At 52.9% G+C, this 142,954-nt stretch overlaps 3 protein-coding genes across 3 annotated transcripts in view; 1 reads left to right on the forward strand and 2 right to left on the reverse strand.

The window, feature by feature from the left end:
• Window positions 1-2,641: 2,641 nt before the first annotated feature.
• Window positions 2,642-45,401, reverse strand: LOC146797187 (uncharacterized). The gene is made up of 3 exons (XM_085631508.1): window positions 45,025-45,401; window positions 41,027-41,484; window positions 2,642-2,779 (listed from the first exon to the last, which is right to left on the reverse strand). The coding sequence occupies exons 1-3, from the start codon at window positions 45,269-45,271 to the stop codon at window positions 2,642-2,644; spliced, it is 843 nt and encodes a 280-aa protein (XP_085487634.1). The 5' UTR covers window positions 45,272-45,401.
• A 48,037-nt stretch (window positions 45,402-93,438) lies between these two features.
• The window catches only part of LOC146797188 (semaphorin-3F-like), a 670,875-nt gene continuing 621,359 nt past the window's right edge, over window positions 93,439-142,954 (forward strand). The window contains exon 1 of the mRNA XM_085629898.1: window positions 93,439-94,796. The gene's annotated coding sequence lies outside the window, so the exon portion shown is untranslated. The remainder of the gene's footprint in view (window positions 94,797-142,954) is intronic.
• LOC146797189 (uncharacterized) lies at window positions 96,342-131,494 on the reverse strand. The gene is made up of 3 exons (XM_085631509.1): window positions 131,243-131,494; window positions 97,072-98,336; window positions 96,342-96,759 (listed from the first exon to the last, which is right to left on the reverse strand). The coding sequence occupies exons 1-3, from the start codon at window positions 131,492-131,494 to the stop codon at window positions 96,342-96,344; spliced, it is 1,935 nt and encodes a 644-aa protein (XP_085487635.1).

Genomic DNA, 142,954 nt, shown 5'->3' on the forward strand with positions numbered 1-142,954 from the left:
ATTGTGCGCCGCATAGCGCACATAGTGGGGAAGGCCAAACACTGGAAGATCCCAGCATGCTTACTATCACTCGATGCGGAAAAGGCCTTCGACCGAGTGGACTGGAATTTCCTCAGGGCGGTCCTGCAGAAGGTGGGGTTGGGCCCTAAGATGGTGGCACGTATCATGGCTCCCTATATCTCACCAATGGCCAGAGAGCGGGTCAACGGCCAACTCACGCAGCCCTTCCCCATTTGCAGAGGTACTCGACAGGGTTGCCCCTTGTCGCCCCTGCTGTTCGCCCTTGTGGTGGAACCCCTGGCCATTAAGATACGCCAGTCGCCCGATATAGGTGGCATATCTCTTCGGGGGGTTGAGCACAAAATCGCTCTATTTGCGGACGACCTCCTCCTTACTCTCTCTCTGACCCCCCGCGCTCGCTGCCAGCGGTCCACTCGTTACTCCGAACCTTTGAAAGTGCCTCTGGGCTGAAAATCAATCACACGAAGTCCTGGGCCCTTAACCTTACGATTCCGGACGGGGAACTTGCGGCGATCCAGGCCTCTGTTCCGTACCAATGGGCGAGCAAGTCGGTACGGTACCTGGGTCTTAACCTAACTCCGGACCTGGATACTTGGACGCAGGCCAACTGGCAGGAATACAAACTCTCAGTCTTGGCCGACCTCCGAACATGGAAGGCCCTGCCCCTCTCCTGGCTTGGCAGGCTGAACACGGTTAAAATGTCTATCTTGCCGAAGATACTATACCTCTTCCAAACCTTGCCGACTCCTATTCCGGAACACCACATCCAGGGGCTGCAGCGTGACCTCACCACATTCATGTGGGGGGGGAAGAAGCCCCGCTTTTCCAATAGGATCCTGAAACTCCCTCGGGATCGGGGAGGGCTGGCTTGCCCCAACCTTTTAGATTACTACTGGGCGTCCCACCTCCGCTATGTATTGGAATGGGGAGCGTGGGAGAGTGAAAAGGTGTGGTTCCACATGGATCGGGCAGTCACTTGTCGTCCACTCTGGGATCATGCCTGGTTACCCCGGGAGGCTCGTCACCGTAGTGCTTACATGGCGGTTCCTACCAAAACGGTCCTTGAAATCTGGGACAAGGTGGCAGTTCGTCGGGGCCTGACCACTTTCCCGTCTCCCCACACCCCGCTAGCACGTAATCCGCAGTTCCCGCCGGCGGATCGCCCTCCCTATTTCGCGAATTGGACGGAAACCGGCTGCAGGACGATCCGTGACCTGTTCATTGGGGACTGTCTCAAAACCTTCGCTCAATGCAAGCTGGAGTTTGGGCTTACGGAGAGGGACAAATTCCAGTATATACAACTACGCCATTGGATACAGGGCTTTTCCTTGGCGCAGGCGGCCACGACATCCCCCCTATGCTGGCGCTGCACTCAGGCGACGGGAGATTTCATCCACGTTTGGTGGACATGCCCTCTCCTGATCACCTTTTGGAAGGAAGTCCTCAGCCACATAAAAAAGGTTTTAGGGTATCCTCTCCCGGAGGACCCGCTGGTGGTACTCTTGGGTCTTCGGCCGACGACTCTACAGGCCATGACGGGCCGTGACCGACACCTTAGCTTCCACATGCTGGGTGCTGCGAAACAAACAGTGGCTCTCTATTGGAAGAAACCCGACACACCCTCAATCAATGTATGGTTTACCCGCCTGTGGCATGTGGTGGCGATGGAGTTCCTCGCGGCAGGTCTTCACCTCCGCGATACCAAGTATCGCCAGCGTTGGCAGCCCTTGATCGACCATTTAGGGAGACTAGAGCATACAAGACTGCAGCCTCCACGGCTCCGAGCCCTGAAGCTCTTCGATGATGTAGTGGACCCTACCGAGCCAGGGAATTTATGGAGACAGGCAAACAATTAGGGGTCTCCGACTCTTCCAGACACCCCCGGGTTAGGGGAGAACCCGCCCCTAGGTGGCCTTGACCTCCGGCCTATGCCCTGTGGTACTGATGGGACCCGCACTCCCCCCCCCCCATGCTGAACCTCCGCCCCTAGACTCCACACCCCCTCCTTCTTACCCCTTTGTTCTGTCTCCCTTCCCCATTAGTTGGTTGGTTGCCTCTTTTCTATCTATTTGATGCAGGTGCGGTGGTGGATAGCTTTAGCACGAACACAGCACGGGGAAGACGGAGTGGTTCCTAATCTGTTGTTACTGTGCCATGACTTGCATGCTGGTTGCTGCCCTATGCAATACCCGATACGACCCTGTTGGATACTACCGGGCCTATGCCACAAAGAGCTTGGCGGTTGCCAGCCCTCTCATGCTATACTCACTGCAGGCTATAAATGGGGAATCATGGAGGACATGATGGAGGGTATCCCTACACGCTGTCCGTTTGACGGGCGCGATACGTAAAGATGCACTGCTTGCCGTGATCAAACTGTATAATATACGAGACAAACTGCATGTGAATACAGATGCGCTCACAGGGAAATGCATGGCAATGGTGCCAAGTGAAGTCTCTAAAATGATAGGACCATTGGCCCCTAAGGGTGAGCTTGGTGCTGTTCGACTAGGTTGCCTTAGCTTGGCGAATATTGTAATGTTATACACTCTCTTGTCCGATGGAGGGCCCGCGCAGGGTATAGGGCCTCTACGGGGAATCCTGGCTAGGAACCGCCTGCTCATAGAACTGCCTCCGGGGCATCATTGGGTCCCCCAGGCTTCCCTGACTCTGAACTTGCTCTCTGCTGTGTGTAAACTGTTCGCTGCCGTCCTATAAGGTTGTAGGCGCATAAGCTGTGTATTGCCTCTTGCACGACCTGTTAAAAAATTAATAAACGTTTGATAACAAAAAAAGCAGCAATGTAGAACTCAGGAACGTCGCTGGCGTAGATCCTATGACAACGAGAGCAGAAGGAAATATACAGACATTCTACACTGTTATAAAAAAAATGATTAACGAGGCGAAAAAAAAGTTCTATGCTCAACAAATAGAGAATGCCAAGAACTCCAGCAAACAATTGTTTGGAGTAGTACAGCAGTTGGCAGGTAAAGCAGTAGTTCTAGTCCCCCCCTCTTCGCAGAGTTTTTGCGACTCTTTAGCTAAATTCTTTTTTACTAAAGTAAATGATATCTACGCGGAGTTCACGTCCAAGGATAAGGTAGATATTAATTTTTGTAATCATGATCGGTTGAACTGTTCCTTGGACCAATTCAAGGATATAGATACTGCACTCATGAGGATCATCATACAACAAATAAAATCAGGATCGGCATTGGATCCTTGTCCCCCAAAAATTCTTCTCCCAGGCCTGGAAACAATTATAGAGACTGTTACCTTAGTTTGTAACACTGTATTCAGAACAGGGATTTATCCAGACAGCTTAAAAAACACAATAATTAAACCTCTTCTTAAGAAACCTTCGCTAGATAAAGAGGAGTTGAAAAACTACAGACCAATTGCTGGGCTTCCATTTCTCGCAAAAATTTTGGAGAAAGCTATAAACTACCAGCTGGCAGAATACATTGAACAACATAAATTGCTCGATAATACACAATTTGGTTTCCGTAAGTTTCATGGCACGGAGACGGCCTTAATTAAAGCCGCTGATGACATCAGAGTCATTAAAGATCAAGGTGGGACAGCAGTATTAATACTGCTGGACCTCTCGGCGGCCTTCGACACGGTCAATCATTCTATTTTGATTGACCGTGTGGGAAATCTAGGCATTCAAGAAAAAGCCAAGAATCTGCTTGCATCCTTTCTATCAGGCAGAACACAGGTGGTGACGCTAGGCCCTTTTAAATCTGCTAGTCTGGCATTACCTTGTGGGGTTCCACAGGGCTCATCACTAAGTCCGACACTCTTTAATATCTATGTGTCGGACTTAGCGAGGGTTATTAAACAACACCAGATGAGCCTGACCTCTTATGCGGACGATACCCAGCTTGTTCTTGCCATTAAGAACGATGGGGAGGAGGTACCGGCAAGGTTCCAGGTCGGTATGTTGGCAGTTAGAGATTGGATGGCCGAGAATTGTCTAAAATTAAACTCTGAGAAGACTGAGGTGATCATCTTTGGGAAATTGTTCCCTGAGTGGTCATCCGTCTGGTGGCCTCCATCCATGGGAGCGTTGCCGACTCCGGCATCTAAAGTCAGGAACTTAGGCATTGTCTTTGATGACAAACTTAATTTCGCCTCTCATGCAAATCGGATGGCCTCAACTGCATTTCAGAAATTAAGGATTGTCAAAAAGGTCATCCCGTTCCTACCTGAAAATGCTGCTAAAACGGTGGTAAGTACTTTAGTTCTATCTTCTCTGGACTATTGTAATGGCCTCTTTGCAAATGCTCAAGCATGGGTGATAGCAAAAATGCAGTCAATCCAAAATGCGGCGAGATTGCTTTCCAACACTCCTAAATTTGCTTCTATTAGCCAAACCATCAGGGATTATCATTGGCTTACTGTTAAGAATAGGATCAAATTCAAGACTTTATGTCTCACTTTCAAAGCACTAAATAAACAAGGCCCACAAGTTTTTCAAGATCAACTAATTTTATATCAACCTACCAGATCTTTAAGATCCGCGACCAGTTTACAAATTACTGTCCCACGCACAAAAACGGTGTCTTGGGGAGACAGACGTTTTGTGGTATCAGCAGCTAAAATGTGGAATACGCTCCCACCACATATCAAATTAAGTCAATCTCTTTTTCAGTTTAGAAAATTATTAAAAACCTGGTTGTTTAACCAATATCATGCCTTCTGTATTTGTTATACTCTCACCTTTTTATTACTGAAAGTTATAGCGCCAAGACGCCCATGGGCAATCGCTGCGCTTAATAAATTGCAAAAATAAAAAGATAAATAAATACCTGCTGCCTGTTCTTTACTTACAGACCCTGTACCCGTCACCTGCTCTTTACTCACAGGCCCTGTATCTGCAGCCTGCTCTTTACTCACAGGTCCTGTATCCGCTGCCTGCTCTTTACTCACAGACCCTGTATTCGCTGCCTGTTCTTTACTTACAGACCCCGTACCCACCACCTGCTCATTACTCACAGACCCTGGACACGCCGGCCGCTCTTTACACACAGACCCTGTATTAGCTGCCTGCTCTTTACTCACAGGCACTGGACCCTCTGCCTGCTCTTTACTCACAGACCTTTGACCCGCCACCTGCTCTTTGCTCACAGACCCTGTACCTGCTGCCTGTTCTTTACTTACAGACCCTGGACCCTCTGCCTGCTCTTTACTCACAGACCCTGTACCTGCTACCTGTTCTTTACTCACAGACCCTGTACCCGCTGCCTGCTCTGTACTCACAGACCCTGAATCCGCTGTCTGCTCTTTACTTACAGACCCTGGACCCTCTGCCTGCTCTTTACTCACAGACCCTGTACCTGCTGCCTGTTCTTTACTCACAGACCCTGGACCCTCTGCCTGCTCTTTACTCACAGACCCTGGACCCGCCGCCTGCTCTTTACTCAAAGGCCCTGTAGATGCAGCCTGCTCTTTACTCACAGGTCCTGTACCCGCTGCTTGCTATTTACTCACAGACCCTGAATCCGCTGTCTGGTTTTTACTTACAGACCCTGGATCCTCTGCCTGCTCTTTACTCACAGGCCCTGTACCTGCTGCTTGTTCTTTACTTACAGACCCTGGACCCTCTGCCTGCTATTTACTCACAGACCCTGTACCTGCTGCCTGTTCTTTACTTACAGACCCTGTACCCCCACCTGCTCTTAGCTCACAGACCCTGGACCCGCTGCCTGCTCTTTACTCACAGACCCTGGACCCGCCACCTGCTCTTTACTCACTGACTTCAGACCCGCTGCCTGCTCTTCACTCACAGACTCTGTACCCGCCGCTTGCTCTTAGCTCACAGACCCTGGACCCGCTGCCTGCTCTTTCCTCACAGACTCTGTACCCGCCGCTTGCTCTTAGCTCACAGACCCTGGACCCGCTGCCTGCTCTTTCCTCACAGACCCTGGACCCGCCACCTGCTCTTTACTCACAGACCCCAGACCCGCTGCCTGCTCTTTACTCACAGACTCTGTACCCGCCGACTGCTCTTAGCTCACAGACCCTGGACTCGCTGCCTGCTCTTTACTCACAGACCCTGTACCCACCGCCTGCTCTTAGCTCACAGACCCTGTTCCTGCTGCCTGTTCTTTACTCACAGACCCTGCACCTGCTGCCTGTTCTTTACTTACAGACCCTGGACCCGAGGCCTGCTCTTTACTCACAGACCCTGTTCCTGCTGCCTGTTCTTTACTCACAGACCCTGAATCCGCTGTCTGCTCTTTACTCAGAGACCCTGAATCCGCTGTCTGCTCTTTACTTACAGACCCTGGATCCTATGCCTGCTCTTTACTCACAGACCCTGTACCTGCTGCCTGTTCTTTACTCACAGGCCCTGAAGCTGCAGCCTGCTCTTTACTCACAGGCACTGGACCCTCTGCCTGCTCTTTACTCACAGACCCTGGACCTGCCGCCTGCTCTTTACTCACAGGCCCTGAAGCTGCAGCCTGCTCTTTACTCACAGGTCCTGTATCCGCTGCCTGCTCTTTACTCACAGACCCTGTATTCGCTGCCTGCTCTTTACTCACAGACCCTGTATTCGCTGCCTGCTCTTTACTCACAGACCCTGTACACGCCACCTGCTCTTTACTCACAGACCCTGTACCCGCTGCCTGGTCTAAGCTCACAGACCATGGAACCGCGGCCTGCTCTTTACTCACAGACCCTTTATCTGCCACCTGCTCTTTACTCACAGACCCTGTACCCGCCGCCTGCTCTTAGCTCACAGAACCTGGACACGCTGCCTGCTCTTTACTCACAGACCCTGTGCCTGCTGCCTGTTCTTTACTTACAGACCCTGGACCCTCTGCCTGCTCTTTACTCACAGACCCTGGACCCGCCACCTGCTCTTTACTCTCAGACCCTGTACCCGCTGCCTGCTCTTTACTCACAGACCCTGAATCCGCTGTCTGCTCTTTACTCACAGACCCTGTTCCTGCTGCCTGTTCTTTACTCACAGACCCTGAATCCGCTGTCTGCTCTTTACTCAGAGACCCTGAATCCGCTGTCTGCTCTTTACTTACAGACCCTGGATCCTATGCCTGCTCTTTACTCACAGACCCTGTACCTGCTGCCTGTTCTTTACTCACAGGCCCTGAAGCTGCAGCCTGCTCTTTACTCACAGGCACTGGACCCTCTGCCTGCTCTTTACTCACAGACCCTGGACCTGCCGCCTGCTCTTTACTCACAGGCCCTGAAGCTGCAGCCTGCTCTTTACTCACAGGTCCTGTATCCGCTGCCTGCTCTTTACTCACAGACCCTGTATTCGCTGCCTGCTCTTTACTCACAGACCCTGTATTCGCTGCCTGCTCTTTACTCACAGACCCTGTACACGCCACCTGCTCTTTACTCACAGACCCTGTACCCGCTGCCTGGTCTAAGCTCACAGACCATGGAACCGCGGCCTGCTCTTTACTCACAGACCCTTTATCTGCCACCTGCTCTTTACTCACAGACCCTGTACCCGCCGCCTGCTCTTAGCTCACAGAACCTGGACACGCTGCCTGCTCTTTACTCACAGACCCTGTGCCTGCTGCCTGTTCTTTACTTACAGACCCTGGACCCTCTGCCTGCTCTTTACTCACAGACCCTGGACCCGCCACCTGCTCTTTACTCTCAGACCCTGTACCCGCTGCCTGCTCTTTACTCACAGACCCTGAATCCGCTGTCTGCTCTTTACTTACAGACCCTGGACCCTCTGCCTGCCCTTTACTCACAGACCCTGTACCTGCTGCCTGTTCTTTACTTACAGACCCTGGACCCTCTACCTGCTATTTCCTTACAGACCCTGCACCTGCTGCCTGTTCTTTACTTACAGACGCTGGACCCTCTGCCTGCTCTTTACTCACAGACCCTGTACCTGCTGCCTGTTCTTTACTCACAGACCCTGTACCTGCTGCCTTCTCTTTACTCACAGACCCTGAATCCCCTGCCTGCTCTTTACTTACAGACCCTGGACCCTCTGCCTGCTCTTTACTCACATACCCTGTACCTGCTGCCTGTTCTTTACTCACAGACCCTGGACCCTCTGCCTGCTCTTTACTCACAGACCCTGTACCTGCTGCCTGTTCTTTACTCACAGACCCTGTACCCGTCGCCTGCTCTTTACTCACAGGCCCTGTATCTGCAGCCTGCTCTTTACTCACAGGTCCTGTATCCGCTGCCTGCTCTTTACTCAAAGACCCTGTATTCGCTGCCTGTTCTTTACTTACAGACCCCGTACCCACCACCTGCTCATTACTCACAGACCCTGGACACGCCGGCCGCTCTTTACACACAGGCCCTGTATTAGCTGCCTGCTCTTTAATCACAGGCACTGGACCCTCTGCCTGCTCTTTACTCACAGACCTTTGACCCGCCACCTGCTCTTTGCTCACAGACCCTGTACCTGCTGCCTGTTCTTTACTTACAGACCCTGGACCCTCTGCCTGCTCTTTACTCACAGACCCTGTACCTGCTACCTGTTCTTTACTCACAGACCCTGTACCCGCTGCCTGCTCTTTACTCACAGACCCTGAATCCGCTGTCTGCTCTTTACTTACAGACCCTGGACCCTCTGCCTGCTCTTTACTCACAGACCCTGGACCTGCTGCCTGTTCTTTACTCACAGACCCTGGACCCTCTGCCTGCTCTTTACTCACAGACCCTGGACCCGCCGCCTGCTCTTTACTCAAAGGCCCTGTAGATGCAGCCTGCTCTTTACTCACAGGTCCTGTACCCGTTGCTTGCTATTTACTCACAGACCCTGAATCTGCTGTCTGCTCTTTACTTACAGACCCTGGATCCTCTGCCTGGTCTTTACTCACAGGCCCTGTACCTGCTGCTTGTTCTTTACTTACAGACCCTGGACCCTCTGCCTGCTATTTACTCACAGACCCTGTACCTGCTGCCTGTTCTTTACTTACAGACCCTGGAACCTCTGCCTGCTCTTTACTCACAGACCCTGTACCTGCTGCCTGTTCTTTACTCACAGACCCTGTACCCGCTGCCTGCTCTTTACTCACAGACCCTGTACCCCCACCTGCTCTTAGCTCACAGACCCTGGACCCGCTGCCTGCTCTTTACTCACAGACCCTGGACCCGCCACCTGCTCTTTACTCACTGACTGCAGACCCGCTGCCTGCTCTTCACTCACAGACTCTGTACCTGCCGCCTGCTCTTAGCTCACAGACCCTGGACCCGCTGCCTGCTCTTTCCTCACAGACCCTGGACCCGCCACCTGCTCTTTACTCACAGACCCCAGACCCGCTGCCTGCTCTTTACTCACAGACTCTGTACCCGCCGACTGCTCTTAGCTCACAGACCCTGGACTCGCTGCCTGCTCTTTACTCACAGACCCTGTACCCACCGCCTGCTCTTAGCTCACAGACCCTGTTCCTGCTGCCTGTTCTTTACTCACAGACCCTGTACCTGCTGTCTGTTCTTTACTTACAGACCCTGGACTCTCTGCCTTCTATTTACTTACAGACCCTGCACCTGCTGCCTGTTCTTTACTTACAGACAAGGACCCTCTGCCTGCTCTTTACTCACAGATCCTGAATCCCCTGCCTGCTCTTTACGTACAGACCCTGGACCCTCTGCCAGCTCTTTACTCACATACCCTGTACCTGCTGCCTGTTCTTTACTCACAGACCCTGGACCCTCTGCCTGCTCTTTACTCACAGACCCTGTACCTGCTGCCTGTTCTTTACTCACAGACCCTGTACCCGTCGCCTGCTCTTTACTCACAGGCCCTGTATCTGCAGCCTGCTCTTTACTCACAGACCCTGGACCCTCTGCCTGCTCTTTACTCACAGACCCTGGACCCGCCGCCTGCTCTTTACTCAAAGGCCCTGTAGATGCAGCCTGCTCTTTACTCACAGGTCCTGTACCCGCTGCTTGCTATTTACTCACAGACCCTGAATCCGCTGTCTGCTCTTTACTTACAGACCCTGGATCCTCTGCCTGCTCTTTACTCACAGGCCCTGTACCTGCTGCTTGTTCTTTACTTACAGACCCTGGACCCTGTTCCTGCTATTTACTCACAGACCCTGTACCTGCTGCCTGTTCTTTACTCACAGACCCTGTACCCGCTGCCTGCTCTTTACTCACAGACCCTGTACCCCCACCTGCTCTTAGCTCACAGACCCTGGACCCGCTGCCTGCTCTTTACTCACAGACCCTGGACCCGCCACCTGCTCTTTACTCACTGACTTCAGACCCGCTGCCTGCTCTTCACTCACAGACTCTGTACCCGCCGCCTGCTCTTAGCTCACAGACCCTGGACCCGCTGCCTGCTCTTTCCTCACAGACCCTGGACCCGCCACCTGCTCTTTACTCACAGACCCCAGACCCGCTGCCTGCTCTTTACTCACAGACTCTGTACCCGCCGACTGCTCTTAGCTCACAGACCCTGGACTCGCTGCCTGCTCTTTACTCACAGACCCTGTTCCCACCGCCTGCTCTTAGCTCACAGACCCTGTTCCTGCTGCCTGTTCTTTACTCACAGACCTTGTACCTGCTGCCTGTTCTTTACTTACAGACCCTGGACTCTCTGCCTGCTATTTACTTACAGACCCTGCACCTGCTGCCTGTTCTTTACTTACAGACCCTGGACCCGAGGCCTGCTCTTTACTCACAGACCCTGTTCCTGCTGCCTGTTCTTTACTCACAGACCCTGAATCCGCTGTCTGCTCTTTACTCACAGACCCTGAATCCGCTGTCTGCTCTTTACTTACAGACCCTGGATCCTATGCCTGCTCTTTACTCACAGACCCTGTACCTGCTGCCTGTTCTTTACTCACAGGCCCTGAAGCTGCAGCCTGCTCTTTACTCACAGGCACTGGACCCTCTGCCTGCTCTTTACTCACAGACCCTGGACCTGCCGCCTGCTCTTTACTCACAGGCCCTGAAGCTGCAGCCTGCTCTTTACTCACAGGTCCTGTATCCGCTGCCTGCTCTTTACTCACAGACCCTGTATTCGCTGCCTGCTCTTTACTCACAGACCCTGTATTCGCTGCTTGCTCTTTACTCACAGACCCTGTACACGCCACCTGCTCTTTACTCACAGACCCTGTACCCGCTGCCTGGTCTAAGCTCACAGACCATGGAACCGCGGCCTGCTCTTTACTCACAGACCCTTTATCTGCCACCTGCTCTTTACTCACAGACCCTGTACCCGCCGCCTGCTCTTAGCTCACAGAACCTGGACACGCTGCCTGCTCTTTACTCACAGACCCTGTGCCTGCTGCCTGTTCTTTACTTACAGACCCTGGACCCTCTGCCTGCTCTTTACTCACAGACCCTGGACCCGCCACCTGCTCTTTACTCTCAGACCCTGTACCCGCTGCCTGCTCTTTACTCACAGACCCTGAATCCGCTGTCTGCTCTTTACTTACAGACCCTGGACCCTCTGCCTGCCCTTTACTCACAGACCCTGTACCTGCTGCCTGTTCTTTACTTACAGACCCTGGACCCTCTACCTGCTATTTCCTTACAGACCCTGCACCTGCTGCCTGTTCTTTACTTACAGACGCTGGACCCTCTGCCTGCTCTTTACTCACAGACCCTGTACCTGCTGCCTGTTCTTTACTCACAGACCCTGTACCTGCTGCCTTCTCTTTACTCACAGACCCTGAATCCCCTGCCTGCTCTTTACTTACAGACCCTGGACCCTCTGCCTGCTCTTTACTCACATACCCTGTACCTGCTGCCTGTTCTTTACTCACAGACCCTGGACCCTCTGCCTGCTCTTTACTCACAGACCCTGTACCTGCTGCCTGTTCTTTACTCACAGACCCTGTACCCGTCGCCTGCTCTTTACTCACAGGCCCTGTATCTGCAGCCTGCTCTTTACTCACAGGTCCTGTATCGGCTGCCTGCTCTTTACTCAAAGACCCTGTATTCGCTGCCTGTTCTTTACTTACAGACCCCGTACCCACCACCTGCTCATTACTCACAGACCCTGGACACGCCGGCCGCTCTTTACACACAGACCCTGTATTAGCTGCCTGCTCTTTAATCACAGGCACTGGACCCTCTGCCTGCTCTTTACTCACAGACCTTTGACCCGCCACCTGCTCTTTGCTCACAGACCCTGTACCTGCTGCCTGTTCTTTACTTACAGACCCTGGACCCTCTGCCTGCTCTTTACTCACAGACCCTGTACCTGCTACCTGTTCTTTACTCACAGACCCTGTACCCGCTGCCTGCTCTTTACTCACAGACCCTGAATCCGCTGTCTGCTCTTTACTTACAGACCCTGGACCCTCTGCCTGCTCTTTACTCACAGACCCTGGACCTGCTGCCTGTTCTTTACTCACAGACCCTGGACCCTCTGCCAGCTCTTTACTCACATACCCTGTACCTGCTGCCTGTTCTTTACTCACAGACCCTGGACCCTCTGCCTGCTCTTTGCTCACAGACCCTGTACCTGCTGCCTGTTCTTTACTTACAGACCCTGGACCCTCTGCCTGCTCTTTACTCACAGACCCTGTACCTGCTACCTGTTCTTTACTCACAGACCCTGTACCCGCTGCCTGCTCTTTACTCACAGACCCTGAATCCCCTGCCTGCTCTTTACGTACAGACCCTGGACCCTCTACCAGCTCTTTACTCACATACCCTGTACCTGCTGCCTGTTCTTTACTCACAGACCCTGGACCCTCTGCCTGCTCTTTACTCACAGACCCTGTACCTGCTGCCTGTTCTTTACTCACAGACCCTGTACCCGTCGCCTGCTCTTTACTCACAGACCCTGGACCTGCTGCCTGTTCTTTACTCACAGACCCTGGACCCTCTGCCTGCTCTTTACTCACAGACCCTGGACCCGCCGCCTGCTCTTTACTCAAAGGCCCTGTAGATGCAGCCTGCTCTTTACTCACAGGTCCTGTACCCGCTGCTTGCTATTTACTCACAGACCCTGAATCTGCTGTCTGCTCTTTACTTACAGACCCTGGATCCTCTGCCTGCTCTTTACTCACAGGCCCTGTACCTGCTGCTTGTTCTTTACTTACAGACCCTGGACCCTCTGCCTGCTATTTACTCACAGACCCTGTACCTGCTGCCTGTTCTTTACTTACAGACCCTGGAACCTCTGCCTGCTCTTTACTCACAGACCCTGTACCTGCTGCCTGTTCTTTACTCACAGACCCTGTACCCGCTGCCTGCTCTTTACTCACAGACCCTGTACCCCCACCTGCTCTTAGCTCACAGACCCTGGACCCGCTGCCTGCTCTTTACTCACAGACCCTGGACCCGCCACCTGCTCTTTACTCACTGACTTCAGACCCGCTGCCTGCTCTTCACTCACAGACTCTGTACCTGCCGCCTGCTCTTAGCTCACAGACCCTGGACCCGCTGCCTGCTCTTTCCTCACAGACCCTGGACCCGCCACCTGCTCTTTACTCACAGACCCCAGACCCGCTGCCTGCTCTTTACTCACAGACTCTGTACCCGCCGACTGCTCTTAGCTCACAGACCCTGGACTCGCTGCCTGCTCTTTACTCACAGACCCTGTACCCACCGCCTGCTCTTAGCTCACAGACCCTGTTCCTGCTGCCTGTTCTTTACTCACAGACCCTGTACCTGCTGTCTGTTCTTTACTTACAGACCCTGGACTCTCTGCCTTCTATTTACTTACAGACCCTGCACCTGCTGCCTGTTCTTTACTTACAGACAAGGACCCTCTGCCTGCTCTTTACTCACAGATCCTGAATCCCCTGCCTGCTCTTTACGTACAGACCCTGGACCCTCTGCCAGCTCTTTACTCACATACCCTGTACCTGCTGCCTGTTCTTTACTCACAGACCCTGGACCCTCTGCCTGCTCTTTACTCACAGACCCTGTACCTGCTGCCTGTTCTTTACTCACAGACCCTGTACCCGTCGCCTGCTCTTTACTCACAGGCCCTGTATCTGCAGCCTGCTCTTTACTCACAGACCCTGGACCCTCTGCCTGCTCTTTACTCACAGACCCTGGACCCGCCGCCTGCTCTTTACTCAAAGGCCCTGTAGATGCAGCCTGCTCTTTACTCACAGGTCCTGTACCCGCTGCTTGCTATTTACTCACAGACCCTGAATCCGCTGTCTGCTCTTTACTTACAGACCCTGGATCCTCTGCCTGCTCTTTACTCACAGGCCCTGTACCTGCTGCGTGTTCTTTACTTACAGACCCTGGACCCGCCACCTGCTCTTTACTCACTGACTTCAGACCCGCTGCCTGCTCTTCACTCACAGACTCTGTACCTGCCGCCTGCTCTTAGCTCACAGACCCTGGACCCGCTGCCTGCTCTTTCCTCACAGACCCTGGACCCGCCACCTGCTCTTTACTCACAGACCCCAGACCCGCTGCCTGCTCTTTACTCACAGACTCTGTACCCGCCGACTGCTCTTAGCTCACAGACCCTGGACTCGCTGCCTGCTCTTTACTCACAGACCCTGTACCCACCGCCTGCTCTTAGCTCACAGACCCTGTTCCTGCTGCCTGTTCTTTACTCACAGACCCTGTACCTGCTGTCTGTTCTTTACTTACAGACCCTGGACTCTCTGCCTTCTATTTACTTACAGACCCTGCACCTGCTGCCTGTTCTTTACTTACAGACAAGGACCCTCTGCCTGCTCTTTACTCACAGATCCTGAATCCCCTGCCTGCTCTTTACGTACAGACCCTGGACCCTCTGCCAGCTCTTTACTCACATACCCTGTACCTGCTGCCTGTTCTTTACTCACAGACCCTGGACCCTCTGCCTGCTCTTTACTCACAGACCCTGTACCTGCTGCCTGTTCTTTACTCACAGACCCTGTACCCGTCGCCTGCTCTTTACTCACAGGCCCTGTATCTGCAGCCTGCTCTTTACTCACAGACCCTGGACCCTCTGCCTGCTCTTTACTCACAGACCCTGGACCCGCCGCCTGCTCTTTACTCAAAGGCCCTGTAGATGCAGCCTGCTCTTTACTCACAGGTCCTGTACCCGCTGCTTGCTATTTACTCACAGACCCTGAATCCGCTGTCTGCTCTTTACTTACAGACCCTGGATCCTCTGCCTGCTCTTTACTCACAGGCCCTGTACCTGCTGCTTGTTCTTTACTTACAGACCCTGGACCCTCTGCCTGCTATTTACTCACAGACCCTGTACCTGCTGCCTGTTCTTTACTCACAGACCCTGTACCCGCTGCCTGCTCTTTACTCACAGACCCTGTACCCCCACCTGCTCTTAGCTCACAGACCCTGGACCCGCTGCCTGCTCTTTACTCACAGACCCTGGACCCGCCACCTGCTCTTTACTCACTGACTTCAGACCCGCTGCCTGCTCTTCACTCACAGACTCTGTACCCGCCGCCTGCTCTTAGCTCACAGACCCTGGACCCGCTGCCTGCTCTTTCCTCACAGACCCTGGACCCGCCACCTGCTCTTTACTCACAGACCCCAGACCCGCTGCCTGCTCTTTACTCACAGACTCTGTACCCGCCGACTGCTCTTAGCTCACAGACCCTGGACTCGCTGCCTGCTCTTTACTCACAGACCCTGTACCCACCGCCTGCTCTTAGCTCACAGACCCTGTTCCTGCTGCCTGTTCTTTACTCACAGACCTTGTACCTGCTGCCTGTTCTTTACTTACAGACCCTGGACTCTCTGCCTGCTATTTACTTACAGACCCTGCACCTGCTGCCTGTTCTTTACTTACAGACCCTGGACCCTCTGCCTGCTCTTTACTCACAGACCCTGTTCCTGCTGCCTGTTCTTTACTCACAGACCCTGAATCCGCTGTCTGCTCTTTACTCACAGACCCTGAATCCGCTGTCTGCTCTTTACTTACAGACCCTGGATCCTATGCCTGCTCTTTACTCACAGACCCTGTACCTGCTGCCTGTTCTTTACTCACAGGCCCTGAAGCTGCAGCCTGCTCTTTACTCACAGGCACTGGACCCTCTGCCTGCTCTTTACTCACAGACCCTGGACCTGCCGCCTGCTCTTTGCTCACAGACCCTGTACCTGCTGCCTGTTCTTTACTTACAGACCCTGGACCCTCTGCCTGCTCTTTACTCACAGACCCTGTACCTGCTACCTGTTCTTTACTCACAGACCCTGTACCCGCTGCCTGCTCTTTACTCACAGACCCTGAATCCACTGTCTGCTCTTTACTTACAGACCCTGGACCCTCTGCCTGCTCTTTACTCACAGACCCTGTACCTGCTGCCTGTTCTTTACTCACAGACCCTGGACCCTCTGCCTGCTCTTTACTCACAGACCCTGGACCCGCCGCCTGCTCTTTACTCAAAGGCCCTGTAGATGCAGCCTGCTCTTTACTCACAGGTCCTGTACCCGCTGCTTGCTATTTACTCACAGACCCTGAATCCGCTGTCTGCTCTTTACTTACAGACCCTGGATCCTCTGCCTGCTCTTTACTCACAGGCCCTGTACCTGCTGCTTGTTCTTTACTTACAGACCCTGGACCCTCTGCCTGCTATTTACTCACAGACCCTGTACCTGCTGCCTGTTCTTTACTTACAGACCCTGGACCCTCTGCCTGCTCTTTACTCACAGACCCTGTACCTGCTGCCTGTTCTTTACTCACAGACCCTGTACCCGCTGCCTGCTCTTTACTCACAGACCCTGTACCCCCACCTGCTCTTAGCTCACAGACCCTGGACCCGCTGCCTGCTCTTTACTCACAGACCCTGGACCCGCCACCTGCTCTTTACTCACTGACTTCAGACCCGCTGCCTGCTCTTCACTCACAGACTCTGTACCCGCCGCTTGCTCTTAGCTCACAGACCCTGGACCCGCTGCCTGCTCTTTCCTCACAGACCCTGGACCCGCCACCTGCTCTTTACTCACAGACCCCAGACCCGCTGCCTGCTCTTTACTCACAGACTCTGTACCCGCCGACTGCTCTTAGCTCACAGACCCTGGACTCGCTGCCTGCTCTTTACTCACAGACCCTGTACCCACCGCCTGCTCTTAGCTCACAGACCCTGTTCCTGCTGCCTGTTCTTTACTCACAGACCCTGTACCTGCTGCCAGTTCTTTACTTACAGACCCTGGACTCTCTGCCTGCTATTTACTTACAGACCCTGCACCTGCTGCCTGTTCTTTACTTACAGACCCTGGACCCGAGGCCTGCTCTTTACTCACAGACCCTGTTCCTGCTGCCTGTTCTTTACTCACAGACCCTGAATCCGCTGTCTGCTCTTTACTCACAGACCCTGAATCCGCTGTCTGCTCTTTACTTACAGACCCTGGATCCTATGCCTGCTCTTTACTCACAGACCCTGTACCTGCTGCCTGTTCTTTACTCACAGGCCCTGAAGCTGCAGCCTGCTCTTTACTCACAGGCACTGGACCCTCTGCCTGCTCTTTACTCACAGACCCTGGACCTGCCGCCTGCTCTTTACTCACAGGCCCTGAAGCTGCAGCCTGCTCTTTACTCACAGGTCCTGTATCCGCTGCCTGCTCTTTACTCACAGACCCTGTATTCGCTGCCTGCTCTTTACTCACAGACCCTGTATTCGCTGCCTGCTCTTTACTCACAGACCCTGTACACGCCACCTGCTCTTTACTCACAGACCTTGTACCCGCTGCCTGGTCTAAGCTCACAGACCATGGAACCGCGGCCTGCTCTTTACTCACAGACCCTTTATCTGCCACCTGCTCTTTACTCACAGACCCTGTACCCGCCGCCTGCTCTTAGCTCACAGAACCTGGACACGCTGCCTGCTCTTTACTCACAGACCCTGTGCCTGCTGCCTGTTCTTTACTTACAGACCCTGGACCCTCTGCCTGCTCTTTACTCACAGACCCTGGACCCGCCACCTGCTCTTTACTCTCAGACCCTGTACCCGCTGCCTGCTCTTTACTCACAGACCCTGAATCCGCTGTCTGCTCTTTACTTACAGACCCTGGACCCTCTGCCTGCCCTTTACTCACAGACCCTGTACCTGCTGCCTGTTCTTTACTTACAGACCCTGGACCCTCTACCTGCTATTTCCTTACAGACCCTGCACCTGCTGCCTGTTCTTTACTTATAGACGCTGGACCCTCTGCCTGCTCTTTACTCACAGACCCTGTACCTGCTGCCTGTTCTTTACTCACAGACCCTGTACCTGCTGCCTTCTCTTTACTCACAGACCCTGAATCCCCTGCCTGCTCTTTACTTACAGACCCTGGACCCTCTGCCTGCTCTTTACTCACATACTCTGTACCTGCTGCCTGTTCTTTACTCACAGACCCTGGACCCTCTGCCTGCTCTTTACTCACAGACCCTGTACCTGCTGCCTGTTCTTTACTCACAGACCCTGTACCCGTCGCCTGCTCTTTACTCACAGGCCCTGTATCTGCAGCCTGCTCTTTACTCACAGGTCCTGTATCCGCTGCCTGCTCTTTACTCAAAGACCCTGTATTCGCTGCCTGTTCTTTACTTACAGACCCCGTACCCACCACCTGCTCATTACTCACAGACCCTGGACACGCCGGCCGCTCTTTGCACACAGACCCTGTATTAGCTGCCTGCTCTTTAATCACAGGCACTGGACCCTCTGCCTGCTCTTTACTCACAGACCTTTGACCCGCCACCTGCTCTTTGCTCACAGACCCTGTACCTGCTGCCTGTTCTTTACTTACAGACCCTGGACCCTCTGCCTGCTCTTTACTCACAGACCCTGTACCTGCTACCTGTTCTTTACTCACAGACCCTGTACCCGCTGCCTGCTCTTTACTCACAGACCCTGAATCCGCTGTCTGCTCTTTACTTACAGACCCTGGACCCTCTGCCTGCTCTTTACTCACAGACCCTGGACCTGCTGCCTGTTCTTTACTCACAGACCCTGGACCCTCTGCCTGCTCTTTACTCACAGACCCTGGACCCGCCGCCTGCTCTTTACTCAAAGGCCCTGTAGATGCAGCCTGCTCTTTACTCACAGGTCCTGTACCCGCTGCTTGCTATTTACTCACAGACCCTGAATCTGCTGTCTGCTCTTTACTTACAGACCCTGGATCCTCTGCCTGCTCTTTACTCACAGGCCCTGTACCTGCTGCTTGTTCTTTACTTACAGACCCTGGACCCTCTGCCTGCTATTTACTCACAGACCCTGTACCTGCTGCCTGTTCTTTACTTACAGACCCTGGAACCTTTGCCTGCTCTTTACTCACAGACCCTGTACCTGCTGCCTGTTCTTTACTCACAGACCCTGTACCCGCTGCCTGCTCTTTACTCACAGACCCTGTACCCCCACCTGCTCTTAGCTCACAGAGCCTGTACCCGCTGCCTGCTCTTTCCTCACAGACCCTGGACCCGCCACCTGCTCTTTACTCACAGACCCCAGACCCGCTGCCTGCTCTTTACTCACAGACTCTGTACCCGCCGACTGCTCTTAGCTCACAGACCCTGGACTCGCTGCCTGCTCTTTACTCACAGACCCTGTACCCACCGCCTGCTCTTAGCTCACAGACCCTGTTCCTGCTGCCTGTTCTTTACTCACAGACCCTGTACCTGCTGTCTGTTCTTTACTTACAGACCCTGGACTCTCTGCCTTCTATTTACTTACAGACCTTGCACCTGCTGCCTGTTCTTTACTTACAGACAAGGACCCTCTGCCTGCTCTTTACTCACAGATCCTGAATCCCCTGCCTGCTCTTTACGTACAGACCCTGGACCCTCTACCAGCTCTTTACTCACATACCCTGTACCTGCTGCCTGTTCTTTACTCACAGACCCTGGACCCTCTGCCTGCTCTTTACTCACAGACCCTGTACCTGCTGCCTGTTCTTTACTCACAGACCCTGTACCCGTCGCCTGCTCTTTACTCACAGGCCCTGTAGCTGCAGCCTGCTCTTTACTCACAGACCCTGGACCCTCTGCCTGCTCTTTACTCACAGACCCTGGACCCGCCGCCTGCTCTTTATTCAAAGGCCCTGTAGATGCAGCCTGCTCTTTACTCACAGGTCCTGTACCCGCTGCTTGCTATTTACTCACAGACCCTGAATCCGCTGTCTGCTCTTTACTTACAGACCCTGGATCCTCTGCCTGCTCTTTACTCACAGGCCCTGTACCTGCTGCTTGTTCTTTACTTACAGACCCTGGACCCTCTGCCTGCTATTTACTCACAGACCCTGTACCTGCTGCCTGTTCTTTACTCACAGACCCTGTACCCGCTGCCTGCTCTTTACTCACAGACCCTGTACCCCCACCTGCTCTTAGCTCACAGACCCTGGACCCGCTGCCTGCTCTTTACTCACAGACCCTGGACCCGCCACCTGCTCTTTACTCACTGACTTCAGACCCGCTGCCTGCTCTTCACTCACAGACTCTGTACCCGCCGCCTGCTCTTAGCTCACAGACCCTGGACCCGCTGCCTGCTCTTTCCTCACAGACCCTGGACCCGCCACCTGCTCTTTACTCACAGACCCCAGACCCGCTGCCTGCTCTTTACTCACAGACTCTGTACCCGCCGACTGCTCTTAGCTCACAGACCCTGGACTCGCTGCCTGCTCTTTACTCACAGACCCTGTACCCACCGCCTGCTCTTAGCTCACAGACCCTGTTCCTGCTGCCTGTTCTTTACTCACAGACCTTGTACCTGCTGCCTGTTCTTTACTTACAGACCCTGGACTCTCTGCCTGCTATTTACTTACAGACCCTGCACCTGCTGCCTGTTCTTTACTTACAGACCCTGGACCCTCTGCCTGCTCTTTACTCACAGACCCTGTTCCTGCTGCCTGTTCTTTACTCACAGACCCTGAATCCGCTGTCTGCTCTTTACTCACAGACCCTGAATCCGCTGTCTGCTCTTTACTTACAGACCCTGGATCCTATGCCTGCTCTTTACTCACAGACCCTGTACCTGCTGCCTGTTCTTTACTCACAGGCCCTGAAGCTGCAGCCTGCTCTTTACTCACAGGCATTGGACCCTCTGCCTGCTCTTTACTCACAGACCCTGGACCTGCCGCCTGCTCTTTACTCACAGGCCCTGAAGCTGCAGCCTGCTCTTTACTCACAGGTCCTGTATCCGCTGCCTGCTCTTTACTCACAGACCCTGTATTCGCTGCCTGCTCTTTACTCACAGACCCTGTATTCGCTGCCTGCTCTTTACTCACAGACCCTGTACACGCCACCTGCTCTTTACTCACAGACCCTGTACCCGCTGCCTGGTCTAAGCTCACAGACCATGGAACCGCGGCCTGCTCTTTACTCACAGACCTTTTATCTGCCACCTGCTCTTTACTCACAGACCCTGTACCCGCCGCCTGCTCTTAGCTCACAGACCCTGGACACGCTGCCTGCTCTTTACTCACAGACCCTGTGCCTGCTGCCTGTTCTTTACTTACAGACCTGGACCCTCTGCCTGCTCTTTACTCACAGACCCTGGACCCGCCACCTGCTCTTTACTCTCAGACCCTGTACCCGCTGCCTGCTCTTTACTCACAGACCCTGAATCCGCTGTCTGCTCTTTACTTACAGACCCTGGACCCTCTGCCTGCCCTTTACTCACAGACCCTGTACCTGCTGCCTGTTCTTTACTTACAGACCCTGGACCCTCTACCTGCTATTTCCTTACAGACCCTGCACCTGCTGCCTGTTCTTTACTTACAGACGCTGGACCCTCTGCCTGCTCTTTACTCACAGACCCTGTACCTGCTGCCTGTTCTTTACTCACAGACCCTGTACCTGCTGCCTTCTCTTTACTCACAGACCCTGAATCCCCTGCCTGCTCTTTACTTACAGACCCTGGACCCTCTGCCTGCTCTTTACTCACATACCCTGTACCTGCTGCCTGTTCTTTACTCACAGACCCTGGACCCTCTGCCTGCTCTTTACTCACAGACCCTGTACCTGCTGCCTGTTCTTTACTCACAGACCCTGTACCCGTCGCCTGCTCTTTACTCACAGGCCCTGTATCTGCAGCCTGCTCTTTACTCACAGGTCCTGTATCCGCTGCCTGCTCTTTACTCAAAGACCCTGTATTCGCTGCCTGTTCTTTACTTACAGACCCCGTACCCACCACCTGCTCATTACTCACAGACCCTGGACACGCCGGCCGCTCTTTACACACAGACCCTGTATTAGCTGCCTGCTCTTTAATCACAGGCACTGGACCCTCTGCCTGCTCTTTACTCACAGACCTTTGACCCGCCACCTGCTCTTTGCTCACAGACCCTGTACCTGCTGCCTGTTCTTTACTTACAGACCCTGGACCCTCTGCCTGCTCTTTACTCACAGACCCTGTACCTGCTACCTGTTCTTTACTCACAGACCCTGTACCCGCTGCCTGCTCTTTACTCACAGACCCTGAATCCGCTGTCTGCTCTTTACTCACAGACCCTGGATCCTCTGCCTGCTCTTTACTCACAGGCCCTGTACCTGCTGCTTGTTCTTTACTTACAGACCCTGGACCCTCTGCCTGCTATTTACTCACAGACCCTGTACCTGCTGCCTGTTCTTTACTTACAGACCCTGGACCCTCTGCCTGCTCTTTACTCACAGACCCTGTACCTGCTGCCTGTTCTTTACTCACAGACCCTGTACCCGCTGCCTGCTCTTTACTCACAGACCCTGTACCCCCACCTGCTCTTAGCTCACAGACCCTGGACCCGCTGCCTGCTCTTTACTCACAGACCCTGGACCCGCCACCTGCTCTTTACTCACTGACTTCAGACCCGCTGCCTGCTCTTCACTCACAGACTCTGTACCTGCCGCCTGCTCTTAGCTCACAGACCCTGGACCCGCTGCCTGCTCTTTCCTCACAGACCCTGGACCCGCCACCTGCTCTTTACTCACAGACCCCAGACCCGCTGCCTGCTCTTTACTCACAGACTCTGTACCCGCCGACTGCTCTTAGCTCACAGACCCTGGACTCGCTGCCTGCTCTTTACTCACAGACCCTGTACCCACCGCCTGCTCTTAGCTCAAAGACCCTGTTCCTGCTGCCTGTTCTTTACTCACAGACCCTGTACCTGCTGTCTGTTCTTTACTTACAGACCCTGGACTCTCTGCCTGCTATTTACTTACAGACCCTGCACCTGCTGCCTGTTCTTTACTTACAGACAAGGACCCTCTGCCTGCTCTTTACTCACAGACCCTGTTCCTGCTGCCTGTTCTTTACTCACAGACCCTGTACCTGCTGCCTGCTCTTTACTCACAGATCCTGAATCCCCTGCCTGCTCTTTACGTACAGACCCTGGACCCTCTGCCAGCTCTTTACTCACATACCCTGTACCTGCTGCCTGTTCTTTACTCACAGACCCTGGACCCTCTGCCTGCTCTTTACTCACAGACCCTGGACCCTCTGCCTGCTCTTTACTCACAGACCCTGGACCCGCCGCCTGCTCTTTACTCAAAGGCCCTATAGATGCAGCCTGCTCTTTACTCACAGGTCCTGTACCCGCTGCTTGCTATTTACTCACAGACCCTGAATCCGCTGTCTGCTCTTTACTTACAGACCCTGGATCCTCTGCCTGCTCTTTACTCACAGGCCCTGTACCTGCTGCTTGTTCTTTACTTACAGACCCTGGACCCTCTGCCTGCTATTTACTCACAGACCCTGTACCTGCTGCCTGTTCTTTACTTACAGACCCTGGACCCTCTGCCTGCTCTTTACTCACAGACCCTGTACCTGCTGCCTGTTCTTTACTCACAGACCCTGTACCCGCTGCCTGCTCTTTACTCACAGACCCTGTACCCCCACCTGCTCTTAGCTCACAGACCCTGGACCCGCTGCCTGCTCTTTACTCACAGACCCTGGACCCGCCACCTGCTCTTTACTCACTGACTTCAGACCCGCTGCCTGCTCTTCACTCACAGACTCTGTACCCGCCGCCTGCTCTTAGCTCACAGACCCTGGACCCGCTGCCTGCTCTTTCCTCACAGACCCTGGACCCGCCACCTGCTCTTTACTCACAGACCCCAGACCCGCTGCCTGCTCTTTACTCACAGACTCTGTACCCGCCGACTTCTCTTAGCTCACAGACCCTGGACTCGCTGCCTGCTCTTTACTCACAGACCCTGTACCCACCGCCTGCTCTTAGCTCACAGACCCTGTTCCTGCTGCCTGTTCTTTACTCACAACCCTGTACCTGCTGCCTGTTCTTTACTTACAGACCCTGGACTCTCTGCCTGCTATTTACTTACAGACCCTGCACCTGCTGCCTGTTCTTTACTTACAGACCCTGGACCCTCTGCCTGCTCTTTACTCACAGACCCTGTTCCTGCTGCCTGCTCTTTACTCACAGACCCTGAATCCGCTGTCTGCTCTTTACTCACAGACCCTGAATCCGCTGTCTGCTCTTTACTTACAGACCCTGGATCCTATGCCTGCTCTTTACTCACAGACCCTGTACCTGCTGCCTGTTCTTTACTCACAGGCCCTGAAGCTGCAGCCTGCTCTTTACTCACAGGCACTGGACCCTCTGCCTGCTCTTTACTCACAGACCCTGGACCTGCCGCCTGCTCTTTACTCACAGGCCCTGAAGCTGCAGCCTGCTCTTTACTCACAGGTCCTGTATCCGCTGCCTGCTCTTTACTCACAGACCCTGTATTCGCTGCCTGCTCTTTACTCACAGACCCTGTATACGCTGCCTGCTCTTTACTCACAGACCCTGTACACGCCACCTGCTCTTTACTCACAGACCCTGTACCCGCTGCCTGCTCTAAGCTCACAGACCATGGAACCGCGGCCTGCTCTTTACTCACAGACCCTTTATCTGCCACCTGCTCTTTACTCACAGACCCTGTACCCGCCGCCTGCTCTTAGCTCACAGACCCTGGACACGCTGCCTGCTCTTTACTCACAGACCCTGTGCCTGCTGCCTGTTCTTTACTTACAGACCTGGACCCTCTGCCTGCTCTTTACTCACAGACCCTGAATCCGCTGTCTGCTCTTTACTTACAGACCCTGGACCCTCTGCCTGCCCTTTACTCACAGACCCTGTACCTGCTGCCTGTTCTTTACTTACAGACCCTGGACCCTCTACCTGCTATTTCCTTACAGACCCTGCACCTGCTGCCTGTTCTTTACTTACAGACGCTGGACCCTCTGCCTGCTCTTTACTCACAGACCCTGTACCTGCTGCCTGTTCTTTACTCACAGACCCTGTACCTGCTGCCTTCTCTTTACTCACAGACCCTGAATCCCCTGCCTGCTCTTTACTTACAGACCCTGGACCCTCTGCCTGCTCTTTACTCACATACCCTGTACCTGCTGCCTGTTCTTTACTCACAGACCCTGGACCCTCTGCCTGCTCTTTACTCACAGACCCTGTACCTGCTGCCTATTCTTTACTCACAGACCCTGTACCCGTCGCCTGCTCTTTACTCACAGGCCCTGTATCTGCAGCCTGCTCTTTACTCACAGGTCCTGTATCCGCTGCCTGCTCTTTACTCAAAGACCCTGTATTCGCTGCCTGTTCTTTACTTACAGACCCCGTACCCACCACCTGCTCATTACTCACAGACCCTGGACACGCCGGCCGCTCTTTACACACAGACCCTGTATTAGCTGCCTGCTCTTTAATCACAGGCACTGGACCCTCTGCCTGCTCTTTACTCACAGACCTTTGACCCACCACCTGCTCTTTGCTCACAGACCCTGTACCTGCTGCCTGTTCTTTACTTACAGACCCTGGACCCTCTGCCTGCTCTTTACTCACAGACCCTGTACCTGCTACCTGTTCTTTACTCACAGACCCTGTACCCGCTGCCTGCTCTTTACTCACAGACCCTGAATCCACTGTCTGCTCTTTACTTACAGACCCTGGACCCTCTGCCTGCTCTTTACTCACAGACCCTGTACCCTCTGCCTGCTCTTTACTCACAGACCCTGTACCTGCTGCCTGTTCTTTACTCACAGACCCTGGACCCTCTGCCTGCTCTTTACTCACAGACCCTGGACCCGCCGCCTGCTCTTTACTCAAAGGCCCTGTAGATGCAGCCTGCTCTTTACTCACAGGTCCTGTACCCGCTGCTTGCTATTTGCTCACAGACCCTGAATCTGCTGTCTGCTCTTTACTTACAGACCCTGGATCCTCTGCCTGCTCTTTACTCACAGGCCCTGTACCTGCTGCTTGTTCTTTACTTACAGACCCTGGACCCTCTGCCTGCTATTTACTCACAGACCCTGTACCTGCTGCCTGTTCTTTACTTACAGACCCTGGACCCTCTGCCTGCTCTTTACTCACAGACCCTGTACCTGCTGCCTGTTCTTTACTCACAGACCCTGTACCCGCTGCCTGCTCTTTACTCACAGACCCTGTACCCCCACCTGCTCTTAGCTCACAGACCCTGGACCCGCTGCCTGCTCTTTACTCACAGACCCTGGACCCGCCACCTGCTCTTTACTCACTGACTTCAGACCCGCTCCCTGCTCTTCACTCACAGACTCTGTACCTGCCGCCTGCTATTAGCTCACAGACCCTGGACCCGCTGCCTGCTCTTTCCTCACAGACCCTGGACCCGCCACCTGCTCTTTACTCACAGAGCCCAGACCCGCTGCCTGCTCTTTACTCACAGACTCTGTACCCGCCGACTGCTCTTAGCTCACAGACCCTGGACTCGCTGCCTGCTCTTTACTCACAGACCCTGTACCCACCGCCTGCTCTTAGCTCACAGACCCTGTTCCTGCTGCCTGTTTTTTACTCACAGACCCTGTACCCGCTGTCTGTTCTTTACTTACAGACCCTGGACTCTCTGCCTGCTATTTACTTACAGACCCTGCACCTGCTGCCTGTTCTTTACTTACAGACAAGGACCCTCTGCCTGCTCTTTACTCACAGACCCTGTTCCTGCTGCCTGTTCTTTACTCACAGACCCTGTACCTGCTGCCTGCTCTTTACTCACAGATCCTGAATCCCCTGCCTGCTCTTTACGTACAGACCCTGGACCCTCTGCCTGCTCTTTGCTCACATACCCTGTACCTGCTGCCTGTTCTTTACTCACAGACCCTGGACCCTCTGCCTGCTCTTTACTCACAGACCCTGTACCTGCTGCCTGTTCTTTACTCACAGACCCTGTACCCGTCGCCTGCTCTTTACTCACAGGCCCTGTATCTGCAGCCTGCTCTTTACTCACAGGTCCTGTATCCGCTGCCTGCTCTTTACTCAAAGACCCTGTATTCGCTGCCTGTTCTTTACTTACAGACCCCGTACCCACCACCTGCTCATTACTCACAGACCCTGGACACGCCGGCCGCTCTTTACACACAGACCCTGTATTAGCTGCCTGCTCTTTAATCACAGGCACTGGACCCTCTGCCTGCTCTTTACTCACAGACCTTTGACCCGCCACCTGCTCTTTGCTCACAGACCCTGTACCTGCTGCCTGTTCTTTACTTACAGACCCTGGACCCTCTGCCTGCTCTTTACTCACAGACCCTGTACCTGCTACCTGTTCTTTACTCACAGACCCTGTACCCGCTGCCTGCTCTTTACTCACAGACCCTGAATCCGCTGTCTGCTCTTTACTTACAGACCCTGGACCCTCTGCCTGCTCTTTACTCACAGACCCTGTACCTGCTGCCTGTTCTTTACTCACAGACCCTGGACCCTCTGCCTGCTCTTTACTCACAGACCCTGGACCCGCCGCCTGCTCTTTACTCAAAGGCCCTGTAGATGCAGCCTGCTCTTTACTCACAGGTCCTGTACCCGCTGCTTGCTATTTACTCACAGACCCTGAATCTGCTGTCTGCTCTTTACTTACAGACCCTGGACCCTCTGCCTGCTGTTTACTCACAGAACCTGTACCTGCTGCCTGTTCTTTACTCACAGACCCTGAACCCTCTGCCTGTTCTTTACTCACAGACCCTGTACCCGCTGCCTGCTCTTTACTCACAGACCCTGAATCCGCTGTCTGCTCTTTACTTACAGACCCTGGACCCTCTGCCTGCTCTTTACTCACAGACCCTGTACCTGCTGCCTGCTCTTTACTCACAGATCCTGTATCCGCTGCCTGCTCTTTACTCACAGACCCTGTATTCGCTGCCTGCTCTTTACTCACAGACCCTGTATTCGCTGCCTGCTCTTTTACTCACAGACCCTGTACACGCCACCTGCTCTTTACTCACAGACCCTGTATCCACTGCCTGCTCTTTACTCACAGACCCTGTACATGCCACCTGCTTTTTACTCACAGACCCCGGACCCGCTGCCTGCTCTTTACTCACAGACCCTGTACCCCCACCTGCTCTTAGCTCACAGACCCTGGACCCGCTGCCTGCTCTTTACTCACAGACCCTGGACCCGCTGCCTGCTCTTTACTCACTGACCCTGGACCCGCCACCTGCTCTTTACTCACTGACCCCAGACCCGCTGCCTGCTCTTTACTCACAGACTCTGTACCCGCCGCCTGCTCTTAGCTCACAGACCCTGGACCCGCTGCCTGCTCTTTACTCACAGACCCTGGACCCGCCACCTGCTCTTTACTCACAGACCCCAGACCCGCTGTCTGCTCTTTACTCACAGACTCTGTACCCGCCGACTGCTCTTAGCTCACAGACCCTGGACTCGCTGCCTGCTCTTTACTCACGGACCCTGTACCCACCGCCTGCTCTTAGCTCACAAATCCTGTACCCGCTGCCTGCTCTTTACTCACAGACCCTGAATCCGCTCTCTACTCTTTACTTACAGACCCTGGACCCTCTGCCTGCTGTTTACTCACAGAACCTGTACCTGCTGCCTGTTCTTTACTCACAGACCCTGGACCCTCTGCCTGTTCTTTACTCACAGACCCTGTACCCGCTGCCTGCTCTTTACTCACAGACCCTGAATCCGCTGTCTGCTCTTTACTTACAGACCCTGGACCCTCTGCCTGCTCTTTACTCACAGACCCTGTACCTGCTGCCTGCTCTTTACTCACAGATCCTGTATCCGCTGCCTGCTCTTTACTCACAGACCCTGTATTCGCTGCCTGCTCTTTACTCACAGACCCTGTATTCGCTGCCTGCTCTTTTACTCACAGACCCTGTACACGCCACCTGCTCTTTACTCACAGACCCTGTATCCACTGCCTGCTCTTTACTCACAGACCCTGTACATGCCACCTGCTTTTTACTCACAGACCCCGGACCCGCTGCCTGCTCTTTACTCACAGACCCTGTACCCCCACCTGCTCTTAGCTCACAGACCCTGGACCCGCTGCCTGCTCTTTACTCACAGACCCTGGACCCACTGCCTGCTCTTTACTCACTGACCCTGGACCCGCCACCTGCTCTTTACTCACTGACCCCAGACCCGCTGCCTGCTCTTTACTCACAGACTCTGTACCCGCCGCCTGCTCTTAGCTCACAGACCCTGGACCCGCTGCCTGCTCTTTACTCACAGACCCTGGACCCGCTGCCTGCTCTTTACTCACTGACCCTGGACCCGCCACCTGCTCTTTACTCACTGACCCCAGACCCGCTGCCTGCTCTTTACTCACAGACTCTGTACCCGCTGCCTGCTCTTTACTCACAGACTGTGTACCCGCTGACTGCTCTTAGCTCACAGACCCTGGACTCGCTGCCTGCTCTTTACTCACGGACCCTGTACCCACCGCCTGCTCTTAGCTCACAGACCCTGTTCCTGCTGCCTGTTCTTTACTCACAGACCCTGTACCCACCGCATGCTCTCAGCTCACAGACCCTGGACCCGCTGTCTGCTCTTTACTCACAGACCCCAGACCCGCTGCCTGCTCTTTACTCACAGACCCCGGACCCGCTGCCTGCTCTTTACTCACAGACCCCGGACCCGCCGCCTGCTCTTTACTCACAGCCTCTGTACCCGCCGCCTGCTCTTAGCTCACAGACCCTGGACCCGCTGCCTGCTCTTTACTCACAGACCCCGGACCCGCCGCCTGCTCTTTACTCACAGATCCCGGACCCGCTGCCTGCTCTTTACTCACAGACCCCAGACCCGCTGCCTGCTCTTTACTCACAGACCCCGGACCCGCTGCCTGCTCTTTACTCACAGACCCCGGACCCGCTGCCTGCTCTTTACTCACAGACCCCGGACCCGCTGCCTGCTCTTTACTCACAGACCCCGGACCCGCTGCCTGCTCTTTACTCACAGACCCCGGACCCGCTGCCTGCTCTTTACTCACAGACCCCGGACCCGCTGCCTGCTCTTTACTCATAGACCCCGGACCCGCTGCCTGCTCTTTACTTACAGACCTTGTCAGTGCCCCACAAGTGCACAGGGGTCAGGGCCTCATGAGAGCACAGGGGTCAGGTCCCCAGGAGGGCACAGGGGTCAGGGCCCCATGAGAGCACAGGGGTCAAGGCCCCACGAGGGCACAGGTGTCTGGGCCCGACGAGGGCACAGGGGTCAGTGCATCACGAGTGCACAGGGGTCAGGGCCTCATGAGGGCGCAGGGTTCAGGGCCTCATGAGGGCACAGAGCTCAGGGCCCCACGAGGGCACAGGGGTCTGGGCTTCATGAGGGCACAGGGCTCAGGGCCCCACGATGGCACAGGGGTCAGGGCTTCATGAGGGCACAGGGCTTAGGGCCCCATGAGGGCACAGGGGTCAGGGCCCCACGAGGGCACAAGGGTCAGGGCCCCATGAGGGCACAGGGGTCAGATACCCACGAGGGCACAGGGGTCAGGTCCGCATGAGGGCACAGGGGTCAGGTCCCCAGGAGGCACAGGGGTTAGGGCCCCATGAGAGCACAGGGGTCAAGGCCCCACGAGGGCACAGGGTTCAGGGCCCCACGAGGGCACAGGGTTCAGGGCCCCACGAGGGCGCAGGGTTCAGGGCCTCATGAGTGCACAGGGTTCAGGGCCTCATGAGGGCACAGAGCTCAGGGCCTCATGAGGGCACAGGGGTCAGGGCCCCATGAGGGCACAGGGGTCAGTGCATCACAAGTGCACAGGGGTCAGGGCCTCATGAGGGCACAGGGTTCAGGGCCTCATGAGGGCACAGAACTCAGGGCCCCATGAGGGCACAGGGGTCAGGGCCCCATGAGGGCACAGGGGTCAGGGCCTCATGAGGGCACAGAACTCAGGGCCCCATGAGGGCACAGGGGTCAGGGCCCCACGATGGCACAGGGGTCAGGGCTTCATGCAGGCTCAGGGCCCCACGATGGCACAGGGTCAGTGCATCACAAGAGTACAGGGGTCAGGGTGAGACATCCTCGAAGGTATAGCGCCTGAGTGGATCCCATTCCCAGCCTTCGGGGTGGATGGTGAGGTTACTCTGTGACTCTTCTGAGTGAGAAGAGATCTGATGCCTTGTCCGACCCCTCAGCTTCCTAGCGCTCAGGGGAGGGTGCCCGCTAGTGGATGGTTCTAGCACCGGATACTCATGGCCGGTGATAGGGCATGGACACATGTGGGCGCGCGTCAGGGCGTGCTCACCGCATGCTCCTCAGATGCTTTGCCAAGGGCTGAGGAGCCCAAGCCATGTTTACAGACTGCAGTATAGAGGTCCCGAGTGCCTCCACGAGGCTTCCCTCCCTGAAACATTCACCCTCACAGTTCTCCTCACCCGCATCTCACTCAGAAGGCCCGGACTCCGCCGTTGCAAGCCGCAGAGAGTGGGGCACCTTGGGGCAGATGTATCAAGGGTTTTACCCATTCTGTGTCTATGGGAACATGTGTTCATACATATGGTCCTCAACGCTGTTGAGGGCTGTACATGGGGAAGGGATAGGATGATTGGGCAGCGACTCATACAAAGAGTTATGGGAAACGTAGCTGTTTCCAAAGTTACTGCTGATTGGCTGCTGTGAATTCAACAGTAAAGAAAGAGACACTTAATCAGAGCCTCCTGTCCTACCATAGAGTCCGGAGAACCCTCGGCAGCCATGTCTGGTGATCAGTGCTGAGCCCATAGGGTCCTCTGACTCCGTAAACATTGCAGACGAGGATGTCTGTCCACAGTGATGTCCGTTCCCTCAAAGACCTCTCCGCAACACCTGCTCACTCTTGCACACTCCCTAGAAGATTGCTTGGGTGAGTGCCAGCAAGAAGTAGAACCTCGTCAGGCCACGGGGTCCTACGGACGGGGTCCTTCTCTTCTGTTGGATAATGTAAGCCAGGACCTGAGTCCGCACTAGAAGGTTTCCACACAAACCGCAAAAGGCCGTCTGTCCTGATCTCAAGAGCTTGGCTCCGGCGAGTCCACACGTAGGTACACCACCTCATTCTTCTCAGGACCTCCAAGAGAGGTGTGCGGCCCACAGCGCTGTGTGAAGACCACTTGCAACCGATCTAAGGGACACCCTGAAAACTAAAGACACAGTCAGCGTGTGACAGGAGAGGAAGCCGGGCTCTGGGAAGAGAAGTTTACTTCATCGTAATGTGATGTTCTTTAAAGAGGAGCAGCTTTCGATAACACCTGCTGTCTTGTTTTTAGGTCGAAGCCTACCAGACAGCACAGCTGTCTTGTTGCAAAGACATATTGGGGACATGCTGAACCTTCCCTGGGAGTGCATTGCTCCTATTGTTTCCCACTGGCTTGGTGTTTTGTAACTCACACTTGCTTGCTTTCTATTTGCTGGTTTTATTTGTTTTGAGCTGTCCAGCTTGAGTTTTCAACACTGAGGGGAGCGCAAATCATGGACTGCAGGTACTATGATGCAAAGGAGCAAACTTTTCTGGGATATGATGTTGTGTCCGACCACACCCCTTTCCTTGCCCAAACTGATTTTCATGACCTCCTCTGCCAGTTATCACACTTTCCTAATGTTACTTTTTGTAAAAATGTAATTCTGCCCTACTTGTTACATTTCATCTGGCCTGAGCCGGAGAGTACGGCTTGAGTGGGAGAGTACAGCACGGGTGCAGAGAGTACGGCCCAAGCCAGAGATTCCGTCCCGACTGCAGACGTAAAGATACGACTCGTAAATGACCTCTGTGACTACCAAGCGTTGTAAAGTTGGACTTTTGTCTCAGATTGCCTTTGTGAATCGGGCTCTCAGAGCTTGCCATGACTCGCTTCCTAAAGGTTCATTGTGCATTCCAATGCATTGATGGATGACAGGGAAAAATCAATATAGGGACAGTTCTAATCATCAGGTACTAGTTTTATTATTTTGTAGTGCTTTAACCGAAATATTGGTTTGCAGGATTTTAGTTTGGCTAAATTTCTATAGAAGGTTTGGACTAGCAGTTATAATTATTTATTTATATAGTTTGGCATTGAGAGTCATATATATGAATGTAATTGTTAATTAGTGAGTTGGTGATCCAATTCCTGATCCTCGTTGGAAATCCAGATGTTAAATCTCTGATTTTCATCCCCTCTGGGGCACAATAACAGATCCACTGGAGGATCAAGTGATGTGAGAAAGTGGCTCTGTATATACTGTTCCCTAATAGGTACAGGGTGTACAGAGTCCACAGTCCCCCAGAGGCTGATAGAGGTCAAAGTTAGGTATGACCTTACTCTCAAAAGTGGTAGCTTGGTCGAGCAGTAAGGCAGTACCAGAGGACAGTGTAAAGCATTTATTGTACACACTCAGTCAGCAAATGGTTTCACACACTCAATAACTGAACTCTAGGCCAATGGTTTATATATATAAAATATATGCTTGTTTTATTTTTAGAACCACAAAGGGGGTAAAAATATACTTTCTCAGAATGAGAGGTTGAATATAAATACTTTTGTCTTAAGCAATAAATTTGTGTAAACAGTCACAGTTGGTTGCAATAAACAATCCTATTTCCTAAACATAACAATGCATTGAGCTCAATGGTAAATTCAGGTTATTTGTAATAAATTACTTTTCAGATTACTTTTGGAATTCCAGGTCTGGCTCCTAGAACCAGCCTGGGGTCAGTATTCAGAATCAAGTGATGAAAGTCGACTTAATAACTGTAATGATTTTTAAATAATATTTAGCTATTTCAAAAGTTAGCACTTAGAAAATATTTCAAAGAAAACATTCAATGGATCTCTATGGCAAGAAATTCAAATTGCAGGTAGAGTACTTTATCGTTACTTTAGTAATCCAGGACTGGGTACCTAGACCCAGGACTGGGGTCCTTATCAAAAGCAGGTAAGTAATTTCGTTTGCAGAAATGGTACGATTTTAAAAGAATATTTCAAATTTGCAAAAATAGACACTTAGAAGAAATTTCACAGAAAAGCAGACAATGGTTTCCTACGGGAGAAAAATGAGTTAGAGGTAAGTATAGTTGTGAACACTTTTCAGGGTTAGGGCTGGGCACCAAGATCCAGCACTGGGAGCTCACCTAGGAGCAGGTGAGTAAATTCGTTTTTGTCACTTGGCTGATTTTTGGTGAATTTTTGCAGTTTTGAAAAGTTCACACTTAGAAGATTTTTGAAGAAAAAGCCAGTCAATGTTACCCTATGAGGAAAATGAAGTTAGCGGTTTAAGGGTAAGTATTCGACTGGCAGAGTTGAAATTCCGGGCATGGACTCAGGGGTCCCCCAGTGTTAGGTAGGTACAGTTGGTTCACCCTCAGCGGTTTCAGGACGGCCGGGTGCAGAGAGAGTTAGGCCCAATGTTATCCTATGAGGGATAGGGGGGCCTTGGTTGGTGGCTGCTGTCTGGCAAACCACGCGGCTGTGGGAGCTGGGCTCCTGGTCACTTACTCAGGGCAAGTGGGGAAGTAGGTTAGTGTAGAGAGGGCACTGCCAGGGCCACTCGGGCGGCTGGGTGCAGGGTGCTTTTGAGCCTTCGGGCGCTCAATGGAAATCAATGGGAATGTTCCGGTTTGGAAAAAGGCTGCAGGCTCGGGGACGAGGATGTTTCAGGTGCCACCACCACTTCGAGAGGTAAGTTGGGTAGTTGTAGGTTAGGTGGGTACCCCGGGATTGGGCACAGGGGGCCGCAGGGCGCCGGGTGCAGGGGTGCCTTTTGACGTCGGGAATCTTACCCTCTGGTTGATCGCGGTTGGGGTGGCACTTGGTTCTGAGGCTGCAGGCTTCCTCCGGGATGTCGAGGGGGGTCCTTGGGTGCCGGACTCGGGGTCACAGTCGCCGTGGGGTCGTCCTCAGGGTCTTTGTCCACTCCGGCACTGGCCAGGCTTGGCTGGTGCAGAGTGTGTTGGGTCCGCGGTTCCGGGCTGCTGCCAGGGGTTAAAAATAGGTTTCTTGAGTAGAGCCTCTACTCATGGGAGTCCCAGGGGCTTAGAGCCAAAAGGTAGCCAGGTCCTCCGGGGTTGGTGAGGTTGCTGGCCACGAGAGATGCCGCGCTGGTGCAGGTTCGAGAGTCGACAGGCCGGTAGGGCTGGGGCCTAAGCAGTTGGTGTCTTCTTCTCTTTTTAGCAGCTGCAGGGCAGGTCTTTGTTCTTCTTGCTCTTCTTGTAATTTTCTATCTGGAATCTAAGGAAGGAAGGTTCAGGGGGCCCCTAAATACTAGATTTAGGGGCGTTACAGGTAGGTGAAGGCCAGGGACCAATGGGTCCTTGTCCTGGGGTGGGTACACCCCCTATCCTGCCTCTCTCCTGTGGGAGGGGGGCAGTAGCCTAATCCTGATAGGGTAGGGCCTCCCATCTTCAAGATGGCGAGAGCCCGGAGATGTGCTTCACGTCGCCTCCCCCACCTGAGGGGTGGGGTGGGCAGGCTGGCACATCTCCTGTCCTTGTATGGGGTTTCCGGACTTGTCTGCCAGATAAGTGGCGGTGCCAAGAACCACCAGCGATGGTGAGCTTGTCTGCCAGAAAAGCGGCGGTGCCGAGAACCACCAGCGATGGTGAGCTTGTCTGCCAGATAAGCGGGGGTGCGGAGAACCACCAGGGATGGTGAGCTTGTCTGCCAGATAAGTGGCAGTGCCAATAACCACCAGCGATGGTGAACTTGTCTGCCAGATAAGCGGCAGTGCCGAGAACCACCAGCGATGGTGAGCTTGTCTGTCAGATAAGTGGAGTGCGGAGAACAACAAGCTATGGTGAGCTTGTCTGCGAGATAAGCGGCGGTGCTGACAACCACCAGAGATGGTGAGCTTGTCTGCCAGATAAGCGGCGGTGCCAAGAACCACAAGTGATGGCTAGTACAGTTTAGAGAAGCGCAGAGTGGGCAGGACAGTGTGTGCAGCGCAGAGTGGGCAGGACAGTGTAGTGCAGCACAGAGTGGGCAGTACAGTTTAGAGCAGTGCAGAGTGGGCAGGACAGTGTAGTGCAGCGCAGAGAGGGCAGTACAGTTTAGAGCAGCGCAGAGTGGGCAGGACAGTGTGCGCAGCGCAGAGTGGGCAGTACAGTTTAGAGCAGCGCAGAGTGGGCAGGACAGTGTAGTGCAGCGCAGAGTGGGCAGTACAGTTTAGAGCAGTGCAGAGTGGGCAGGACAGTGTGCACAGTGCAGAGTGGGCAGTACAGTTTAGAGCAGCGCAGAGTGGGCAGTACAGTTTAGAGCAGCGCAGAGTGGGCAGGACAGTGTAGTGCAGCGCAGAGTGGGCAGTACAGTTTAGAGCAGTGCAGAGTGGGCAGGACAGTGTAGTGCAGCGCAGAGTGGGCAGTACAGTTTAGAGCAGCGCAGAGTGGGCCGGACACTGTAGTGCAGCGCAGAGTGGGCAGTACAGTTTAGAGCAGCGCAGAGTGGGCAGGACAGTGTAGTGCAGCGCAGAGTGGGCAGGACAGTGTAGTGCAGCGCAGAGTGGGCAGTACAGTTTAGAGCAGCGCAGAGTGGGCAGGACAGTGTGTGCAGCGCTGAGTGGGCAGTACAGTTTAGAGCAGCGCAGAGTGGGCAGGACAGTGTAGTGCAACGCAGAGTGGGCAGTACAGTTTAGAGCAGCGCAGAGTGGGCAGGACAGTGTGCACAGCGCAGAGTGGGCAGTACAGTTTAGAGCAGCGCAGAGTGGGCAGGACAGTGTAGTGCAGCGCAGAGTGGGCAGTACAGTTTAGAGCAGCGCAGAGTGGGACGGACACTGTAGTGCAGCGCAGAGTGGGAAGTACAGTTTAGAGCAGCGCAGAGTGGGCAGGACAGTGTAGTGCAGCGCAGAGAGGGCAGTACAGTTTAGAGCAGCACAGAGTGGGCAGGACAGTGTGTGCAGCGCTGAGTGGGCAGTACAGTTTAGAGCAGTGCAGAGTGAGCAGGACAGTGTGTGCAGCGCAGAGTGGGCAGTACAGTTTAGAGCAGCGCAGAGTGGGCAGTACAGTTTAGAGCAGTGCAGAGTGGGCAGGGCAGTGTAGTGCAGCGCAGAGTGAGCAGTACTGTTTAGAGCAGTGCAGAGTGGGCAGGACAGTGTAGTGCAGCGCAGAGTGGGCAGTACAGTTTAGAGCAGCGCAGAGTGGGCAGGACAATGTGCGCAGCGCAGAGTGGGCAGTACAGTTTAGAGCAGTGCAGAGGGGGCAGGACAGTGTGCACAGTGCAGAGTGGGCAGTACAGTTTAGAGCATCGCAGAGTGGGCAGGACAGTGTGCACAGCGCAGAGTGGGCAGTACAGTTTAGAGCAGCACAGAGTGGGCAGGACAGTGTAGTGCAGCGCAGAGTGGCCAGTACAGTTTAGAGCAGTGCAGAGTGAGCAGGACAGTGTGCACAGCGCAGAGTGGGCAGTACAGTTTAGAGCAGCGCAGAGTGGGCAGGACAGTGTAGTGCAGCGCAGAGTGGGCAGTACAGTTTAGAGCAGCGCAGAGTGGGCCGGACACTGTAGTGCAGCGCAGAGTGGGCAGTACAGTTTAGAGCAGCGCAGAGTGGGCAGGACAGTGTAGTGCAACGCAGAGTGGGCAGTACAGTTTAGAGCAGCGCAGAGTGGGCAGGACAGTGTGCACAGCGCAGAGTGGGCAGTACAGTTTAGAGCAGCGCAGAGTGGGCAGGACAGTGTAGTGCAGCGCAGAGTGGGCAGTACAGTTTAGAGCAGCGCAGAGTGGGACGGACACTGTAGTGCAGCGCAGAGTGGGAAGTACAGTTTAGAGCAGCGCAGAGTGGGCAGGACAGTGTAGTGCAGCGCAGAGAGGGCAGTACAGTTTAGAGCAGCACAGAGTGGGCAGGACAGTGTGTGCAGCGCTGAGTGGGCAGTACAGTTTAGAGCAGCGCAGAGTGAGCAGGACAGTGTGTGCAGCGCAGAGTGGGCAGTACAGTTTAGAGCAGCGCAGAGTGGGCAGTACAGTTTAGAGCAGTGCAGAGTGGGCAGGGCAGTGTAGTGCAGCGCAGAGTGAGCAGTACTGTTTAGAGCAGTGCAGAGTGGGCAGGACAGTGTAGTGCAGCGCAGAGTGGGCAGTACAGTTTAGAGCAGCGCAGAGTGGGCAGGACAATGTGCGCAGCGCAGAGTGGGCAGTACAGTTTAGAGCAGTGCAGAGGGGGCAGGACAGTGTGCACAGTGCAGAGTGGGCAGTACAGTTTAGAGCATCGCAGAGTGGGCAGGACAGTGTGCACAGCGCAGAGTGGGCAGTACAGTTTAGAGCAGCACAGAGTGGGCAGGACAGTGTAGTGCAGCGCAGAGTGGCCAGTACAGTTTAGAGCAGTGCAGAGTGGGCAGGACAGTGTGCACAGCGCAGAGTGGGCAGTACAGTTTAGAGCAGCGCAGAGTGGGCAGGACAGTGTAGTGCAGCGCAGAGTGGGCAGTACAGTTTAGAGCAGCGCAGAGTGGGCCGGACACTGTAGTGCAGCGCAGAGTGGGCAGTACAGTTTAGAGCAGCGCAGAGTGGGCAGGATAGTGTAGTGCAGCGCAGAGTGGGCAGTACAGTTTAGAGCAGCGCAGAGTGGGCAGGACAGTGTGTGCAGCGCTGAGTGGGCAGTACAGTTTAGAGCAGCGCAGAGTGGGCAGGACAGTGTGTGCAGCGCTGAGTGGGCAGTACAGTTTAGAGCAGCGCAGAGTGGGCAGGACAGTGTAGTGCAGCGCAGAGTGGGCAGTACAGTTTAGAGCAGCGCAGAGTGGGCAGGACAGTGTGCACAGCGCAGAGTGGGCCAGACACTGTAGTGCAGCACAGAGTGGGCAGTACAGTTTAGAGCAGCGCAGAGTGGGCAGGACAGTGTGCGCAGCGCAGAGTGGGCAGTACAGTTTAGAGCAGCGCAGAGTGGGCAGGACAGTGTGCGCAGCGCAGAGTGGCTAGTACAGTTTAGAGCAGCGCAGAGTGGGCAGGACAGTGTGCGCAGCGCAGAGTGGGCAGGACAGTGTAGCTCATCGCAGAGTGGGCAGGACAGTGTAGCGCAGAGTGGGCAGGACAGTGTAGCGCAGAGTGGGCAGGACAGTGTAGCTCATCGCAGAGTGGGCAGGACAGTGTAGCGCAGAGTGGGCAGTACAGTTTAGAGCAGCGCAGAGTGGGCAGGACAGTGTAGTGCAGCGCAGAGTGGGCAGTACAGTTTAGAGCAGCGCAGAGTGGGCAGAACAGTGTGCGCAGCGCAGAGTGGGCAGGACAGTGTAGCTCATCGCAGAGTGGGCAGGACAGTGTAGCGCAGAGTGGGCAGGACAGTGTAGCGCATAGTGGGTGGTCTGGGCTGGGTAAGGTGATGCTGGGCACGGCATAGTAAGACTTCCTTGGCACGGCTTGCTCCAGACCCTTATTCTCCACGTGCTGATGTCTGCCACCACCCCTCACAGCACCCGTGGAGCCCTCCTTGTTACAGACCTGCTCCCCTTGGCACCCCCCGCTGACATGTGCCCTCCCAGAACCCCTGAAGCCCCTCCTTACTATAGACTTGCCTCCCTTGGCCACCACCCCCCACTGACATCTGCCACCCCCCGCACCCCTGGATCCCCTCCTTGTTATACACATGCCTTGCTGGCACTGCCCCCCACCCCCTCTCGTCAGCCGCGCCTGGCAGTGGGCACTATCTTATCCTGGTGGCGCCGCCTCGTGCCCGCGCCCCTGGTGCGCGCCTTTGCCTCTGTTGTCTGGGCCCCGCCGCCCCCCGCATACCTCACATGCCTCTGGGGGCGCACAATGAGACGCTTATAGCGCCCTGGACACATGCTGGGGGGGGGGGCGGTGGGGGCCGCGCAGAGCCCATTTACTTCATACATTTGTTGTGATCACAGAGGGTGCTTTGCCCCAGGGGCAGTCATTCGTGCCCCCAGTGAGGGATGTGTTTGGTACTCATTCGACCACGTGCTCTGGTTCTGTCACTCCGCGCAGAGTCCAATCTTTGAATCTTTGCTCTTTCCTTTTTAATATGTCTTGTTGGTTGGGGGGGGGGGGGGTCCTGTACAGCTGCCTCATAATCCCCTTTTATACTGGGGTACCTCGGGTCGGCCGGCTCTCACTCTTTGAGGGGCTTGGGGAGCTCTCACTCAAGGCCCCTGCCGCGCGGATGGTTACATTGCCCCGTTTGTTTCCCCAGGAGGGTTTGAGGTTGTGAAATAAAGTATTCTTTTATTAGTTGAGGACTCACAGGGCCTCATTTATGAGGCTCTGCCGTGCGCCCACGCAGGCTCCTTTGCGCCATGGTGCGAGGGTGTCTGCGGTGAGGGGAGGGTTCATTTTGTGCAGGAGACACCTTCCTGCACAATCTCAAGCGGCGTCTTCCTCTTTCTATGGGTGCTGCGCTGCAGCACATGTACAACAAGGAGGAAGGAAGCTGTTTCTCCTCGTTGTGCCTCCCTTACGCCTCCCCTGCGTACGGTTTTGGTGCTGGCTACGAGTAGCCCTTCGCGCAATAATCAGTCCACGCAAGGTACTTTGCGTAAAAGGCCATTTTATTAGGACAGGGTTGGACAACCATAACCAGAAACATAACACAAATCCCCAACAATCCCCAACAACAACATTCCTCACTACCCATACTCTCCAGGACTCCAACTACTCCATACCCACTTCACACCGCAACCTTCTCACTTCCTTTCGCTTCCTCACTTCTCTTCCAAAACTCCACCACCATCTCCATTCGTCGTCCACTGCTCTGACGCACCCCCACGTTCTCCCCAGTATCCCCCTCCCCGGAAGGGTGAGTATGCCCGTCATGGACTCCTCCCCCCTCCCCAATCCGCCAACCAGGGAACCCCCGGAGGGCGGTTACCTGCCCCACCCCACACAAGTGCACCTTTCGCCCTCACCTCCTCCTACACCAGATCGACTCATTCCACAGCCCACTGATAAAATCCCTCATCTCCATCATATAGTAGGCGTTTCCCATGTGCGAAAGGTGCACGCCATCAGCCCTAAAAAGCAAGGGCTCTTCAAGCCGCAGACCAGGATGCGCCAGCACCTTGATCCCACAGTCCTCACAAAAAACTCCCATTGCCCTATTTAATTTTCTGCGGGCGCGTTCCACCGCAGCGGGCTTCAGCGCCCCCCTCCAAAACTTTCTGGGAATGAACTCTGTCCACACAATACAAGCGCCAGCCAGATTGCGTTTGATCGCTGCCAAGTCCCGCTGCATTAAGTAGATCAAGGACACCGCCGACTGCCGCACCAGATCGTTCTCTCCCAGGTGAATGACAAGCAGATCCGGACAGCCCTGCTGCGAGACCTTCTTCGTGAGCCAAGGCAAAAGTTCTCCCCATCGCATCCCACTCCTACCCCACCAGAAAACCTCATGACTGCAGCTTCTCAGGCCCAGGCTACGCCCATACACCTGCCTGTCAGCAAACTTGGCAGCCCAATGCACAAATGAATGTCCCACTATCCAGGTAACCGTCTTGGCTCCAGGACCCCCAACACAACCTACGAAGAGAAAAGGAGCATTAGAAACGAGAAAGGGCACACAAAACGCTCACACAGCCGCCGCGTACCCCTCCGCCCTACTTCCTCACGTACCGCTCGCAGCAGCGCGAACGCCATCTACCAATCCTCCTGATCTTATCCCAGGACCAACCCAGCCGTGCCGCCGCCGTCGCCGCGCCGATCCGGAAGGAGTGAGTCCCAAACCCCGCCGGGTCTCTCCCTAAGCGCCGCAACGCCATGCGCAGTACCGCCAAGAGCTGGTAAGCCGTGACCCGTTTCCCAGAAGCATGACAGAAAATTTCCCCCGCCAAACGGCCACACTGCCCGCAAAAACTGCTCCACTCCCGCACAGGGCACGCTGCCAACTCCCCCGACTCATTCAGCCACACCCACGTGCCTTTGCCAACCTGATCCGTCTTGGAACGCCCCAGCCATATCCCCAGGCGCCCCCCATCCACACGTACATCCTCGAACCTCAACCCCATCCCCCCCCTACCCCCCAGCAACTCCGAAACCCGAAAGGCCCCAAAGAACATCCACGTCATACACAGGCGGAACAACGCCAACTCATACCGATCGTAACACAAAACCCCCAACTCCCCCAACACATCCACCAACAGGCCAAAAGTGATCGCCTGGCGCAACGGCGCTCCCTCCCGCCCCCCCCGCTCCCTTGTCCAGCCCTTCAGCATCCTGCTCAGCACCTCACCCTTGGCCGGATCAAAACCCAGATAGATCTTCCCATAGAAAGAAATCCCTGCCAATTTTCCTGCAATTGTCACTGACGACAAACCCCTGTCCATGCAGTGCAAAACATAGCGCACGACACCCGCTTCACACTCACCCTGAGACATCCGCCAGTCCTCCCGCGACCAACCCAAAAACGCCCCCAACTCCACCCATGCCACACGATAAGTCCGCCGCGTGGACTCGGCAACAGACTGCTCCACCAGATTCACCACTCTCACTCCCCCCAGCTCCAGATACCCTCCGGCACCTTGGTCTTGGCAAAGTCCGCTCCGGGCGCCAACCTTCGGAAACGCTGCCACTGCGAACGAGACAATGCATCCGCGATGTCATTGCTAACGCCCGGCACATGTTTCGCGCGAAACAGCACATTCAAGCGCAAGCACAGCAGCATAAAACTTCGCAGCAAGCGCAGCACCCGCAAGTCCCTCGCCCTCTGATGGTTCACCAGCTCCACCACCGTCATGTTGTCCACATGAAAAAGCACCGATCGGTTCCGGAATTCCTGCCCCCACACCTGCAGCGCCACCAACAGCGGAAAGAACTCCAGAAACGCAATGCTCCTGCCCTGTGCCAACCAGTGCGCCGGCCACTGCTCCGCACACCACCGACCGTCCCAGAACACACCAAAGCCCCAGCCGCATCCGAAAAAATCTGCACCTGCCACACCATGTTGTCATCTGCAAAGTCCAAGGAGACCCCATTGAAGTCACTCAGGAACCCCTGCCACACTCGCAGATCCGCCCGGACACCCACCGAAATCCGCACCCTGTGATGGGGCAACACTGCCCCTGACATGGCCAACCCGAGCCGCCTGCAAAACGTCCTGCCCGCCCGCACCACTCGGCACGCAAAGTTCAGCAAGCCCAACAAACGCTGGACGGACCTCAGATCAATCTTCCGTTGCACCATCACTTGGCTCAGACAGTCCTGTATCTCCAAAACCTTCTGCTGGGGGAGGTGCGCCATCCAGTCCACAGAATCCAATTCAATCCCCAGAAACGCCAGACAACAACTGGGCCCGGCCGTTTTTCCCGGCGCCAACGGCACACCAAACTCCCCCGCCATCCTCTGAAACTGGCCCAAAGCCGCCCCACATTCCCCCGTCTGACCACGGCCTACAAACAAGAAATCATCCAAATAGTGGGACACCAGCCGGTGCCCCGCCCTGTCAGTGAAGGCCCATTGCAAAAAGGAACTGAAAGTCTCGAACAGAGCACAGGAGATCGCGCACCCCATGGGCAACACCTTATCCACAAAAATGGCCCCACCGAACTGCATGCCCAGCAACGAGAAATCCTCCGGGTGAATCGGCAGAAGGCGAAACGCCGACTTGATGTCACACTTGGCCAATTCCGCCCCCCGCCCACACAGCCGCACCAATCCAATCGCATCATCCACCGACGCATACAACACCCGGGAATCCTCCTCCGCGATGAAATCATTCACTGACCGCCCCTCAGGCCAAGACAAATGGTGAATCAAGCGAAACTCGCCAGGTTCCTTTTTTGGAACCACCCCCAACGGGGATATGATGAGTTCGGGCAGCGGCCACGTGTCAAACGGGCCGGCCACGCGACCTTCCAATACCTCTTTGCGCAATTTAGCCTCCACGACTTCCGGCAACTCCTTTGCTGACCGCAAATTCTCTGCCCACCTGCACTCCCGTGGCCCCTGGTACCCCACTCGAAAACCTTCCGTGAATCCCCAAAACAGCCGCAGCGCCGCCACCTGATCAGGGTAGCGGGAGAGCCACGGACCCATGGCCTCCACACTAACCGGTGTAGGAGCCCTTTGGCCCAGCCTGCCCCCTTCCTTTCGTGACCCGCCATTGCTCGGACGGGGTGGCCAAGGTGAAACACTGCGTGACCGGGTGCTTGCCACCACACTTAGAACACTCATGTTTAAATTTGCAGGGGTGGCGGGTGCAGAATCCCTTGTTGAAATTCCAACAAGCCCCAGTGGTGGCTCCCCCATTCTTCGCAGGCTGTCCGGTTGCGCCGGCAGCGGCAGCCTGCCCACCCGCACCCCCAGCTCCACTTGCGCCCCCTCCCGCCCCCCCCGAGGCGGGACGGGACTGAAAAGACCGATAAGCCACCGGAAGGCCACTCGCAGTGTGTGTAGCCGCAGAGGACTGCGTGGAGGCCATCCACTGCACCCACAGCTCCTGATCTACCTCTCCCCAGGGCTTGTCCGGGTTGACGCTGACCCTTGCCCGAAATTCCTCATCATAACTTAGCCAGGCAAAACCCCCAAAGTGCATCTGCGCTTTTCTGATGATATCCATGTATTTGAACAACGCAATCGCCCTATCCGGATGCTTCTCGCAATAAATACTGGCATAAATCAGGAAGGCCGACGTCCAATTCTCCATAGTTATCGGCACCCGTGGCCGCCGTGTCAATTCCCACTCCTCCTCTTTAGACCCCTCTTTCGCCTGAATCTCCCGATGCAACAATTTAAAGACATCCACATATTCGTGTTTCCAAATCCTGCCCCTTGTCTTTTCAGACAGATGGGACCCCAGGGGCATCGCCAACCCCATATAAGGCAGCTTCTTCTTATGTTTCTCACCCCCTTCCTCCTTCCCATCTGTCACCTTCTCCGTCTGAACACCAGCTCCCACCATTCACTTCACATCCCCCTCTGGGGCCGCCGCCTTAGCCGGCACCTGCGGCTGCGCCGCCTCTCCCACCTCCCTCACCGACCCATCCCCCACCCCCACAGACCTACAAGACTTCTTACGCCCCCGCCCAAGCCCCTCATCCCACGCCCCCCACCATGTACTCTCACCTGTCAAAGTGCGTGGCACCTCCTGCGCCCGTCCGCCGGGACCCGGGGCCGACACCCTCGCCGCTGGCGCCTTGCTGCAGCTGGCTTTGCTGTCCTGGAAAACACCAAACTTCCTCGTTGCCACCGGCCCCGTCACCTCACGCACCTCGCCTTCTTCCAACTCCTCACTTTCCGACTCGTAATCCAGCTCTTCGACCACCACAGGCTCACTAGGCTCCATGCGCACCTCACGCACTACACGCTTCATTCCTTTTCCTTTCTCTCCAAGGACAAACTCATACTCCGGCGCCGATGATGCGCGCTCCCTCGATGGAGGGCAGGCCGCCGCGGACCCCCCTACTGCTTCGTCCCGGCGTCTGGAGGCCGTAGTGCGCCCCGCCGGCCCACCCCGTCCTCTACCAGCAATCAGCGCTGGCGTGGATCCCACCCCCCCCTCGTGACCGGCATAGTCCGAGGGGGCCCCAGCGCCACCAGGTCTCTGAGACGTCAAGTCCGTCCCTGCCTCATCCAGCCACACCCAGCGCCCGCGCCCCCGAGCCGGCCCTGCCCCTCCCCCGCGCGCCACCACCCGGTCCGCCGCGCGCTCCCCCTCCCTCTCCCTAGCCGCGCACATCTCCTCCCAGCGCCGCTCCATATCTTCAATCAGCCGCCGCTGCTCCCGGATACGCTCCTCTAAAGACATCTCGGCCCAACGGTCGTCCCACCGGCCCTCCCCCGCGGCCCGCGCCCCACGACCGCGGCCTGCGCCCCCAGAGGGGCCAGGCGTCACAAGCCCCGTCCCCCGGCCCCCCACAGCCTTCGCCGGGCCCTTGCCTTTACCCCCCCGCCCCCCACCCTTCCCCTTGCCCCCACCCCCCACGTCCGGCCCCTGGTCCCCCCACCCACCGCCCTCGCCCCCCGCGGACTCACTCCCCGAAAGATACAGGGAGAAATCATCCCCAACCCGCTCCTCTGCGTCCTCCGCCAAGTCGCTGTCCTCACTATAGTCAACCAGGAACGAGGCCCCCCCGCTGCCCCCAGCCCCCGCCCCCCCCCGGACCAACCGCGCCTCCGCAGCCCCACCCCTGCCCTCAACAGCCCCCCCGCCCCCCCCACAGGCACCTCAGCGGACGAACCCAGCGCCGGGAGGCTCAGACGCCTATCCCCTGGCTTCCCCCCAGGCCCCGCCTTCTTGCCCCCCCCTCGCGCGCCCACCGCGTGTTTCTTGGGAGGCGGTTCCTCCATGCAGGCAACAACGGCCGCTGCAACCCCCGCGGACGCCGAACGCGGAGTCCTGGACATCCCCACCCACGCCTGCTCCAACACACCCGGCCGCAGAAGGTCCGCCCTCCCCGCACGCCCCAACAGCTGTAGCGCCGCCCGCACCGCCGCCTCATCCGGCGCCTGACCCCCTCCCGAGTCCATCGCGCTCGCTCCCCGCGCTAACCGCCGCTCCGCCCCCGCCGACTCCACCCGACACCCACAGGCCGCCAAACGTCGCCAAACGAGGCCGCCCGGAGACCCGCTCGTCAACTCACCACACGCACCGCTCCCGACGCGAGAACACGCCCCCGCCGATCCTCCAACGCTCCACAGCCCCGCTCCACGCACCAACGGTCCACTAACTATCCCTCCCTGAGGCGCTGGGGAATGGAAGAGGAAGGACTTCCTCTTCCTGCCCCTTTTAACCCTACCTGCGACCCCACCCCTTATCCCACCCCTTCCTCCCCTGTCCTTCCTTTTGCGCGAACTCCCCGGGGGAAGACTAGACCGCTGGTATTACTTCCCCCGGGGGCCTCCTTCTCATATATCTGGGGCAGTGTCAAAAAGCCGTGGAGGTTGTGGGGACGACCCAGCAACACCCACTGCTCACCTCTGTAATGCACAAAACTGCATCAAAGGAAATGATATTTGTCAGGCAGCATTGAGCCAAAAAACATAGCTTTATTCTGTCTCGTAAAAATGGAGCAGGCCCTGCTCCACCGGAGCGTCACAAACAGTGACATTCTGGCGGTGCGCGGGGCCTCATACATGCGGATGGGGATGTGTAACATATCATTCAATACCAGCAGGTGCTCTATTCATGACTTTAAAATGTATTCCCTTTTCCGACAACATTTAATTGCTGAGTTATGGCTTTTATGTTTAGGGAATGTATCCTGTTTGTATGCCTTAGCCTGTTGTAGAGACACAATGCTTCACAAATCACGCCTGCACATTCATTTCTTACACTTTTATGTCATAATGACATTGTAGGATTTCCAGTTTTTTTTTCATTACAAAGCAGGTGTGCGCTTCATAGTGTCTCTTAGAGATGCATGAACATGGCTGCCCTTTGTCACGAGGCTCTACGATGCCGCATGGACTCCCACCCTGCCAGGCTCTGAGGCTTGAGGGGGGGGGGGGGGGGGGTCTGAATAAAAGCAGTGATGCCGCATGGACTCCCACCCTGCCCGGCTCTGAGGCTTGAGGTGGGATAAAAGCAGTGTAAAGTTACAGAGTTGAGAGTTTCGGTCCTACACTGAATCCCTTACCCTACTGCAAGGCGGTGGAAGCGAGGACGAGGCCAGGCATGGCCCACACCACCAGTGGTGACCCCTGGAAGGCCAAGACGCGGGGAAGGCTGCAGCAAGATGGCTGACAAGCAACAAACACATAACAACAGACACACAACCCCCTGGACCTGGCAGAGTCGGACCCAAAGGGGCACTGGGAAGGGAGAAAACAAGAAAAGTGATGGGCGCGAGGCTGCCACATGAGCCAAGGGCGAGCGGAGAGCCAGCACATCTCCAGAAGTTGCCATGCACACCTCCATGACCGCTGTGCAGTTCCATGTGCTCTGCTCCTGTGGACATAGGAAGATCCCACCTCCCAGGGGTTAGCGGTCTAGTTGCTCTCAGATGCCTCTGTCCCGTCTTCCAGGGTTTCCAGATCATTCTATGATTCCTGGAGAGTGGCAGATGCGATCAGATCTCTCCTCACAGGAGCATCTCTGCCGCGCTCGCTTCTGTGCTCGAGTCCAGAGAGCAGCTCAACGCGTGTGATGCCGCCTGTTCCGCCACGGGCCGACACCTCGCACGTCTGGGTGACTACTACGCGGTCTCTATACGTGGGGGGTCTTATTTACAAGCCCCTTGCGCCGCCGGTGCCTCACTTCTTAAGCCGCTCCGGCGGGGCAGAGTGCAGACCCATATCTACTACGCGTGGCTTTTCATGGCCTTGTAAATATGGCCCAGATTCTCCACGGTTTAGCGTCGGGTTAGCGTTACTTTTGTAATGCACACCCAATGCTAAACCTGTTTTGGGATTTACAAAACGACGCTAATTGGTATTAGTGTTGGTTTGTAGGGAGAAAGCTGCAAAGCACCACAAAACGCGGCTTTGCATCACTTTACATCGAGGGGGGGTTACATGGGCGGTACACGGGGGTTTCCATGCATCACTTTACATCGAGGGGGGTTACATGGGCGGTACACGGGGGTTTCCATGCATCACTTTACATCGAGGGGGGTTACATGGGCGGTACACGGGGGTTTCCATGCATCACTTTACATCGAGGGGGGGTTACATGGGCGGTACACGGGGGTTTCCATGCATCACTTTACATCGAGGGGGGTTACATGGGCGGTACACGGGGGTTTCCATGCATCACTTTACATCGAGGGGGGTTACATGGGCGGTACACGGGGGTTTCCATGCATCACTTTACATCGAGGGGGGTTACATGGGCGGTACACGGGGGTTTCCATGCATCACTTTACATCGAGGGGGGGTTACATGGGCGGTACACGGGGGTTTCCATGCATCACTTTACATCGAGGGGGGGTTACATGGGCGGTACACGGGGGTTTCCATGCATCACTTTACATCGAGGGGGGTTACATGGGCGGTACACGGGGGTTTCCATGCGACCACTCTTGCTTTGAGACACTAAACCCTGTTCACTCACATTAGTAGAAAGGGGTGAGCACCAAAAATGAACGCTGCCAAAAAGCAGGCGTTAGACGGAGAAATGTTTTCATTTCTGCTTGCGTTTCCGACTTTGCATATGCGCTGCACTGTACAGCATGCATGTAAAGTAGGAACAGCTTTTATACTTGTCTGTGCATAGTATTTTGTACTGGATTGGTACACTTCCTGTACAAAACCTATGCTAGACTTAGTTACACACTATGGCGCTAAGGTGTGTGCCTGGCACACGGCAGCTGAAATCTGCCCCAGCGCTAGGGAGCGAGGAGGAGAGAGCCTTATATCTGTAAATATGGCGCTGTCCTGCTCTCTCCCTGTCACGCAACGCAGGGCAGCCTGTTTGGGGGCTGCACTGCGTTGCCTGACAGCTACGAGAATCTGGACCACGGAGTACAGCACAGTAGCACAAGTCGCTACGTTGCCATACTCTGCGTCAAAGAGGCATTCCATGGGCGGTGCGGTGATTGTTCCCACGCAACATCCATGGATTTTGGCGCTGCCCCAGATTTACAAGGACTTGTAAACCTGGGATTGCGTCAAAAGCCTACGCCTTCCCAGGGAGGCCAAACAAGGAGGAACAACTTTATTTCTCCTATTTTTTTCTTCTTTGTTTGTGGGCTGCATTCTGAGGAAAGCGTCTCCATTGTAAGTGTCCCTTACCGCACAAAAACAATCAATGTTATAATGCATACACGCTTGCAGCATGGTGCAAAGGTGCCTGCGTTGCCGCAAGGTACTTCATTGTGAGCCAGTGCAGTGGAAGAAGAGAGGAATGCGCTGTATCGCACAGATACGGCGCATTGCTGCCCTTTTCTTCTGATGGAAGGCAGCGCAGCAAAGTGACTTGCTGCGCTTCCCTGCATCGAAAACTAGTAAATGAGCCCTAGTACGCTTTGGGTCCGCCCCCTTCAACCAGTGGCACCAATCACATGCTAGCTCCGCCCACAGGAGTATTTCTCTCACATCTCATGCTACTGGCTGTTAGGTGTGTCATCGTGCACCCAAGGTGGGCTGGCATTGCAACGCAGAGGGACTATTTGCATCTGAACAGTACACTCGAACGTCACACTTTTTGTCCCATTCATTGATTCATCTCACACATTCTTTATGTACAGAAAACAATTGTTACCGCAGCAGACATCTTTTCAAGTTTGAGCCTGACTCACACATGGCGTCCTCTCTGCTTATTATTGCATTGTAAGTTTTATATCGAGTTTACTTCCCCAGATGGTGCGCTGAAGCACTTGCCCTACACTGTGTAGGTGTGTGACTGGAAGGGTGCGGTCTCTATAGTGATCGTACATGGGTAGTCTTTCCCGGTCGCGTGCGATCACCGCTGAAGCGTGGTTATCATGTTATAGGGTGTAAGGTTATGTTTCTTCAGGAAGCTGGCAGATGTGGTCAGCTCTTCAAGCCCTTTTATGGTCACAGTCCAGTAGGCTGGTCATCGCATAGGGTTGAACGTTTTCAGAGTGTTAGCCGACATGCGGCGGGCGTGCCGGCCAGGGGCTCCATATCTGTGCACGGTGGATGGTACCTGAGGGAGCATCCCTTGATATGGGTTCTGACAGCCATGTTGTTCCCTCTCTTCTGAGCAGTAAATGCCCCTGGGTGCTGCTTCTAATGTTGTCCGGCAGCGAGCTCCAGAGTTTGGCGGCTTGTACTGAGAGAGCAGTGCCTCCTACAGATTGTGCGAGGATTTGCGGTGTGAGCCTGGAGCACAGTCTTCTGTTTGGTTTGTACTGCTTCAATTTAGCGTGTATTATAGGGTCCTCCTCTTCAGAGGCTCTGTGGACAATGCAGAGCGCCTTGAACATTGACCTTCTAGGCAGCCAGTGAGTGATTGCGGGACTGGAGTCAGGCGTTCTCTTGGGTGAAGGAGAAGACGAGTCCTGCGGCAGAGGTTGGTAAGAGTTGTACTTTGCGTTTACGTATGATGACACTGGGCACACCGGGGTGCAGGCTGGTGGCACAGTCGCATTTAGAGAATACAAACATGTGAAGACAAACATGGACACTGCTCATATCCGAGACAAACGGAGATGAAGGAAGAAGTGTTGCACAGGGGGCACTGAAAACCCGTCAAGACACACGGATACGAACCTGTCCTTCGGGTCACTGGCCCTTCTCTCTCTGGAAAATACACAGCCCCTCTACTCACACTCATTCGGGTCACTACACCCAAAGATACAGACGCAGACATCCCAACCTTTGAACCCCTTTTAGAGCATTGTTCTCTGATATTTGTGCATAAACGTATAGGTGATATGCGGCAAAAACTGAACTTACCAAATGTTAGTAGTACGTCCCAGAACTGACTACTCCAAGCTCTACGTATCCAAGCTCTACATATCTAAGCTCTACGTATCCAAGCTCTACGTATCTAAGCTCTACGTAATCAAGCTCTACATATCTAAGCTCTACGTATCCAAGCTCTACGTATCTAAGCTCTACGTATCCAAGCTCTACGTATCCAAGCTCTAGCACCCAATGTAGGAAATCGGCTTATTACATCTTGCGCAGCCCCTCCACAGCCAGCAAGAAAGATAGCCCCACCACACTCCTCAGGCCCCCCTGGCTTCTTGAAGGGCACTTGTGAGTGATCAAAGCCCTGGACCAGTCCACAGAAGCCTCCAGTTGAACCATCCAGAATACCCCAGAAGGTCTATCCCACCGACTGATCCTCAGGGTGCATAAGGGGGCCAGTGCCACTGGCCTTCAAGAGGCCCGTTCTAGTCCTGGGGGTCAGTTGGAGTCAAAGTCCCACAGTCCATCCCTGCCGGGCATCAGGTGGCTTCTCCTTCCAGCTGGACATCATTTCGTCATTGTTGCTCCCTGGTCTCCTCAACTGGCTCTCCTTTGTGCAGGGGCCTTTTAAGTGGGGTGGTGCAAACCTAGGATCCTACATAATCACTTCACCCATCACTCCACCCTCCAGCACAGCATCAAGGCACAATCCAATATGGAGATTGCAAGCTGCCTGTGGAACGAGCTCCCCTGAGAGCCTCAGCTGCACCTGGTCCCACCAGAACTAGAAAGGCGAATCCCTCATGTGTTGGTTCCAGAGGTCTGACCTTCTCCTTTGTTCCACTGGGCCTGGGCTATCCCAGCCCAGTTTCAGTTGGTTCTCTGCAGTCTTGGACCTTGGTCTTGGGCTCTCTGCAGCCCTTCACCTTGGTCTTAGGCTCCCTATAGTCTTACGTCTTGGTTTTGGGTTCTCTGTAGTCTTGCACCTTGGTCTTGGGTTATCTGAAGTCTTGAACCTTGGTCTTGGTCTCTCTGTAGTCTTGCATCTTGGGTTCTCTGAAGTCTTGCAACTTGGTGTTGGAGTCTCTGAAGTCTTGCAACTTGGTGTTGGAGTCTCTGAAGTCTTGCACCTTGGTCTTGGGTTCTCTGAAGTCTTCACCTTGGTGTTGGAGTCTCTGAAGTCTTGCACCTTGGTGTTGGAGTCTCTGAAGTCTTGCACCTTGGTGTTGGAGTCTCTGAAGTCTTGCACCTTGGTCTTGGGTTCTCTGAAGTCTTGCACCTTTGACTTGGGTTCTCTGAAGTCTTGCACCTTTGACTTGGGTTCTCTGAAGTCTTGCACCTTGGTCTTGGGTTCTCTGAAGTCTTCACCTTGGCGTTGGAGTCTCTGACGTCTTGCACCTTGGTGTTGGAGTCTCTGACGTCTTGCACCTTGGTGTTGGAGTCCCTGTTTTCTTGCACCTTGGTCTTGGGTTCTGTGTAGTCTTGCACCTTGGTGTTGGAGTCTCTGTAGTTCTGCAGCTTGGTCTTGGATTCTCTGTAGTCTTGCACTTTGGTCTTGGGTTCTCTGAAGTCTTGCACCTTGGTGTTGGAGTCTCTGTAGTCCTGCATCTTGGGCTTGGGTTCTCTGTAGTCTTGCACTTTGGTCTAGGGTTCTCTGTAGTCTTGCACTTTGGTCTTGGGTTCTCTGTAGTCTTGCACTTTGGTCTTGGGCTCTCTGTAGCCTTGCACCTTGGTTTGGAGTCTCTGAAGTCTTGCACCTTCGTGTTGGAGTCTCTGTTGTCTTGGTCCTTGGTCTTGGGTTCTCTGTTGTCTTGCATCTTGGCCGTGGCTTCTCTGACGTCTTGCACCTTGGTGTTGGAGTCGCTGAAGTCTTGCACCTTGATATTGGAGTCTCTGAAGTCTTGAACCTTGGTGTTGGAGTCTCTGTAGTCTTGCACCTTTGTCTTGGGTTCTCTGTAGTCTTGCACCTTGGGCTTGGGTTCTCTGAAGTCTTGCATCTTGGTCTTGGGTTCTCTAAAGTCTTGCATCTTGGTCTTGGGTTCTCTGAAGTCTTGCACCTTGGTGTTGGAATCTCTGAAGTCTTGCACCTTGGTCTTAGGTTCTCTGTAGTCTTGCACTTTGGTCTTGGGTTCTCTGTAGTCTTGCACCTTGGTCTTGGGATCTCTGTAGTCTTGCACCTTGGTCTTGGGTTCTCTGTAGTCTTGCACTTTGGTCTTGGGTTCTCTGTAGTCTTGCACCTTGATGTTGGGTTCTCTGTAGTCTTGCACTTTGGTCTTGGGTTCTCTGTAGTCTTGCACCTTGGTGTTGGAGTCTCTGAAGGCTTGCACCTTGGTGTTGGAGTCTCTGAAGTCTTGCACCTTGGTGATGGGATCTCTGTAGTCTTGCACCTTGGTCTTGGGTTCTCTGTAGTCTTGCACTTTGGTCTTGGGTTCTCTGTAGTCTTGCACCTTGGTCTTGGTTTCTCTGTAGTCTTGCACTTTGGTCTTGGGTTCTCTGTAGTCTTGCACCTTGGTGTTGGAGTCTCTGAAGGCTTGCACCTTGGTGTTGGAGTCTCTGAAGTCTTGCACCTTGGTGATGGAGTCTCTGTTGTCTTGCACCTTGGTCTTGGGCTCTCTGTAGTCTTGCACCTTCGTCTTGGGTTCTCTGTAGTCTTGCACCTTGGGCTTGGGTTCTCTGAAGTCTTGCATCTTGGTCTTGGGTTTTCTGTAGTCTTGCACCTTGGTGTTGGAGTCTCTGAAGTCTTGCACCTTGGTGGTGGAGTCTCTGAAGTCTTGCACCTTGGTGTTGGAGTCTCTGTAGTCTTGCACCTTGGTGGTGGAGTTTCTGAAGTCTTGCACCTTGGTGATGGAGTCTCTGTTGTCTTGCATCTTTGTCATGGGTCCTCTGACGTTTTGCACCTTGGTCTTGGGTTCTCTGACGTCTTGCACCTTGGTCTTGGGTTCTCTGTAGTCTTGCACTTTGGTCTCGGGTTCTCTGTAGTCTTGCACCTTGGTGGTGGAGTCACTGAAGTCTTGCACCTTGGTGATGGAGTCTCTGTTGTCTTGCATCTTTGTCTTGGGTTCTCTGTAGTCTTGCACCTTGGGCTGGTTCACTGAAGTCTTGCATCTTGGTCTTGGGTTCTCTGAAGTCTTGCACCTTGGTCTTGGATTCTCTGTAGTCTTGCACCTTGGTCTTGGGTTCTCTGTAGTCTTGCACGTTGTTCTTGGGTTCTCTGTAGTCTTGCACATTGGTGTTGGAGTCTCTGTAGTCTTGCACCTTGGTGGTGGAGTCTCTGAAGTCTTGCACCTTGGTGATGGAGTCTCCGTTGTCTTGCATCGTTGGCTTGGATTCTCTGACGTCTTGCACCTTCTTCTTGGGTTCTCTGAAGTCTTGCACCTTGGTGGTGGAGTCTCTGAAGTCTTGCACCTTGGTGATGGTGTCTCTGTTGTCTTGCACCTTGGTGGTGGAGTCTCTGAAGTCTTGCACCTTGGTGATGGAGTCTCTGTTGTCTTGCACCTTGGTGGTGGAGTCTCTGAAGTCTTGCACCTTGGTGATGGAGTCTCTGTTATCTTGCACCTTGGTGATGGAGCCTCTGTTGTCCTGCACCTTGGTGGTGGAGTCTCTGAAGTCTTGCACCTTGGTGGTGGAGTCTCTGAAGTCTTGCACCTTGGTGTTGGAGTCTCTGTAGTCTTGCACCTTGGTGGTGGAGTCTCTGAAGTCTTGCACCTTGGTCTTGGGTTCTCTGTATGCTTGCACTTTTGTCTTGGGTTCTCTGAAGTCTTGCACTTTGGTTGTGAGCTCTCTGTAGTCTTGCACTTTGGTCTTGGGTTCTCTGAAGTCTTGCACTTTGGTCTTGGGCTCTCTGTAGTCTTGCTCTTTGGTCTTGGGTTCTCTGAAGTCTTGCACCTTGGTGTTGGAGTCTCTTTAGTCTTGCACCTTGGTCTTGGGTTCTCGGTAGTCTTGCACCTTGGTGTTGGAGTCTCTGTAGTCTTGGACTTTGGTCTTGGGTTCTCTGTAGTCTTGCACCGTGGGCTTGGGTTCTCTGAAGTCTTGCATCTTGGTGATGGAGTCTCTGTTGTCTTGCACCTTGGTCTAGGGCTCTCTGAAGTCTTGCACCTTGGTCTTGTGTTCTCTGTAGTCTTGCACCTTGGGCTTGGGTTCTCTGAAGTTTTGCATCTTGGTGATGGAGTCTCTGTTGTCTTGCACCCTGGTGGTGGAGTCTCTGAAGTCTTGCACCATGGTGGTGGATTCTCTGAAGTCTTGCACCTTGGTCTTGGGCTCTCTGTAGTCTTGCACTTTGGTCTTGGGCTCTCTGTAGTCTTGCACCTTGGTCTTGGTGTTCTCTGTAGTCTTGCACCTTAGTGTTGGAGTCTCTGTAGTCTTGCACCTTGGTCTTGGGTTCTCTGTAGTGTTACACTTTGGTCTTGGGTTCTCTGAAGTCTTGCACCTTGGTGGTGGAGTCTCTGAAGTCTTGCACTTTGGACTTGGGTTCGCTGAAGTCTTGCACCTTGGTGTTGGAGTCTCTGAAGGCTGGCCGCTTGGATTTGGCCTTCTGTTGTCTGTCAGTTTCTATGGGGGGCTGGCTTATACCACATTGCAACAGCCCAAAAATGCCAAGGTTTCTGAATGTGTAGGCTGCATGATGTGGCTTGTGTAGGAGAGTAAAAGTTTCCAGAATGAGGACAGATAGAGACTGGTTTGCCCTCTGCTGACTTGGAGGTGAAAGTTAGATACGATGTTGACTGCTACACAGTGCCTGGTTCACAACCCCGGGTGCTGTTGTACGCACTCTAGAATAACCAAGGGAAACCCTGGGGTCTTTGTGCTATTGTGGGACCACCATGAATGCTTAAGGCTGCTCCAAGTGTGACTGCCCTGCTCTGTGCTGCCTCTACATGACCAGGATGTCTCAGAACTTTTCGGTTGGTACCTTCCGCAGCAGCGAGCATGTCCCTGAAATAGAAGGGGGCACTTATTTTGTAATGAGAAGTGTAGAGAGTATTCGAGTGAAAGACGGATTAGAGAGAAGGTCCTTTGGAATAATCGTGCAGAATCTTTGGTACTGGTGTCCCAGAGCAGGGGCTCGCCCTCGGTGACGCACCTGCGTGAACTGTGCCCCCAATGATGAGACTTCACAGGCTACACATGCGCTCCAGTGGCACCGTGAACCCCCAATCTAGCAGCTAAAGATGGGGTTACCACTGGTCCAGATGGCTGAATCAACTGGGTGGCACTAAAACACTGAGTGATTCTTTATGGGCCTCTTATATCTGCAGCGAAAGGTCATGAACAACACCCCAAAGAAACATCATAAGAGGTGAGGAGGGGAGACCAGAGGTGCCTGGTACAGGATCAGCGAGAGGCCACGAATGAGCGGGGGAGATGTTGTGTTCTATGTTGTGGTTTGGGTTCTGGGAGGACCAGCATGCGGGTGGAATGCTAAGGGTGGATCACCAGGGCTAGACCTGTGGGGGAATTCTGTGGCAGTCAGTTGTAACAGTCAGCTAGGTGATGCCTGTTGCTGAGTGTGTTGGGGCTGCTCCTTTTTAGGGAATAAACCTTACTTCTTTACCTTCGTGGATGACCTCGGCATTACATATTTTGGCGACGACTGGGAGTTGGAGCAGGCGCGACATCACTGATATCCAGCTGGGTGCGGGACCCGGAGCGGTGAAGCCGTATTTGACCAGTATTTGCTTGTGTACTCCTTGGACGACGAGAGTGGGCCAGAGCATGAAGGTGTCTGACATGCGATGCAGTCCAGTTTACGGGCACTTTGGGAGGCCATCGCGAGCACTGGAGAGAGCCGTGGTTGTGCTCACATCTACTGCTGTTCAGGCTTGTGCGGGAGGCTGTCACAAGCAAAAGATCTGACTGACTGACGTCTACAGTGTGAACCTTCATCAACGTACGTGACCTCAATGCGCTCAATGTGAGGGGGGCATTTTTAGGTCTCGCCTGGCGTTATCATGCAAGGGCTTCTTGGAATCAATACGATTCCAGAAGCTCGCTTTCTGCTCCGCCCGTGTTTTGCATTGGTGCGCGTCTTTTTGCGTCACCAATTATGCAGAACCGGGTGTTACGATTGTCCAGGAGGCTTTTTAGTCCCTCCTGGTTACCACCCTGTCCACTTTTGGCCCCGCCCACCGGGACAGGATCTTATACTTGCGGCTGGAGACAATGTCTCTTAATTAGCCGCTAAGCACTTTTTTCTTTTCTTTGTGAGCCACTCTCACTGCAGGCACAACTTGTTTTTTTAAATTAACTGAGCATTGCGCTTTAATGCGCTTTAAATTTTTAATGCAGTACTGGGCTGTACAGAGCCCTCGTTGCTGTGCATGCGCTACATGAACGGATATTCGTTTGTTGTGTAGTGTGCGGTACTGGGCTGTACAGAGCCCTCATTGCTGTGTGCGCGCTACATGAACGGATATAATAGGCTCTTGCTCTACAAGGTCTGCTGGCTGTTTGTTTAGCAAATTCATACAGCGCAAACTGAACTCAAGAGTAGTAGAGACTTTTACAAGACACCCAGTTACATTACATGAGCCACTCTCACTGCAGGCACGACGTGTTTTTTTTTTTACTAACGGAGCATTGCACTTCAATGCTCTTTAAATTTTAAATGCAGTACTGGGCTGTACAGAGCCCTCATTGCTGTGCGTGCACTACATGAACGGATATAATAGGCTCTTGCTCTACAAGGTCTGCTGGCTGTTTGTTTTGCAAATTCATACAGCGCAAACTCAACTCAAGAGTAGTAGAGACCTTTACAAGACACCCAGTTACATTACACAAGAGCACATTCACACAGGAACACATTGCCTTTTAGAAGGCACAGGAGATTAACTAATTTGCCCAGAATCAACACCAGCTTCCGTACGCGATCATCATGCGTGATTACTCAATTAATCGCACGCGATCATCATGTGTGATTAATCAATTAATCTCCCCATGGTCCCCCTGTTTACTAAAAACGGTGTGCTAAGGAACATTTACATAAGCTATAAGAAGGGACCACCCCGTTAAATCTGTTTTGTGTTCTATCTACTCACCGTTTTTTGTTTCTAATATTTGGCCTCTTTCTGCTCTCTCATGTGCCCCCTTCGAGATCCTCCTCTCCTTCCGCATTCTGCAAGCACCCTCCTACCCAATAGTCATCCACCACCACCACGTGCACCACCACCACCAAGTCCACCACCTTCACAATGTCCACCACCACCACCATGTCCACCACCACCACCATGTCCACCACCACCACCATGTCCAACACATCCACCACCACCATGTCCACCACCACCACGTCCACCACCACATCCACCAACCACCACCTCGTCCACCACCACATCCACCACCATCACGTCCACCACCATCACGTCCATCACAACCACCACATACATACAGACACATGTATTAAGAATGCAGAAGACGATCAAACTAGAGAGAGGCAGGCTACAGAAGACCAGAAAATAAGCAGATTTCAACTTGCTAAAGCAACCCCAGGAGATTGTATTAGGGGTCCTGAATCAGCGACCACATTTCGTCCCTGTCATTAAGGCCTAGTGTCGCTGTATGGTACTTCTCTATAAGCCTTGCTTCTGATCTATTCAATTTCATTTGGAGAGTATCTTTGTTCGAATCTTGCAAAACCAACAGTACAGACCAATGCAAATCATTTTCTGTATGGTTGTGAGAGAGAAAATGTTGGACCAGGGGGGCTCCCTGTGTCCTGCATTTAATCCTTGACTTATGTTGCAAGATCCGTTTTTTAGCAGTCTGGGTCGTTTGTCCAATGTAGAACTTTTCACATGGGCAATTAACACAATATATGATGTTACTTGTGTTACAATTTGAAAAAACTCTCTGTTCATGATTGAATCCATTGATGACTATGTGTTTAGAATCACTAGTCATTGTATACTAACATCCCGCAAGACGAGGCGTTGGCAGTCATGAAATTCAAATTGGAGGAAAGAGAAAGGCCACATCAAGTACCAACTGACTTCATAATGTTTTCGTAATTTGCTTGACTGTTTTTCTTTCATTCGTCACATCTCCCTCCTTTTTTCTAATAATAGTTTTTTAATATTGCCCTGTTCCGAAATTATCGTTAACTAATATTTTCTGGGATAAGGAAATGATGTACCTTTTTTCTAAGTCCTTTTTTCTATGTCTATTGTGAGACACGTTAGACTACGTACGAGTCCGTTTTCCATTTTCAGTATTTATACTTCCGCGTTCTCCGGCTACGTGATTCCATTCAGGAACCGTGTGGAGAGTTGGACCGCCAGCGGGAGACTTCAAATAATTTAAGGTGCGACCTGTGACGGATTCTCGGGTCCTCTTTCATAACAAGGGTAGGTCCGTGTTTTACGCTCTGTCCCGTTTCTGATAACTTCTCTTTCCCTCCCCGGTAGATCTTATAAGAAGAACAGACGATATTGCGGGGTTAGGATTCATAAGCCCCCCGTGCATTTAACTGACCCTGAAGGTTATGGCCCAATAGGTAAGATATTGGTTTTCGCTTCTTTAGCGTGTCTCCACATTACTTGCAATAACAACGTTATAGAGACCTAATTAAGTCCCCCGTTGTTTCCATTTAGAACTATAATCTCGCCATGGATATATTGCCGCTTTAGAATGAGACAACTCGGAGCGCTGCGGAATTGGTAATTTCAGAGTGCTTCGTAGTCGGTGTCTACACGTATCTGGATATAGTTCACTACTTTCTTTGTTGGCTCTATTTATATTTTTTGTTGGTTTTATTAGTATCTTTTTCTGGCAGCCATGAGATTTCACTACACGGGTGTTAGAACTATCTTGGTGGTTTAGTCTCTTTACATATTATTTTGAGCTTTATAATTGGTGATATTTGGTTATTCTACGGTACTGCCACCCCCAGAGAGGTTCTGCATATCTTTGAGATTTTGTGTATAGTGAATGTACATATATAGATAGTTGTACATATTGTAAATGTTTGTTTATATTATAGATGTTGTTCCAGGAGATATATCCTTATATACCCTCGTCCTGATGAGGCCCGCAAGCAAGTTGGGCTGAAACGCGTCGACTACTGTTGTATATAAAGAGCCCCGGAAGAATTTAAATTATTGGTTGAATCGAGATATATATAGTACTAATAAATTGTGTAAAGGGGTGTAATTTTCACTACCTCCTAGTACTATTCAATGGGGCGACTTTAAACAATGGAATGCTCACGATAAAAGTGTCAAACATCCATTATTATTTTTAGGGGAATAAGGAATGGATTAAATGTCCTTTGTTGTGTGTTTTTGTTTTTCCCTTTCTCTTTTTTTGTGTAATGGACCGATGTTCATTTATTTAATTATGTGTGAAATGAATATTTGAAACTTTATTTATATGTTGATAAAAGGGATTTATCAAATGAAACTGTGTCCAGACAATGATATGATTAGCAGACGATTAATTTCAATATATAAATAACTCACTGTGAAGGAGTAATTTGTGGTATCCTTCATAATTTGAGAGAAACATCATTCGATCGGTTCCTTCGCATCATCATGCCGTACCATTGCATCATAATAAAACTCCGTTAACTCAAGAGAAAAAAAATATATTAGTCCATTTTGATGCGCCAAGTTGGAGTATAGTTCTGATGTAGATACTCATTAATAGTTCTATGTCTGGAGGGTACTCCCAGTGATATACACACACCTTGAATTGTTAACTTTACAGAACGTGTAAGGTGGGCTAGTGTATATTGTTGCTTGGAGTACTTGTTTCACATGATATTATTTATACTACATTGCTCTATTACTACTGGTCCAATTGTTCCTGTATTCTTTTGAGGGTAGTATTGTATTTTGCAACACCATGCCCAGTATTTCTCCACCACTGTCATTTTTGCAGTTTAAGAAAAGACCCCCCCCCCCCCCGCCCCAACGGAGTGGGAATTAAGGTTTCCTGTGTTTTTTGCTTATGTTGATGTGTTGGAAGGGGAGGATTGTATGCCTCAAAGGAAATTGGCTTTATTAAAACACACTTTAGTACGTGTGGGTCTTAAAGAATTTACAACATTGCTGGTGATTTGAAAGTGTTTGAGAGTATGGTAAAACAACAGTCGGGTAGATATGGAAGAAAAATCAACACTGTAATGGAAAGGTTTAAGTTTTATTCCAGAGCGCAAAAAGATGGTGAGGGTTTTGAAGAGTATGTGGCAGCCCTTAGAGCTTTAGCAGCATCATGTGCCTCTGAGACGATAATGTATGACCAGGTTTTAAGGGATCAGATAATGATGAAAACTAACAGTAAAAAGGTGCAAAAAAGACTTTGGGTGGGCACAGACATGACGTTGAATGCCACTATTAGTATTACCAAGAGCCTAGAGCAGTCGTAGAAATGTGTACATGAAATTAGAGGAAGCAGTATGAATGCCGTTTGGGGACGGGAAGAAACCAGAGTCCAGTACTAGTGTCAATGCCATTAAAACTGACAAGAGAAAAAAACGATTCCAAGGAGAAAAAACGCTGTTAAAGATGTAGCAGTAGTTTTCATCTTGGAAACGTCAAAGGTTGCCCTGCAATTGACAAAACTTGTAGCTGTTGTTGGAAAAGGGGACATTTCGGAAGGGTGTGTAAGAGTAAACCTGAAACAAATGTCAAATGAGGAGTATGAGAAGGAGTTAAATCCCACTGGCATACTATGTGTTCGGGATGGCAGCTAAATAGTTTTCCAAAGTGTGTGGTGCATATTAATGGGAAAAGTGTGCAGGTCTTGGTGGACTCATGTGCGTGGTAAAGTATTATTAGTAAAGCCCTGTAGGATTGAATTTGCAAAATGAGAATTTTTTGGGTACCGGATGTGCGTCCTGGTGGGTATACTGGACACAGGATTGATTTACTAGGTTATTTCTGGGCTAATATTTGTTTCAAGGAAAGGAAAACTCGAGACAAAATGTATGTGGCTGCTAGGTGTGACCCCATTTTGGATTGGCCTCATCAGCAAGAGTTGAACATGAAGTTAGACCCTAATGCAGTTCCACCTGTGTATGTGGTAAAAGATGTAAAAAATGATTCATGTGTTGTTGATGTAAAGACAGAATTTCCAGACGTTTTTTCTGATAATTTGGGTACATTTATCGGGTTCCAACACAAAATTGTTTTACTGGATAATGCAGTTCCAGTCAGGCATAAAGTCTGAAATGTTCCTCTGATGTACAGAGTGAAGTTAAAAGAGATGCTACAGGATTTATGTAGCAAAAATATAATTCAACCCATTGAATCTTCACCATGAGTGTCTCTGGTGGTTATTAATTTGAAGTATTCTGGAGATCTTAGGAGTCTTAATAGCAAAATATGGATTGAAAGACATCCTTTACCAATTGGCATGAGCTTGTTTCCACTCGGGCTGGGGCGACAGTTTTCTCCATGTTAGACTTGCTCAGTGCATATCATCAGATAGACTTACAGGAAGAATCACACCATTTGACTGAATTTGGTACCCCAGAAGGAATATATCAGGTCTGCAGAATTCAATTCAGGCTGGCCAGTGCAGCAGCCGGTTTTCATTTATGTTGTTTCAATACTTTATTCGATAGATATTTATCATAAAAGTACAAACATGCAAAATACATAAAAACAATCCATCCATAGTGCTACAATTACATCCAGAACAGCAAATAGCGAAAAAAGGGACAAAAAATAAAAACAGAATTTAAAACAATGCTTTCTTCATTCATGAGAATTTATATATTACCCAGCAGCCTAGAGCGGATTAACCAGGCACCCGCAAGGTATTTAGCAACCCCACAGATGGTATACATAGAAACAGTATTGGTTACAATAATACGCAGGGCTGATCTGTGATCCCTTACTCCCAGCTCCCTGCATACAGGTTTCAACCATTTAGCCCTAACGAACTTGTAGGCTGAACAAGCAAATAAAAAATGGCCAAGGGATTCCTCTGGACATTGGCAACCTGGGTAATTTAGATCAAGCCCCCCCTTGGCCTTCCACCTTTCCAAAAAAAAATTAAGGGGAAGAGTGCCATATCTTAGTTTCAAGAACAAAGTTCTATCTCTAGGTAGTTGGATAAAATCTAAAAAGGGTTCCAACTTCATAGATGGTTTATGGTCAAGAAAGTTCATCGTTAAAGTTCCCAGGTTTGAGTTATTGTTAACCTTGGCCTCAACCCAGTCCCAGTATAATTTCTTTACAATTTGTTTTACAGGGGGGACTTGTGTGGCCCAGGACTCCCCCAGGCCTATTGATACTACCAGTTTCTTAAGGTTGTTGAGCCACTTTATTTGGTGAGAAACATTTAAGGATATTAACTCGTCCAACACTCGAGCATATCCGGCTAATTCCTGGGTTCTTCTAAGGCGCACCCAAAATAACAGCGGCCTTAGTTGAACTTTGTCCGAGATTGATTTTTTACCCATATCAAAAAATAATGGTAACAGAGGGGTTGAAACTGGAAGTGAGACTAGATCTCTGATAAACTTATTTTCTGCAGTTGCCAGGACCTTAGTGTTTTCAGCACCCCATAATTCGGAGCCATAAACTGCCGAGGCTAAAGCCTTCCCTTCATCGACTACCAAGGCAGGGGCAACCGGTCTACTAATAGAGAGGCGCTGATTCTTTAGTATGGCACCGGAGACCCTTTTGAGGTTTAGTACCATTTTTGATATATGGGAATCCCAGCTCATGTTGTTGGACAACCGAACCCCTAGATAATCAAATTCATTCACCACCTCTAAAGGGGACCCATACAAAGTAAGACGAACCTTCCTAACCTTTCTATTTGGAGATAAAACCATTAACTTTGTCTTCGAAGTGTTGACCGTTAACCCACGGTCGTTACAGAAGAGGGAGAAGCGGTCAAGCAATTTTTGGAGACCCTTGGGGGTCTTGGACATCAGGAGGGTATCGTCCGCAAAAAGAAGTGTGGGGGTTTTCTCCCCGGCAAGGACGGGGGCATCCGCAGGGTCCTCCCTCAAATGGTCCACCACCCCATTTATAAAGAGGGAGAACAGTGTCGGAGCCATCACACATCCCTGCCGCCCCCCCCTGTTGACTGATACCCTCCCTGTCAATTGGCCCTGGCGCCCCCAACGTATCCTTGCGTAGTTATCCTCATGGATTGATAACAAATTGCAGCAGGGAACTAGGAAACCCCATGGCTAATAAAACCTCCCATAGCTTGGCGCGTGGGATAACATCAAACGCGGTTTTCAGGTCTATGAAAGCCAAGTAAAGACAACCCTTAATAATTGATACTGACTTCCAATAGACCGCGCAAAACCGGAAGACTTGATCCATTGCGCCAACATTCCGCCTAAACCCAGCCTGGAAATGGGTTAGAATATCATTATCCATTAGCCATGTCTCAACTCGATTTATAATGACCCTGCCAACTACCTTTTGAATGGTGTCAATTAAACTAATTGGTCTGTAGTTGGCAGGGTCCTCTCTATCACCTTTCTTATAAATCGTGATCACCTCCGCCCCGTTCCATGATTCCGGGACGGGCTGCCTCGCTGGATGAGATTCATTAGATTTGCTATATAGTCTGCCCAAATTTGGGGGTCATGGAGTAGAAGATCCCCGGGCAGGCCATCTGGACCAGCCATTTATTGATGAAGGAAATGCAGAAAGGTGCTCAAGGAGCCATAGCATTTCAAGACGGCATTTTCGTCTATGAAAAAATGAGGAAAAACATCTTACTAATTTAAGGGGTGTTCTTCAAAGATTGCGGAAAAAGGGTTTCACTTTAAAGGAAATTAATGTAGATTGAATTGTGATGAGGTGGAATACTAGGGGCATTGTATCTCTAAGATTGGAATTAAGCCCACACAAAATGATGTCAAAGGTGTTGAGGATGCCCCAGTTCCAAAGACAAAGGAACACATGTTATCTTTTTTGGGCCTTACAGAGTATCACTCTAGATTTATCGATGACTATGCTGCCAAAGTTGAGTGTTTACTGTGTAGGAAAGTAGGATCTGCTTTCGTGGCCGCCCCCACTTTTTGCTGGTGTCATTGTGTTTTTCTGACTTGTCTGACTGGGATCCTAGCAGGGCTAGAGCTGTGGGGGAATTCTATGGGAGTCAGTTGTAACAGCTAGGCGATTCCTGTTGCTGGATGAGTTGTGGTTACTCCTATTTGATGAAAAAAACGTACTTCTTTAACTTTGTGGGTCATTAATGGAGAAAAGGATAAAATTCAGAATTCAAGGGTGAAAAGAAAGAAGGAAGGGGCAATGGATGGAAGGGAGAAGGGACAGGTAGAAGGGTGAAGAATGGACAGATAGATGGAAGGGTGATGGAGAGATAGATGGAAGGGTGAGTGTAGGGGTGAAGAATAGACAGATGCAAGGGTGAAGGATGGAGAGAGATGCAAGGGTGAAGGATGGATAGAAAGATGGAAGGGTGAAGGATGGAGAGATAGATGGAAGTGTAAAGGATGTAAGGAAGGGTGAACCATATACAGATGGGTAGATAGATAGATGGATAGATAGATAGATAGATAGATAGATAGATAGATAGATAGATAGATAGATAGATAGATAGATAGATAGATAGATAGATAGATAGATGGATGGATGGATGGATGGATGGATGGATGGATGGATGGATAGATAGATAGATAGATAGATAGATAGATAGATAGATAGATAGATAGATAGATAGATAGATAGATAGATAGATAGATAGATAGATAGATAGATAGATAGATAGATAGATAGATAGATAGATAGATAGATAGATAGATAGATAGATAGATAGATAGATAGATAGATAGATAGATAGATAGATAGATAGATAGATAGATAGATAGATGGGTAAGGGATAGATGGAAGGGTGAAGATTGGATTAAAGGGTGAAGGATGGATAGATGAATAGAAGGGTGAAGGATAGATGGAAGGGTGTTGGATGGCTGGATGGCAGGGTGAAGGACAGATCATGGGAAGGATAAACAAATTATGGAGGAGAGAATAATCAATAGATGGAGGCAGAAAGGATGGATGGGAATGTAAAGCATAGATGAATGGAAGGATGAAGGCTGAATGGAAGGGTGTTGGAAGGATAGATAGATGGATGAAGGATGGCTAGAAGGGTGAAGGATGGATGGAAGGGTGAAGGATAGATGGATGGGCAAAGGATGGATGGAAGGGTGTTAGATGGATAGATAGAAGGATGAAAGATGAATGGATGGGTGAAGGATAGATAGATTGATAGGAGGGAGGGAGGGGGAAAGAATGGGTGGAAGGTGGAGGACAGGTGAAAGGTTGAAAGATGGGTGAAAGGGTGAAGGATGAAAACATAGTTGGAAGGGTGAAGAATACATAGGTTGATAGGAGGATGGATTGTTAGAGGGAAGGGTGAAGGACGGATAAATAGAGGGATGGGTGAAGGATGGATGGAGGGAGGGGTAAAGGGCATATAGACGGATAGTACGGATAGTTAGAGGGAAGGGGAAATATAGGATCCTGGTCCTTGTCTCATGCTATTCTTGTGTCACACTGTGTAGGACAGTAGGATCTGCTTCTTATGGTTACCCCCACTTTTTGTTTGATCGTACACTGTTTTTCTGACTATTCTGACTGGGATCCTGCTAATCAGGACCCCTGTCTATCTGCTTTCTCCCTAAATTGGACCACGGTGAATACTTATCTATCCCCCAGATTGGATACTGGTGTACCCTGATAAGTCCCTAGTACATGGCACTAAGGTAACCAGGGCATAGGTACAACAGGAGTCCCCCATGGGCTGAAGCATGTATAATGCCACCCCCATGAGAGACCACTCAAACTGTGACTCCAGGCCTGCCATTGCAGGCTGTGTGAGTTGGTGCTACCATTATTCACAACAGATATAAGTTTCCTTATATATGAGGTCCATGCAATTAAAACCTATAAGTCACCCCTAAAGCAGGCCTTTCAATTCTGAAGGCAGGGTGCTCAGTTCTAAGTGTGAGGGTGCCCCTGCATGAGCAGAACACCCCTACAACCTTCGGAGTCCATTCTCTTGGGTTGTAAGTGCATCAGCCATTACGATACATAGAGTGGCCATGAGTCATTACACGATGACCATCTCTAAACTGGCTGTAACAAACCCTGTCATGTTTGGTATCAAATATGTTACAATCATTACGGTGTTGGGGTGTGATTTCATGCACTGCAAAGCTCCTCCGGGAGGCCCTCTGTGCTCCCTGTCCCATTCTTCTAGAAGCAGACAGCAAACTACGGCTGCTGCCGACCAGAGACACGATTCTGCCCTCCTGCTGCTGAGCTAGGCTCGAGCAGAGGAAGGCAGAACAATAGGTGTCCTGTCACAGGGAGGTGAGACCACCTCCCAGACAGGACTTAGTGTATAGTGACAGGGTGGGGACGCTTGCGAGCACCACTGAGACTGCTTGAAGGGCACATTTGGTGCCTCCTTGCATACTCCAGTTGGAACCAGTTCAGGAGGCCGTTGGCTCCCACTCTGGCACAAAACTGGACAAAGAACATGGGAGTATCCTCCCCTCTGTCCAGCCCCTCCTGTGGGAAGGACCCCTGAATTGTCCCAACCCTTTCCTTAGGGCACTTAAGGGCTTACCTGTGGGTGGTTCCTTAGATTCGTCATGGTACAAGATTCAGATCCAAAACCACTTAATCTTCAACCGTCTGCGCACTTTGGACTTCGTTGGGCTTTGCTTTGGGAACCGAGACTGCAACTGGGAAGACTCCCGCTGCTCCTGGTCTCGCCGTCCTGCCAGTCTTCTGCGTCATCTGTGCTTGTGCTCCATACAAGTTCTTCTACAGGCCTGTGGGCATCCAAGACACCCAAAGGCATCTCCCCTGCATCTGCAGGCACCGCAACGAAGCTGACCGGTCTGCTGATCCTGGGCTCCCACGGACTCCGAAAGGTTCAGCAACACAGGTGGTGGTTCTGCAACTGCAAAAAGGACAATTGATGGGCAGAATGCAGAACAATGTCATACATTCACCCCAGTACAGAGATCTGGGCCTAAATCCATCGTTTTTTTGCTCACCATGCCATTCCAGTTTGGACCCAGCCATATGCAAATCAGTCTTGACCCTGTGCCCAATGGGAACAGTCCAGCTCAAACTGCCAGGCCAGGTTCTGCAACTCCCTTGAGGCCTGCACTGTCTTCAAGTTTGAAACCAGTATCCATCCTCTGAACCGCTGGAGCAGTACCCCTGTGCACTGCGTTGACTTGCTGTTGCCAAGGCTTGTTGACTCTGTTCTCCAGAGATCTTCAGAATCAAAGAAGCGCCAGCCTCAAGCAATTCTTGCTACCAAGATCTTCATCCTCACTATATCCTGTGCACTGTGGGCCTTCATCTTTGGTGAGCTGGTCGAGGCCCTCTAGCGACTCCTGTGCCTCCGGCCCATGGGTCCTATTGAGGGTCTTCTTTGGCTCCAGTGGGCTCCTCTGCTTGCTCGGGGCATGCTCTGACTTACCTGCTCGTGGTGAGTCCCTTGGACCTTGCTTGTCCTGACATTGCACCTTTTTGTCTACTATGTTTGTTGCCGTTGCCAAGGCTTTTTGGTGCTCCCGGCAGACACCGACCCCCTGGCTCTTGACATCCAACGTGGGACAGCTCATGAAGAGCCCCTGGTCTTCCACAGCGTCGCCTGGTCCACACAGCTGCAGCGCCACGGCCACTGTCAACTCTCATGCATCTTCCGACATCGGTGGGCGTTTGTCTTCCGTGCCTCCGGGTAACTTGCGAGTGGCATAGACTCCGTCCCCTCTGCTTGCAGGTCCCTCTCATCCTGAATCAACCCTTCGATTCCAGTGGACTCTTTTGTAATGATGCGGACACCTTTGGTTATCATTAAAGATGTAGATGTTTAATACACGGACACAGAGCAGTCCGCTTGCTTCGTAGCTATCAGCTTCCAGTACCTGACTAAACCCAGAACCCTTTCTACATTCCACGTGGCCATGGCTACATGGCCACAGTTCTATTTAGTGACATCACTACATCTTTCACCTTCTTTGGCAGCAGCATCTTCACTGAAGTCCTCCATTGTGGTCTACGGCGGTTTCCGATGTCACTTTGCACCTAAGCACCTGCCTTCCGTGGCGTAGGTGTCCAGGTTCCTGGGGTATCCACGGGTGGTGTGATTCTCCAACCTTCCATCTTCCATGGGGTTTCTTCAGGGTCCCCTGGGAAGGGTCCTTCTTAAAAACTGCACCCGCAACTTCCCCATTGACTTATATTCAGTACGTGGTCGTGTTCCCACTCTGCACACGGCCTCTGTGGGGCCCCTAGGTACTTAGCTTGGGTGGTTCCCCGGCTCTTCTATGTCTTCTGGGTCCAGTCTTGACTTAGGTCGTGGTTCGCATTCCACTTTATTAGTATATGGTTTGGTCTCCCCTGCAGACTACTGTGTAATTGTTCTACTTACCTGTTCTATTATTGAAGTATTGTGTGTATTGTGTTGATCTCTACGGGTAGGAGATATACCAATGTGTTAGTGAGTGTTTATAATAAATACATATTTCTATAACTACACTGTGTGGTTCTTTTTCACTTAACCTACACTATGTGATTAGTTCTGGTAAAACAAGCTGCTTTACACTCCTTCAGTATTAAGCATGAATGCTGCTCTCCACAGCTACCACTTAGAGGGCTTTCTGTGGTTGTGTAAGACCACTAAAATCACCATAAGGGTTGCCCGGATTAGTGCAGGGTGCCCACTTACATAAGTGAGCACCATATACTAAGCCAGCCTTCTACACGATTTTATACTGATTCATCTCTGTGCCTTCTTATCACTGTTTCTTTCTCGTTCGCACTATCTCCCTGTAGGAGGCTGGCTTAGTATATGGTGCTCACTTATGTAAGTGTAGCACCCTGGGATACTGGCCTCGGTGTGAAGACAGTGCAGGCCTCGAGGGATGTGAAGAACCACCACCTGTATTACTGAGCCTTTCGGAGTCTGTGGAGCCTAGACTAAGCAGACCGGTCAGCTGCGTTGCTGTGACTGCAGATGCAGGGAAGTGACTCCTTCACTCCAAGGGAGATTCCTTCTGGTGACTTGGATGTCCACAGGCCTTGGAAGGTTCCTGTATGAAGCACAGGCACAGACGTTGCAGCAGACCTACAGGCTGACGAGGCCAGTAGAAGCAGGAGTCTTCCCAGTTGCAATCTTGATACCCAGAGCGAAGTCCAGCGAAATCTAGAGTGCCCAGACGGTCAAAGAAGTGGTGTCTTGAAATGAATCTCATCCCACGACGAATCTAGGGAACCGCCCACAGGTAAGTCCTTAAGTACACTAAGGAAAGGGTTGGGATGATTCAGGGTTCCCTCCCAGGGGAGGGGTTGGACAGTGGGGAGAAAACTCCCATGTCCTTTGTCCAGTTTCACGCCAGAGCCAACGGCTCCCTGAACTGCTTTGAACTGGAGTATGGAAGGAGGGCACCAAATGTGCCCATCAAAGCAGTCTTGCCCGCTGGAAAGGGCCCCCACTGCAACCCAATACACTAAGTCTTGTCTAGGAGGTGGTCATGCCTCCCTGTGATAGGAAACCTACTGTCCTGCCTTTCCCTGCTCGAGCTTGACTCAGCAGCAGGAGGGCAGAAACGTGGCTCTGGTCGGCAGCAGCCATAGTTTGCTGTCCGAGTCTAGAAGACTTGTACCGTGAGCACCGAGGGCCTCCCAGAGGAGCTTTACAGTGCTTGGAATAATACCTCCCATACCTTTTATGGTGTGGGGGTATGATTCCAACATATATGATATCATACACAACAGGGTTCGTTCCAGCTAGTTTAGAGATGGTCATAGCGTAAGGACGCATGGACACACTATATATCGTAAAGGCTGATGCACTTACAGCCTGGGAGAATGGACTCTGTGGATTGTAGGGGTGTCCTGCTCATGCATGGGCACCCTCACACTTAGAAATGAGCACCCTGCCTTAAGGATTTAAAGGCCTGCCTTAATGGTGCCTTATAGGTTTTAAATGCAGTGACCTCAGATATAAGGAATCTTGTTGTAAGTGGTGCTAGTAGTTTGAGTAGTCTCCCATGGGTGACATAATACATGCTTCAGCCCAAGGGAGGCCCTGGTGTACCGATGCCCTGGAAACAACCATTACAACGCAACCATTACATCGCACTACATTTACAATGCAGTCATTACATCGCAACATCCTTTACAATGCGTCACTGCAATGCATCCATTACATTGCATGTCACTACAACGCATGACACTACACCGCATCTCACTACCACGCAGGCATTACATCGCATGTCATTACAACGCATACCATTACAACGCATAGTACCCCTACACTATCCAATGCTTACCCTAATGTTGCACCCCCTGGAGTTAGAATAGTAATTTTTATCCCTACACTATCCAACACTTACCCTACTGTTGCACCCCCTGGAGTTAGAATAGTAATTTTTACCCCTACACTATCCAACACTTACCTTAAATACAATGTAATGGTATGCATTGTAATGGTATGTGTTGTAAAGGTATGATGCGATGTAATGGAATGCGTTGTAAATGTAGTTTTAAAAAATGTGTTGTAGTGGTATGCAATGTAAATGTATGCGTTGTAAAGGATATTGCGATGTAAAAACTGTGTTGTGAAGGCATGCGTTGTAAATGTATGCATTGTAACGTCATACATTCCTATGCCCTGGGTACCTCAGTACCATATACTATGGACTTACAAGTGTACACTGTGAGAAGTTGGCCTGGTATATACTGTCCACTAGTTCTAGTGGGCACCTTGCACCAGTCCAAACAACCCCTTATTGATGATTAGGTTAAAGACAACCTTTATTGAAAGCTATCCTAGTGGTAGCTATGGAGAGCAACCTTCAGGCTAAGTCTTGGAGTGTGAAGCAGCTTGGTTTACCAGATTATAACCTCCTGAATGACCAAATGAAAGGAGAACCACACATGGTATATATAAAATATATGTATTTATTACTAAACACTCTCTATTAATCTCTTTATGAGATTAGAGTTCAAGATACACAATAATACAGTTCTAAAACGACAGTAAATAGCACAATATACAATGGGCCCCAGGGGGGGACCAGACCATATACTAAGAAAGTGGTATAAGAACCACGACTGAACTAGACACAGTGCCTAGAGCACGTAGAATCGCTGGGACCCCAAGGAACCACCCAAGGTAGTTACACAGGAGACCCACGGGGTAGCATGCAGTGTGAGAACACAGGGGCGAGCCCCGTACTATTCTATGGGAAGTCGCGTTTTTTTATTTTAGAAGATAAGGACACTTAGGAGAGGACTTGGAGCAAACTCTTTCAAACTTAGAAGGTTCTAAGGCCAGCACCCACGGGAGCACCGGAGTACTTGTGTTACCTAACCCAGGGAAGCCGGGTGCATAGGTGTCAAATGGTGTCGGGAATCTTCGTTGTTTTCAATGGAGAGTTGCTGCAAAGTGCTGCTGCCGTGAAGAGGTGAAGTGTCCATTATGATCCAAGCCTGGATCAGAGATGTGAAGAACCTGAAAGCAGAGAGGACAGAGTCTGGGTCACTTGCCAGTCACCAGGGGCACGGTAGACCAATGCCCACCAATGTTGGGTGTTTCAGGTGCAAAGAGGTGAAGCTTGACTCTGCAGCCACGGGGACCAGGAGACGTTGACGATGACCACAGTCCACAGGTGAGCAGTCCCATGAAGGATGTCGAGTGCTGGGGGGTCAGTGTCTGGATTGGAGACCAACAAGCCTTAGCAACGGCAACCCATGCGGTGAGAGTAAAACGGCTTTGGTGTGGACCAGCTAGGTCCTGTGGACTCCCCAGGCAATGGAGAGTCAGGGCACATCTGGAGCAATCAGGTAAGCCCATTGAAAGTTAAAGTACCCTTCTCAGGGACCCACAAGTCGACGGACGAGGGTTTGTGAAGGGACCTCGAGAGGAATTAGTAAATACCAGCCCACGCGACACTCGAGGAGTGTAGGCCAGTAATCTTCAGAGGAATCACTGCTCGGGGTCTGGACTACAAGTAGTTCAAAGCACAGCCTCAGGGAACGCCAAAAAGCATATGCTGCTGCAAATGTGCACGGTGTCCAGGGGTTCAGGTTCCACGGTTCCCACGAGGGCTTTGGATCTCAGGTTTGCTGAGAGCATGGATCGGCCTCGGGGAAGCTTGGAAACCCACCTCCTGTGTTGCAAAGTCTTTGGAGTCCTTCAGGAGCTGCGCAGTTGCAAACTGGACAGATGCGTCTTTGTTGCCTGCCTTGCCGGGGAGTAACTCCTTTACTCAAATGGAGATCCTTCGGTCATCCAACGTCGTGTAGATAGTAGAAGTTCTGGGATTCTGTAGCAGAGTTTCGTCCAGGTAAATCTAAAGTCCTGTAGCCAGGGGTTCCTACTTTATACCCAAGGAAGGGGTGGGACAAACTCTGGGGACCCACCTATGGGAGGGTCAGGACAGAGGGGCGGCTACACCCATGTCCTTTGTCCAGTTTCGCACCAGAGCAGGGGCTGGTAGGCCCTGCAACCGGTTTGAGCTGGACTATGCACAGGGACACCAAATGTGCCCCCAGTGCAGACATCATCAAAGCACTCTTGGAGTGCACCCACCCAGCCCCAATACACTAAATCCTGTCTGGGAGGTGGTCACACCTCCCTGTGACAGGAAGCCTATTGTCCAGCTATCCCCTGCAGGAGTGTTGTCCAGCAGCAGGAGGGCAGACTCGTGTCTGTGGCTGGCAGCATCCATTTTGTGATCCCAGGTTTCTGTTAAGCTGGTACCGGGTATAATGGTGGTGCCATGTTCCTCCCTCTAGTAGGGTGGAATCATACCTCCCCCACCACTTACTGGCGGGGAGGTATGATTCCAAGGTGTTTGACACCAAACACGACATGTTTCCATGCAGCCATCCCAAAGTTAGCATTTACAGCGAGGTTATAATGCACTTAAACATATATGGTTGGCTGCATCACAGACAACCCCGGAGAATAGTCTCTGAAGGCTGCAGAGGGGCTCTGCCCATGCATGGGCACCCTCTCACACAAAACCACCAAGCACCCTGCCTTCAGGATTGATAAGGCCTGCCATAGGGGTGACTGATAGGTTTATATGTGCAGTGACAGGTGAGCTATAGTGAACCTATATCTAAGTAAGGGGTGCATGCACCACCTTACACATGCTGCTGTAGCAGACCTGTGGTGTCATTTTGAATGCTCTCCCAGGGGTGGCATAATACATGCCGCAGCCCCTGAGAGGCCTCTGGGGTACCTATGCCCTGGGTACATAGGATACCATATACTAGGGACTTATAAGGGTACCCCAGAATCCAATCTGTGGTGTACCTAAAGTACATGAACAACCAATTTAGGGAGAAAGCAGATAGACTGGGGTCCTGATTAGCATGATCCCAGTCAAACTAAGTCGAAAACCAGCAAAACACAAGGCAAAAAGTGGGGGTAACCATGCAGTCGGATTTCACCTTCCTACATACACCAGTAGCCAATCTGGGATGTACCTAAGTACTCACCATATCCAATTTAGCGGAGACAGCACTCAGACTAGTCAGAAATAATAACAACACCAGGCAAAAAAGAGGGGGTAACCATGCAGAAGGATCCTACCTTCCTACACCCCGATCACTCTAGGCTACTCGCACCTCCCCTGCAAAGAAGGCTTCGCTTCACCCCTGTCCTGAGCCGGACAGAGGATGGTATTCTATGCAGCTGTCAGTGGCAGGAGAGTCGGCGGCCGTGCTGGCGATGGAGAAGCAGCTGTCTCAAGATATATTTGTACGCGTGTTACGGTGAGCGTCTGTTCCGTGAGACAATGCTTCAGAATTAGTTTGAGGCCAGTGGGAATAGCCCGAGGGAGACCTGGGCTTACATGTTTACCATAGAAACCCGCAAAGCAGCCACGCTCCCACCTCTCGGCGTGTCACTCCTGCCTGCCCAGCCGCTGACCACCTCTGGCTCCCCCAGCGCTCGTGCAGGAAGAGGAAGGTACTACAGGGACCCTGGGGAGTGAACAGGGCAGGTCACTGCTCGGAGCGCCCATCACCGCAGAGCCCCTGCCGGAGCCGTATTCTAATGTTTACAACCCCGATTCACAAAGGCAACCTGCACTTTTGAGTACCTTCACACTTGTGAGTAAATGTACTTCTTTTTGGTATTCACAAACTCTGAGTGTAAGCTACTAATCAAAGAAAAATAAAAACAGTAGCGACTCCAGACAGTGGCACTGCAACACCCTATCATCGAAAATTATTTTGGTCAGGACTTAAAATAAACCCCCTATGAGCAGGGTGACCAGGTGTCCTGGTTTTCCGGGACAGTCCCTGTTTTTTACCAGCTGTCCGTCAGTTTTCAGCAAAACTGGCTCATTTCACAGTTTTCAGAGAGGGTCGACTGAAAACAGTAAGACACACTTTTTTAGGTGTTACAAAGCAGGGATGGTTAGCAAGTGTAATAAGTGAACAATTTACTAAAAGGTATGATGCGGGTTAAAAAAAATATATTTGAGTTCTTTTGTTGTTGCTTCTTCCGCGTTGCTCTGCTGGTGAGGGCCACCATTCTTTGTCGCTGCGTTGATGTAAAATTGTAGTCCGCTTCTGTTTTTTGTGTGAAATGCCCCAGTTTTTGGTTCTCAAGATCTGGTCTCCCTACGTAGGAAATGATGGTAAAATAAATGTCATTATTTGAAATAATAATTTAAAAAAGTAATAGAAATTAATGTTAAATTCTATACAAATTATACATTTATTTAAAATATTGGTATATTTAAATATGAATGTAAATTCATTTTCTATATTTACTTCAAGTGTAGACCAAAATAACAAAATGCGACAGCGCTATTGAATTGATTTTGAATTAAAATGTTAAATAATGTAATTACATCAACTTAAATTACATTTATTTTTCTGAAGTTCACTTTGAAAAAGAAATTACCCCCTGAAGAAAAACAATGAATGTGTATTAATATTATTAAAAGAGATGTATAGAATTAATTAAGTTATTCAATTATTTTTTTAATAAAATGTATTGTTACTTTATGTTTTTAAATTCAAAATAGGTTATTAAAATGCATTATCACAAAGTATATGAGGGTGCGTGTATATATATCTACACACACACACACACTGTAATATATATATATATGTACTCATATATACTCATATATACTCCTCTACAGACCACCAGGACCATGCACCGATTTCACCGCCTCCATCACAGACTGCTTTGCATGGCACATCTTAGACACCAGCACCTTCATCATTCGTGGAGACCTGAACTTTCACCTGGAAGGCCACACTGACCCAAACACCACCGCACTCCCTGAAGTCCTCAGAAACCTCTGCCTCGCCAGGTGTGTGAAGGGACCAACTCACGCCGCCGGACACTTCCTGGGCCCCATCTTCACCTCCTTCGACAACATCTCAGTAGGCAGGCCCATGCCAATCAATACCTTCTCGTCATGTTCACTAGCCCCCTCCCTCACCACTACGGACCCACCTCGCCAGGACATCCCTGAGGAAGACTGGAAGGACGACTGACGGACACTGCTGCAGCCTACCTGACTCATCAACAACTTAAACAACTGGATCCCCGCTCGCGCCGACTCCCTGGCTCCCCTCAAGCACAGCAGGGCACTGGAGCCAGACCGCAAGGCAGCTGGCACATGGAAGGACTCAGGATGACAACTGGAACGCATGTGAAGAAGGGGCCAAGGTGACAAGGGCGGGATTACATACGAATCTGCCCGTAGGCGCTAACACCAGCAGATCCAGGCCATCACATGTGCCTCTCGCAGACCGCCGTGACACCAGCACCAACATCTTCACCATTGTGAAAGATTTTACCTCCCCAGCAACTGCCCCCAACAGCTTCACCCCCTCACAGGACCTCGGCAACCCGCTGCCGCAGTACTTCCGCAGCAGGATAACTTCCGTATACAACGAATTCAGCCTTCGACGGCACCCAAGAGGCCCTGCAGCAAGCTTCCCGGTCATGTCGAAGGAAACAATGATATGCACGTGCCCTAACATCACCACAGAAGAAACCACCACCACCATGCAGTCCATCCACTCTGGAGCTTCATTTGACCTTTGCCCCCGCCACGTCTTCACCACAGGGCTGCCACCCATCAGCACGGCTCTCACCCTGATCCTTAACGCTTCCAGTGCCTCTAAAAGCTTCCCGGACACATGGAAATAAGGTTACAGTTCCCTCCTTCCTGGAAATTACTTCTGCAGACCCTTGAGACGGTCCCAAACTCCAGACCCATCTCCTCGCTACTATATCTGGCCAACGCCCTAGAGAAGTTCATAAAAAACGCTTCACCAAACATCTGCACCAACTCCACCCCATCACACAGTCCAGCTTGAGTCCAAGCCCCAGCACAGAGGCGCCCTCATCACTGCCTCGGACGACCTCCCTAAGATCGTGGACAGAGGGGTCATGGCTGCCCTTAAGCTCCGGGACCTCCCCGCTCCGAATGTCTACACAAGATTGGAATCCAAGGACTCGCCCTCTGGTGTTTCTGCTCCTTCCAGATTGGATGGACCCAGACAGTCTGCCCGGCCCCATACGCCTCGATGCCAGTGACCTCATCTGGGGCACACCATAAGGACCCCCACTGATCCCAACCCTCTTCAATGTATGCATCATCCGCTCCCATAACATCAACGTCCTCTCCTACTCCGACAACACCCGCTCATACTCTGCCTCTTGGACACGTCCCCCAACACCTGGATCAAGGTGCTGCCTCTTGGACATGGGACCCAACACCTGGATCAAGGTGCTGCCTCTTGGACACGTCCCCCAACACCTGGATCAAGGTGCTGCCTCTTGGACACGTCCCCCAACACCTGGATCAAGGTGCTGCCTCTTGGACATGGGACCCAACACCTGGATCAAGGTGCTGCCTCTTGGACATGGGACCCAACACCTGGATCAAGGTGCTGCCTCTTGGACATGGGACCCAACACCTGGATCAAGGTGCTGCCTCTTGGACATGGGACCCAACACCTGGATCAAGGTGCTGCCTCTTGGACACGTCCCCCAACACCTGGATCAAGGTGCTGCCTCTTGGACATGGGACCCAACACCTGGATCAAGGTGCTGCCTCTTGGACACGTCCCCCAACACCTGGATCAAGGTGCTGCCTCTTGGACATGGGACCCAACACCTGGATCAAGGTTGCTGCCTCTTGGACATGGGACCCAACACCTGGATCAAGGTGCTGCCTCTTGGACATGGGACCCAACACCTGGATCAAGGTGCTGCCTCTTGGACACGTCCCCCAACACCTGGATCAAGGTGCTGCCTCTTGGACACGTCCCCCAACACCTGGATCAAGGTGCTGCCTCTTGGACATGGGACCCAACACCTGGATCAAGGTGCTGCCTCTTGGACATGGGACCCAACACCTGGATCAAGGTGCTGCCTCTTGGACACGTCCCCCAACACCTGGATCAAGGTGCTGCCTCTTGGACATGGGACCCAACACCTGGATCAAAGTGCTGCCTCTTGGACACGTCCCCCAACACCTGGATCAAGGTGCTGCCTCTTGGACATGGGACCCAACACCTGGATCAAGGTGCTGCCTCTTGGACACGTCCCCCAACACCTGGATCAAGGTGCTGCCTCTTGGACACGTCCCCCAACACCTGGATCAAGGTGCTGCCTCTTGGACATGGGACCCAACACCTGGATCAAGGTGCTGCCTCTTGGACACGTCCCCCAACACCTGGATCAAGGTGCTGCCTCTTGGACACGTCCCCCAACACCTGGATCAAGGTGCTGCCTCTTGGACATGGGACCCAACACCTGGATCAAGGTGCTGCCTCTTGGACATGGGACCCAACACCTGGATCAAGGTGCTGCCTCTTGGACATGGGACCCAACACCTGGATCAAGGTGCTGCCTCTTGGACATGGGACCCAACACCTGGATCAAGGTGCTGCCTCTTGGACATGGGACCCAACACCTGGATCAAGGTGCTGCCTCTTGGACATGGGACCCAACACCTGGATCAAGGTGCTGCCTCTTGGACACGTCCCCCAACACCTGGATCAAGGTGCTGCCTCTTGGACATGGGACCCAACACCTGGATCAAGGTGCTGCCTCTTGGACATGGGACCCAACACCTGGATCAAGGTGCTGCCTCTTGGACATGGGACCCAACACCTGGATCAAGGTGCTGCCTCTTGGACATGGGACCCAACACCTGGATCAAGGTGCTGCCTCTTGGACACGTCCCCCAACACCTGGATCAAGGTGCTGCCTCTTGGACATGGGACCCAACACCTGGATCAAGGTGCTGCCTCTTGGACATGGGACCCAACACCTGGATCAAGGTGCTGCCTCTTGGACATGGGACCCAACACCTGGATCAAGGTGCTGCCTCTTGGACATGGGACCCAACACCTGGATCAAGGTTGCTGCCTCTTGGACACGTCCCCCAACACCTGGATCAAGGTGCTGCCTCTTGGACATGGGACCCAACACCTGGATCAAGGTGCTGCCTCTTGGACATGGGACCCAACACCTGGATCAAGGTGCTGCCTCTTGGACACGTCCCCCAACACCTGGATCAAGGTGCTGCCTCTTGGACATGGGACCCAACACCTGGATCAAGGTGCTGCCTCTTGGACATGGGACCCAACACCTGGATCAAGGTGCTGCCTCTTGGACATGGGACCCAACACCTGGATCAAGGTGCTGCCTCTTGGACATGGGACCCAACACCTGGATCAAGGTGCTGCCTCTTGGACATGGGACCCAACACCTGGATCAAGGTGCTGCCTCTTGGACACGTCCCCCAACACCTGGATCAAGGTGCTGCCTCTTGGACATGGGACCCAACACCTGGATCAAGGTGCTGCCTCTTGGACATGGGACCCAACACCTGGATCAAGGTGCTGCCTCTTGGACATGGGACCCAACACCTGGATCAAGGTGCTGCCTCTTGGACACGTCCCCCAACACCTGGATCAAGGTGCTGCCTCTTGGACATGGGACCCAACACCTGGATCAAGGTGCTGCCTCTTGGACATGGGACCCAACACCTGGATCAAGGTGCTGCCTCTTGGACATGGGACCCAACACCTGGATCAAGGTGCTGCCTCTTGGACATGGGACCCAACACCTGGATCAAGGTGCTGCCTCTTGGACACGTCCCCCAACACCTGGATCAAGGTGCTGCCTCTTGGACACGTCCCCCAACACCTGGATCAAGGTGCTGCCTCTTGGACATGGGACCCAACACCTGGATCAAGGTGCTGCCTCTTGGACATGGGACCCAACACCTGGATCAAGGTGCTGCCTCTTGGACATGGGACCCAACACCTGGATCAAGGTGCTGCCTCTTGGACATGGGACCCAACACCTGGATCAAGGTGCTGCCTCTTGGACATGGGACCCAACACCTGGATCAAGGTGCTGCCTCTTGGACACGTCCCCCAACACCTGGATCAAGGTGCTGCCTCTTGGACATGGGACCCAACACCTGGATCAAGGTGCTGCCTCTTGGACATGGGACCCAACACCTGGATCAAGGTGCTGCCTCTTGGACATGGGACCCAACACCTGGATCAAGGTGCTGCCTCTTGGACATGGGACCCAACACCTGGATCAAGGTGCTGCCTCTTGGACACGTCCCCCAACACCTGGATCAAGGTGCTGCCTCTTGGACATGGGACCCAACACCTGGATCAAGGTGCTGCCTCTTGGACATGGGACCCAACACCTGGATCAAGGTGCTGCCTATTGGACATGGGACCCAACACCTGGATCAAGGTGCTGCCTCTTGGACATGGGACCCAACACCTGGATCAAGGTTGCTGCCTCTTGGACACGTCCCCCAACACCTGGATCAAGGTGCTGCCTCTTGGACATGGGACCCAACACCTGGATCAAGGTGCTGCCTCTTGGACATGGGACCCAACACCTGGATCAAGGTGCTGCCTCTTGGACACGTCCCCCAACACCTGGATCAAGGTGCTGCCTCTTGGACATGGGACCCAACACCTGGATCAAGGTGCTGCCTCTTGGACATGGGACCCAACACCTGGATCAAGGTGCTGCCTCTTGGACATGGGACCCAACACCTGGATCAAGGTGCTGCCTCTTGGACATGGGACTTAACACCTGGATCAAGGTGCTGCCTCTTGGACATGGGACCCAACACCTGGATCAAGGTGCTGCCTCTTGGACATGGGACCCAACACCTGGATCAAGGTGCTGCCTCTTGGACACGTCCCCCAACACCTGGATCAAGGTGCTGCCTCTTGGACATGGGACCCAACACCTGGATCAAGGTGCTGCCTCTTGGACATGGGACCCAACACCTGGATCAAGGTGCTGCCTCTTGGACATGGGACCCAACACCTGGATCAAGGTGCTGCCTCTTGGACACGTCCCCCAACACCTGGATCAAGGTGCTGCCTCTTGGACACGTCCCCCAACACCTGGATCAAGGTGCTGCCTCTTGGACATGGGACCCAACACCTGGATCAAGGTGCTGCCTCTTGGACATGGGACCCAACACCTGGATCAAGGTGCTGCCTCTTGGACATGGGACCCAACACCTGGATCAAGGTGCTGCCTCTTGGACATGGGACCCAACACCTGGATCAAGGTGCTGCCTCTTGGACACGTCCCCCAACACCTGGATCAAGGTGCTGCCTCTTGGACACGTCCCCCAACACCTGGATCAAGGTGCTGCCTCTTGGACATGGGACCCAACACCTGGATCAAGGTGCTGCCTCTAGGACATGGGACCCAACACCTGGATCAAGGTGCTGCCTCTTGGACATGGGACCCAACACCTGGATCAAGGTGCTGCCTCTTGGACACGTCCCCCAACACCTGGATCAAGGTGCTGCCTCTTGGACATGGGACCCAACACCTGGATCAAGGTGCTGCCTCTTGGACACGTCCCCCAACACCTGGATCAAGGTGCTGCCTCTTGGACACGTCCCCCAACACCTGGATCAAGGTGCTGCCTCTTGGACATGGGACCCAACACCTGGATCAAGGTGCTGCCTCTTGGACATGGGACCCAACACCTGGATCAAGGTGCTGCCTCTTGGACATGGGACCCAACACCTGGATCAAGGTGCTGCCTCTTGGACACGTCCCCCAACACCTGGATCAAGGTGCTGCCTCTTGGACATGGGACCCAACACCTGGATCAAGGTGCTGCCTCTTGGACACGTCCCCCAACACCTGGATCAAGGTGCTGCCTCTTGGACACGTCCCCCAACACCTGGATCAAGGTTGCTGCCTCTTGGACACGGGACCCAACACCTGGATCAAGGTTGCTGCCAGCATGACGGGATGCGGACCAACTGCCTCAAACTCAACACCTACTAGACAGGAAACAACCATTACAACACAGTCATTACAACGCAGCCATTACAATGCAACATCCTTTACATCGCATGCCATTACAACGCAGCCATTACAACACATGTCACTACAACGCATGCCATTACAACTCATGCCACTGCAACGCATGCCATTACAACGCATTATAAGGTAAGTAATGGGAAATAGTAATTTTTACCTCTACATTATCCAACAGTTTCACTACTGTTGCCCTAAAAGTTGTAAGCGTTGTAATGGTACGCGTTGTACTAGAATGCGTTGTAAGAGTAGTTTCTAAAAATGCGTTGGGTTGGCATGCGCTGTAAAATCATGCATTGTAATGGATGTTGCGATGTAAAAACCGCTTTGTAAAGGCATGCGTTGTAAAAGATTGCGTTCTAACGTGTCCTACTCAACTAGACAGATGTCATGATCGTCGGAAAGAAGCCGTCGCCATGGGACTCCAGCTGGTGGTCCGCTGAGCAGGGATCCACCCTCAGCCCCCCCTCATCAACACCAAGCTTGGCGTGACCGCCTAAGTCATCGCCGAGACAGCCTCACGCTTCCTCACCCTGAAGATGATGAGGACATTTTTCAACTACTCCCAACCAGCACACAGAGAACCATCACCCACGCCATTGTCACTAGCAAAGTAGACTACGGGAGCACCGTCTGCGCCAGGATCAGCAAACAACTCACCAGAGCACGACAAATCACCCAGAACTTGGCTGCAAGAATCACACATCACCTCCCACACATTGAACCGTACCTCAAGGAGCTCCACCGGTCCCCGATACACAAACGAGCACAGTTCAAACTCCTCAGACACCTACAAAGCACTACACGACACTGGCCCAGCCGAGGCTACCTCAATCGCCGTTCACAGACCATCGGACGCCTCCACTAGGCCAGACTCCCTCCTGCGCGTGCCAGACATACGCAGGACCAGACCATCCGGACGCCTCCACTAGGCCAGACTCCCTCCTGCGCGTCCCAGACATATGCAGGACCAGACCATCCGGACGCCTCCACTAGGCCAGACTCTCTCCTGCGCGTCCCAGACATACGCAGGACCAGACCATCCGGACGCCTCCACTAGGCCAGACTCTCTCCTGCGCGTCCCAGACATACGCAGGACCAGACCATCCGGACGCCTCCACTAGGCCAGACTCCCTCCTGCGTGTCCCAGACATACGCAGGACCAGACCATCCGGACGCCTCCACTAGGCCAGACTCCCTCCTGCGCGTCCCAGACATTCGCAGGACCAGACCATCGGACGCCTCCACTAGGCCAGACTCCCTCCTGCGCGTGCCAGACATACGCAGGACCAGACCATCCGGACGCCTCTACTAGGCCTGACTCCCTCCTGCGCGTCCCAGACATACGCAGGACCAGACCATCCGGACGCCTCCACTAGGCCAGACTCCCTCCTGCGTGTCCCAGACATACGCAGGACCAAACCATCCGGACGCCTCCACTAGGCCAGACTCCCTCCTGCGTGTCCCAGACATACACAGGACCAAACCATCCGGACGCCTTCACTAGGCCAGACTCCCTCCTGCGTGTCCCAGACATTCGCAGGACCAGACCATCGGACGCCTCCACTAGGCCTGACTCCCTCCTGCGCGTCCCAGACATACGCAGGACCAGACCATCCGGACGCCTCCACTAGGCCAGACTCTCTCCTGCGCGTCCCAGACATATGCAGGACCAGACCATCGGAGACCTCCACTAGGCCAGACTACCTCCTGCGCGTCCCAGACATACGCAGGACCAGACCATCGGACGCCTCCACTAGGCCAGACTCCCTCCTGCGCGTGCCAGACATACGCAGGACCAGACCATCCGGACGCCTCTACTAGGCCTGACTCCCTCCTGCGCGTCCCAGACATACGCAGGACCAGACCATCCGGACGCCTCCACTAGGCCAGACTCCCTCCTGCGTGTCCCAGACATACGCAGGACCAAACCATCCGGACGCCTCCACTAGGCCAGACTCCCTCCTGCGTGTCCCAGACATACACAGGACCAAACCATCCGGACGCCTTCACTAGGCCAGACTCCCTCCTGCGCGTCCCAGACATTCGCAGGACCAGACCATCGGACGCCTCCACTAGGCCTGACTCCCTCCTGCGCGTCCCAGACATACGCAGGACCAGACCATCCGGACGCCTCCACTAGGCCAGACTCTCTCCTGCGCGTCCCAGACATATGCAGGACCAGACCATCGGAGACCTCCACTAGGCCAGACTACCTCCTGCGCGTCCCAGACATACGCAGGACCAGACCATCCGGACGCCTCCACTAGGCCAGACTCCCTCCTGCGCGTCCCAGACATACGCAGGACCAGACCATCCGGACGCCTCCACTAGGCCAGACTCCCTCCTGCGCGTCCCAGACATACGCAGGACCAGACCATCCGGATGCCTCCACTAGGCCAGACTCCCTCCTGCGCGTCCCAGACATACGCAGGACCAAACCATCCGGACGCCTCCACTAGGCCTGACTTCCTCCTGCGCGTCCCAGACATACGCAGGACCAGACCATCCGGACGCCTCCACTAGGCCAGACTCTCTCCTGCGCGTCCCAGACATATGCAGGACCAGACCATCGGAGACCTCCACTAGGCCAGACTACCTCCTGCGCGTCCCAGACATACGCAGGACCAGACCATCCGGACGCCTCCACTAGGCCAGACTCCCTCCTGCGCGTCCCAGACATACGCAGGACCAGACCATCCGGACGCCTCCACTAGGCCAGACTCCCTCCTGCGCGTCCCAGACATACGCAGGACCAGACCATCCGGATGCCTCCACTAGGCCAGACTCCCTCCTGCGTGTCCCAGACATACGCAGGACCAAACCATCCGGACGCCTCCACTAGGCCAGACTCCCTCCTGCGCGTCCCAGACATTCGCAGGACCAGACCATCGGACGCCTCCACTAGGCCAGACTCCCTCCTGCGCGTGCCAGACATACGCAGGACCAGACCATCCGGACGCCTCCACTAGGCCAGACTCCCTCCTGCGCGTCCCAGACATACACAGGACCAGACCATCCGGACGCCTCCACTAGGCCAGACTCCCTCCTGCGCGTCCCAGACATACGCAGGACTAGACCATCCGGACGCCTCCACTAGGCCAGACTCCCTCCTGCGCGTCCCAGACATACGCAGGACCAGACCATCGGACGCCGGCACGATCTGTCGCTAAACATCAGAGCCTCGTCTTTAATTCTTGAATTCCGAAAGAAGCTGGAGACCTGGCTCTTTGATTAGGACCCCGGGCTCCCAGGAGAGGCTCGACTCACACCGGCTCTAGCCAGGACACCCTCCTGGGGGGCAGCGCACTCTTCCAATGCGCGTCACACCATGTATGTGCCTGGGCTATCTTATGATATGACGCACTCGTCCACGAACTGTCCACAGGGTCTCCCTCGCGACATCTTTCCTATAATGTCGGGAACAGACTGGTCGTACGCTGGAGCCTGCATGAAACTTTGCTGCAAGACAAACCATTCAGATGCAATTGCAACGATACGTGATTTTATCAATGCTTGTTCAAACTTTCTTCTGGTGCTTGTCAACTGGTGAGCCCTGGGCATCTTGGATGAAAAGCTGTTTGTATCTGTCCCTGTTTCTGAAGGTTGGCGTTTAATTCAGGATTGTTCATCACCACGAGGGCTGATAGAGCTGAAAATATGTCATAAATTCGAAGTTTTTCCGAGCAGGAGCCCCAAAAGTCGTGTCCGTGGCCCTAAAAGTCCTCAAGATGACAGAGGCAGGAGTGGTCGATATGAGAGCTGCAGGAGCCGTGTGCCGGGCCTGCCGGATGTGACGACAGCAGGAGCAGGACTCGGGTCACCTCAGCAGCACGTGCCCATACACCTCTGAAACCGGAAGAGAGGCACAGCCGGTGTACTGGCAGGGAACGACCCCTGAGTGAAAGGGGCAGCAGCCCTCACTCACAGTCACTCATTCTTGAGCCCATGTTTGTCTCAGGGGACTGTGTGTAACCCATCTGACACTGATGCGGCGTCTTGTATGATATCTCACCATGCACATACAACATAGGACATGTAAAGCGCACGGTCACCCAGAAGGGAGTCTAGGCGCTGAACAACAGATGATTATTGCTTCCCAACTCAATGGTACTCATTGTATCGGCCTCAGAAGGATGAAAGGCTGAGTGGACCTGCCGGATTTGGTCCTGTGACCACGATGTCAGACACAGGACTCCAGTGGGCCATCAGTCCACTGGCCCTCCAGACCCGGCTGATGCCACCCCCCCCCCCCCCCCCACCCCACCGGCCGCTTGTATACAGCAGCCTGGCGGTTCCAGTGAGCGGAGCCTTAGTGCCAATATCCGCACAATCCCCAGCCCTCCCACAGCAAAACATGGAATAACTCAGACACAACACAATTTTGGTGGAGAAACTTTCTGCAAGTTTATTAACATAACAATATGTCAACATGGTGGGTTAACTTACGGGCGATCCCAGGGCAGGCGGCCCCTCGCCGCCTGCCCACCTGATGAGCCATAAAACCCAGTGGCCGCGACCAACCGGTGTTTGACCATTTGGGGGAGGGGTTAGCCCCTCCCTCCGGCGGACCGCTAGTACGCCCCTTACTCATGCCCCTCCCTGCTACGGGGGGGCGGAGCGTTGCAGGCAACCCCCGGTTGCTCAGGTGCACAACTGCCCGTAGTACTAACGGGGCGCCGTCGCTCCTCCAGGATCCCCCGCGAGGATATCCCTGGGGATAATTGGCTTTAGCACCCTTACTGTGCTCCTGTAGAGGGTACCCGTCTGTTCCTTACAGCCTTTGGATCGCCCTGTAACTCTGCCACAGCCCTGGTGTGGCCCCCGTCACCCCAGTGCCCCCCATCATATAGCTCTACCTACTTACACCCTGCTGTTTCCAAGGCCTCCCCCAGGTCAAACAAGAATAAGTCCATGCCCACTCTGGACAGGTGAATCCCATCAGCCTCGAAGCACCCCGTGTACTTAGCGTGTAGCAGCCCATGGCGGATAAACCCAAAACCCCTTTGCTCGGTGAACTTCCGCATAGCGCTGTTCACCCTTCTGCGCGAGGTCTCCATGGCATCCCTGGAACGCGCGCCCCGCCAAACCTGCCGTGGTGTGATTTCGGACCACTATAATTCACAGATCCCCAGCTTGTTGCTCAGCTCGCACATGGTGGCCCTCATCACGTGAAGCAGGTCCCTTCTCCCCAGGCGAACCAGATCACTCCCCCCTAGGTGTATCACTAATAAATCGGGCAGTGGGCCAACCTCCCCTAAATTCCGAAGGACTCTCTTCATCAGGCTATTCCAACGCATGTCTGGTGTCCCAATCCATATCATCCTCGTGGCTGTGAGCCCGTGCCGCCATTTTCTGCTATCCGCCCACTGAGACACCCTCGGGACTCCCGAATGGCCCATCACCCAGACCGTCTTCCCTGGCGAATAAAGAGGAGGAAGTTTGAAAATAAATATATTAAACAGAGCACAGCAAACGCCATTACACTCGCACACAAGTACGCCAAAAGTGAAAACACCGACATACAGTCGCAACCTTATTTGACACAACTAACACCCTTCCTCGTTCCGTGTTTGCATGGGGCCCCTTATGGGCGAATGTATCTCTTATACGAATTGGACGCCCAACGCCCCACCAGTTTGATGCTTTCCTCCGGCAAACCCGCCTGGAAAGCCGTGGTTGCTGCCCTACTACGGAATGAGTGACTGCAGAATCGTGTGCCCTGGATCTTTTTGCCTGACAGCTCTAAACACACCGCCATTACGCGCTGTACCTGGTATTTGGTCATGGGAGAACTGTCAGCGTGCACTAGCAGGTAACCTTCTGTTGTGGGCCGCAACGCTAGGTAGGACGCGACTGGGCGCACCAGACAATACTTGGCGATCTCCAGTTTGTTGAGCACGATCACCCTCCCTACCCCTGCCTGGTCCGTTTTGGATCTACGTAGTCTAATGGTGAGGGAACCGCCTGCCAACGCCGTGTCCTGAAAGTTCAAAGCACCCATCGACGTGTCCTGTCTAGATCTCGCTACAAGTTCCCCCGTTCTAAAAGCCCCGAAGAAGGCCAGGCTAAAGGTAGCCGCGAAGACGGCCGCCTCAAAAGCAGAGTGGGTCGCCCTGCCCACCCAATCCAGCATCGCTTGCAGCGTCTCGAAGTCTATGGCTGCCCTGTCGTCAGGTGCTCGAGGCTCACTCCTGGCCCAGCCTGAGTGGTCCTGCCGGATTTGGTCCTGTGACCACGATGTCAGACATAGGCCCCTCCAGTGGGCCATCAGTCCACTGGCCCTCCAGACCCGGCTGATGCCCCCCCCCCCCCCCCCCCCGGCGCTTGTATACAGCAGGGTTAGCCTGGCGGTTCCAGTGAGCACAGCCTTAGTTTGAGATCACACGAGCCGGCGAGAAAGCAGGGATTGAGTGACGTCAGCTTGTTGCTGTGACCACTGGACCCGCCTCCCAGGCTCCTCACAACCTTGCGCCAGAGGAGCGCGGCCCAGCTTCGCGTCTACTTGACTTATTGTTCTATTTCCACTTGCTGCGTTATAGAAAATGTATAAATGAAAGAAGGTTAAAAAGTAGATTTAGCTCGATGGCACTCATTGTATCGCCCTCAGAGGATGAAAGGCTGAGTGGACTTGTGTTATAGAAAATGTATAAATAAAAGACGGTTAAACAGTTGATTGACCCTTTGATGCTCCAACGACTGTGATGGCGAACGGCTGCTCCGCTGATTTTCACACTTAGAATATCTTTGCATTGAACATGTGTTAGGCTTCTGTGGCCCTGTACAAGGGTTTCTTCACAAATACGATTTTTTTTTTGTTTTTTGCATATTTATATAGCGCGAACTCGACCCGAAGGTATTGGAGCGCTTTACATAGCACCGTATTTACATTACACATTCAGGCACGGGGAGATGAAGTGATTTGCCCAGAATCACAGGATGTGGACGCGACCTCGAGGCTCGAACCCTGGTTTCCAGCACCAAAGTCGGCAGTTCTGGCCACATTTGTTGTCCTTCATCAGTACCAGTTTAACACCCTAATATAGTAATAAGCGTGTTGACCTGTCAACCCATGCAAAGGGCCTTTCACTGCGCTGCAACACGCGTCGCTGCAGTTTTAGTAACTTTTCAACCAGTTGAGCTAGAAACTATTTTTTCTGTTAAAACCAGGAGATTATGTGGCAGATGGTGGATTGTGTGGCAAATGCGGCAAATCTCTAATTATGCGAATATTGCCGCAGGCGCACAATCGCATAATTCCAGTGGCCCTGGTGTGTCACACATGTCTTGGAGCCACTTGGCAGCAGCGTAATAAGAAAAACAAAATGGAATCTGTGATTTTCTTTTCTACACCCTCACCCCACAGCCGTAATTAGTACATGTTATTTGGGTAAACTGTTGGTTTTTAGGTCTGGCTTTAGCCAAGTCCTATGATTTCACTAAGATGATGTGTTTGGTATTATACTTACTTCATCCGAGCTTCCAGCCAGCCCTCTTCACCCATTCATTCATTGGTCTGTTGTTGTGTCATTCACATTTTTCTACCCCACTACAGGGCACAACTTGAGGCGGCGGCCCCGCCCACTTCAGCCATTGGAGACTTCCCTGTGAGTGACAGAATTCTTCTCCATACAGGACGAGTCGTGCAATTGTAGTCTACTCAAGTTGTGTAGGTCCAAGGATAGAGCAGCAGCGCTAGGACAGCGCCCCCTAGCATGCTGCCCCAAGGCTGCGGCACCTCACAGGTGTACCTGGAGCCTCACCAGTTCCAGACTCTATACTCGAGCCTTAGTTCTACCTTAAAGTGACCTTCCCGTCACTACATCACCCTTTCACAAGAAGCAAATCCGCACACAAAGTAGTTCCCTTGTGTGCCAGAGATGCCTGGGAGAGTCTTGTCTTCTAATCCTCCTTGACCTCTCTGCAGCCTTTGACACTGTTAATCACTACACCCTCCTCAACACTCTTCAACAGAGAATGGGCATGGAGGGCACTGTGCTTAATTGGTTTGCTTCCTTCCTCTCTGATAGATCCCAAATGATCAAAATAGCGAACAGTCTTTCATCCCCTTTGGCGGTCGGTCAAGGTGTCCCTCAAGGCTCTATACTTGCACCCACACTGTTCAATCTCTATTTAGAACCGTTGGGAAATCTCCTGAGCAAGTCCGGGATGCGCTATCATCTCTATGCGGACGACACCCAAATCTACCTGAAGGTGGCCTCCACTCACGATCTCTCCATCCTAAACTCTACTCTCGACTCCATTCAAAACTGGATGTTAACTCATCAACTGATTCTGAACCCCTCCAAAACTGAATTCCTCCTCCTCTCCTCCTCACTTTCTCCACCCCCAGTGCAATCATGGATGGATCAGATGAATCTACTGAACAATAAACCCATCATTGTCGACAGCGCAAAATCCCCTGGTGTCATTCTCGACAAGAAACTCAATCTACTCTCCCACATCAATTCCATTGCAAAGTCTACTCGATACCAACTGTGCCTTCTGTGGGGGATTCGTCGCTTCTTCCCGGAGCACGACCTTAAAACCCTGGTCCAATCGCTGGTTCTCTCCAGATTGGACTACTGCAATTCTCTTCTTACTGGCCTCCCCAAATCCCACCTGTCCCCCCTGAAGTCTGTTCTCCATTCAGCAGCTCGCTTCATATATGGGGCCAAAAGAAGCGACCACATCACACCCATTTTATCCACCCTCCGTTGGCTTCCCATAGAGGCAAGATCTATCTACAAGACTGCCTGTATCACCCACAAAGCCTCGCACTCCTCCTCCCCTCGCTACCTGGCGGATAAACTGAAACTCTCTGGAGGCTCCAGACCATCACGTAATGCGGAAAATGTATTGCTTGAACCTCCCACTTTCAAGAAGGAAAGATCGATGCCGCAATCCTTTTCAGGCAACGCGTGAGAATCTGGAACTCCCTTCCGCCTCAGCTCCGCACCACCACCTCCTCCCGGTCCTTCAAAACTGACCTCAAAGTTCTCCTCCTTCAAAGACACTTCCAAATCTAATTCACGCCCTCTATTTTCTGAAGGAAGTCCTTCCAGTATAGGAAATTCTGTTCTCCATGCCTATAGAAGTGCCTTCCCAGTGTGTTTTGTGTTTTGAGTGTCTGCCATTTAGTTCAGTATTATACCTCTACTTGTACTTTGTACTCTTTTGTAACATGCACACGTCACCTTTCCTTTTGTAACGTAGCGTTTGCTACCTCTTGCATTTTGTTTGCTTTTGATACATGCACAACGGCCACCACTGCCTCATGTAACGTAACTTTTGTTTTAGTGTCTGCCATTTATTGCAATTGTTTTCCTCTGTGTACTTTGTATGCTCTTGAAACCTGCACACGTCACTTTTTCCTTTTGTAAGTACCGTTTGCTACCTCTTGTATTTTGTTTGCTCCTGATACCTGCACAATTGTCACTATTGCATCATGTAACGTAACGTTTGATTTTGTAACATGCTCACTTGTAATTTTTCTCCTTATGTATCATTACTGCTCCTATTGTGAAGCGCTCTGACACCTTCGGGTAAAGTCCGCGCTATATAAAAACGCATTAAATAAAATACAAATAAAAAATAAAAAATAGATGCCACTGGTAATGTGTGCTTTTGGAGAGCCTGCAAATAGTTTTGCTTTTAGCAATGCTTTTTGTTTATACTGGCGAGGGCTCGGCAGCGTCAAAAAGAACAAAAAACGCAAAAATCATGACATAAGAAAACAGTCATTGGCAAAGCCAAAAGGCCTGCAGCCAGCTCCAGGACCGTTGGGTTTGCCAATGCTTGTTTTTATTTTATTTTATTTTTTTTAAATATATATGTTTGCGTATGATACTATTCGTGACGTCACACTGTGACTGCTCCAGAGGAAGGCAGAGTCGGAAGAGAGTGAAGCTACCTGTGATGAGGTCATTAGCCCTGATGACATCATGAACCCCTCACCCCACCATCAGCAGGGTCAGGAGGAGGCGGGGACAGCCAGGGGCCGGTGACACGTGCATTGAGGTGCACGTGGGGACGGCCCTCACTGCACTCTCACCACAGGGGGGCGCCACTTCCCTCGAGAGGCGGTTGCACTCTCAGCTCCGGTCTCTCTGCCCTCCTCTCTGTGTGACCCTCGTCCCTGGTCCTTCACTCTGGTGTCTGCCCTCTCTCCTCTCTCCCACTCTTTACTTCCCTCTCCTCTTGGCCTCTCAATCTTCCCCTCACTCACTCCGCCTCAAGTCTTTCCTCCCGGGTCTCTTTCTCCTCCCATCAACTTTCCCCAGTACAACCTAGCCTCTCTCCCTCCCACCTCACCCTCTCACCTCACCCCCTGCCCTCTCACCTCCCCCCGCTGTCCTCCCACCTCACCCCCTGTCCTCTCACCTCACCCCGCTGTCCTCTCACCTCCCCCTCTCACCTCACCCCCCCGTCCTCTCACTTCGGACTCTCCACTTCTAACTCTGCAAAAGACCCCACGGGCCTCACGCGTCAGCCAAGAGCTGCGAGTGACCCCGAGGGGAGTTTAGAGGGGCAAAGACCCCCAACGCCCCCGCCCCTCTCTGCATCTACCCCTTTCTTCCCCCACCCTCCGACCTGCACTCCTCCGTCTCTCCCCTGCTCTTCTACCCTCCCCCCTCTTGCCCCCCCCCTCCCTCTCCAGTGTCGTTACGAAGCTTGAGGGGCCCCTGTAAAGTACACAGTGGTGCCCCCTCCGGATCAGGTCAGGGTACTGTGCTGAGGGGCCCCTGGAGCTCGGGGCCCTCGCACTGCGGGGGCCTTTGTTATTCCACTGTCTCCCTCTCTCTCCTCATCTTTTGTGCCCTCTGCCTCCCTCTCCCCACCTCTGCCTCTCTTCCCTCCTCGAGCTCCGCCCCCTCGGACGCCCCTCCCCCGTCCATCCCTCCCTCCTCCCACTGACCTGCCCTCAGAGACGGGAAGGAGAGCCGAGGAAAGAGCTCAGAGCACCTGAGGGACCCGCAGGCGCCCTCGCACCCCTTCCGGTCCCACCTGTCCATGGATGCCTCCGGGGGACCCGGCTGGAGCTGCCCCAGCCCGTCCGGGCCGAGCCCCTAACTCTCACCGTCCTGGGACTGACCCTCTCGGAGGGTGTCACTCTTCTGCCCCAGCCGCAGCCCCCCCCCCCCCAGCGGACGGTCTCTTCTCTCCTTGGACTGTCTCTCCAACACTCCCCTCATTGCCTCTCTAACTCTCCTTGACTGTCACTCTCTCCAGCTGTCCTCTGACTGTCTCTCCAACTTTCCCGTCTCGACATCTCTCCCGACTGTTTCTCCAACTCTCCGCTACTATCTCTCCTCTCCCCTGAATTTCCAGCTCACTGCCTCTCCTAATCTGCAACTCTCCCCTGACTGTCCCTCCTGCTCACTCCTGACTGTCTCTCCTCTACACTGTCTGTCCAACTCTCCTCTACTGTCTCTCCTCTTCCCTGAATTTCTACCTCGCCTCTCACTGCCTCTCCTTCTCTGCAACTCTCCACTGACTGTCTCTCCAACACTCCATTGATTGTCACTTCCCTCCTCTGCCTCAAACTTTGCTCCACTTCGTGTTCACTTCGTGGGCTCCCACTTGGCCTTTGGCGGAGCTCCCTTTGGACCTCGGAACAGCTCCCTTTGACGTCATTGCAGTTCCCTTTGGACCTCGGAATAGCTCCCTTTGACGTCATTGCAGTTCCCTTTGGACCTCGGAATAGCTCCCTTTGGACGTCATTGCAGCTCTCGTTGGACCTCTCTGTAGCTCCCTTTGGACGTCATTGCAGTTCCCTTTGGACGTCATTGCAGCTCTCTTTGGACCTCTCTGTAGCTCCCTTTGGACGCCATTGCAGTTCCATTTGGACCTCGAAACAGCTCCATTTGGACCTCTTTGCAGCTCCCTTTGGACGTCATTGTAGCTCCCATTGGACCTCGGAACAGCTCCCTTTGGACCTCTTTGCAGCTCCCTTTGGACGTCATTGTAGCTCCATTTGGACCTCGGAACAGTTCCCTTTGGGCGTCGTTGCAGCTTACTTTGAACGTCATTTCAGCTCACTTTGGAGGTCGTTGCAAGTCACTTTGGGCGTCGTTGCAGCTCCCTTTGGGCGTCGTTGCAGCTCCCTTTGGGCGTCGTTGCAGCTCCCTTTGGACGTCATTGCCGCTCACTTTGGACGTCGTTGCAGGTCACTTTGGACGTCGTTGCAGGTCACTTTGGACGTCGTTGCAGCTCCCCTTCACTTTGAGGTACACATTATGATTATACATAGTTTAAGGCCCTTGACGTTGTCATGAGATGACGGGGTAATGCTGAACTATTGTAACTTTTTTGATTGGCGTCGAGGTTTGGGCTGTGGAGATGGTTTGGGCTGTGGAGATGGTTTGGGCTGTGGAGATGGTCTGGGCTGTTGAGATGGTCTGGGCTGTTGAGATGGTCTGGGCTGTGGAGATGGTCTGGGCTGTTGAGATGGTCTGGGCTGTGGAGATGGTCTGGGCTGTGGAGATGGTCTGGGCTGTTGAGATGGTCTGGGCTGTTGAGATGGTCTGGGCTGTGGAGATGGTTTGGGCTGTGGAGATGGAGATGGTTTGGGCTGTGGAGAGATGGGTTGGGCTGTGGAGAGATGGGTTGGGCTGTGGAGATGGTCTGGGCTGTGGAGATGAGTTGGGCTGTGGATATGGTTTGGGCTCTGGAGAGATGGTTTGGGCTGTGGAGATGGAGATGGTTTGGGCTGTGGAGAGATGGGTTGGGCTGTGGAGAGATGGGTTGGGCTGTGGAGATGGTCTGGGCTGTGGAGATGGTCTGGGCTGTGGAGATGAGTTGGGCTGTGGAGATGAGTTGGGCTGTGGATATGGTTTGGGCTCTGGAGAGATGGGTTGGGATGTGGAGATGGGTTGGGCTGTGGAGATGGGTTGGGCTGTGGAGATGGGTTGTGCTGGAGAGATGGGTTGTGCTGGAGAGATGGGTTGTGCTGGAGAGATGTGTTGGGCTGTGGAGATTGTTTGGGCTGGAGAGATGGTTTGGGCTGGAGAGATGGTTGGACTGCGGAGATGATTTGGGCTGCGGAGATGGCGTGGGCTCTGGAGAGATGGCTTGGGCTCTGGAGAGATGGCTTGGGCTCTGGAGAGATGGCTTGGGCTCTGGAGAGATGGCTTGGGCTCTGGAGAGATGGCTTGGGCTCTGGAGAGACGGTTTGCGCTCTGCGGAGATGGTTTGTGCTGGAGAGATGGTTTGGGGGTGCAGAGATGGTTTGGGCTCTAGAGAGATGGTTTGTGCTGGACAGATGGTTTGGGGAGATGGTATGGTCTGGGGGGATGGTATGGTCTGCTGAGGAGGTGGTTTGGGCTCTGGAGATGGTTTGGGCTGAGGAGGTGGTTTCGGCTGAGGAGGTGGTCTCGGCTGCTGAGGTGGTCTCGGCTGCTGAGGTGGTCTCGGCTGCTGAGATGGTTTGGGCTGTGGAGATGGTTTGGGCTGTGGAGATGGTTTGGGCTGTGGAGATGGTTTGGGCTGCGGAGATGGTTTGGGCTCTGGAGATGGTTTGGGCTGTGGAGATGGTTTGGGCTGTGGAGATGGTCTGCACTTGGGAGGTGGTCTGCACTGTGGAGGTTGTTTGGGCTGTGGAGATGGTTTAGGCTGTGTAGATGGTTTGGGCTGCGGAGATGGTTTGGGCTCTAGAGAGATGGTTTGTGCTCTAGAGAGATGGTTTGTGCTGGACAGATGGTGTGTGCTGGACAGATGGTTTAGGCTGGAGAGATGGTCTGGGGAGATGGTATGGTCTGGGGAGATGGCATGGTCTACGGAGAAGGTCTGGGCTGAGGAGGTGGTTTGGTCTGTGGAGATGGTTTGGTCTGTGGAGATGGTTTGGTCTGTGGAGATGGTTTGGGTTGTGGAGATGGTTTGGGTTGTGGAGATGGTTTGGGCTCTGGAGATGGTTTGGGCTCTGGAGATGGTTTGGGCTCTGGAGATGGTTTGGGCTCTGGAGATGGTTTGGGCTCTGGAGATGGTTTGGGCTCTGGAGATGGTTTGGGCTCTGGAGATGGTTTGGGCTCTGGAGATGGTTTGGGCTCTGGAGATGGTTTGGGCTCTGGAGATGGTTTGGGCTCTGGAGATGGTTTGGGCTCTGGAGATGGTTTGGGCTCTGGAGATGGTTTGGGCTCTGGAGATGGTTTGGGCTCTGGAGATGGTTTGGGCTCTGGAGATGGTTTGGGCTGTTTAGATGGTTTGGGCTGTTTAGATGGTTTGGGCTGTTTAGATGGTTTGGGCTGTTTAGAGGGTTTGGGTTGTTTAGAGGGTCTGGGCTGTGGCGATGGTCTGGGCTGTGGCGATGGTCTGGGCTGTGGCGATGGTCTGGGCTGTGGCGATGGTCTGGGCTGTGGCGATGGTCTGGGCTGTGGCGATGGTTTGGGCTGAGGAGATGGTTTGTGAGATGGTTTGGGCTGAGGAGATGGTTTGGGCTGTGGAGATGGTCTGGGCTGTGGAGATGGTCTGGGCTGAGGAGGTGGTTTGGGCTCTGGAGATGGTTTGGGCTCTGGAGATGGTTTGGGCTCTGGAGATGGTTTGGGCTCTGGAGATGGTTTGGGCTCTGGAGATGGCTTGGGCTCTGGAGATGGCTTGGGCTCTGGAGATGGTTTGGGCTCTGGAGATGGCTTGGGCTCTGGAGATGGCTTGGGCTCTGGAGATGGCTTGGGCTCTGGAGATGGCTTGGGCTCTGGAGATGGCTTGGGCTCTGGAGATGGTTTGGGCTCTGGAGATGGTTTGGGCTCTGGAGATGGTTTGGGCTCTGGAGATGGTTTGGGCTCTGGAGATGGTTTGGGCTCTGGAGATGGTTTGGGCTCTGGAGATGGTTTGGGCTCTGGAGATGGTTTGGGCTCTGGAGATGGTTTGGGCTCTGGAGATGGTTTGGGCTCTGGAGACGGTTTGGGCTCTGGAGACGGTCTGGGCTGTGGAGACGGTCTGGGCTGTGGAGACGGTCTGGGCTGTGGAGACGGTCTGGGCAGTGGAGACGGTCTGGGCAGTGGAGACGGTCTGGGCAGTGGAGACGGTCTGGGCTGTGGAGACGGTCTGGGCTGTGGAGACGGTCTGGGCTCTGGAGACGGTCTGGGCTGTGGAGACGGTCTGGGCTGTGGAGACGGTCTGGGCTGTGGAGACGGTCTGGGCTGTGGAGACGGTCTGGGCTGTGGAGACGGTCTGGGCTGTGGAGACGGTTTGGGCTGTGGAGATGGTCTGGGCTGAGGAGGTGGTTTGGATGTCTTGGGCTCTGGAGATGGTTTGGGCTGTGGAGACGGTTTGGGCTGTGGAGATGGTCTGGGCTGTGGAGATGGTCTGGGCTGAGGAGGTGGTTTGGATGGCTTGGGCTGTGGAGATGGTCTGGGCTGTGGAGATGGTCTGGGCTGTGGAGATGGTCTGGGCTGTGGAGATGGTCTGGGCAGTGGAGATGGTCTGGGCAGTGGAGATGGTCTGGGCAGTGGAGATGGTCTGGGCTGTGGAGATGGTCTGGGCTGTGGAGATGGTCTGGGCTGTGGAGATGGTCTGGGCTGTGGAGATGGTTTGGGCTGAGGAGGTGGTCTGGGCTGAGGAGGTGGTTTGGATGGCTTGGGCTCTGGAGATGGTCTGGGCTGTGGAGACGGTCTGTGCTGTGGAGATGGTTTGGGCTGTGGAGATGGTCTGGGCTGAGGAGGTGGTTTGGATGGCTTGGGCTGTGGAGATGGTCTGGGCTGTGGAGATGGTCTGTGCTCAGGAGCTGGTTTGGATGGTTTGGGCTCTGGAGGTGGTCTGTGCTGTCTGGAGGGCTGAGGGGATGGCACAAGCTAGATAGATGTTGTGATCTGAGGTGATGTCTTGAGGGCTTGAGGTGTGGAGGTAGTGGTGGGGGTGGAGTTGGAGGTGGAGATGTAAACAGTATATTTCCAGAGTGCGCCAGATCAGAGCTCTCCAGAGAGCTGCTCACAGCACCGAGGCCAGACATCGGTAGGTGCAAGTAATGGTGTCTGGGTGGTAACACAGACAGAGTGGGCACGCACTGGAGGGTGGTGGGCTAGGTAAAACAGGTGCCTCGGTGTGCCACAGGCAGCCCATGGCAGCGGGGCATGGGCTGGTTGTGGCCTCGGTGTCTGGTGGGGGTAGGGCAGGTGGGAAGGGAGGTGGGCACAGGGTTAAGCATTGATTGGTGAGTGGATTAGGGTGTCTGGGGAGGGGTGGGTACAGGTGGCATTGGCTGGTGGGTGGGTGGTGAGGTGGGCACAGGGTGGTGCATTGATTGGTCAGTGGATTAGGGTGTCTGGGGAGGGGTGGGTGCAGGTTGCATTGGCTGGTGGGTGGGTGGGGAGGTGGACACAGGGTGGTGCATTGATTGGTGAGTGGATTAAGGTGTTGAGGAGGGGGTACAGGTGGTATTTACTGGGTGGGGAGGGAGGTGGACACAGGGTGGTGCATTGATTGGTGAGTGGATTAGGGTGTCTGGGGAGGGGTGGGTACAGGTGGCATTGGCTGGTGGGTGGGTGGGGAGGGGGACACAGGGTGGTGCATTGATTGATGAGTGGATTAGGGTGTCTGGGGAGGGGTGGGTACAGGTGGCATTGGTGGGTGGGGAGGGAGGTGGGCACGGTGTTGCATTGATTGGTCAGTGGATTAGGGTGTCTGGGGAGGGGTGGGAACAGGTGGCATTGGTGGGTGGGGAGGGAGGTGGGCACAGGGTCGTGCATTGATTGGTGAGAGTATTAGGGTATCTGGGGAGGGGTGGCTAGAGGTGGCATTGGCTAGTGGGTGGGTGGTGAGGTGGGCACAGGGTGGTGCATTGATTGGTGAGTGGAGTAAGGTGTCTGGGGAGGAGTGGGTACAAGTGGCATTGGATGGTTGGGGAGGGCGGCCATATGTTTGGTGTATTAATTAGCCAATGGCTTCCGGTGGGGGAGGTGGGCACTGGGTGGTTTCTGTTGGGCACGGAAGTACGCAGGGACAGATGTATTGAAGGGGATCTGGTGTTTATTGTTTGGGGCGCTCAATAAAGAGAGGTGTTTGTGTGCGCCTCGGGGGTTGAGGGTAGATGTGAGGGCAGGGAGGAGAGGTGTTTGTGTGTGTGCTTCGAGGGTTGAGGGTAGCTGTGAGGGCAGGGAGGGGAGGTGTGTGTGTGTGTGTGTGTGTGCGCCTCGGGGGTTGAGGGTAGCTGTGAGGGCAGGGAGGGGAGGTGTGTGTGTGCCTCGGGGGTTGAGGGTAGCTGTGAGGGCAGGGAGGGGAGGTGTGTGTGTGCCTCGGGGGTTGAGGGTAGATGTGAGGGCAGGGAGGAGAGGTGTTTGTGTGTGCGCCTCGGGGTTTGAGGGTAGCTGTGAGGGCAGGGAGGGGAGGTGTGTGTGTGTGCCTCGGGGGTAGGGTAGCTGTGAGGGCAGGGAGGAGAGGTGTTTGTGTGTGTGCCTCGGGGTTGAGGGTAGCTGTGAGGGCAGGGAGGAGAGGTGTTTGTGTGTGTGCTTCGAGGGTTGAGGGTAGATGTGAGGGCAGGGAGGAGAGGTGTTTGTGTGTGTGCCTCGGGGGTTGAGGGTAGATGTGAGGGCAGGGAGGAGAGGTGTTTGTGTGTGTGCTTCGAGGGTTGAGGGTAGCTGTGAGGGCAGGGAGGGGAGGTGTGTGTGTGCCTCGAGGGTTGAGGGTAGCTGTGAGGGAAGGGAGGAGAGGTGTTTGTGTGTGTGCCTCGGGGTTGAGGGTAGCTGTGAGGGAAGGGAGGAGAGGTGTTTGTGTGTGTGCTTCGAGGGTTGAGGGTAGATGTGAGGGCAGGGAGGAGAGGTGTTTGTGTGTGTGCTTCGAGGGTTGAGGGTAGCTGTGAGGGCAGGGAGGGGAGGTGTGTGTGTGTGTGTGTGTGCGCCTCGGGGGTTGAGGGTAGCTGTGAGGGCAGGGAGGGGAGGTGTGTGTGTGCCTCGGGGGTTGAGGGTAGATGTGAGGGCAGGGAGGAGAGGTGTTTGTGTGTGTGCCTCGGGGGTTGAGGGTAGCTGTGAGGGCAGGGAGGGGAGGTGTGTGTGTGCCTCGGGGGTTGAGGGTAGATGTGAGGGCAGGGAGGAGAGGTGTTTGTGTGTGTGCCTCGGGGTTGAGGGTAGATGTGAGGGCAGGGAGGAGAGGTGTTTGTGTGTGTGCTTCGAGGGTTGAGGGTAGCTGTGAGGGCAGGGAGGGGAGGTGTGTGTGTGTGTGCGCCTCGGGGGTTGAGGGTAGCTGTGAGAGCAGGGAGGAGAGGTGTGTGTGTGTGTGCCTCGAGGGTTGAGGGTAGCTGTGAGGGCAGGGAGGGGAGGTGTGTGTGTGTGTGTGCCTCGAGGGTTGAGGGTAGCTGTGAGGGCAGGGAGGGGAGGTGTGTGTGTGTGCCTCGGGGGTTGAGGGTAGCTGTGAGGGCAGGGAGGAGAGGTGTGTGTGTGTGTGTGCCTTGAGGTTGATGTGAGGGCAGGGAGGTACTATGAGGCCTGAGGAGAGCAAGGCTCTGTACTATAATATCCAGGGCAAGTGGATTTCCGCGGCAGGGGAGCGCGGAATTATGCGGCAGGGTGGACTCAACTATGCAGCAAGAAAAAAAGGTGAAATATGTGGCATGAGGCTGCGCATACATTGTTAGAATTACGTCATCATTTCCTAATTTTTACACCCGGTAATGCTGTCTGGGCAAAGATTTCGCCTCTTTAGTGCCCGTTTAACAACAAAAGAGAGAAATAAGCAGCTTAGAGATGGCACTGCCACCATGGCAGGTCACCTTCGACTGGGGCAGATGGCACTTCCACCATGGCAGGTAACCTTTGCGCCTCCACTGGGGCAAACACCTTTCAACCTTTTCCAAAACATTTCATCCTTTGAGCCAGAAACATTTTTTTAAATCTGAAGAATGTGCAGTGGATGAAGGGTTATGTGGCAAATCCATTATTATTCGAAAAAACAGAGACTGCAGAGTTGCAGAATTCCAGTGGCCCTGATAATATCCGATGAGCTCAGGACCCAGTACTATAATATCAGAGGAGAGCAAGGCTCGGTACTATAATATCAGAGGAGAGCAAGGATCGGTACTATAATATCAGAGGAGAGCAAGGCTCGGTACTATAATATCAGAGGAGAGCAAGGATCTGTACTATAATATCAGAGGAGAGCAAGGCTCGGTACTATAATATCAGAGGAGAGCAAGGATCTGTACTATAATATCAGAGGAGAGCAAGGCTCGGTACTATAAGAGAGCAAGGCTCGGTACTATAATATCAGAGGAGAGCAAGGATCTGTACTATAATATCAGAGGAGAGCAAGGCTCGGTACTATAATATCAGAGGAGAGCAAGGATCTGTACTATAATATCAGAGGAGAGCAAGGCTCGGTACTATAATATCAGAGGAGAGCAAGGATCTGTACTATAATATCAGAGGAGAGCAAGGCTTGGTACTATAATATCAGAGGAGAGCAAGGATCTGTACTATAATATCAGAGGAGAGCAAGGCTCTGTACTATAATATCAGAGGAGAGCAAGGCTCTGTACTATAATATCAGAGGAGAGCAAGGATCAGTACTATAATATCAGAGGAGAGCAAGGCTCGGTACTATAATATCAGAGGAGAGCAAGGCTCGGTACTTGGTACTATAATATCAGAGGAGAGCAAGGCTTGGTACTATAATATCAGAGGAGAGCAAGGATCTGTACTATAATATCCAAGGAGAGCAAGGCTCGTTGCTAAAATATTGGTGTGTTCTACCTGTTGTATGTGGTATGTTGTGTCTGTATGTGGTGTGGTGTGTTGTGTCTACCTGGAGTGTCTGCCTGTTGTACGTGGAGTGTTCTGCCTGTTGTACGTGGAGTGTCCGTCTGTTGTATGTGGAGTGTCCGTCTGTTGTACGTGGAGTGTCCGCCTGTTGTACGTGGAGTGTCCGTCTGTTGTATTTGGAGTGTCCGTCTGTTGTATTTGGAGTGTCCGTCTGTTGTATTTGGAGTGTCCGCCTGTTGTACGTGGTGTGTTCTGCCTGTTGTACGTGGTGTGTTCTGCCTGATATACGTGGTGTGTTCTGCCACTTGTACGTGGTGTGTTCCGCCTGTTGTACGTGGAGTGTCTGCCTGTTGTATGTTGAATGTTCTGCCTGTTGTAATTGGAGTGTTCTGCCTCTTGTACGTGGTGTGTTCTGCCTGTTGTACGTGGTGTGTTCTGCCTGTTGTACGTGGCGTGTTCTGCCTGTTGTACGTGGAGTGTTCTGCCTGTTGTACGTGGTGTGTTGTGTCTGTATGTGGTGTGTTGTATCTACGTGGAGTGTTCTGCCTGTTGTATGTGGAGTGTTCTGCCTGTTGTATGTGGAGTGTCTGCCTGTTGTACGCGGAGTGTTCTACCTGTTGTACGTGTTGTGTTCTGTCTGTTGTATGTGTTCTGTTCTGCCTATTGTACGTGGTGCGTTGTGTAAGTATGTGGTGTGTTGTGTCTACATGGAGTGTTCTGCCTGTTGTAGGTGGAGTGTTCTGCCTGTTGTAGGTGGAGTTTTCTGGCTGTTGTAGGTGGAGTGTTCTGGCTGTTGTAGGTGGAGTGTTCTGCCTGTTGTACGTGGAGTGTTCTGCCTGTTGTACGTGGTGTGTTGTGTAAGTATGTGGTGTGTTGTGTCTACGTGGAGTGTCTGCCTGTTGTAGGTGGAGTGTTCTGCCTGTTGTACGTGGAGTGTTCTGTCTGTTTGTGGAGTTTTCTGTCTGTTGTGCGTGGAGTGTTCTGTCTGTACGCAGTGTGTTCTGTCTGTACGCAGTTTGTTCTGTCTGTACGTGGAGGGTTCTGCCTGTTGTGTGTTCTGCCTGTTGTAGTTGGAGTGTTCTGCCTGTTGTAGTTGGAGTGTTCTGCCTGTTGTACGTGGAGTGTTCTGTCTGTTTGTGGAGTTTTCTGTCTGTTGTGCGTGGAGTGTTCTGTCTGTACGCAGTGTGTTCTGTCTGTACGTGGAGGGTTCTGCCTGTTGTGTGTTCTGCCTGTTGTAGTTGGAGTGTTCTACCTGTTGTACGTGGAGTGTTCTGTCTGTTTGTGGAGTTTTCTGTCTGTTGTGCGTGGAGTGTTCTGTCTGTACGCAGTGTGTTCTGTCTGTACATGGTGTGTTCTTTCTGTCGCAGTGTGTTCTGTCTGTACGTGTTGTGTTATGTCTGTATGCAGTAAATTCTGTTGTGTGAGGTGTGCTCTGTCTGTTGAGGGTGTGTTCTGTCTGTTGCATATGTTGTGTTCTCTCTGTTGAAAGTGTATGTTTTGTCTGTGTTGTAGGTGGTGTGTTCTCTCTGTTGTACGCAGTGTGTTCTGCCTATTGTACGTGGAGTGCTCTGTCTGTTGCACGTGGTGTGTTCTGCCTGTTGTATATAGTGGGTTCTGTCTGTACGTGGTGTGTTCTGTGTGTTGTATGGGGTGTGTTCTGCCTGTTGTACATGGTGTGTTCTCTCTGTTGTACGTGGTGTGTTGTGTCTGTTGTACGTGGTGTGTTGTGTCTGTTGTATGTGGTGTGTTGTGTCTGTTGTACGTGGTGTGTTGTGTCTGTATGTTGTGTGTTCTGGCTGTTGTACGTGGAGTGTTCTGCCTGTTGTGCGTTCTGCCTGTTGTACGTGGAGTGTTCTGCTTGTTGTAGGTGGTGTGTTCTCTCTGTTGTACGCAGTGTGTTCTGTCTGTTGTACGTGGAGTGCTCTGTCTGTTGCACGTGGTGTGTTCTGCCTGTTGTATATAGTGGGTTCTGTCTGTACGTGGTGTGTTCTGTGTGTTGTATGGGGTGTGTTCTGCCTGTTGTACGTGGTGTGTTGTGTCTGTTGTATGTGGTGTGTTGTGTCTGTTGTATGTGGTGTGTTGTGTCTGTTGTACGTGGTGTGTTGTGTCTGTATGTTGTGTGTTCTGGCTGTTGTACGTGGAGTGTTCTGCCTGTTGTGTGTTCTGCCTGTTGTACGTGGAGTGTTCTGCCTGTTGTACATGGAGTGTCTGTCAGTTGTACGTGGAGTGTTCTGCCTGTTGTACGTGGTGTGTTCTGCCTGTTGTACGTGGTGTGTTGTGCCTGTTGTACGTGGTGTGTTGTGTCTGTTGTATGTGGTGTGTTGTGTCTGTATGTTGTGTGTTCTGGCTGTTGTACGTGGAGTGTTCCTCCTGTTGTGTGTTCTGCCTGTTTACGTGGAGTGTTCTGCATGCTGTACGTGGAGTGTTCTGCCTGTTGTGTGTTCTGCCTGTTGTGTGTTCTGCCAGTTGTACGTGGAGTGTTCTGCATGCTGTACGTGGAGTGTTCTGCCTGTTGTACGTGGAGTGTTCTGCCTGTTGTACGTAGAGTGTCTGTCAGTTGTACGTGGAGTGTTCTGCCTGTTGTACGTGGAGTGCCTGCCTGTTGTACGTGGAGTGTTCTGCCTGTTGTACGTGGAGTGTTCTGCCTGTTGTACGTGGAGTGTTCTGCCTGTTGTACGTGGAGTGTTCTGCCTGTTGTACGTGGAGTGCCTGCCTGTTGTACGTGGAGTGTTCTGCCTGTTGTACGTGGAGTATTCTGCCTGTTGTATGTGGAGTGTTCTGCCTGTTGTACGTGGAGTGTTCTGCCTGTTGTACGTGGAGTGTTCTGCCTGTTGTACGTGGAGTGTTCTGCCTGTTGTACGTACGTGGAGTGTTCTGCCTGTTGTTCGTGGAGTGTTCTGCCTGTTGTTCGTGGAGTGTTCTGCCTGTTGTACGTGGAGTGTTCTGCCTGTTGTACGTGGAGTGTTCTGCCTGTTGTACGTGGAGTGTTCTGCCTGTTGTCTGTTCTGCCTGTTGTACGTGGAATGTTCTGCCTGTTGTACGTGGAGTGTTCTGCCTGTTGTGTGTTCTGCCTGTTGTACGTGGAGTGTTCTGCCTGTTGTACGTGGAGTGTTGTGTCTGTACGTGGTGTGTTGTGTCTGTTGTACGTGGAGTGTTCTGCCTGTTGTGTGTTCTGCCTGTTGTACGTGGAGTGTTCTGCCTGTTGTACGTGGAGTGTTCTGCCTGTTGTACGTGGAGTGTTCTGCCTGTTGTACATGGAGTGTTCTGCCTGTTGTACATGGAGTGTTCTGCCTGTTGTACGTGGAGTGTTCGCCTGTTGTGTGTTCTGCCTGTTGTACGTGGAGTGTTCTGCCTGTTGTACGTGGAGTGTTCTGCCTGTTGTACGTGGAGTGTTCTGCCTGTTGTACGTGGAGTGTTCTGTCTGTGGAGTTTTCTGTCTGTTGTGCGTGGAGTGTTCTGTCTGTACGCAGTGTGTTCTGTCTGTACGTGGTGTGTTCTTTCTGTCGCAGTGTGTTCTGTCTGTACGTGGTGTGTTATGTCTGTATGCAGTAAATTCTGTTGTGTGAGGTGTGCTCTGTCTGTTGAGGGTGTGTTCTGTCTGTTGCATATGTTGTGTTCTGTCTGTTGAAAGTGTATGTTTTGTCTGTGTTGTAGGTGGTGTGTTCTCTCTGTTGTACGTGGTGTGTTCTGCCTGTTGTATGGGGTGTGTTGTGTCTGTTGTACGTGCTGTGTTGTGTCTGTTGTACGTGGTGTGTTGTGTCTGTTGTACGTGGTGTGTTGTGTCTGTTGTATGTGGTGTGTTGTGTCTGTATGTTGTGTGTTCTGGCTGTTGTACGTGGAGTGTTCTGCCTGTTGTGTGTTCTCTCTGTTGTACGCAGTGTGTTCTGCCTGTTGTACGTGGAGTGCTCTGTCTGTTGCACGTGGTGTGTTCTGCCTGTTGTATATAGTGGGTTCTGTCTGTACGTGGAGTGTCTGTCAGTTGTACGTGGAGTGTTCTGCCTGTTGTACGTGGTGTGTTGTGTCTGTTGTACGTGGTGTGTTGTGTCTGTTGTACGTGGTGTGTTGTGTCTGTATGTTGTGTGTTCTGGCTGTTGTACGTGGAGTGTTCCTCCTGTTGTGTGTTCTGCCTGTTGTACGTGGAGTGTTCTGCATGCTGTACGTGGAGTGTTCTGCCTGTTGTATGTGGAGTGTTCTGTCTGTTGTACGGGGAGTGTTCTGCCTGTTGTGTGTTCTGCCTGTTGTGTGTTCTGCCTATTGTACGTGGAGTGTTCTGCATGCTGTACGTGGAGTGTTCTGCATGCTGTACGTGGAGTGTTCTGCCTGTTGTACGTGGAGTGTTCTGCCTGTTGTACGTGGAGTGTTCTGCCTGTTGTACGTGGAGTGTCCGTCTGTTGTATGTGGAGTGTCCGTCTGTTGTATGTGGAGTGTCCGCCTGTTGTACGTGGAGTGTCCGCCTGTTGTACGTGGAGTGTCCGTCTGTTGTATTTGGAGTGTCCGTCTGTTGTATTTGGAGTGTCCGTCTGTTGTATTTGGAGTGTCCGCCTGTTGTACGTGGTGTGTTCTGCCTGTTGTACGTGGTGTGTTCTGCCTGATATACGTGGTGTGTTCTGCCACTTGTACGTGGTGTGTTCTGCCTGTTGTACGTGGAGTGTCTGCCTGTTGTATGTTGAATGTTCTGCCTGTTGTAATTGGAGTGTTCTGCCTCTTGTACGTGGTGTGTTCTGCCTGTTGTACGTGGTGTGTTCTGCCTGTTGTACGTGGCGTGTTCTGCCTGTTGTACGTGGAGTGTTCTGCCTGTTGTACGTGGTGTGTTGTGTCTGTATGTGGTGTGTTGTATCTACGTGGAGTGTTCTGCCTGTTGTATGTGGAGTGTTCTGCCTGTTGTATGTGGAGTGTTCTGCCTGTTGTATGTGGAGTGTCTGCCTGTTGTACGCGGAGTGTTCTGCCTGTTGTACGTGGAGTGTTCTGCCTGTTGTACGTGGAGTGTTCTGTCTGTGGAGTTTTCTGTCTGTTGTGCGTGGAGTGTTCTGTCTGTACGCAGTGTGTTCTGTCTGTACGTGGTGTGTTCTTTCTGTCGCAGTGTGTTCTGTCTGTACGTGGTGTGTTATGTCTGTATGCAGTAAATTCTGTTGTGTGAGGTGTGCTCTGTCTGTTGAGGGTGTGTTCTGTCTGTTGCATATGTTGTGTTCTGTCTGTTGAAAGTGTATGTTTTGTCTGTGTTGTAGGTGGTGTGTTCTCTCTGTTGTACGTGGTGTGTTCTGCCTGTTGTATGGGGTGTGTTGTGTCTGTTGTACGTGCTGTGTTGTGTCTGTTGTACGTGGTGTGTTGTGTCTGTTGTACGTGGTGTGTTGTGTCTGTTGTATGTGGTGTGTTGTGTCTGTATGTTGTGTGTTCTGGCTGTTGTACGTGGAGTGTTCTGCCTGTTGTGTGTTCTCTCTGTTGTACGCAGTGTGTTCTGCCTGTTGTACGTGGAGTGCTCTGTCTGTTGCACGTGGTGTGTTCTGCCTGTTGTATATAGTGGGTTCTGTCTGTACGTGGAGTGTCTGTCAGTTGTACGTGGAGTGTTCTGCCTGTTGTACGTGGTGTGTTGTGTCTGTTGTACGTGGTGTGTTGTGTCTGTTGTACGTGGTGTGTTGTGTCTGTATGTTGTGTGTTCTGGCTGTTGTACGTGGAGTGTTCCTCCTGTTGTGTGTTCTGCCTGTTGTACGTGGAGTGTTCTGCATGCTGTACGTGGAGTGTTCTGCCTGTTGTATGTGGAGTGTTCTGTCTGTTGTACGGGGAGTGTTCTGCCTGTTGTGTGTTCTGCCTGTTGTGTGTTCTGCCTATTGTACGTGGAGTGTTCTGCATGCTGTACGTGGAGTGTTCTGCATGCTGTACGTGGAGTGTTCTGCCTGTTGTACGTGGAGTGTTCTGCCTGTTGTACGTGGAGTGTTCTGCCTGTTGTACGTGGAGTGTCCGTCTGTTGTATGTGGAGTGTCCGTCTGTTGTATGTGGAGTGTCCGCCTGTTGTACGTGGAGTGTCCGCCTGTTGTACGTGGAGTGTCCGTCTGTTGTATTTGGAGTGTCCGTCTGTTGTATTTGGAGTGTCCGTCTGTTGTATTTGGAGTGTCCGCCTGTTGTACGTGGTGTGTTCTGCCTGTTGTACGTGGTGTGTTCTGCCTGATATACGTGGTGTGTTCTGCCACTTGTACGTGGTGTGTTCTGCCTGTTGTACGTGGAGTGTCTGCCTGTTGTATGTTGAATGTTCTGCCTGTTGTAATTGGAGTGTTCTGCCTCTTGTACGTGGTGTGTTCTGCCTGTTGTACGTGGTGTGTTCTGCCTGTTGTACGTGGCGTGTTCTGCCTGTTGTACGTGGAGTGTTCTGCCTGTTGTACGTGGTGTGTTGTGTCTGTATGTGGTGTGTTGTATCTACGTGGAGTGTTCTGCCTGTTGTATGTGGAGTGTTCTGCCTGTTGTATGTGGAGTGTTCTGCCTGTTGTATGTGGAGTGTCTGCCTGTTGTACGCGGAGTGTTCTACCTGTTGTACGTGTTGTGTTCTGTCTGTTGTATGTGTTCTGTTCTGCCTATTGTACGTGGTGCGTTGTGTAAGTATGTGGTGTGTTGTGTCTACATGGAGTGTTCTGCCTGTTGTAGGTGGAGTGTTCTGCCTGTTGTAGGTGGAGTTTTCTGGCTGTTGTAGGTGGAGTGTTCTGCCTGTTGTACGTGGAGTGTTCTGCCTGTTGTACGTGGTGTGTTGTGTAAGTATGTGGTGTGTTGTGTCTACGTGGAGTGTCTGCCTGTTGTAGGTGGAGTGTTCTGCCTGTTGTACGTGGAGTGTTCTGTCTGTTTGTGGAGTTTTCTGTCTGTTGTGCGTGGAGTGTTCTGTCTGTACGCAGTGTGTTCTGTCTGTACGCAGTTTGTTCTGTCTGTACGTGGAGGGTTCTGCCTGTTGTGTGTTCTGCCTGTTGTAGTTGGAGTGTTCTGCCTGTTGTAGTTGGAGTGTTCTGCCTGTTGTACGTGGAGTGTTCTGTCTGTTTGTGGAGTTTTCTGTCTGTTGTGCGTGGAGTGTTCTGTCTGTACGCAGTGTGTTCTGTCTGTATGCAGTGTGTTCTGTCTGTACGTGGAGGGTTCTGCCTGTTGTGTGTTCTGCCTGTTGTACGTGGAGTGTTCTACCTGTTGTACGTGGAGTGTTCTGTCTGTTTGTGGAGTTTTCTGTCTGTTGTGCGTGGAGTGTTCTGTCTGTACGCAGTGTGTTCTGTCTGTACATGGTGTGTTCTTTCTGTCGCAGTGTGTTCTGTCTGTACGTGTTGTGTTATGTCTGTATGCAGTAAATTCTGTTGTGTGAGGTGTGCTCTGTCTGTTGAGGGTGTGTTCTGTCTGTTGCATATGTTGTGTTCTCTCTGTTGAAAGTGTATGTTTTGTCTGTGTTGTAGGTGGTGTGTTCTCTCTGTTGTACGCAGTGTGTTCTGCCTATTGTACGTGGAGTGCTCTGTCTGTTGCACGTGGTGTGTTCTGCCTGTTGTATATAGTGGGTTCTGTCTGTACGTGGTGTGTTCTGTGTGTTGTATGGGGTGTGTTCTGCCTGTTGTACATGGTGTGTTCTCTCTGTTGTACGTGGTGTGTTGTGTCTGTTGTACGTGGTGTGTTGTGTCTGTTGTATGTGGTGTGTTGTGTCTGTTGTACGTGGTGTGTTGTGTCTGTATGTTGTGTGTTCTGGCTGTTGTACGTGGAGTGTTCTGCCTGTTGTGCGTTCTGCCTGTTGTACGTGGAGTGTTCTGCTTGTTGTAGGTGGTGTGTTCTCTCTGTTGTACGCAGTGTGTTCTGTCTGTTGTACGTGGAGTGCTCTGTCTGTTGCACGTGGTGTGTTCTGCCTGTTGTATATAGTGGGTTCTGTCTGTACGTGGTGTGTTCTGTGTGTTGTATGGGGTGTGTTCTGCCTGTTGTACGTGGTGTGTTGTGTCTGTTGTATGTGGTGTGTTGTGTCTGTTGTATGTGGTGTGTTGTGTCTGTTGTACGTGGTGTGTTGTGTCTGTATGTTGTGTGTTCTGGCTGTTGTACGTGGAGTGTTCTGCCTGTTGTGTGTTCTGCCTGTTGTACGTGGAGTGTTCTGCCTGTTGTACATGGAGTGTCTGTCAGTTGTACGTGGAGTGTTCTGCCTGTTGTACGTGGTGTGTTCTGCCTGTTGTACGTGGTGTGTTGTGCCTGTTGTACGTGGTGTGTTGTGTCTGTTGTATGTGGTGTGTTGTGTCTGTATGTTGTGTGTTCTGGCTGTTGTACGTGGAGTGTTCCTCCTGTTGTGTGTTCTGCCTGTTTACGTGGAGTGTTCTGCATGCTGTACGTGGAGTGTTCTGCCTGTTGTGTGTTCTGCCTGTTGTGTGTTCTGCCAGTTGTACGTGGAGTGTTCTGCATGCTGTACGTGGAGTGTTCTGCCTGTTGTACGTGGAGTGTTCTGCCTGTTGTACGTAGAGTGTCTGTCAGTTGTACGTGGAGTGTTCTGCCTGTTGTACGTGGAGTGCCTGCCTGTTGTACGTGGAGTGTTCTGCCTGTTGTACGTGGAGTGTTCTGCCTGTTGTACGTGGAGTGTTCTGCCTGTTGTACGTGGAGTGTTCTGCCTGTTGTACGTGGAGTGCCTGCCTGTTGTACGTGGAGTGTTCTGCCTGTTGTACGTGGAGTATTCTGCCTGTTGTATGTGGAGTATTCTGCCTGTTGTACGTGGAGTGTTCTGCCTGTTGTACGTGGAGTGTTCTGCCTGTTGTACGTGGAGTGTTCTGCCTGTTGTACGTGGAGTGTTCTGCCTGTTGTACGTGGAGTGTTCTGCCTGTTGTACGTACGTGGAGTGTTCTGCCTGTTGTTCGTGGAGTGTTCTGCCTGTTGTTCGTGGAGTGTTCTGCCTGTTGTACGTGGAGTGTTCTGCCTGTTGTACGTGGAGTGTTCTGCCTGTTGTCTGTTCTGCCTGTTGTACGTGGAATGTTCTGCCTGTTGTACGTGGAGTGTTCTGCCTGTTGTGTGTTCTGCCTGTTGTACGTGGAGTGTTCTGCCTGTTGTACGTGGAGTGTTGTGTCTGTACGTGGTGTGTTGTGTCTGTTGTACGTGGAGTGTTCTGCCTGTTGTGTGTTCTGCCTGTTGTACGTGGAGTGTTCTGCCTGTTGTACGTGGAGTGTTCTGCCTGTTGTACGTGGAGTGTTCTGCCTGTTGTACATGGAGTGTTCTGCCTGTTGTACATGGAGTGTTCTGCCTGTTGTACGTGGAGTGTTCGCCTGTTGTGTGTTCTGCCTGTTGTACGTGGAGTGTTCTGCCTGTTGTACGTGGAGTGTTCTGCCTGTTGTACGTGGAGTGTTCTGTCTGTGGAGTTTTCTGTCTGTTGTGCGTGGAGTGTTCTGTCTGTACGCAGTGTGTTCTGTCTGTACGTGGTGTGTTCTTTCTGTCGCAGTGTGTTCTGTCTGTACGTGGTGTGTTATGTCTGTATGCAGTAAATTCTGTTGTGTGAGGTGTGCTCTGTCTGTTGAGGGTGTGTTCTGTCTGTTGCATATGTTGTGTTCTGTCTGTTGAAAGTGTATGTTTTGTCTGTGTTGTAGGTGGTGTGTTCTCTCTGTTGTACGTGGTGTGTTCTGCCTGTTGTATGGGGTGTGTTGTGTCTGTTGTACGTGCTGTGTTGTGTCTGTTGTACGTGGTGTGTTGTGTCTGTTGTACGTGGTGTGTTGTGTCTGTTGTATGTGGTGTGTTGTGTCTGTTGTATGTGGTGTGTTGTGTCTGTATGTTGTGTGTTCTGGCTGTTGTACGTGGAGTGTTCTGCCTGTTGTGTGTTCTCTCTGTTGTACGCAGTGTGTTCTGCCTGTTGTACGTGGAGTGCTCTGTCTGTTGCACGTGGTGTGTTCTGCCTGTTGTATATAGTGGGTTCTGTCTGTACGTGGAGTGTCTGTCAGTTGTACGTGGAGTGTTCTGCCTGTTGTACGTGGTGTGTTGTGTCTGTTGTACGTGGTGTGTTGTGTCTGTTGTACGTGGTGTGTTGTGTCTGTATGTTGTGTGTTCTGGCTGTTGTACGTGGAGTGTTCCTCCTGTTGTGTGTTCTGCCTGTTGTACGTGGAGTGTTCTGCATGCTGTATGTGGAGTGTTCTGCCTGTTGTATGTGGAGTGTTCTGTCTGTTGTACGGGGAGTGTTCTGCCTGTTGTGTGTTCTGCCTGTTGTGTGTTCTGCCTATTGTACGTGGAGTGTTCTGCATGCTGTACGTGGAGTGTTCTGCATGCTGTACGTGGAGTGTTCTGCCTGTTGTACGTGGAGTGTTCTGCCTGTTGTACGTGGAGTGTTCTGCCTGTTGTTCGTGGAGTGTTCTGCCTGTTGTTCGTGGAGTGTTCTGCCTGTTGTACGTGGAGTGTTCTGCCTGTTGTACGTGGAGTGTTCTGCCTGTTGTACGTGGAGTGTTCTGCATGTTGTACGTGGAGTGTTCTGCATGCTGTACGTGGAGTGTTCTGCCTGTTGTACGTGGAGTGTTCTGCCTGTTCGTGGAATGTTCTGCCTGTTGTGTGTTCTGCCTGTTGTACGTGGAGTGTTCTGCCTGTTGTACGTGGAGTGTTCTGCCTGTTGTACGTGGAGTGTTCTGCCTGTTGTACGTGGAGTGTTCTGCCTGTTGTACGTGGAGTGTTCTGCCTGTTGTACGTGGAGTGTTCTGCCTGTTGTGTGTTCTGCCTGTTGTACGTGGAGTGTTCTGCATGCTGTACGTGGAGTGTTCTGCCTGTTGTACGTGGAGTGTTCTGCCTGTTGTGTGTTCTCTGTTGTACGTGGAGTGTTCTGGCTGTTGTACGTGGAGTGTTCTGCCTGTTGTACGTGGAGTGTTCTGCATGCTGTACGTGGAGTGTTCTGCATGCTGTACGTGGAGTGTTCTGCATGCTGTACGTGGAGTGTTCTGCCTGTTGTACGTGGAGTGTTCTGCCTGTTGTACGTGGAGTGTTCTGCCTGTTGTACGTGGAGTGTTCTGCCTGTTGTACGTGGAGTGTTCTGCCTGTTGTACGTGGAGTGTTCTGCCTGTTGTGTGTTCTGCCTGTTGTACGTGGAGTGTTCCGCCTGTTGTACGTGGAGTGTTCTGCCTGTTGTGTGTTGTGGCTGTTGTACGTGGAGTTTCTGTCAGTTGTACGTGGAGTGTTTTGCCTGTTGTACGTGGAGTGTCCGTCTGTTCTACGTGGTGTGTTCTGCCTGTTGTACGTGGAGTGTTCTGCCTGTTGTACGTGGAGTGTTCTGCCTGTTGTGCGTGGTGTGTTCTGCCTGTTGTACGTGGAGTGTCCGTCTGTTATACGTGGTGTGTTCTGCCTGTTGTTCGTGGAGTGTCCGTCTGTTATACGTGGTGTGTTCTGCCTGTTGTACGTGGAGTGTTCTGCCTGTTGTACGTGGAGTGTTCTGCCTGTTGTACGTGGAGTGTTCTGCCTGTTGTACGTGGAGTGTTCTGCCTGTTGTACGTGGTGTGTTCTGCCTGTTGTTCGTGGAGTTTTCTGCCTGTTGTACGTGGAGTGTTCTGCCTGTTGTACGTGGAGTGTTCTGCCTGTTATTCGTGGAGTGTTCTGCCTGTTGTATGTGGAGTGTTCTGCCTGTTGTGTGTTCTGCCTGTTGTACGTGGAGTGTTCTGCATGCTGTACGTGGAGTGTTCTGCCTGTTGTACGTGGAGTGTTCTGCCTGTTGTTCGTGGAGTGTTCTGCCTGTTGTATGTGGAGTGTTCTGCCTGTTGTGTGTTCTGCCTGTTGTACGTGGTGTGTTCTGCCTGTTGTACGTGGAGTGTTCTGCCTGTTGTACGTGGAGTGTTCTGCCTGTTGTTCGTGGAGTGTTCTGCCTGTTGTTCGTGGAGTGGTCTGCCTGTTGTATGTGGAGTGTTCTGCCTGTTGTGTGTTCTGCCTGTTGTACGTGGTGTGTTCTGCCTGTTGTATGTGGAGTGTTCTGCCTGTTGTTCGTGGAGTGTTCTGTCTGCATGCTGTACGTGGAGTGTTCTGCCTGTTGTACGTGGAGTGTTCTGCCTGTTGTTCGTGGAGTGTTCTGCCTGTTGTTCGTGGAGTGTTCTGCCTGTTGTATGTGGAGTGTTCTGCCTGTTGTGTGTTCTGCCTGTTGTACGTGGTGTGTTCTGCCTGTTGTACGTGGAGTGTTCCGCCTGTTGTACGTGGAGTGTTCTGCCTGTTGTGTGTTCTGGCTGTTGTACGTGGAGTTTCTGTCAGTTGTACGTGGAGTGTTTTGCCTGTTGTACGTGGAGTGTTCTGCCTGTTGTACGTGGAGTGTCCGTCTGTTATACGTGGTGTGTTCTGCCTGTTGTACGTGGAGTGTTCTGCCTGTTGTACGTGGAGTGTTCTGCCTGTTGTGCGTGGTGTGTTCTGCCTGTTGTACGTGGAGTGTCCGTCTGTTATACGTGGTGTGTTCTGCCTGTTGTTCGTGGAGTGTCCGTCTGTTATACGTGGTGTGTTCTGCCTGTTGTACGTGGAGTGTTCTGCCTGTTGTACGTGGAGTGTTCTGCCTGTTGTACGTGGTGTGTTCTGCCTGTTGTACGTGGTGTGTTCTGCCTGTTGTACGTGGTGTGTTCTGCCTGTTGTTCGTGGAGTTTTCTGCCTGTTGTACGTGGAGTGTTCTGCCTGTTGTACGTGGAGTGTTCTGCCTGTTATTCGTGGAGTGTTCTGCCTGTTGTATGTGGAGTGTTCTGCCTGTTGTGTGTTCTGCCTGTTGTACGTGGAGTGTTCTGCATGCTGTACGTGGAGTGTTCTGCCTGTTGTACGTGGAGTGTTCTGCCTGTTGTTCGTGGAGTGTTCTGCCTGTTGTACGTGGAGTGGTCTGCCTGTTGTGTGTTCTGCCTGTTGTACGTGGAGTGTTCTGCCTGTTGTACGTGGAGTGTTCTGCCTGTTGTTCGTGGAGTGTTCTGCCTGTTGTTCGTGGAGTGTTCTGCCTGTTGTATGTGGAGTGTTCTGCCTGTTGTGGTTCTGCCTGTTGTACGTGGAGTGTTCTGCATGCTGTACGTGGAGTGTTCTGCCTGTTGTACGTGAAGTGTTCTGCCTGTTGTACGTGGAGTGTTCTGCCTGTTGTACGTGGAGTGTTCTGCCTGTTGTACGTGGAGTGTTCTGCCTGTTGTACGTGGAGTGTTCTGCCTGTTGTTCGTGGAGTGTTCTGCCTGTTGTATGTGGAGTGTTCTGCCTGTTGTGTGTTCTGCCTGTTGTACGTGGAGTGTTCTGCATGCTGTACGTGGAGTGTTCTGCATGCTGTACGTGGAGTGTTCTGCCTGTTGTTCGTGGAGTGTTCTGCCTGTTGTACATGGTGTGTTCTGCCTGTTGTACGTGGTGTGTTGTGTCTGTACGTGGTGTGTTGTCTGTATGTGGTGTGTTCTGTCTCTTGTGTTGAAAGGTGCACACATAACAACACACCAGTTGTGCGCCACCAGGATAGTGAACTGTGTTGGGTGGGGGGGGGTGGACAGGCAGATCAGCAGTTTGGGGAGGCGGCGGTAGGAATTGCTGTTTGCATTGGAGGGGGTTGGTGTTGCCATGGCGACCAGACTAACATTTCGCCTCGCCTGTCTCTCCCTTGGAGTCCGGAGCCTGGCAGGACCCTGGTGCCCATGTCTGTACCTCCTCGGGGGGTGGCAGCGCCTGTCCTGTCATAGGAGCCCCCACCAGTGTACAGCTGCCCCTCCCGGGAGGGCACCTCTGGTCAGTGCCACTGACCCACACTGTCCAAGAAAGGAAGCAGCAAGCGTACCTATGACGTCACTAGGGTAGTGCCTGCATCATGGGTTCTTGTGTGGAAGCTCTCTTGAATGGGGTCTGCCCAGAGTGATGGGCACGTGTTTGCTGGCACCACGAGCCTGGCACACCTGGCAGACCCTTCTCCTGAAGCCGTCCAAGGTGCTTCGAGGTGACACTCAGGTGGTAAAAGCGCTGCCCCTGCTCACGGCATGAAAACACCCGGAGCTTGATTCCTAAAATGTAGACGTTACACACGTTACATGATATGTGCAAATGTAGGGAGTGCACCAGGAGCCACGGAGTAATGGTGAACATGTGTCACCATTTACACGTGTACCCATGTAGAGAGTGCACCAGCAGCCATGGAGTAATGGTGAATACGTGTCACCATTGACACGTGTACAGATGTAGCGAGTGCACGAGTGTGCACCAGGAGCCACGGAGTAATGGTGAACACGTGTCACTATTTACACGTGTACAGATGTAGCGAGTGCACGAGTGTGCACCAGGAGCCACGGAGTAATGGTGAATACGTGTCACCATTGACACGTGTACAGATGTAGAGAGTGCACGAGAGTGCACCAGGAGCCACGGAGTAATGGTGAACATGTGTCACCATTTACACGTGTACCCATGTAGAGAGTGCACCAGCAGCCATGGAGTAATGGTGAACACGTGTCACCATTTACACGTGTACAGATTTAAAGAATGCACCAGGAGCCACAGAGTAAAGTAATGGTGAACTCTTAGTAATTCACACATGCCACCATTGACACGTGTGCAGATGTAGGGAGTGCACCAGCAGCCAGGGAGTAATGGTGATTGAAACGTCGCTGTACACCTGATAGCCAGGCCCCTGACGCCTCCACTGACCTTGGGAAGGTGCACTGTCCCAGCGGGTGTGAACCTAACCCACGCCCCTGGGGCAGTGGAACAGCCCCCCAGCACCCCTCCTCTGCGCATCCCCTAGCGCCCCTGACGCCTCCACTGACCTTGGGAAGGTGCACTGTCCCAGCGGGTGTGAACCTAACCCACGCCCCTGGGGCAGTGAAACAGCACCCCCCCCCTCACCCCCTACCGCCTGCACTGTCACCCCTCCTCTGCGCATCCCCTAGCGCCCCTGACGCCTCCACTGACCTTGGGAAGGTGCACTGTCCCAGCGGGTGTGAACCTAACCCACGCCCCTGGGGCAGTGGAACAGCCCCCCAGCACCCCTCCTCTGCGCATCCCCTAGCGCCCCTGACGCCTCCGCTGACCTTGGGCGCACGGAGTCTTGGTGTCCCCGGCAACAGTAATCTGTATAAAGCTCGTCGGTTCACCCTGCCATTCTTGTTTTATAGGGGGAAGTGTTGGCACTCTCTGTGGGGACATCTGCAGAAAGTTGTAGCTCTGGGGTTTGCTGACGCCGTCCTGTTGTAGCGCTTTTATTCGTACGTAGCAGCCTCGAGGCGCTGCCGCGGGTCATACGGGGTCACATGCTCCGGGCCTCTTAATCTTCATTTTAAGCTCATTTGCTGTGAAACGTCCTGAGCCCCTGGAAACGGGAGGCCTCAATTCACGTCGGAAATCTAAGACAGAGCTGGAAAGTCGAAGAAAGATGGAATAAGTGTTAGAAAAGGTAGATGGACCGGGAGGGTCGGCCGGGGTCAGGAGGAGAGGTCTCCGGGGAGAGCCGTCTCCAGCAATCGTACAGACAAGTAACTTCCCCCCCACAGACAGATATCACACACGGATAAGGTTCAGTGATCTTTATAGGCACTTATTTAAGGTACGGTAAAATGGTACAAGGAGGTCTGGACTCAGGGGTCCCCTCGATTAGAGTCTCGTAAGGTAGGGAAGGGGGTAGCGGGACAGTCTATTTACCAATCAGGTAATTCGGATGAGATGGTGATGAGCTCACAATCCTCGAGCGTGGTGGTTAGGTGGTATGGGCCGCGGCAGCGCCAGCAGGTCCCGGTGCGGAAGGTCGATACAACGGGCCGCGGCAGCGCCAGCAGGTCGCTGGAAGATGAACGGTCCGCGGCAGCGCCAGCAGGTCCCGGTGAGGATGGTCGTTACAACGGGCCGCGGCAGCGCCAGCAGGTCCCAGGAAGATGAAGGTTGCAGAGGGCCGCGGCAGCGCCAGCAGGTCCCGGTGAGGATGGTCGGTACAACGGGCCGCGGCAGCGCCAGCAGGTCCCAGGAAGATGAAGGTTGCAGAAGGCCGCGGCAGCGCCAGCAGGCAGGACGATGGTTCACAAGAGCGGGCTACGGCAGCGCCAGTAGACCGTCAGGGTTGAGTTCACTCGGTGTCTCTCGACTCCAGGATACAACTGCCTTCCTGCTCCGGAGCTGCCTCAGTTATAGGGCTGGTGCCCTTTGATGTCCGGACCCTCGCACTTGGAGGTCGGAGGGTCCGGGATGAAGGTGTCCCGACACCCAGCAGGGGGTGGAGCCAGTGCCCGGGGGAGCTGGGAGCGATCGGCACCTGGCGGGGGAGAGCCCTTGACACTTCGGTCTCCCATTGACCTGCCAAGTGGTCCGCTCACCTCCTGGGTGGATAGTGGTGCCGGGATGTCGGGGCCGGCCAGGCCCGGGGTTAGGGTCGAGGGGAGGCCAGGCGGCCGCGTGGTACAGGGTCCAAGATGGCGGCTTGACCCGGCCGGGAAAGCCGGTGGGGCTGGACCCCGTGATGAGTAGGGGTCCGAGGGCAGAGGGTCCGTCGGGGGACAGGGTACAGGTGCTGGTCTCGGGGTTATGCCAGGTGGCCCGGAGTCCTGGCCTTGTCGAGCGGGGAGGGCGCGAGCCGTCTGTGAGGCCTGTCCAACATGCGTCCCCCCCAGCTGAAGGCGGGGAGAGTCACCCATCCCCTTGGGGACTCTCTTCGTCGAGGCGGAAAAAGCGGGACAGGCCATCCGCGTTGGCGTGGTCTCGGCCCGGTCGGTGCTCCACAGTGAAGTCCATTCCCTGCAGGGAAATGGACCAGCGCAAGAGTTTTGGGTTCTCCCCCCGCATCTGCATCAGCCATTGCAGGGGTCGATGGTCGGTCTGTACCCGGAAGTGGGTACCGAAGAGATAGGGCCGGAGCTTTTTGGGGGCCCACACCACTGCGAAGGCTTCCCTCTCGATGGTGCTCCAACGCTGTTCTCGGGCCCGGAGACGTCGACTGATGAAGGCCACCGGCTGGTCCTGACCTTCGGGGTTCAACTGAGAGAGGACGGCTCCGATGCCGTGGTCGGAGGCGTCGGTCTGCACCACAAACTCCCGACTGTAATCGGGGGCCTGGAGCACCGGGGCGGTGCACAGGGCGGCCTTCAGCTCCTCGAAGGCCGCTTGACAGTCAGGAGTCCAATTGACCCGCTTTGGCTGGTTCTTGGATGTGAGACCCGTGAGGGGCCCCACGATGCTGCCGTATTCCTTCACGAACCGCCGGTAGTAGCCGGTGAGCCCCAAGAAGGCTCGGACCTCGGTCTGGGTGACGGGGGGCTGCCAGGACTGGATGGCAGCAATCTTAAGTTGTAGGGGGGCCACCAGCCCGCTCCCCACTTGGTGCCCAAGGTAGGTCATCGACCCTTGGCCAATCTGGCACTTGCCGGCCTTAATGGTGAGGCCGGCCCGCTGGAGGGCTTGTAGGACCTCTTGGAGGTGACGGAGGTGGTCGGACCAGTGGCGGCTGTACACAGCGATATCGTCCAGGTAGGCAGCGCTGAATTCTTCAAGCCCCGTCAAGACCTGGTTCACAAGGCGTTGGAACGTGGCGGGGCATTCTTCATGCCAAAGGGCATGACCTTAAATTGATAGTGGCCAACGGGGGTGGAGAAGGCCGACCGTTCCTGAGCCCTGGGTGTGAGGCCGATTTGCCAGTAGCCCGCCGTCAGGTCGAAGATACTAAGGTAGCGGCCGGCCCCCAGCCGGTCGATCAGCTCGTCTGCTCGGGGGATGGGATGAGCGTCGGTCCGGGTGACAGCGTTCAAGCCCCGGTAGTCGACGCAGAATCTCAGTTCAGGTGCGGTGCCGGGGGCAGCGGCTTTGGGGACTAGTACGACCGGGCTGGCCCAGGGACTGTCCGAGGGCTCGATGACCCCGATCGTGAGCATCTTGGCCACTTCCTCCTGTATGCAGGCCCGTACCCGATCTGGTACGCGGTAGGCCCGGTGCCGGACAGGGGGACTGTCCCCGGTGTCTACGTCGTGCAAACACCAGGGGGTGACCCCGGGGGTGAGGGAGAACAGGGCAGCGTACTGCAGCAGGAGGTCCCGGCAGTCCTGTCGTTGCTCCGTAGTGAGGGCGTCAGAGAGCCGGACCCCATCTACGGACCCGTCCTTCTCTTGAGTCTTCAGGAGATCCGGGAGGGGCTCGGAGTCTTCTTCTGTGCCACTGTCCGTAGCCATCAAGAGGCTTAGTTCGGAGCGCACAAAGTGCGGTTTGAGCCGGTTGGTGTGGAGGACCCGAAGGGGGTTCCGGGAGGTCCCCAGGTCGATGAGATAAGTGACGGGGCTTTTGCGCTCGACCACTTTGAAGGGCCCCGTCCACTTATCTTGCAGGGCACACGGTTCGGTGGGGGACATTACCCATACTTGCTGCCCCGGCTCGAATTCCACGGAGGAGGCATTGTGGTCATACCACCTCTTCATGTCTTCCTGGCTGGCCTCGAGGTTCGCCTTGGCAATCTCCCTGAAGCGCCGGGTCTGGTTTCGTAAGGCCAGGAGGTATTTGAAGACGTCTGGAGGGGTCGTTAGGGGGGCCAACTCCCAGCCCTCCTTCACGAGGCTGAGGGGCCCTCGCACAGGGTGTCCGTATAGGAGTTCAAAGGGGCTAAAGCCGAGGGACTTCTGGGGTACTTCTCGGTAGGCGAAGAGGAGGCACGGGAGCAGTACATCCCACTGGCGACGGAGAGGCTCTTCCAATCCCCCAATCATCCCTTTGAGAGTGCGGTTGAACCACTCCACTAGTCCGTTTCCTTGGGGGTGATAGGGGGTCGTGAATCTGTATGTGACCCCGCATTGTTGCCAGAGGGACTTCATGTACTTCGATATGAAGTTCGTACCTCGGTCGCTGACGACTTCTCGGGGGAAGCCTACCCGGGAGAAGATCCCCATCAGGGCCCGGCCAACCACTGGAGCGGTCACGGTCCGTAGGGGCACCGCCTCGGGATAGCGGGTGGCATGGTCCACTAGTACCAAGATGAACCTGTGTCCTTGTGCCGTGCGAGGGTCCAGCGGCCCCACAATGTCTATCCCCACCCTCTCGAACGGGGTGGTGACCACCGGGAAGGATTGTAGAGGGGCCTTAAGCTTCCGGCCACTCTTCCCGCTTGCTTGGCATGTGGGGCACGATCGGCAGTGGTTCAGGACGTCATTCCTCATTTTTGGCCAGAAAAAGTGGGTCACCAGTCGACTGTACGTTTTATCTTGGCCCAGGTGCCCAGCCAGGGGGACATCGTGGGCTAGGTTGAGTAGAAAGTCTCGGAAGCGGAGCGGTACCACCAGAACTCGACTGGCCCCCAGCTCGGCGATTCTTTGCTCGCTGTAGAGCAGGTCGTTATCCCAGTAGACCCAGTGGGTTCCGGTGGTGTCCCCGGCGGCTTGGGTGCTGGCTTGTTGGCGAAGTCCCTCGAGGGAGGGACAGGTCTTTTGCTCCTGGCGGAACTGTTCTTGGGTGGGCCCCCCTTCTTGCCGCCACTGAGCCAGATCCGGAAGGTCCTGGGGTTGCGCGTTTTCTTCGGGGGCCGGGTCTGGGAGGTCGGCCTCTCCGTTGTCCTCTACGGGTGCAACCGGGGGCGGAGGTGCCGGCCATTCGGTTTCTTCTGATCGGGGGGCGGCCCGGCCGGCCATGGATCGGGTGGTTATGCCGGCCCAGTCCGGGAGGCCCAGCATCCCCAAGTGCTCTCTTCTCTCGACGGTGGCCCACGGGGAACTCTCGAGGTCATTCCCCAGGAGGCAGTCCACGGGGGCATCGTCCCGGACCGTCACTTCCAGTAGGCCGGAGACCCCTCCCCATTCAAACGGGACGCAGGCCATCTTGCACATGCTTTCAGAGTTATCTGCCGAGCGGACGGGGCAGAGAATGTTCGGCAAGATCTGCTCGGGCTTCACCAGGTGACAGAGGACGGCCGTCACGCTGGCGCCTGTGTCGCGCAAGGCCTCAGCTCTCTGTCCATTAATGGTCACCCACTGACCGTATTTCCTGGTGTTGGCGGGTAGGGGAGCCCGCGGAACCATGTCTCTTCCCCCTAAGCATGCCAGGACCATGGCGGCCGGTTCCCACCCTTGCTGGTCCGGCTCACACTCCTCGGGACCCTCCAACGACTGCTCCTCCCCCAGGGCAGCGGCAGCTACCTGGCGGGGTTTGGGCGTTTGGTTCAGCGGGCAGTTCGGATCGTTGGCGTAGTGGCCTAGTCGCTGGCATCTGTGGCACGTGACGTTGGCTCGGTACCCAGGCCGCAACGGGGGGTTGCCCCGGCCGGCCGGCGGCGGGGTGCTGGCCACGGTTGTTGCTGGCAAGGCGTCTCTCCCCCGCCCCTGGCCTCCTCCTCCTCGAGGACGGTGCTGGCCTTGGTTGCTTCTGTTCTGGTCGTGTGGCCCTTTCCGGCCCACTCGGGTGCTCTCCCACCGGTCAGCTTCGGCGGCGAGCTGCCGGGGGTCAGTCAGCTTACTGTCGAGTAGGTGCTGCCGGAGCTCGACGAAGCAGTTGTTTGACAGGTGTTCCCATACCATGAGGTTGAAGAGCTGTTCGTAGGTGGTGACCTGACTTCCCTTGATCCAACCCTCGAAGGCCCGGCTGAAATAGTTCACGTATTCCACCCAAGTGGTACCTGGGATCCGGGTGCAATCCCTGAACCTCTGGCGGTACATCTCGGGCGTGAGGCCGTAGCGGGTGAGGAGGGCAGCCTTCATGTGGTCGTAGGACGACATTTGGTGATCGGGGAGCTGCAGCAGGGCATCGCGACCCTCGTTGATAAATCTCCCCCAAAGTCCGGCTCCCCAATCACTCCGGTCGATCCGGTGTGAGGTCATTGCGATCTCATAGGCCTTAAACCATTGTTGTATGTCGTCTTCTCGGACATACTCGCGGACCACATCCTTGGGGATGTGAACTTTTTTCTCAGTTGGTCCCGGGGTGTGTGGTCTTTCAGGCACCCCCAAGTCCTTATGCTGTTTGCGCAGTTCTATCTCTGCCAATTGGCGCTCGTGCTCGAGCGTTATCTTTTTCTCTTCCAGCTCTCTCTGTCTCTGTTTTTCTTCTCGCTCCTCTCGAATCCGCATATGCTCGAGGTTGAGTTTCTGTTCAGCCAACTTGAGCTCCCCATCCATCTTGAGTCGTGCCATCTCTAATTCGTGCAGTCTGACTCTGTCTCTTTCTCGTATCTCCTCCGGTGAGAGGCCCGTTCCCCGTTCCTCGGGAGTCGTGGCGTTCCCCTCTGGTGTAACGCTGTTTTGGTCTGGTGTGACGCTGCCTTGGTCGGAGGGTCTTGCGACCCCCGTTTCTGTCCACGACTCAAGGGCGTGCTTTAGGTCATCCTTGGTACTCAGGCCAGTGGTAGCAATGCCAAGTTCTATGCAAAATTGTCTCAGTTCGCGGTGGTTGTACTCCTCTAGTTTCTCCATTTGGAACTTCTCGGTGGAGCTGCTATCTTTGGTCGACATCGTGCTTTGTCGTGGGGTGAGCTACTCTCTGTACGATTACGCGTTGATTCGGATCGCGCCGCTGGCCACCAATGTTAGAAAAGGTAGATGGACCGGGAGGGTCGGCCGGGGTCAGGAGGAGAGGTCTCCGGGGAGAGCCGTCTCCAGCGATCGTACAGACAAGTAACTTCCCCCCCACAGACAGATATCACACACGGATAAGGTTCAGTGATCTTTATAGGCACTTATTTAAGGTACGGTAAAATGGTACAAGAAGGTCTGGACTCAGGGGTCCCCTCGATTAGAGTCTCGTAAGGTAGGGAAGGGGGTAGCGGGACAGTCTATTTACCAATCAGGTAATTCGGATGAGATGGTGATGAGCTCACAATCCTCGAGCGTGGTGGTTAGGTGGTATGGGCCGCGGCAGCGCCAGCAGGTCCCGGTGCGGAAGGTCGATACAACGGGCCGCGGCAGCGCCAGCAGGTCCCTGGAAGATGAACGGTCCGCGGCAGCGCCAGCAGGTCCCGGTGAGGATGGTCGTTACAACGGGCCGCGGCAGCGCCAGCAGGTCCCAGGAAGATGAAGGTTGCAGAGGGCCGCGGCAGCGCCAGCAGGTCCCGGTGAGGATGGTCGGTACAACGGGCCGCGGCAGCGCCAGCAGGTCCCAGGAAGATGAAGGTTGCAGAAGGCCTCGGCAGCGCCAGCAGGCAGGACGATGGTTCACAAGAGCGGGCTACGGCAGCGCCAGTAGACCGTCAGGGTTGAGTTCACTCGGTGTCTCTCGACTCCAGGATACAACTGCCTTCCTGCTCCGGAGCTGCCTCAGTTATAGGGCTGGTGCCCTTTGATGTCCGGACCCTCGCACTTGGAGGTCGGAGGGTCCGGGATGAAGGTGTCCCGACACCCAGCAGGGGGTGGAGCCAGTGCCCGGGGGAGCTGGGAGCGATCGGCACCTGGCGGGGGAGAGCCCTTGACACTTCGGTCTCCCATTGACCTGCCAAGTGGTCCGCTCACCTCCTGGGTGGATAGTGGTGCCGGGATGTCGGGGCCGGCCAGGCCCGGGGTTAGGGTCGAGGGGAGGCCAGGCGGCCGCGTGGTACAGGGTCCAAGATGGCGGCTTGACCCGGCCGGGAAAGCCGGTGGGGCTGGACCCCGTGATGAGTAGGGGTCCGAGGGCAGAGGGTCCGTCGGGGGACAGGGTACAGGTGCTGGTCTCGGGGTTATGCCAGGTGGCCCGGAGTCCTGGCCTTGTCGAGCGGGGAGGGCGCGAGCCGTCTGTGAGGCCTGTCCAACAATAAGTTATTGTAAACAATATGTTGAAAGGAGGTCCAGGGGGCGCGGGGGGGTGGGGGGGGGGGGAGAAAGGCTGAGCTCGTGAATTTAGTGATTTGGAAGCATTTACATACAGGAGCCCCTGCGGTGCGGCCAGAGGCGAGGGGAGGCGCTAGGAGCTGAACCCGCCGGGGGGGGGGCAACCGCGCGAGCTGCTCTCTGACGTCATGTGTTGTGTACTGAGGGGCAGAGAGAGGGGCCGGGACCGCCGATGTACTGGGTGGGGGTCCAGCAGGTGAGAGGGAAGTCTCCCCGTAGCTGGAATGTGTTAGGGTGTGTGCGTGTGGGGGGGTTGGGGGGTACAGTCCCCGCGTGTATTAAACTAACCCTACACCTCTGGGGCAGATGAATATGACGCCCCAGCACCTGCTCTGTAACCCCTCTTCTGGGCATTACATTGCGCCCCGAAGTGACCGCAGCGCTCTATAAGACCCGTGATCTGTGGACCCCTAAAGCCCACCCGGCCCTGTTTCCATGTCTTTCTTGGTGCGCTCTTCCTTCTAGCGCCCAGCGTCACCTCACTGCTCCTCGTAGCTCCTCGTAACAAAGGAGGAAGGACCCTCCGGAATCCGCGTCCTGGCGCGTAGTGCTTGAGCTGAGCGAACCTGGCTTTTCGGAGGTGCTGTAGACACACGTGTGTCCCAATCCCTCTAACCAGCACGCATGGTCTCCCTCTAGCGCCAAGATATCTTGGCAGGGTTAGAGCCTATGGCTGTGCGCGTTACATGCCCCTTCTCAAGCGCCAAAGACACCAGCGCCACTCATTAGAGTCTAGGCGCCTGCTGGCAGGGGGGGCGGGGGGGGGGGGGGAGGAGGGGTCACCAGCACGCATGGTCTCCCTCTAGCGCCAAGATACCTTGGCAGGGTTAGAGCCTATGGCTGTGCGCGTTACATGCCCCTTCTCAAGCGCCAAAGACACCAGCGCCACTCATTGGAGTCTAGGCGCCTGCTGGCATTTGGGGCGGAGGAGGGGTCACCAGGGCCAAGCACCTGCTGGCACATGGGGAGGGGGGGATACCAGGGTCAAGGCACGTGGGGGGCTCACCAGGGTCAAGGCGCCTGCTGGCACCGCGGGGGCCTCACCAGGGCCAAGGCACGTAGGGGTCTGTAAATGCACATGTATGCATGTGACATAGGAGTCTAAATGCACATCTATGCATGTGACGCAGAGGTCTGTAAATGCACATTTATGCATGTGACACAGAGGTTTGTAAATACAGAGTTATGCATGTGATGCAGTGGTCTGTAAATACACATCTATGCATGTGACATAGGGGTCTGTAAATACACATCCACGCATGTGACGTAGGGGTCTGTAAATGCACATGTATGCATGTGACGTAGGAGTCTAAATGCACAGTGGAGGAGTGTGGCTCAATGGTTAGAGCGGCAGACCCTGAAGCAGAGTTCTGGCCAGGGCCCAGGGTTCGATTCCCGCCTCGGCGGGGCTCGGGCTCAATTTCCTCGGACCTGTCTATTCTCGCCTCGGTGCCTATTCTAATCACGGGCCCCACGCTGCAACTCGGGCAATAGCTCGCTTAGCCTCCACACCGGCCCCAACAGCGCTAAGGATGCCTGGCTTCACCCTGGGGGTGCCCAGGAGTGGACACTTACAGGGAAAGCCAGGAGGGGTTCCACAGCGGTATGAGTATCAGCGCCAGGAAACCGCAAAGGTGACACCGCAAGGTGGCCGTCTGGTGACAGTGCACTCTATAAGTACCTTGACATTTACATTTACATCTATGCATGTGATGCAGAGGTCTGTGAATACAAATCTATGCATGTGACTTAGGGATCTGTAAATGCACATCTATGCATGTGACACATTTCTATGCATGGGACACAGGGGCTCCGTAAATACACATGTATGCATGGGGCACAGGTGTCTGTAAATACACATTTATGCATATGATGTAGTGGGTCTGTAAATATACAACTATGCATGTGCCACAGGGGGTCTGTGAATACAAATCCATGCATGTGACGTAGGGGTCTGTAAAATGTGGGGTATATTATATGTACATTTATCCTCCTTCCAATAAATGCTGCTCTTGGCAGAGAAACCGAGGCAGCTTCTGTGCTTCCTGGATTATCACCGGCACGAAGGGAGATAAACTCAGTTTGTCAGCAGTCCTAAAACTCCTAGCCCATGGGGACTGGATCATCTACCCTTAAAGACCTTTTGTCCTTCGGCCAATGAACTGTGTAATCCCGAATATCCATGTGGTACATAGGTAGGTGTAGGAAATCTACCTTTTCTGCAGGTTCATCCTGGATTTTTTCACCGTTTGCTGGCCTCTATATTTTTACTGGCTTTGTCCACTTTGACCACTTTGACCCTGCTAACGAGTGATCAAATGCCCCTGCCGCCCCTTTCCACTCGGTGACCTCGGCATATCCCTAAGTGGCATTTTACTTACCTATAAGTCCCTAGTATGTAGTAAAAAGTGTATGCCCAGAGTCTGTAAGATAAATGCCGCTAGTGGACTGCAGAACCCATTGTGCCGTCCACTACCGTGACTGCTGGGCTACCGGTTGTAGTCGGGCTGTTGCAGTGTTAAACTGCAAATTGGACCGGTCGGAATAAACCCCTTTGATAGGTCAAAATCTTCCTTTTAAATAGCATGAAGTCATCCCTAAATAGGCCTTATTGCCCACAAGGCAGGGTGCGTGGCCTTTAAAAGTAGGACATGTAGAAATGTAATGTTAAACACGTCCTTCCAGCAAAATTGCCCCAAAAGCTATTTTCACTATAGCAAGGCTGCCAGTTCTATAAATAAGCACTAAGTTACTTTATTACATTTAATTAGATTAATTTTGGTTAGGAAACAGTTAGAAAAATAAATCAACATCTATTTTTAATAGTTATTACAATTTAATTCAGTGGTGAAGTGTGATGTTTGATAAATATTAAGGAAAATATACTTTTAGAAATTTACCTTTTCCCTCCATGAAGCCTCTGGAGGCCCATTTACATTTACTCTGCAACTTCTGTCAGGCAGTAATTAGCATTTGAAAAGGTGTGAAGGGGTGAGAAATGTCTCCCTCTCGCAAACAGTAGGCTGACCTGATCGGGCAGTCATGATCCCTCTGAAGCTCGAACCTGACAGAACATGCAGGATGTGGCAGTGCGCGTCCTTTTTGGCATTGCACCACCAAATCTTGCTTCAATGTCAAATTCTGCAGACTGGTCTGCCGCAGTTTTCCATATAACCCCTGAGGCGCTCTACAAATGACAATTGCGGGAAACCCCTACTTTGTTCTATCAGGCTTGTGTCACAGTGTTTATTGGGGTACAGTTACTGTCCCAAACTGGATGTTATTGTTTGAGCCCAAATTTAGTATGGGCGAAGACGTACGCCATCTTGGAAATGCTCAAAGTGGGTAGAGTTGGCCCTGGGAATATTTACCTTGTTGGTTAGGGCGTGTCCAGGATTCCTTCCCACCCACAAACTCAGGCCTCTCAAAGCACCCACTTCAGAACACTACAGGACTTGAAGAAAATAAGAAGCGGGCTGACCCTGCTACTGAGACCTGAGAAAGCCCTCCATGGCTCGACTGGGTCTCCTTCCTGTACCCAGGACAAAGAAGAGGGCTCCAAGGGTCAGAGGTCAACCTCCTGCTAAAGCCACAAGGATACAACAAGCTACAGGAGGCCTTTCCTGAAACTGCCCAGATGACCAGTGCAGCGGACCTGGGCTGGACCCTGCCTTTGGCCGCAGCCTAATACCATCTCAGCCTCTATCTGCCTCCCCGGAGGTCCTGAGGGGTTTTAGACCTGTACTCTCCTTGTGGATTGGAACTTAAAGGTCTAAAGTCAGATCAAATCTTTGACCAGGATGACCCTGGTTGGTTTATCTGACCAGACTTGCGTGAGGTTAGGGTATACCACACCATTGAGGTTAGGGCATACCACACCATTGAGGTTAGGGTATACCATGACCATTGAAGTTAGGGTATACCACGACCATTGAAGTTAGGGTATACCACGACTATTGAGGTTAGGGTATGCCACGATCATTGAAGTTAGGGTATACCACGACCATTGAAGTTAGGGTATACCACACCATTGAAGTTAGGGTATACCACGACCATTGAGGTTAGGGTATACCACACAATTGACTGTCGATGGCAATCTGTGTTTCTTGGTGCTATAGTCAGATAGAGGTCTGTAGATAAGTCAGATATCTATGCATGGGACTCGGGGGTCTGTAGATACGTCAGATATCTATGCATGGGACACAGCGGTCTCTAGATAAGTCAGATATCTATGCATGGGACTCGGGGTTTGTAAATAAGTCAGATATCTATGCATGGGACTCGGGGGTCTGTAGATACGTCGGATATCTATGCATGGGACACAGCAGTCTCTAGATAAGTCAGATATCTATGCATGGGACTCGGGGTTTGTAAATAAGTCAGATATCTATGCATGGGACATAGTGGTCTCTAGATAAGTCAGATATCTATGCATGGGACACAGCGGTCTCTAGATAAGTCAGATATCCATGCATGGGACGCAGCGGTCTGTAGATAAGTCAGATATCTATGCATGGGACGCAGCGGTCTCTAGATAAGTCAGATATTTATGCATGGGACTCGGGGTCTGTAAATAAGTCAGATATCTATGCATGGGACACAGCGGTCTCTAGATAAGTCAGATATCCATGCATGGGACGCAGCGGTCTGTAGATAAGTCAGATATCTATGCATGGGACGCAGCGGTCTCTAGATAAGTCAGATATTTATGCATGGGACTCGGGGTCTGTAAATAAGTCAGATATCTATGCATGGGACTCGGGGTTTGTAAATAAGTCAGATATCTATGCATGGGACTCGGGGGTCTGTAGATACGTCGCATATCTCTGCATGGGACACAGCGGTCTCTAGATAAGTCAGATATCTATGCATGGGACTAGGGGTTTGTAAATAAGTCAGATATCTATGCATGGGACATAGTGGTCTCTAGATAAGTCAGATATCTATGCATGGGACACAGCGGTCTCTAGATAAGTCAGATATCTATGCATGGGACGCAGCGGTCTGTAGATAAGTCAGATATCTATGCATGGGACACAGCGGTCTCTAGATAAGTCAGATATCTATGCATGGGACTCGAGGTCTGTAAATAAGTCAGATATCTATGCATGGGTCTCGGGGGACTGTAGATAAGTCAGATATCTATGCATGGGACTCGGGGGTCTGTAGATAAGTCAGATATCTATGCATGGGGCACGGGGTTCTGTAAGTAAGATAAGTATCTATATATCTGAATCCGGGGGTCTGTAAATTATGCAACTATCTAAAAGTGAGACGGGCTATAAGTAGGTTGGATGTTTACGTATGCGGGACAGAATGTCAGTGATGTAAGGGGGATATATATATAAGTCGGGTATCAGTGCGATGGGTTCTGTAAGTGAGGCAGATGTCGGTGTATGTCTCGGCGCTCCAACAACGGACGGAGTCTGCGTAAGACTTTGTACGTCTTCGTGAATCCAAGCCAATGAAGATAAACTCTCATCAGACAGAATTCCAGAGTAAACCCCATAGGTTTGTTAAAATTAAGATCATTACAGAAGGCAACAATGAGTTAGTCAATTATGAATTGGTTGAAATCAAAATAGTCAAAGTGGTAATCGGTGAGAGGAGTCCCTTAAGCAGTCAAAGTGGTAATCGGTGAGAGGAGTCCCTTAAGCAAGTCAATAGCCAGAACCAAATATAAGCAAATGCACAGACTGACATAGAGTGCGCAGTTAGAAAGGCAAAGGAAGTCTGGCACATAGCTCAAAAACATTATCTTTTAGATGGTTTAAAAAAAAGAAGCAGACATATTTGTAGCATGACATTACATAGATGGGTTGTACTAATGCGTTACTTTTGCATAGTAACCAATCGAATGATCAGTTCACGATCACTAAAGACCTCGCCTACTTCCACATGTAATGTAATGTAGTGTAAGTTGGTATTTGTAAAGCGCTGACTGCCACTCCGCAAGGAGCATCCTGGCGCACATGAGTGTGATTGGTTAACCCAGCACATGATCTAACCACCAGAAGGAAATAAAAACAAAATCAAACATTTCGCAACAGGGTCCTCTGTAGGTTCAGAACAGGGCACTGAGACGTGCAAAATATGACTTTACTTCCAGTGGAAGAAAACACGAAAAATGTAATGGAACAAACGTACACGCAGAGACCATGGCTTGCATCTAAATTAAACGAACAAACACACGTGATCAGCTTGTGCACACACGTGATCAGCTTGTGCACACACGTGATCAGCTTGTGCACACACGTGATCAGCTTGTGCACACAGACGATCACCTTGTGCACACAGGCGTTCACCTTGTGCACATATGTGCACACACAAGATCACCTTGTGCACACACGTGATCAGCTTGTGCACACACTGGATCATCTTGTGCACACACGTGATCACCCTGTGCAGACACGTGAAAATCTTGTGCACACACAGGATCATCTTGTCCACACACGTGATCACCATGTCCGCACATAGGATCATCTTGTGCACACAAGTGATCACCTTGTGCACACACGGGATCACCTTGTGCACACACATGATCACCTTGTGCACACAGGTGATCACCTTGTGGACACACTGGATCATCTCGTGCACACACATGATCAACTTGTGCAAACAGGATCACCTTGTGCACACATGTGATCACCTTGTGCACACAGGTGATCACCTTGTGGACACACTGGATCATCTCGTGCACACACATGATCAACTTGTGCACACTGGATCATCTCGTGCTCACACGTGATCATCTTGTGCACAGACGGGATCACCTTGTGCACATACATGATCACCTTGTGCACACACATGATCATCTTGTGCCAACAGACGTTCACCTTGTGCACACACGTGATCACCTTGTGCACACACGTGATCACCTTGTGCACACACATGATCATCTCATGCACACACGTGATCATCTTGAGCACACACGGGATCATCTTGTGCACACACGGGATCATCTCATGCACACACGGGATCATCTCATGCATACACATGATCATCTCGTGCACACACGGGATCATCTCGTGCACACACGGGATCATCTCGTGCACACACGGGATCATCTCGTGCACACACGGGATCATCTCGTGCACACACAGGATCATCTCGTGCACACACGGGATCATCTCGTGCACACACGGGATCATCTCGTGCACACACAGGATCATCTTGTGCACACACATGATCACCTTGTGCACACACTGGATCATCTCGTGCTCACACGTGATCACCTTGTGCACAGACGGGATCATCTTGTGCACATACATGATCACCTTGTGCACACGGGATCATCTTGTGCGCACACGTTAAGATATAACCTCAGGTTTGCATAGTGCAGCATCACAGGGGTCTGTTCATCTGTTGGAGGGTCTCTGAGAGGTTTGAGCAGAAGCCTTGAGTGGCGCAGAGACCGCCCCTGACCAGAACACAGATTAATACGATTGATTAATTCGGAGACCAGGTTGATTTTCAGAGCTGGGACAGCAGAGGACACCCGAGGACACCCCATTCACATGAAATAAAAGTGCACATTTCTTTCTGCAAACGGGAACAGATGTCGAGGGAGGCAGCAGAGGGCTGGTGAGGCGACCCCAAACATGTCTAGTTAAACATTGATTTCCGATAATAAAAACCCCTTACAGGCCTGAGGCAAAGGGTCTGTGAGTAAGGCATGTGTCCACGCGGGGGGGGGAGGGGGCGGTGAGATAAGCGCGTGTGTCACAAGTGCAGGTGATCCGTTGGGGGTGTCTGACACGTCTGTACCTCAGGGCCGCATATATCGTGAACGGGTGTACGGACCCGGGGCCCAGCATTCGCTCCTCAAGTGCACTCAACAAGGATGGCTCATGGCTGATGCCCCCGCCCTCGTCACTCTCCCGTCATGCTGCCCTGGGGCACGGGCGCTCGCAAACACTTCCCCAAAGGCCAAAATGTTTGGTGTGTGACGTGGCCGGGGCCGCACTGACGGCAGCAGGGGGGCGATCAGGGAAGGGGGGGGGGGGATGGGGGGTAAAGTGTGTAGGAGAAACGAAGCATATACATCTGGCGGCTGAATTGCAGAACATGAAGCCAGAAAACCTGAATTAATCCCAGCATCTCCCATTAACCAAATTGTGTGATCCTGGGCAATTCTTTCGTTTTGCCTCCTCTCCTTCATACTCGCATATAAGAGATCTTTGAAATGCATGGCTTCAGGGACTGCTGTACACACCTTCCATCCAGTGTTTGATTAAACTGTAATGTTCATGTATAATGGGAACACAGGCCTCTGGGAGTGCGCACGGAACACAGGCCTCTGGGGGTGCGCACGGAACACGGGCCTCTGGGAGTGCACACGGAACGCAGGCCTCTGGGAGTGCGCAGAGCCGCCTCTCCGTTGTTGTCGGGGTGGGATGGAGGGTTGTGGAAGAATCAATGTTTCCGAAATTCATGTATGTGACTATCCTTTTTAGGTCTCGCCTACGCTGCGCGCATGCGCTGCGTAGGAGACCTTTAGCCGTCGTTCTGCTCTTTTTCGTAGCACATATTCGTGCTTGTGGCGGCATACGCCTTGCGGGAGTGCGCAGTATGTGCTTCGAAAAAGAGAACACTGCGCACACTTTCACTTTCACAGCCGCGCGGCCAATGCTTGTTATAACGATGATCTAGTGCTCGGATATTCAACTCCAGGGCTATGTTTACTGAAGTGAAAGGTTTGGGTTAACACTCTTAGTCGTGTTGTCTTCCACATCATCCCACTTGGCCTGCCTAGCAAAAAAAAAAAAAAGCTTCTTTTAGCACGATCCCCTATGAGTGCCCTATAAAACCATGACACCGAGAGCCACACATCACCTATCGACAGTAACAGCTGCAGTGTTTCCGACCTGTGGGGGTCCTCAGGAAACCCCATCTGTTGGACTTGGCCCTTCTGGCAGGTTCACCCCTGAAACTTTTTGCTTTTACTTATGACCTGGTGTTAGTAATTTTTGGCTTCTGCGCACTTCACCACTGTGTCCCAGGATAAAGTGTGTGCATGTAGTGAGGTTGGCCTGCCCTCCCATAGGAATGCATGGGGGAATGTATGTGTCCCTGGTAGTTCCTGATGCGTGGGGAGTGTAGGTGCGAGTTTGGTATGTGCGGACTCGTGTGATGAAATGCTGCGCGATGATGTGTGCGGTGTCCATGTAGCTAGTATGGAAGTGCCACTTCTAGACGCTGGCATAAATGTGCAGTGACTGCCTGGCGCGTGATTGGCTGGCTGAGGTCATGTGATGGGCTAGGGAATCCCCAGAGTCAGGAGGAGTCACCCAGTGGTGAATGGGGAGATCAGCAGCCAGATGGGTGGGAGGGGTACACCTAGGGCCTGAATAGGGCTGGACTTTCTCCTCACAATGCTGGCTCCGCCCCCTGTGGTGCGACTGATGACCCTGGCCTGCTCTCTGAATAGGGAGAGGGGCTAAGCAAAACAAAGTGCTCAGGAACCAGTTGTAACTGGTTCGCCCCTCCCCTGCACCTTGAGACAAAGGTAAACCTGTGTATAAAATGGGGCTGTGACCCCAAGTAAAATGTTCTCACTTGTTCCTAACTTTAGGGGGACACCCTGCCAGGAGGAACCGCTGCGGGACCCAGCTGCCGCTTCCTGAGGGTCCCTGCGTGCTGGCCTGCCTGGCTGTGCTTTGCTGGGGTCCCCCCAGCCCAAGGACTTGCTGGGCTCTGCCCTTTCTCTAGGAGGGCGCTTCAGGGGGTGTTGGCAGCGAAGGGAGACTGCCTGGGCTCCCCCCTTTCTCGGCTGTTCGAGCGGGAGCCTACCCCGCTTTAGTACGGAATTAATATCCCTAGTGGGTGCCCACCCCGCCAGGGACCTTGCCGTTGTTCTTTTTGTGATCCTCGCGGGTGCCTACCCCGCTTATTTAATTATTTTTATAGCGGGAGCCCACCCCGCATACTGGTGCTGTCGCGGGTGCCCACCCCGCTTATTGCCTTGGTTTAATTGAGGGAGCCCACCCCTCATTGCCGTATCAAATTCACCGCCGCCAGCCCGAGAGTTCGCTGACGTCACCACCCCCGCGCTGGGATTGGCCCAGTCGTCGCGGTTGCCCGGCAACGTGAAGAAACGGCCCCGAGGATCACCGCGTCGGCCCGGGTGAGAGCAGGCGAAGCCGACGGGAGCCCACCCCGTGCTCCGGTGAACGAAGGAAGGCCGCCGGGTAAGAGAGAGAGAGCCCCCGAGGAGCGGGAGCTCTCTGGTGCCGGCCGTTCTGACCCCGACGAATCCTGCGTGCCTGGAGCCTCAGAGGCTCCACAGGAGAAGCGCCGCCCGAGCTGGTGAGTGATACTCTGGCCGGTAGCGACCTCCCCCATTGGAGCCTGCCCCACGATGGTGTAATAGTGGTCCTGAGGGCCCGGGGTGCCCAAGTTGACTGAGCGGTCCCGCACCTGACAGCGGACCGCTCCACCGGTGCCCCAGATTGCTCCGAGAGCCCCGAGAGGGCTCCAACGTTACGGGGGCAGATTATTTGTTAAAGAGCCTAGAGGGCTCCAACGTCCCCCGCATTGTTGGTTTTAGAGCGCTAGTGCGCTCCAATGTGATTGAGGCTGAGTGTTGACGGGCCAGTGAGGGCTCCAACGCGAGGGCATTTCATTGGTGACTTTGAGCCCACGAGGCTCCAACGTCTGGCCCCCTCATTTCTGTAAGAGCCCAGAGAGGCTCCACGTGAGTGCTGTATATTGTTTTGAGAAGGCACAGTGGTGCCCCAGCATTTCTCCAGCTGCCCAGCACTTAGTGGGCAGCTGCAACGTTTAGGTTGTGGCCTTTACGCTTTGGCTTGCGCAGCCTGCGCAGCCTTGCCCTGACTCTGCTGGACAAAGGGCGTTGGAGCCCCTGAGAGTCCAAGTTGGCCTGGGGACAGTTTCCCAGTGTTGTGCCCTCCCCTAGGGTACCTGGCGACTTATGTGGGTTTGGCGCAATTGTGTTTTCCTGCACCTCTGAATGTATGTTATGCATCCGGTGCTTTCCTTCCCTACACCTCTGAATGTGTTGTGCTGCATCATGTGTAATGTGCTTAGACCCCTACAGGTATTGTGATACTTAGGTGGTTGTTTTCTCCTAGTACAGGTGGTGCTAGTGAGGTTCTAGTTCCCTGCGTGACAGTCTCCTAAGGTGGTTAGGGTTGCGTAGGTGGTACTTAACTGTTACCAGTAGTTACTGGTTGTGTGCTACAGTGATTTACATTCTATGTTCTAAGTGATATTCTAAGTGCTAGTTCTAAAAGTGCTTATCCCTGACAGTGGTCCATGTGGCCCTGTCTTGTACATATCCCCTCTAAATTCTGCCCGTACCTGTTGGCACATTGTAAAGTGTGTGTTTTTATCTAATGTGTTTGGTATAATACAAAGGCTATTTTTATATAATACCTTGTGTGGAGTTTCTATTGTGGTGGGCCTTGGGTGTTGTTGCTGGGTGCGCGCGCAAACGCTTTACACATTACCTCCGGGATAAGCCTGACTGCTCGTGCCAAGCTACCAAGGGGGTGAGCAGGGGTTATCTTTGGCGTGTAACTCCCCAGCCCTGACTTAGAGTGGTGGTTTCTGCCTGACTTTGGCGCAAGCCCTAGCCAACCAGAAATCCCATTTCTAACACCATCCATCTCTCCCCGACCTTACTGGGAATTTTAGCCTACTGGAGGAAGTGGCCAGGCCCCACTGAGAACTCTGTACAAGCCTTCTCAAAGGTAACGAACCGCTCACCTGGGTACAGATCACCCAGCATTTCACAACCCCCTGTGCTCCAGCGAGCCACCGACATCGCCTCGGCGACACGTTTAAAAGGCACCAATGACCAAGTGCTCAGCTCTCGCCAACCGAGGTTGTTTGACTCCCCTGCTAATCCCCTTCCCCCATATCCCCACTTCCTGACGCACAAGGTAGGCGCAGGGCTTTAAGTGGGCCGGGTCCTGCCGGGGCTCAGCACCGGCAGAAGCAGGTGCTGAGACTGGTCCTATTGGGCTCTCCATTTTGGCCCTCACCCTCAGGGTGGAACAAATCTTAGCTCTGCAGCAGCGCCCCCTTCACTGCCTGTGATGTAACTTCAAGAGACTTGGTATAGTTCTCTCACATTCACGTCATTTCAGAACTGAAGTATTTTCAATATTCTATACAACAAAGCCGTACTTATTGCTTATTTATCTAATGCAAACAATAATCATCACTCTTGATTTGGATTTTCAATAGCTTTTCAAAATAGTTGTTCATTATTTTTTGAAAATTCTCAGGTTTACTAGTGGTTTTTTAAAAGTAATTTTGGGCCTTGGGTACATCTAGGTAGACGCAGATCTCAACCGGACACCTCTCAAAGTCTCAGATTATTCATTGACAGCAATTTATGAAACAAAAAGTAGCACAAAATGTCTTATGATTTCTTTTAAAAGGCCCTGTTGTGCAGTTTTACGTGACTATGGCGCTCATCCTCCATTGGGCGCTGCTAAATACATAAGGGTTATGGCGCCATTTTCTCCTAATGCTGTTCCATATGTGAGATGCACTGATTGCCCCCTGCTGTGAAAGCCATAAAAGGAGACAATGGTGCATGAAAGGCAGAGGTAAAGTACCGCGACTCACAACGAGGACAGCAAATGGCTGATGTGTCCTGCGTCACCGGCCCATGCCGCATCGCGGAGTGTGTAAACACACCAATAGATGAAGGCTGCTCACCAAAAGCCCCTTGTGTACGTTTATGTGAAAGCCCGAGCCTGGAGAGACAGCTGAAGGAGTCTCTGGTCCAGACCAAAACAAGCATTGGCATAGCCAATAGGTCTCGCCTTTGGGACCGTAGAAGTGTTTAGTTATCCAGCACAATATCCTTGGTGCAACAACATCAACCGTTGCATGGCTAAACACTTATAAGGTCCCAAAGGCGAGACCTATTGGCTACGCCAATGCTGGTTATAAAATACTGTACAATGCGCGGATGTACTAAGGTGAAACACTCCTGCATGTTAATGAAACGCACTTTTTGAATTTTGGAGACATTATACTTTCACACTCATGCAAGATGTCTTCAAAAATAAAGGTGTTTCTAAGGTGAAGCGGTGCAGGACACCCCAGTTACTTCCTTTCTTCACTTTTAATGAACCTTTAAATACACATCTGCCTGTTTGTTTACCATCTTTTTACAGTTCGCGCGGTGTTGAATAAAGAGCGGCCCAGTGCCGCTGTTGACCGGAGGGGGGGGGGGGGGGGGGGGCCTGCATGTAAAGTTCAGGAGGGCCGTATGCCCTCCCACCCCCCGCGGTGCTATAGGATGTTGGTATCCACAGTGCCAGGAGCCCACTGAGATCAGAGGTGCATCTGGAGCTGCAGAAGGGATGAGAGGAAAGAACGTAGGATACGTCCCACCATCTAAGACTCACTCCCTCAGAAGTTACCCTATATACTCTATCGCGTCCTCCCATCTAAGACTCACTCCCTCAAAAGTTATCCTATATACTCAATCGCGTCCTCCCATCTAAGACTCACTCCCTCAAAAGTTATCCTATATACTCAATCGCGTCCTCCCATCTAAGACTCACTCTCTCAAAAGTTATCCTATATACTCAATCGCGTCCTCCCATCTAAGACTCACTCCCTCAAAAGTTATCCTATATACTCAATCGCGTCCTCCCATCTAAGCCTCACTCTCTCAAAGGTTATCCTATATACTCAATCGCGTCTCCGGCAGCCATGCCAGGATTACTCTCAGGAAAGGTGAAGCTCTACCCTAACCATCCAACAAGACCCAAGTGTTGTTTGTGGGACCCTCACGCGCCCTTTTGATGTCGTGCTTCATCTGTTGGACTCATCCCGGTCCCGACAAAACCCGGACGGTCTCGACCATATTCCCAGGAGCTCAAGAGACACAATCCTGCTGCTTCGGACACCTCGGTATCCCTTGAGTAACGGTTCCTGGCACGAATAAATATAAATACAGGGGCTCGTGGTCCCTCACCCTGTGTAGAAGTCGATGTGTTTCAGCCCTGACATGAGATGGCCAAGAAGTCCAGGGGTTTGCCAGGCCCGAGGTACTTCTGCTCTGGAACACGGTCAGTGTAAAGACGTCAGACAAACCTAACCAATCTCGGTCAGGACAAGAAATAACATGCAACATACATGTGGATGCAGAAGGACGCGGCGACCCTTGTTTCAATGTGGCCCCCTCTTAGGGCCCTGCACTGTTAAGTCAATGGGAGACCCTTGATGAATGTCTGACTACAAGGACATGTCCCCCACTCCCCCCATGAAGCCTATTGGCTTCTGTAGGAAAGCGCCACCTTTTGCATGGTTGGCCCCCACCTTTTACCCAATGCCTGAGGGAAACAACCTTTACAACGCAGTCATTACAGCCCACTACCTTTACATAGCAGTCATTACAGCCCACTACCTTTACAACGCAGTCATTACAGCCCACTACCTTTACAACGCAGTCATTACAACCCACTACCTTTACATAGCAGTCATTACAGCCCACTACCTTTACATAGCAGTCATTACAGCCCACTACCTTTACATAGCAGTCATTACAGCCCACTACCTTTACAACGCAGTCATTACAGCCCACTACCTTTACATCGCAGTCATTACATCGCAACATCCTTTACATCGCATGTCATTACAACGCAGCCATTACATCGCATGTCACTACAACCCATGTCTTTACAATGCATGTCACTACAACGCAGGCATTACATCGCAAGTCATTACAATGCATACCATTACAACGCATAGAACCCTTACACTATCCAACACTACCCTACTGTTGCTCTCACTGGAGTTAGAATAGTAATTATTACCCATATACTATCCAACACTTACCTTAAATTCGATGCAATGGTATGCGTTGTAATGGTATGCGTTGTAATGGTATGTGTTGTAATGGTATGCGTTGTAAAGGTATAATGCGATGTAATGGAATGCGTTGTAAAGGTAGTTTCTGAAAATGCGATGTAATGGCATGCAATGTAAAAGAATGCGTTGTAAAGGATGTTGCGATGTAAAAACTGCGTTGTAAAGGCATGCGTTGTAAATGTATGCGTTGTAACGTCATACATTCATGCCTGATGTAAGGGCCCTGGGTTCCTGCTCACCAGGCTCCCGGTGCCAGATCTCTCTCCCAAACACTGTCCCACGACTGACATGATTTCAGTCACCCCTGTAAGTCACTGGTTAATGGTACCCCTGGTACCCAGGGCATGGGTACTGAAGAGGGTAATCTGGGGCGGCAGCACTGGTTGTGCCCCCCAGGGACTCCTCACCAAGACTATGTCCTCTGCCACTGCAGGCTGCGTGTCTAGGAGCAGAGAGTCGACTCGGCACACAGCCCTGTGTGCCGTGCCCTCATACACTGCATGAGATATGGGTAAGTCACCCCTACTGCGAGCCTTTAGCCCTGAGGCAGAGTGCACTCTGTCCTATGTGTGGTCGGATATGTTCCTGCAATGTTCAGTCCGTTCTGGGTGTTGTCATTGAGCCATAAGAGGTCGATGGCTGGATCCTTGTCAGTGCGAGTTGCCCGGCTCCAAGGTGGCTTCACTGGTTTCTAAGATGTCTCAGTAAATCCTCTCTGATGCCAGTGATGGATTTGTTAACAAATCCACACGAGAGACCGTTTAGAGGGTCCCCTGAAAACCAACCATGCACTGGTGTGGTCCCTGACTTGATTTCCCCAGGGGGTGAGAGCCAGCACTCTCAGAGGACAGAGACAGAGCCTGCTCTGAGCGGGGGTGCTTCACACCTCCTCCAGGCCAGGATGGCCTTCCTGGGCGGGAAGCTTCGAAGGCAAAGCCACCTTTGAATCCACCCCAGGAACCTCCAGGTAGTAGAGGAAGCCAAGCCCCCTTTCCTGCTCCAATTATGGCAGGAGGAAAGGCAGGAAAATTAGTTAGATGAGGAGGAGGGACCCCACTTCGCCTGCACCTCCCCTAGGGTGGGGCAGGCAAGGTAAACCCTTCTCTGGAAATTCCACCAACTTGGGATGGTGGAAAAATAACCTATCAGGGCTGGGGTAGGGCCTCTACCCACAGGAAGTGGTCACTAAAGGGCGTAGACACCCTAAAGGTAGGTAGCCTATTGGCTACTACATGTCTCCCCTCGTAATGCCCCCAAATTCAGAGTTTAGGTGACACCTCAATACCCAAACATCAGAGTCAACGGACAAGACAAGGCCAGGACAAACAAGACCCGCTGCGGAGAACTGAAGGCCTAACCCTGCCTGCTGCGCCCAGGACTCGACAATCGCTGCGGCTGTGTCGCCCTGCACCCTGAATGAACTCCAGGAACCCCGGAGCACCTCCAGCCTTCAAGAAATCATCAAGAAGCTCCCTTGGAGTGAAGGTATCGCTCCCCTGCACACCGCAGGTGCCAATCCCGTAAACTTGCTGCTCCCCGATGACCTTCACGCAGCACCGAAGCAAGAAAAGGTACAACCGCTTCGGAGGGTCAGATCTGTCTCTTCACCAACTTTGGAGAGACCAGGACCTACCGGAGCTGCAGCGTACCGACACCTGTGGTATCAGAACCCCAACCGCAAACACCAAGAAGGAGAGTCCACTCCAGACTCCCAAAGCACCAGAACAAGCACCCATCAAGAGGCATCAACACACCTGAGACCCACTTTCTGTACGGCCCAGCTGTCCCAAGATGTCTCACCAAGTTGCCTGCTCCTGACCTCAAGGACCCCAAGACGTACGATTCCCAGGTGGCCTGTTCACTCTGCACCCGGCCCCACCGGCCCCGATACCGACTAACTAGCTGTGCTCCCTTGGTCCTCAAGCCCTTGCGACCTTCTCCGTCGAAGGAGTCCCTTCGGACTTACCTGTAAGTCCACCTGTGCAGTGCATTTTCAGGTGGCTCCCTTGGTTCTTGTACACCTGCATCCAAGACCTCAGCACCCTGCTCCTAGTCGATCGGGGTCGCTCTCGAACTTCTCCTGCTGGAACTTTGGACCCTGTCTCGTCATCGACCTCAAACCAGAAGATGAACTTCGTGAAATCATTGCCTGAATCTCTACGCATTTTTCTGAGTTTTCCCCATTGATCCTATGTTGCGTAATTGCGCATAAAAGTGATCTATTTTACGAACTTCTAAAAATAGTAACTTCAAAGAACTTGCCTTACAAGTGTGTTCTGTAAAAATCAACATCATTTTTATAAATGTAGTCTGGGATTAATTCTTGTGTGTGTCTCATTTATAGCCCAAGTGTGTACAACAAATGCTTGGCACTGCCCTCTGATAAGCCTCGCTGCTCGCCCGCGCTACCAGGAATGATCTGCTTTCACCTCTGTTCATCACTGGGGGGTGCACTGGACTCTGCCAATATATAGAGACCGCGCCCTACAGCTCAAAAGTACAGGGGCCCAAATGGGGGACCCCATTGGAACAAGGGAAACGTTGTCCTTCTGCATGCTACATATATGTTGCGTGTGCCCACAATGGAGACAGAAGCGTGTTCAGGTAAAGCAGCGTCCTTCAGCAACCAGAGAGCGGGTCCACAAGATTTGTCTCGGCATCCTGTTCTCATCCTTTCCCGTGCGCCCAAAGTGTTACATGTGAACCCACAAGACCTGCTGAGCAGGGTTGACTCTCAGGCAGGATTGAGCCTCAGGCAGGTTTGGCTCTCAGGCAGGATTGAGACTTAGGCAGGATTGACTCTCGAGCAGGATTGACTGTCAGGCAGGATTGACTCTCAGGCAGGGTTGACTCTCAAGCAGGATTACCCTGAGGCAGGATTGAAATTCAGGCAGGATTGAGACTCAGGCAGGATTGAGACTCAGGCAGGATTGACTCTCGAACAGGATTGACTCTCAAGAAGGATCCGACTCTCAGGCAGGATTGACCCTAAAGCAGGATTCACTCAGGCATGATCGACTCTTGAGCAGGAATGACTCTCAGGCAGGATTGAGTCTCAGGCAGGTTTGAGACTCAGGCAGGATTAAGACTCAGGCAGGATTGCCTCTCAGGCAGGATTGCCTCTCAGGCAGGATTGATGCTCACGCAGGATTGACTCTCGGGCAGGATTGACTTGTTAGGATTGAC

This window comes from Triturus cristatus, chromosome 10 (assembly GCF_964204655.1).
Source record: "Triturus cristatus chromosome 10, aTriCri1.1, whole genome shotgun sequence".
Taxonomy (NCBI): domain Eukaryota; kingdom Metazoa; phylum Chordata; class Amphibia; order Caudata; family Salamandridae; genus Triturus; species Triturus cristatus.

What these genes read in the sequence shown, in the direction of transcription:
- LOC146797189 (XM_085631509.1), bottom strand. Translation starts at nt 131,494, where the DNA reads ATGATCCAGTGTGTCCACAAGGTGATCACCTGTGTGCACAAGGTGATC. An exon ending in TGATCACGTGTGTGCACAAG is followed by an intron (nt 98,337 to 131,242) that starts GTGATCTTGTGT and finishes CCATCCCCTCAG; the next exon opens with CCCTCCAGACAGCACAGACC. An exon ending in CCCAAACCATCTCCAGAGCC is followed by an intron (nt 96,760 to 97,071) that starts CAAACCATCTCC and finishes CAAACCATCTAA; the next exon opens with ACAGCCCAAACCATCTCCAG.
- LOC146797187 (XM_085631508.1), bottom strand. Translation starts at nt 45,271, where the DNA reads ATGAAGCGTGTAGTGCGTGAGGTGCGCATGGAGCCTAGTGAGCCTGTG. An exon ending in GGTGCCACGCACTTTGACAG is followed by an intron (nt 41,485 to 45,024) that starts GTGAGAGTACAT and finishes TTCTCTTCGTAG; the next exon opens with GTTGTGTTGGGGGTCCTGGA. An exon ending in GTGAGGACTGTGGGATCAAG is followed by an intron (nt 2,780 to 41,026) that starts GTGCTGGCGCAT and finishes ATTTTTTAACAG; the next exon opens with GTCGTGCAAGAGGCAATACA.